This window comes from Rhinolophus hipposideros, assembly GCF_964194185.1.
Source record: "Rhinolophus hipposideros genome assembly, chromosome: 12".
Lineage (NCBI taxonomy): Eukaryota > Metazoa > Chordata > Mammalia > Chiroptera > Rhinolophidae > Rhinolophus > Rhinolophus hipposideros.
In genome coordinates, this window is record NC_138058.1 from 61,114,562 (window position 1) to 61,258,482 (window position 143,921).

A 143,921-nucleotide genomic window follows, 5' to 3' on the forward strand; every position below is an offset into this window, starting at 1 on the left:
GGTAGGTGCTCTGTTCATTAAATCGATGAACTAGGTATAAAATAGGCAGAAGAATGGAAGCTTGAGTAACGTCAAGGGTATTAAGGTGATGTGATTTCTTTATATTTCCTGGTTTATGTTTTCCCATTTGTTTATAATGGAGTCAGACGCCATGCATAATGAAAAGTTTTTCCTAAATTGTCAAAGCTTTTCCACGATGGCACTGCAGTAGGTGGCCACCAGAGGGCAGGGCTGTGCTGCTGTCGGGGACTGTAAGCAAGCACCAGACCAAGTTTCTTCTAACGACTTTAATACAGAGGTTGAGTTATTAGGTTGGTGCACAAGTAATTGCGGTTTAAAAGGTTAATTAATTGCAGAAACCACAATTACTTTTGCTTTTGCACCAACCTAATACATGCCTGGGACCTTCCTGTATCCAGGAAATGGGAAATCAATCCCATTTCCCCCTCCCCTAGATCTTGACTCCCAGATACGGGGCAAAAGCATCTCTGGTTTGCACAACCATTTTTACGCGTCGAGCTCCTTCTGAGACCTTTCTCTGGGATCAGCAGTGGACAGGCCTCTGTTCGGCCCCTCACGGAGCTTGTCCCAGGCTTGCTAACCTTCAGATTCAACTCAGGAAAACTCAGGCCTGGAGAGATGCTAACCCTTGCAAAAAAGTCAAGAGCTTGATTTAGGAACCTATCTTATTTATTCGTGTGTCCATTCAGAAAGCACATGGGACTGACTCATGGGACAGACTTGTGGGAGAATTCATTGATTCTCCCCAAATATGCACCAAGTGCCACTTCTGTGCAGGCACTGCTTTGGGGACTGGGGAAGCTGCAGCCCCTACTCTCAGGAAGCTCACAGTTTGGTGGCAGCGGGGGAACAGGCAAACAAATAAGGACACAGTGTAAAGGTGGTGATGAGTGCAATGAAGGAAAACAAGCCGGACGTGGGGACCGAGAGTGATGTGCGGGGGGATGCCGTTTTGTATACAGAGGGCAGGGAAATCTCCGGTGAGGCTAATTTCGAGCAGAGACATTAATAAAGCGAGGGAGCAGGACTAGAGGCCATCTGGGAGAAGGCACAGGGGACAGGATGTGCAAAGGCCCTGAGGCGGAGTACGCTCTGGTGGGAATGGGTGTGTGTGGTGAGGTGCAGGTCCTGTAGGGGTGCAAGATCCCACAGATCCCATGGGCTCTTCTACAGTTTGCCTTTTGCTCAGAGTGAGTTGCTGCCCTGAGAAGAGCCTGTAGAGATGCAAGGTGGTCATCCAGGTGAAATTATGGTGACTTGGTACCTGGGCACTCAGTAAATGCTTTCTGAATTGAACTGAGCTGTCCGGTCAGAGCTTGCTTGAAATCATGACCTCCTGACCCCAAAGAGAATGGAAACCCCACCACAGGAACAAAACCTCCGGAGGAGAAACTGCCCCGACTTTGGTGTTTGGAGTTAAAAGGAAGATGTATTCTTATTCTCAAACAGGAGCCACAGAGTTCCAACAGGGAACAGATCCAGGCCAGAAATGCCTGGCCAGTTCTCGAATCTGACAGATGAGCTGTCCGAATCCCAGAGAGGTGAGGTCACTCATCCAAGGTCAAACAGCGCCTCAGTGGCCACCTGAGATTCCGAAATGAGGATTCTTGCCCTGCAGTGTGTATCTCTTGCTGCTTTGTTCCTTTCCGCAGGCTTTCAGATGGGCTCCTCTCTGTTCCCACTGTAGGAATCGCCTCACCCCTAAGGGTGAGGTCTGCTGGTTACTCTGGCTTCTTGCCAGCTCAGGCAGATCGTGCCCAGCCACCCACACCTTGCCTTGTTCTCCTGGGACCCTGAGCCGGCTCAGGTCCTCTCTGCACTTGGCAGGCTCCTTGGTTCTCTCACTCCCAATCCAGAACAGAAATAGATTTGATCTGTTACTGACGCTTTCATGCGGTGTGAACGAGAGAATTGCAGCATCTGTCAAAATTATAAGTGCCCTTTGACCTAGAATTTCTGCCTCTAAGATTTATCCTATAGAAACACGCAGAGATTCATGCCCAGGGATCACTGCTCAGTGCACCGTATTTTGAAGTAGCATGATCTGAAGTGACTTCTGCAGCCTGTGACTTTACACTCTCCTCATTCCCTCCCTCTCTTGCCCGCCCCTTCTCTGTCTTCCTTGTGGGCCTCTCCTCGGCCACCCAAGCTCTAAATGTGGCTGTGCCTCCGGCCCTCGGCTTCCACAGCTTCTCGCTTCTGCCTGCTGTCTTGGTGTGACTCTCCCTTCCCTTAGTCTTAAATGTCATCTCTATGCTGACTCTTCCTAGGTCACGTCTCCGGTCCTGACCATTGCGTGGCTCCAGTCTCAGTCAGCCACCTGGCTTTTATTTATTTAATTTTTTGGCATGTAATTCATGTCCCATAAAATTTGCCACTTTAAAGTATGTCTTTCAGTGGTTTTTGGTATATTCCCAAGGTCGTGCAACGACTACCACTGGACAATCCAGAACATTTTTATCACCCTCCACAGAAACCCTGTGCCCATGAGCAGTCACTCCCCATCACTCTCTCCCCTTCGCCCGAAGGAACCACGAATCTTTCTGTCTGTGTATTTGCCTGTTCTGTACTTTTCTTATAAATGGGATCCTACAACAGATGGCCTTTTGTGTGTGACTTCTTTCACTCAGCGTAATGGTTTTGCGGGTCAGCCGTGCCGTCCCCTGTATCAGCACTTCATACCTTTGTGTCCAAATCAAATGTTATTGTATGCCATGCATGTAAACCATATTTTGTTTATCCATTCATCAGTGAGTGGACATTTGGGTTATTTTCATTTTTTGTTGACTAGTATGAATATTGTTGCCATGAACATTTGTGTACAGTCTTTGTGTGAATATGTTTTCAATTCTCCTGCATATACACCTAGGAGTGGAATTACTGGTTCATCGGGTAACTCTATGTTGCACTTTGTAAGGAACTGCCAAACCGTGTTCCAAAGCAGCCACATCATTTTACATTCCCCCCAACAACGTCTGCGGGTTCTCACTGACAGCCTCTTGAGGTTCCTGTGAGAGGCCTCAGAGGGCTCTCGCACTCAATGTGTCAATATCAGAACACTCTTCTCTGTCTTGGTAATTGGTACGCAATTGTTCAAGGCAGACACTTAGGGATCATTCTTTAAACCACTTATGTACAATCTTGACTTCCTCAGTTAATGCATTGAGTCCTCTCAAGTCTACCTCCCAAACAAATCTCAAACCTGTCAGTTTATTCATCCCCATTGCCAACATGCTAGCCACCAGCGTTACTCACTTGAATCATCTCTGTAGTCTCCTGTTGGAGTCCCCACCTCCAGGCTTGCTCCCTCCAATCTACTCTCTGACAGAGTTGTTTTTTTTTTTTAAATTAAAAAAAATTAAACCAAAGTTATACATACACATGGTGAAAAGAATCAACTATTACCAGAAGGTACAATGGCCCACAAAGCCCTCCCAGATCTGACTGACAGTTACCTCCCTGACCTCACCTCCTACCTCTCCCCCAACCTCAAGGTCTCCTTACTGCTTCTCACACCCACCATGACCACTCCTACCCCAGGGCCTTTGCACTTGCTGTTCCCTCTGCTTGGATGCTTTTCTCCCAGATCACCACCTGGCTCTCTCCTTTGCCTTCACCTCTTTACCTAAACATCATTAAGTGATACCATCTCTGGTCCATCTGTCTGAAATCATAAGCACCCCCCCCCATCCCATCCTTCTCTTCTGCGTTTTTCTTCATAGCACTTGCTGTATGTAACATAGTATGGATTTTACTTATTTTATGTAGTGTCTCCCCTTCTAGAATATAAGCTCAATTTGGGGGCTGTTATGTTTACTTCTGTGTCTCTAGTGCCTAGAACAAGGCCTGGCATCAAAGTAGCTTCAGTAAATATGAGTTGAATGAATAAAGGAACGAATGAAAAACAGCTGTTCCGCGATCCACTTCTTTCCCAACCTCCAGTCCTTTTCCTCAGAGGTAATAACTTTTCATTGTTTTCTTCTGGTAGTTAACTCAGTTTCCCTAAACAACATACTACTTCTGCTGTTTTTGATTGATCCGTTTTAAAACATCTACTGACTTCCTCTGACCCAACCCCTTTTTCATCATTTCCCAAACTGATATTTTACATTTAGTTAAATCATGAGGACTATGTAAATATTGTTGACTACAAATTTGTACTCTGACTATATTTCCTTCCTTAAAGCAGCTTTTTGTTCTTCCCGGGGCTTCTAATTGCTTGTGTCACTCTCTGAATGTTTGTTCTTATCATCATCATCCCGATAATTTTCAAATGTTGCCCCATGTTAGAGATTCTTAGGAGGTTTTTTCCCCTCCACGGTACTGCTCGCATTTAGTAATTATACATTTACTTGGTTGTTTACTTTTCTTAAATGTCTGTCTCTCTTTGCAACATAAGCTTCTAGAACAAAGCCTGCTTTATGTACCAGACCATTCCCAGCATCCAACTCCTCACTCTGTACCTGGCAATACGTGTTTATGAAATAAGTGAACAGTAAAAACCGGCAATGTACATGGCCATCATTGGTTGGACAAATTGTGTGATATTTCTGTAATGCAACCATAGTCAACATTTAGGAGCAATGAGTCTGAATATAATATAAAGTTTGAATATAAAGTCTGCATACTCTTCCGTATCATCATTATTTTGGCTCTTATTACTGCTAAATCCCCTAAGTTTTGCAGTTTCAAAGTAACCATTTTATGACGCTCAAGGCTTCTGTGGGCCAGGAATTTACCTCCACATTTATCGTTTTTGAAACTTAACATAACTTTGTGTTTTTTCTGATAAGATCGAAATGTGGTTATTACAGAAAAGCCAGAAAATATAAACAAAAATAATAAATAGAAAGGACTTTATAATCTAATTCATCTGTCAAGAAGCACTGCTAATACCTCCAGCGTATCCTTTCCAAACCTTTTGTGTTTTGTTTTCTTGTGAATTCTTGCAGGCTTAAGCAAACACATATACAGATCCATCATTCTGGGTTGTGACTTGTGACAACCTATGGTGGCTGTCCTATAATATATAGTGGTACCAGACCTCAGCCTCATTCCTCTAAAGTGCTATATTATGTTTGTTCATTTGTCCCTTTCTTCGTTGATCAAATGCCTACTATGTGCCAGACACTGCCCTATATGTTAGGTGTATAGTGTTGATGAAACAGATATGCACTGAGCCCTCACGAGGCTTACAGTCACTCCAGCATATGAAAGCACCATGATTTATTAAACCAATCCCCAGTTGGTGGATATTTACATTGTTTCCATTTTCCCCCCTTACAAATACAAAAGCCCTCCTTCATATATTTTCGTGCATTTTCTTAGAATAAAATCCTAGAAATGGGACTGCAGCGATAAAGGATGGCACAATGACAATAAGGACACAAATGCAGACTGCTATCCAGCAAGGTCATTTCAAGTGTACATTCCCTGAGCCATCAATCAGAATCAGTTTCTTTGCACCTTCCCTAGCCCTGGGTATGAGCACACTTAAACATCTTCATGGATCGGGAAGGTGGGAGATGATTATCTAGTTGTTTTCCCATTGAGTCCTTCATGGGATGTGGTGGCCAGGACTCCCGAACCACTTCCAAGGTGGTGGGTGTGCCTTCTTCTGTGTCTGATTTCTGATGTCCTTCTTATTGGTGTCCATCAGGGCGGTGGTCTCTCTGGCCACACTAGCCCTCCTGTCCATTAGGGAACAGACGGTCTTTTTAATTCATTTCCTGGCCTCGCCAGGAAGCCTGGTCCATGTTAAAGACACAGCCTCCCACTCTGCTTCACATGTGTCCCCAGCAACTCAGAGTTTCACTCTCCTGTAGGGCTCCGTGTCACCTGTAACCTTGAAGGGCAGATATTATTGGGTACCCTCTGCTGAGAGTCAGGTATGAAAGTTTCAGAGGACTGGTCCTTGCACAGACCTCCGAGACTTCTGACATCTCCACTGTTGATGATATCTCAAGGCAGATATCATGTGCATGGATGCCGAGTCCTTCTGTCTTGGGGTCACGCCTGTGTCCTGTTCGTGACCACACACTCCCTCTCATGAGGTGACACATTTTCACCGAGGTGCCTTTGGTGGAGAAGCTGCATGCCGAAGTCTGGAAGTATGATGAGATGGGACACTCAGCTGCACAATCATGGTTCCTTCAAGCCTCGGCTTTCACTCCTTGAGACCAAGCCTTGACTAAAGGATTGTTTTCAGATGTGAGGGTTTCAGATGATCACAAGAGGATGTGAAAGACGGAATTCTGTATTTATTTATTTAACAATGTATTACTAATAAAAATTTGATTTTTTTCCTTGCAAAAGGTCTATGTATTTATTTTAGAAAATTTAGGAGACAAAAAGAAGAGAAAAACTCCCAGTAACCTCTGGCTAAGCATTGTTAGCAATTAAGTTCATGACAATTAAGTTCACGAACCCATCCTAGAAGAAGTGCTCCATACCTCATTGCTGAATATCACTATAGTCACCTTCCAAGTGCTCCCCTTGGGAAGCTATGCGCCAACGCCAGCACCTAATCCCCCCTTCAAAGCAATTTTGGAACTCTTTTTCTGGAATGGCCATCAGAGCTGTTGTTTTATTACATTTGATGTCCTGGATGTCATCAAAATGTCTTCCTTTCAACATTTCCTTTATTCTCACCTAAAGAAAGAAGTCTTTGGAGACCAGATCAGCTGAGTAGGGAGGGTGTTCCAATGCAGTTACTTGTTTACTGGCTAAAAACTCCCTCACAGACAGTGACCTGTGAGCTGGTGCATTGTCGTGATGTGAGAGCCATGAATTGTTGGCAAAAAGTTCAGGTCGTCTAACTTTTTCATGCAGCCTTTTCAGCACTTCCAAATAGTAAACTTGGTTCACTGTTTGTCCAGTTGGTACAAATTCATAATGAATAATCCCTCTGATACCAAAAAAGGTTGGCAACATTGGTGCAACAAGTACGTGAACATAATTGTCAGACATCCTATGGTGTGCTTCCTCCAGAGTTTCTGATTTTCTTATCGATCTCTTTTAAAACAGCAAACATGGCATCATATCATACATATTGATTTATGACCTACTGTTTGTCACTGAGTAAAAGTGTGAGCATATTTCCACATCATTATACATTTTTCCAACATGGAGGAACTTAATCCAATCAACCTGAGGGAGAGAATTCTGGGTGCTTGTGTTGGTAGCAGCCCTCTCATGCATATGTCGGCCATGGGTTTGCTGGCCCTGCCTTGTCCCCTGGGGGTGGTAGACAAGAGAACCTCCACTTGGCCCTGGTCCCGGCTGACCCCTCTAGGCCACATACTCTGTCCAGACTCAGGGTTGAGGGACTGTGTGCGTTCTTGTCCCTTTCCTGACAATGAAGGCCACAAGTCTGTCAACCACGAGTGAGCCTTGGGGTTTTGAGTCTGTCATTACAAAGGGCCCAGCAGGTCCTGAGAGGGCAGCAGGGGAGGCTGATTGTGCCGGAGAGACCCCAGGTCCCCTGAGGACTTCCGAGAGGTACCCCCACCTCCGGCCTCCGTCCTTCCTTCCTCCACCCCCAGTGCCCTTCCAATCCCATTACCCTGGTCTGGCCATCATTAGTGTCGGAAACATTCATGGGGCTGCGACTCATTGGGCTCTGGGGCCTTTGTTTCGCATCCACTTCACCCAGAGTGCAGAGGGCTGAAGGCCATGAGCACAATGACAAATGGCTCCCCTGCTGGCGCTCGTGCAGGAGCTGCGCTCTCCTGAAAGCCTGTCCGCTCCCCACGTCCATGCCCCCGCTGGCTCCATCTGGGAAATCTACCTGAGCAAACCACTTCCCCTCTCAGCTCCTCAAGCTTTCTAAAAGCAGAGCGAGAAGATGGAGACATGACTACCCTCTTTTGTTTCCACCTCCCTCCCTGTCTCCTTGCCCATTTAGGCTGTGGAATGGAGGCAGCCACTGCCCAAGAAGGGGCCATGCCTTGACTGGGGAAAAACAGGGCCTGGCAGACCTCTCTCCCCACTGGCTTCAGCTGAAAAGGCGGGGCCCCTGACGACATGTGTGTCTTCTCAGTGACTCTCTGGGCCAGGGTTCGAGGACTCGATATAAACGGAAGCATATGGTGTGAGCTCTTCCAACTTCTTTCACTTGATATAATGTTTTTGAGATTACTGTGGCCTTGTCGTGACATGCGTCCATGTTGTTGCATGGGTCAGTAATTCTTTTTTATCACTGAGTGGTACTTCATTCTATAAATATGCTACAATTTTAAAATCAATTTTCCTCCCAAATCATTCTCCCTTTCTTTTGTATGTTTCTTTTTTTTTTTTTTTAATTAATTTTATTGGGGTGACAATTGTTAGTAAATTTACATAGATTTCAGGTGTACAATTCTGTATTACATCGTCTATAAATCCCATTGTGTGTTCACCACCCAGAGTCAGTTCTCCTTCCATCACCATATATTTGATCTGTATGTTTCTTTATACAGCACTAAATTGGATCTTTTAAAACCTGTCTAAAAATATTTTTCTTTGTAGATGATGCAAGTCTTTTTACATATATGAGTATATTTATTTGGTCCTGGTTTGTCATATTACCTTATATTTCATATACTAACCAAAGGAAGTCAAAGACCTTATTCTATTTTATACGTATTGCCTTCCTGATTCTCCCATTTTTAGTTTGTTGAATTATTTTGACTTGTCCGAGCATATGACACTTAATTTAGCTTCGTCTTCCTCTGCCCATCTTTTAGTTTTAGTTCTGCCATTACTTACATGTAATATGAAACCTCCTTCCCCCAGACTTATGCTGAAGCGTCAAAACAATTTTTGTAGTTTTCTTTTTTTTAAACGTGTGCTTGATTTCTGAGAAATACAAAGAAGAATCCATATCATATTGTTTTAGTTTTACTTATTTTTTTAAACTTTTTTTTCAATTGGGGAATATTGGGGAACAGTGTGTTTTTTCAGGACCCATCAGCTCCAAGTCCAGTTGTTGTTTTCAATCTTGTTGTGGAGGGCGCAGCTCACTGGCCCATGTGGGAATCGAACCGGCAACCTTGGTGTTATGAGCACGGCGCTCTAAACAACAGAGCCAACCGGCCACCCCATTGTAGTTTTCTTAGGTAGATTCCCGCATGGTCATAACTGGTTGTCTGTGGCCTTTATACTTGAAGAATAGTTAAGTTGAGCTAAAGGTTAAATCCTTGGCTCAAACTTTTCCACGAGAATATTGCTTCAATTAAAATATTGCTGAGAAGTGGTAACTATATGGTAACTATCATGTGGTAACTATATGTTGTTAAAAGATAAACTGGGGCATATTAGAAATTTTAAGAGTTTATTTGAGCAAAAATTGATTTGAACTGGACAACATCCAATCTAGCATATAGAAAGGAGCTCCGAGGAGCTGTGCAAAATGAAATAATTTTATAGGCCAAAGGGAGTGGGAACAAGGAAATATTACTAACAAAACGTAGATCGGTTTTATAAAGTTACTTACTTTCCTTTGGGAATGATGTGGGCCTATCTGGCAGATGACCTCACTAGGGCTAATCAGGAGATTCTGGATTGACTGGTTTAAGATTCCATTTCAGGGAGAACTGAAACTGTAATTAAGTTAAATCTTGGTTTTGGTGATGTTGGGCTTAGCATAAGCAGCTCCATTTTGAGCCTGTTGTCTTGTTTTTAACAATGTTTAACTTTCTGAGGCATTTCAAACTATTTTCCCAAGCAGCTGCATTATTTTATATTCCCGCCAGCAGCAAAACTCCCTTTTAAGAGCAAATGATCTGTGTAAGATCTTATTTACTATCTTGAAATAAAATTCATAGATAATATAACCTTCCCACACCCATCATGAATAGAAAACATTTAATAGAAAGACCTAACTATAATATAAATGAGAAGTAAAAGGAATGTAATTGATACATTTTAAAAATGTGACTGGAGGGGCCGGCAGGGCTGGCCGGGTGGCTCAGGCGGTTGGAGCTCCATGCTCCTAACTCTGAAGGCTGCCAGTTCGATTCCCACTAGAGCCAGTGGGCTCTCAACCACAAGGTTGCCAGTTCAACTCCTTGACTCCCACAAGGGATGGTGGGTTTTGCCCCCTGCAACTAGCAATGGTAACTAGCCCTGGCAACTGGACCTGAAGCTGAGCTGCGCCCTCCACAACTAAGACTGAAAGGACAACAACTTGACTTGGGGAAAAAAAAAATGTGACTGGAGTCAGCAGACTGGACTTCTCAGGTGACTTAGAAACTGATCCTGGAAGCGGCTCCACCAGAGGGGTCAATCGAAGGCTGGAGCCCCGGCCCCACCATGGGCATCAAGGACAACTGCCCAGGGGACATTTTGAAGGGAATTACTTTCATCTGGATATAAAGGTTATGGCCAGTTTGTTAAAAACCAAACCAAACTACCTTCCAGATGTGCTTGCATTGTCACATCATCTACGCACGCGTGCCCACACACGGCTGCACAGGTTCGGGCACAGATGCAGAGAAATGGGCCCTTGGAGCTGCCACAGATCAGGTCACTGTGCACCGGCTCTGCCTGGGACTGGCGTCACTCTCTCTGGACAACAGGACTTGAGGGCAGGCGTGGGCTCTCTGGGCCTCAGGCCTGGCTGCTCCATGCCTTTGATCGGGACACAAAAATGGAAGATGGGCTCCCCGTGGGTGGGGCTCAGAGAGAGGGACTGAGTTAAGTGCCTGTAAAAAGGCCACTTCAACCCCCCTCCACGCAGCCATTGTTGGGTCTGAAGGAAGGAGGACAGTTCCGGGGCCTCTGAATGCCTCTCCTGCGAGGCACTAATGGATGTACATCGTCAGTCCTTCCTGGCCACCACGTCACTCTGCTTGTCTCAACCCTGGCTAGAGAACTTGCATTCTTCTGGAAAGCGGCTGTCATGCCAGAGGCCCTAACAAAGGCGTTTCCCCACAAAAGGACACTATGACCACTGCATCAGAACGGTGGCTGCTGGCTCCGGGGCCCTGTCTGGAACGAGTGGCTGTAGGAATATCACGTAGGGGAGCCTCACGCATCCTTAATGTCTGGGACATCTTTAGCAAGACCTCCAGGAAGTCCACTCAGCACAGGAACCAGCCCTCACTTTGAAGAAAGGGATTGGGTTAAGAGAGTGGTTCCATGCGGCCGTACACCCATGTCTAGGGGAAGAGGACCTGACATTTCTAATGTAGGACTGCAAATATGAACTCACAGGCCTCTGTCCAGGCATGTCACGCTGAGATTGGCCCTGAGTAGAGAAGCAGGTGCACAGGGCTCTCTGCCAGCAGCAGAGAAGATAATTCATCAAGTGACCTCATCGGCCTCCTCAGGGATTTGGAAAGGAGAGAACATAGAATTGCTGGCCCATATGAGGGGACTGGAGCAGAAGTTTAGAGCAAAACAGATAGGACACGAGAGAGGCCCGAGAGATGGGGGACAGAGCTTAGGTCCTCAGCACAGAGCTCTTAGGGCTCTGCTGTCCCACTCCAGCCCACATGTTGTAAGACAAGTGATTTTCTACTGCAGTCTGACTCCAGATCTGAGCTTGACACCACAGACAATCGGGCCTGGAAGGGACCAAGGTTAGTCCACAAATGCCCCTCCCTGCCACCGGTCAGAAAAGGGAACTGAGGCCCAGGGGGAAGGTGCCAGCCCAGGCTCTAAGGCCATCCAGCAACAGAGCTGGGGCTGGAACCCAGGTCAGCTACCGTCCCACTGCTCTTTCCTCCACTCTTGACTCTGCTGCGGACACTGAGGGGACTGCAAACCAATTCCTGGGAGGGGCGTGGACCTGGGGCCTTCTGTGGCTTTCCCTGCACTGCCCCCATCCAGACTGGCCCCAGGCTGTTGCACTAATGCACGCATTAGCTTAGTGGATAAAAGCAGTCTCAAGGGTCTCTTCATGAGGCCCCTTTGGCTGCAATAAAGCAAATTAAAACCCCATTCAAAGGTCAATTGAAATTGCTTTCAGTCCAATTCTTTGCACAAATTGATTCCTCTTTGCCCTTGGGGTCAAACTGAAGGTCAGCAAAGTGGCCCAGCTGCAGAGCTGAATGGGGAGCTAGATGAAAGGGGCCATTGCTGTGTGTGTGTTGCAGTGGGACCCACCCCCATTCCCTGGGCCATCTGGGGTGCCAGGACCTTCTCCTCTGCTGTGCTCCAGGTTTCAGGGGCTTTTTTTTGGAGACTAGCTCTACATCTCTCCCCTCCCCAACCTTCGTCAGCCTCCCCTTGGAGGAATTCGTAGTGTTTCTATCGATAAAAATCTAATGGTAGTTAAGATTTCTCATACCTGCTCAAGAGTCTTGCAGGAATCATCTTAAGCATGGTGAAATGGGGCTTTGAATATCCTCAGAGAAACTCAGAGAGGTTAAATAACTTGCCCAACGTTGCAAAGCTCACGGTTTCCTCCTCCAAACCTAGAAGCCCCTCAGCCTTTTCTCATGTTTCTGAATGGCACCACCCACTGTCCAGCTGCTCAAATCAGAAATCTGATACCATCTTTAAACCCTCCCTTTGCTTCAAGTTCTAGTGACACGGACTCCCAAAAAGAGGCTGTGGGTTGCTTGTCCTCTGATTATTTTCCCAGCCAGCAGCGAGAGCCATCTTTTAAAGGAATTCTACTGGATTCCGTCACTCTCTTGCTTAAAACCCAGCAGTGGTCTCCCTCTGTGAGTGAAGAAGGGTGGGCCAAAATGGAGCTGAGATTTCTTCCTGCTCATCTCTCCCTCTGACCCACAAGGCTTGAGTTAGTGCATGTTCCAGCACAGGTGACCAAATGCAGGCAGATGGCAGCCTCAACCAGCTTGTCCCTAAGTCTTCTTTTCTCCCAGTGAACTGTCCCCCATTGCCCAGCCCCAGTGGCGGGAGGCTCAGGACAAAGCTACCTTCCTTGTGCCCCTCCTCCCGTGCTGGGCTCTCAGCCCTCCATCCCTGTTGCTATCCTCCCAGCCCTTCATTTTTCCCTGCAGAGGCCACCTCTACAGCTGTCGTTGTAACGCACTCACACCCTGGTGACATCGCTTTTCCAATTAAACTCTCAAAGGTGTAAAGCAGGGATGACGAGAGCAGCCTGGCCCTGGGCCTGCAGCCATGTGTGGGGGCATCGCCCAGCCCCAGGAATCTTCACACTCAAGGTCTCCAAATGAACTCATCGTCTACCCTGACCAGTGACCTGAGGCTGCTCCTGTCTCCTTCCTTCTTTCCCTCCCTCCCTCCCTTCTTCCCTTCTTTCCTTCCTTCTGCTCTAGGCTGGGCTCTCTTGGGGCCAGCGCTTCCATAATAATAAGGATACAGGCTAGCACTCTACACGGCTAACTAGAGACCTGCCCTGCTCTAAGATCTGTACAGGTATTACATGATTTCATCCACATGGCAGCCCTATGGGTTGGTGCAAACATTTCCCTCATTTCACAGATGGAACAACTAAGTACAGAGAAGTTGGGGTTTGCTTAGTCACACAGCTGGGCAGTGGTTGAGGGGAGTTAGGGCCGGGCAATCTGGCCCCAGAGCTTTGCTCTTCACCTCAACACTGACACCGTAACTTCAGACATGGGAATGTCCATGACTCCCCCACACCGATGCCACCTCTTTAGTATTTCACGAGCCTGCCTCTGTCTCACCTTCCCTTCACTGCTCCCACTCCTGGCGGGACTGGCTTCCAGGTCCGGCCGCAGAGCACCGGGCTTCTGATCATTCCCAGCTATCCAGGCTCCCTCCTCTGATCATCCTCCTTACGGCTACTCCAACTCAATCCCTAAATGGTCCCCTACCTCCTCCCCTCTTGCCTCTGACTGTTTCCAGTCTTTTCCCTCTTACCCTTCACCATGTGCACCCAGCATTCCAAGAGTATAACAGAGTTTCTCCTATTATACCATATGCTGTTCCCTCCGCCTAGAATGCCTTTTCTGTCTTCATCCTGGTGACCTATTGTCAAGGCTCAGCCCAACTCAGCACCCCCTTCTCTGAGAAGTCCTTGCTGACCACTCATCCCCTTGACTGGCAGGGAAAATCGCGTCCAGACGCGTGTTGGGAGGCCTGAGCCTATGTGTCAGAAGTCTGTTCCTCTAAAACTGCCATGCTGAAGAGACCACATGGCAAGTCTGCACAGAGATACAGACAGGTGTCTGAGGAGCCCCAGCTCCTCTTGCCCCCCGCTGTTTCAGTCTTCTCAGTCCAGGAACCAGTCACGTGAGTGAATGGCTTCAGGTAATTGTCACCTCAGCCTTTGAGCTGCCCAAGCCGATGCCAGAGACAGGCTCGCTTTGCCAAACCTCAGTCCTACTGCAGATTCAGGCTCAAAATGAATATTGTTCTTTCAACCCATTAAGTTTGGGGGGTGGTTTGTTGATATAGCGTTAGATAACCAAAACAACTGTTATCACACTTTGATACCTTTTCATCTTTATCTCTATTTCGATCTCCATTGCTAGCTATATTTATATCTATATCTTATCATACTTCACTTAACAACATGTAGCCGTAATTTTATTATGTCTAGAAGTAAATATTGACGTTATTATTTTGAATGGCTGTGGAGTATTTCCTTGTATGGCTTTACCATAATTTTTTATACTTATACCCTACTATAGTTATTTAGTTTAATTTCACTTTATCGCTACTATAAACAATATTGAATGAGCAGTCTTGAACAGCATTTAGTGTGGTCACTTCCCCAGGATAATTCCCAGGAAATGCTGGGCTAGAAGGTAAAGACTTTGGTACAGGCAGAAGTCCATCACCCGGCCACGGGTTATCCTGTAAGTTTACTTACGTCTGCATCTCCCCCTCCCTCCATCCCTGTTACAGAAGAGGAAGGCCCTCCACTGTTTGTAGGCCAGGTTCTTCCTCTGGATTCTGTCTCACTTATTTGAAGCTTGGATTACTTGGTTTTTTTCCCCCACTCTTATCTGCAACGTCAATTTCCCCCTCTCTACTCAATTATTCCCATTAGCATGCAGCCATGCTCTAGTACCTTTCTGACCCTGTGTTACTCTCCCCCACTGCCCCACATCCACCATTAGATTTCTAGAAAGAGTTGTTCTTATGCCAGGACCAAAAGGTAAAGTAGTAAATCCACAAAAATAATGGGGAGATTTTAAAAACATACTTTAATCAGTAACTAATGGAATAAGATGGCAAATAATCAGGAAGGATACAGGTATAGAAAGGATATAGAATATTTGAGCAACCATAGAATACATATTCTTTTGAAGTGAACATGAATCAAACATTAATCAAAACGAACCACATGCTCATCCATTAAGCAGCTTCCCCTCCCACCCCTCCTGCCATACACACAAAGGACCGAAATCAAATAGAGCAGATTCTCTGACCACAGGAAAATTAGGCCGAAAATTAGTTTCAAAACATAACTAGACAACCCCCAATGTTTGGAAGTTAAACAGAACAGTCTCAATAACCCCTAGGTCAATCAAGACATCTCAATGGAAACAAGAAGATATGTTAAACTAAATGGTAATAAAAATATGGCATACCAAAACTTGTGGGATACAACTAAAGCCATACTTAGAAAGCAACTTACATATGTCTAAAAGAATAAAGGTTAAATATCAGTTATCTCAGCAAAAACATTTATTTAATGTCCAATTTGGGAGGATAGAAAAAGAAGAACTAGTGAGAAATTAGAAGGCAAGAAATAACAACAGTAGAAATTTCAGAAATAGAAAAAAGTGTACATGCAATAGAGAAAATCAACAAAACCAAAATTGATTCTTTAAAAACACTAATAAAATTGATAAACTCCTAAGAAAACTAATCAAGAAAAAAGAGATAGGACATAAATTACCAATATCAGAGATAAGAGGGGACCATAACTACAGATTTCACTGATGTTAAAAAGAAGACAAAAATAAAAAGTTTTAAGTCAATAAATTTAAAAATTTAGATGAAGTGGACAAATTCCTAGAAATATGTATCTTATTAAAATAAAACTGACACAAGAAGAAGCAGACACTTGAATAGGGCTGTTTAAGTAATTGAATCTGAAATTTAAAACAGTTCAATAGACAAACAATCTTAAAGACCTAGATGGCATCACTGATGGGTCATCCCAAACATTTGAGGAAGAGATCAACACTATTGTACACAAATTCTTCTGCTGAACTATAAAAAAAATGGGGTGGGGATTTCCAACTTATTTTATAAAGACAGTATAACTTTAATGCCAACATCTGAGAAGAATTCTACAAAAAAGGAAAATGACAGGCCAATCTCATAAACGTGGATGTGAACATCTTAAATAAAATATTAGCAAATTGAACCTAGTGCTATATAAAGATAACACGTCATAATGAAATTGGACTCAATCCAGGAATGTGTGGTAGGTGTAAACTAAAAATCGACAGTGTAATTGATCACAATATCAAAAAAAGGGGGAAATCATATTACCATCTCAATTAGGCTTTCAAAGAGGATCTAGGGACACAAGGAAGTGAGGGCAGTGCTCATTGCTTTCTGGTGGCATCAGCTGAGGTGGGAATGGCAACCTTCCACTTCTTTTTATTCTGAGGATGGAAGTGACATCTCTGTCCAATGCCCATGGTGTTGACAGTACCACTTGTGGCCTCCTGTTCCCAGTAGTAATCTGGTTTTCTTTCTCATAGGATCCAATCATCAGCCAGATTTTGGCCATGATTCCAGCCACCTTTTGTCCCTGCCCATTTTGAAATCTTCGTTCCCCAGCCGGCCCAGTGATCCTAAATATGTTTCAATGGCCTTTCCATTCTGTTGCATGTAATTAAGAACTCAGCTGACAAAGGAGGACAGAAGCTGGGTCAATCTGAACTTATCCTGGTGTGGCTTTTCTGCTACTGCCAGCTGCCTCTTGAAGTTATAAAAATAATACAAAGAAAAATAAGATAAAATCACAATATGATTTAGAGGCTCACAAGCCTGGAGGTAGTGGGGGTAGGACTGTAGAAGAGGGAAGACTGAGTGGAATTTTTCTCCAGAAATGAAGGCTACATGTACAGATGAGACGGGAATGGAGTTCTCTGGAGAAGAGAGAAAGCCATGTTTTACGTCACAAGTAGGACAAGTGGCCAAGGAGGGCTTCAGAGAACAGGTGATGATGGATGAGCTGGATCTTAATGCAAGAGTTCAATTTTCCTGGGTGGATGGAGAGAGGAAGGGTGTTTTAGTTGGGGAAGAGCATGGACAAAGAGATGGGGGCTTGAGAAAATAGTGTTCATGGGAATGGGAATGTTGTGGGTGGTTCAAGTGCCAGCATGCAGGATGGAGAGGTGGAAGATGGCCTGGGAAAGAAGCCAAGACCAAGGGGTAAACCGCCTCGTTAACTGGTAAGGAGCTTGGATCTTTCCTGTGGCCCAAAAGGAAAGGATTGCTGAGCACAAGGCAAATATCACTCATCAGACATTCTCAAGGAAGGGTTGGAGTCCAAAAGGGCATCTGATTGTGAATAAAGATAGTTCCTTGATTTGAAATCAAGCACCTTGATTTGAAGTACAGGTTATTTTCAGTACTTCCACCCCTGTGACTCCTCACAATTTACTTTTGCTTTTTTTTTTTAAAAGGAGGGCGCAGCTCACAGTGGCCCATGCGGGGATCTAACCAGCAACCTTGGTATTATTAGCACCATACTCTAACCAACTGAGCTATCTGGCCACCCCTAATTTTGCTTCTTTACTCCAGTTAAGGAAGAGTATCGTTCACTTGCAGGTTTGAGTGCTGCCCTCTCCTCCCTGGCCTGACATTTGGGATTGGAGCCAACCCAGAACTCCAAGGCCAGTCTTGGAGAAGATTGAGACCACTCTGGCAGTTCATGGCCATGGCTCAGATATCACAAGGAAAGTACTTCAGCTACTCTTCACAGAGCACCCCTCCCCGCCCCCCATTAATAGTCTAAAGTCAATAGCATTCTCCTTGGGGTTTGTGGCACAGGAGAGAACCTACCCTGGGCTAGTTCCTTGGGGAGCATGTGGGGGTGGAGGGCAGTGCCACTCACCTTCACACCCCAAGAAGACAATGTGTCCTGGGCCTCAGGTGTGTGACTCCTGACCTTCTCTGCCCCAGGCCCCTGCCTTCCACCCCCTCTCCGGGCCCCAACCTGAAACAGAGGGATTGTGATTCATGGTGACGTCTTCACACCAGTTTCCAAACTTTGGGGAAATGTGAGGTATTACGGACGTCCTCCCTTTGCGGTGATATTTACCTGCAAATGAAAACGAGGTCAATGCCAGCCCAAACACGCACACAAGTAATTTCACCCTCTACTCAACGACCTCCGAGGGCGCGCCAGGCCCACCCTACACCGGAGTGCTAAGCCGCCTGGTTGTCTCAGCGGGAGACCTGACACCGTCCTTAATTAAGTTGTTTCCTGAGCGCTGCCAGCCGTGCCTTTCTGCGGGACAGTGTTAATTCCAGCCTCGGAGGGCAGAGACCCAGCCCCCTTTCCGGGCACGCCTGCCCTTGCGCGCAGCCCCTACCTGGAAACGCCCCCTCCTGCGCTCCGTGGCCCCCCTGCCTATGGACGGGGGAATTGCTCGTTACGCTGCCCGGGAAGTTCACGTCCAGCGCCCACTCCGGCGACGTATATAAGGGACCTAGGACAGCGACCGGGGCCAGGAGGCGGCGAAACAGGAGAAAGAAGGGAAGAAAAGTGGAGGACGGACAGAAGCCGCCGAGCATCCTCTCTTCCGGGCAGCGGGAGTCGCCGGACAGCAGCCCCCCCACGACAGGTAAGGGTGCAGCGGCGCGGAACCTCGCTTTTACCCCGGGACACCCTGCGCCGGGAACGGGGACGCTGTCGCCCGGCTCCAGTCGCCGACCTGGGGCGCCTTTGGCTCGGCGCGGTCCGGAGTCCTTTGAAAACTTTCTGCACTGAACGTGGTGTGGGAAGTCACGGCGGCAGCGCCGCGAGGGCCAGCTCCGCACGGTGGGGGACCGGCTGCAACGCTGAGCGGCGTCTTCCAGGAGCTGCCGGCCGCGTTCCCCCCCGGGGCGTGGGGCTGCTAGGACCCCTGAGATGCCCACCCCTTCGGGGGAGATCTCAGGAGAGCCCCGTCTCTTGGCTCCTCTTCCTCCCGGTTTTCTGGGTAGGGGTCATTTAAAAGATACCATATACTCTAGCGCAAATTAACGTTGGAGATGGGCGCAGGAGAGAAAAGGCTAAAAGCCACAATCAACTCCTTGCATCCTAGACATTTATTTTTTTTGATTCAGACTCCCAAATCCTCTTTTTTTCTGCTCACTTTAGCGCACCCGACGTGCCTGCTCTACGATGATTCGGGTCTCCTCTAGGAGATGCAGCTGGGGTTACAGGAGGTGGCCGGGGCGGGAACTATCCGAGGTCCTGAACCACCCTGCCTGTCCCCTCAATGGGACCGCACAGTGGACCTTGTATCCCGCAGACCCTAGATTGCGGGGCGGAAGCAGCCATTTGGAGTGGCGGAGCCTCAGTCAAGGGGGGTTTCCAGCGAAGGAGAAGGAGTCTTCAAGGCATTTGGACCCCCCAAGTGCTTCGTGTGTAAATGGGGAGGTGGTGGTTCTCACAGAATGCCTGGAAGGAGTCAAGGAAAGTCAAAGTGTGCATTTGTTTTGTCAGTTGTTAAGATATGTCCAGTCTATGGCTTATTTAATGACTTAATCCTTCCACACTTTTGTTTCGGGACTGCATGCACGTGTATCATGCTGCAAGGACAAAATTCTGCACCTCTGCTCTTCTAATCTTTACAGAAGGGCATGGCCACTGTGCAATTTTACAGCAGCACACAAAATATTTTGTTTAGCTCACAGAGAATTCACCTACACATATGAAGTTCTAACAAGTGTAGTTCTATCATAAAGCTAATGTCACAATTAACAAAGTACAGATTTCTATTTAGTTTTCCAAGGCTTTCAATGATTGGATTATAACGCTCTCCCTACTTACAAAAAGTACAATATTTGGCATCTCCCCATTACTATATTGCTTTTTAAAAATGGCACAGAATGGAGCTCTGAGAGGGTGGGGAGTGATACAATTACCACGTGTACAACATAGCTAGTGGGGCAAAAGGTAAGGAAATGCTCTCGGGGGCTTTTCAGGGAGGCTTTAAATCATGAGGTAGGTTTTTAGAAAGTGGAAATCATTTCAGAACGGCAATTTTGAGGAGACTTGAAATACAGTCGAGGGGACTGTCAGACCTGTATGATTTTACTTCTTTCTGTGTTCTTTTACCCTTGCCCACAGTGATATATTAACTGCCGTTTTCCTGTTTCTCTTGTAGATCTGGGCATTTTTCTGACCCAAATGTACTGTGTGGTCTCAGGGCTTTAGTATAGATTGCCTTGTCCACCATGTTCAGGCTTCATACTTGAACTGGAGAATTAAAAGGCTACAGCAGGAGCATCTTGTCCCTGGTCAGGACTGGCCATCAAGGTGGACCAATGCTCTTCCAGTTGCCCCTTCAGCCTGAGATGCTGAAGAGCCAGCTCACTGGCTGCCAACGCCATCTAATGGCTGCTCTGAAAACGCTCAGGTGGTTCCTGGCCGCCATTCAGAAGGGAGCCCTGAGCTGGCTCAGCTTTTGGGGAAAGGAGTGGGGGTGGCTCAGAGAGAAGGAAGTGGCTTCCTGAAGTAGACAATGAAAGCCAGAGAGAACTTTCACTTCCAAAGCTTTTCCTATAAAATAAATTTTGCCCACGCCTCCACTAATGAGAGACTCCTTTCAGGCAAACTTATTTTAAAATGCCAATGTGCGTTAGGAGAGACAAACAATTAGTCATCCTCACCTTAATGTGTATTACTTTTCTCATCTAATTAGGTTTCTTTCTAACAGCTGGGTTGAGAAGATCTTCTGAAATCCAAAATGATTGTGGGGTTGGTGGTGAGAACATGGGGTCACTTCAGGGGGCTGGCCTGGGTGAAGGGGTACATGGCAGCATGAAACCTAGAGGGCCGGTGCAAGGGTTGGGCACGGGGGACAAAAGGCAGCATCAGGCAGCCTTGGTGCTCCCCTCTTTACTGCATCCTGACCTCTGGAACTCAGTATCTGCCCAGAGGTTCTTCCCGACATGGGAGGTCATTCCCTTCTGCTCTGTGTGTCCCTCTCCTTCCCTTCTACACTGACAGCATCTTTAATCCAACTATTTCAGAGAAACTCAGAGAAACTTAGAGAACAAGTGATCTGACATCTAATGTGTTCAGTAGATGAGTCAGTTTTAGAAGAATGGGGGTTTGCTTTACAAATAAGTCTCTCCAAAGACGCAGCGGTCTGGGAATAGTGACCACCCGAGTGACTTGTGTACAGGGCATCAAAATGGGTTGGCTAAGGTTTTGGCTACATTGGCCAGAGGTTTTATTTGCTTCTATGTAAACCAACTATTCAGAGGAAATAGTTTCTGAGTAGAGGTCGGATCGTGGTGCGGAGGAGGGGAAAAGACCATCTTGAGCAGGAGTTTCAGGGTGCTGTCTTCCCCAAGTTTCTCTTTGGCTCTGGAGTGTCAGAATTATAGCTTCATGAAGGTGGTGAAGTAGGAAAGTTCTGTGCTGGAAGCAGGAGAACTTAGCCTTACCTTGTCATGAACACCCAAGTTATTCTCTCTCTCTGGGCCTCAGCTTCCCCGTCTCTCAAATAGAGGTTGGACCAAATTACCTCCAACAGAGCTTCCAGCTCCAACCTCCTTTAGGGTCTGATTTTAACAGGAGATAAAGGAGAAATTCCACACGCTTTGCCCAGGTCCCACTTCCCTCCTCGCTACCATAACTTGTACCACCACCCTGCACACCAAACTTCTCCTTGAACTGCTCCTGTCCTCAAAAAGCCTTGCACTCCACAAGCGATTGTGTTGTTTATGTTGGCTCCTGGTCCTTCCTGGTGAGTGGCCAACATTGTTCTGCTCCTTGCAGGGGTCCCACCAATCTTGTTTTCCTCTGCAGAGCCTCAGCCTGCCTGGAAGATGAGGAGATCGTGCGGTGGTCGTTCGGTGGCCCTGCTGCTGGCCTTGCTGCTTCAGGCCTCCGTGGAAGTGCGTGGCTGGTGCCTGGAGAGCAGCCAGCGTCAGGACCTCACCACGGAAAGTAACCTGCTGGTACGTGGGCCATGGCCGTCATCTTCATCTGGGCATCAGATGGAACTGGGACTGGGGCTGGGGCAGTGCAAAAGGAAAGGGTATGGGGAAGGGGAAATTCATTTCCAGAGAAATGGGTAACTCAGCCCAGGGCAGGAACAGACACCCTGGGATGAAGTCAGCATTAGGTCAAGAAGGGGAGGAAGCAGCTTCAGGGAGATGGGCCTGATCTGCAATTTCTGCTCGATTATCCTTACTTCCTGTCTTTTTGTATGGAGATCCCACTCCATTTAAGCTATTCAGAGATAGAACCATTAAAATAATACTGATACGAATAATAGTAATAACAATAGTTGCTTCTCATTGGAACCTACATTTTCAATCTTTTAGCTCCCCCATTATTCCTTTAAAAATAACCTCATGTTATTTGCTATTTTCATTCCATTTTTCTTCCCTTTCTACCTACCACCAGTTACAAAGCCAGCTAGGTTGTACCGCAAATCATCTCTAGAGGGAGAAGGAAAACGCAGGTGCCATTTTCCTCTAACTGGTTCAAAATGTCTCATGGTGCTGTTTCTGGAGGACTGGCCTTCTGCAATCTTTCCAGAAGCATGTGAAGGTCCTTTGTGCCAGGCTGGAACTCCCTCCAGGTCACCACAGAGTGTGTGTGTGTGTGTGTGTGGCATAGATGAGACGTGATAGCAAGTCAAGGACTAAAACACACACTGCTGGTGTCAGTGACAGTTTCATCTTGCTGCCTGGTGAGGGTGGAATAATTCACTACATTCTGTGTGTTTTGTCAACGGAGAAGCTGAGTTAAGATAATAGAGAGACTTTCTCAAAAACACGGAGCAGGTTGCATGTGGAATATAAAATAGAAACGAAGAGCCCAGGGAATTCTGAGGGTTCTGTTCAGAGACCCAAGAGACTTGATTAGAGACATCACAGTGCACAGCCTCCCCTGTGGGGAGCTCACCAGGAAGGGAGCGCTGGCCATGGCCCCTGGTTTCCAGGCCCAGTTCTGTCACCAATGAGCTGTGGAACCTTGCCAAGGTCCTTTTCCCTCTCTGAGCCTCCTGTTTCATGTGTTCAGGGGAGAGGAGTATAAGATAGTTTTTATTTTCCCCTGTTAATATTCTGCAGTGTTACAATTTTAAATCCCTGGAGTATGACATTCCCAACTCAACAGAGTGGATGGGATCCTTCTGTTTCTGCCTTTGCAGTCCTTCGTAACTGAAAACTCAAGGTTGCAGCCTATAGGTCGTTTTCCTAAGCAAATGTGTACCACAGTTGAATTGTCTAGTTAGACAGAGCAGAGACACAGGCTGCATGATGCATGCAATGGAAATAATCCTGGCTTCCCACCCCCCACCCCCCAGTCGGAATGAGGTGACAGGGAAGTGAACCACCGCCTCCCAAAGCTCACTGACTGGGGAAAGCACAGGATCGGCCCAGAAGGCTTGGCAGTGCCAGCTAGGTGTGGGAAAATTTGGAAGCATGGTTCTGGGAGGTGGCTGGGGTAGGGCATGAGGTAGGCTTGCACACCACTGGGGTAAGGTTGAGGCATTCTTGGAAACACAGGCTCTACCAGGCAGACTTCTCCTTCTCCCACTGGGGAATCTCCCGTTTCAGCCAATGCCCCACCCAGACTCCAACTGAACCATATTTATTTATTTAGTTTTCATGAAGTGTCAACAACTAGCACCCACCTGCCATGGATTGATTAATTCCTATATATGAGGCAGATAACGGTCAGTTATTGACTCTACTCACAAAATGTGTGGTGCAAGAAAATCAACTAGGGGGTGGGCTGTTTGTTCCCAGGCAGATGGACGAGGGGCACAGGGGACAACAGAGGCGATGCTCAAGCTCGCTCTCCGATGTCCCTGGTTGCCAAGAGGACGGGGTGCAGACGTCCTCGGCAGGGAAGCCCTGCGGCAGAGGCCCCAGTTCCCGGCCTCACACGTGGTGCCGGCGCGGAGGACGCGGGCGCGCGCTGCGCTCGGAGGCCGGGCTGGGTGGGGGTGGGTGTGGGGGGTGGGGGTGCGGGGTGGGGGTGGGGGTGCGGGTGCGGGGTGGGGGTGGGGGTGCGGGTGCGGGTGCGGGTGCGGGTGCGGGTGCGGGGTGGGGCCCCAGGCAGCGGCGCTCACGCCACCCGCTCTCCCGCAGGCCTGCATCCGGGCCTGCAAGCCCGACCTCTCCGCCGAGACGCCCGTGTTCCCTGGCAACGGCGACGAGCAGCCGCTGACCGAGAATCCCCGGAAGTACGTCATGGGCCACTTCCGCTGGGACCGCTTCGGCCGCCGGAACGGCAGCAGCAGCGGCGGCGGCGGCGCGGGCCAGAAGCGCGAGGAGGAGGAGGAGGTGGCGGTGGGCGAAGGCGGCGGCCCCGGGCCCCGCGGCGATGGCGCCGAGCCGGGCCTGCGTGAGGGCAAGCGCTCCTACTCCATGGAGCACTTCCGCTGGGGCAAGCCGGTGGGCAAGAAGCGGCGCCCGGTGAAGGTGTACCCCAACGGCGCCGAGGACGAGTCGGCCGACGCCTTCCCCCTGGAATTCAAGAGGGAACTGGCCGGGGAGCGGCCCGAGCCGGCGCTCAGCGCCGAGGGCCCGGCCGAGGGCGTGGCGGCCCGGGCCGACCGGGAGTACCGCCTGGTGGCCGGGGCGGAGGCGGAGCTCGTGGCGCGGGGCGAGGCGCCCTACCGAACGGGGCACGTCCGCGGGGGCAGCGCGCCCAAGGACAAGCGCTACGGGGGCTTCATGACCTCCGAGAAGGGCCAGACGCCCCTGGTGACGCTGTTCAAGAACGCCATCATCAGGAACGCCCACAAGAAGGGCCCGTGAGGGCCAAGGGCTTCTGCCCCGGGACCGCAGGCCCCTCCTGCCGCCGCCGCCCCGCCGGGCCGGGCCGGGCCCCTCGCTCGGGCGGCGGGAGCCGCGCATCGCAGCCTGTTACAGCTGCCTGTAGTTAGCAAATAAATAAAACCTTTCAAGTGTCACGGCTGCCTCTGACTTTGTCGACTGGGTGAATAAAAGAAAAAAGTACATATCCGGTAAATAAAGAGCAGCAGACCGTGGAGGAGAGGCATATGGTTTCCGCGTAACCCAGTGGCGGTATATTTCACAGGACCGGGTGGAAATCAAAAGAAAATGTACTTCTCTACCCTCGGAATAAATAGTTTTAGTGATGGTCAGGGTGGCTACTGGGTAGGGACAGACGGCGCAGCCGGAATTCGCATCAAAAGGCTGGATTCCCACAAGAGCGACCCTGGCCGCCGTCCGACTCCGAGAGCCAGCCGCACACGACGAAGCCCATGCACCTGCAAGGGCTCTGGGCTGGGAGGCGGCAGCTGTGGGGATGCCCCCGGGACCTAGCTGTCTGTGGGACCGTAGGCAAGTCTCTGAACTTCACCACGATTTAGTTCATCTTCCCCCACTTTCTACTTTGTGGGAGATTGCGTGGATTAATGAGAAAACGGATGTGATCATTTTGTCACTGAGAAGCTAAGTGTGAGAGGTCAGGGTTGGTATCGACTCAAATTTACACTCCTACATACTCACATTCTCAAACACACGGTCTCTTCCACATAGATACACTCCCATGGAGACATTTCTATAAATAAAACACAACAGACAGATGCTTCTTCCAGTTTCGCAGGCTCAAGCCTTGAGATCTCTCTATCTTGCATTCTCCGGCTCAGAAGCCACACGTCTCCCCATCCTAATTTCCCATCATTTCTAAACTATAGGGCATGGTGTGCGGGGGCCCTTGTCAATGAAGTTCACTTTCCTTACCAAACACTATTTCCCATGTCCCCGCCTACTGATCTTCTCACTTCTCCCATCCTCTTTCACCCTCTGCCTGGAATTCCCTATTTCCCTCTGCCATTTTGAATGTTACCCCTTTTTCAACATGAGCGCAGGCTCAAGTCCACTTCCACTGGGAAAGCTGTGATTTCTTTCAACCACGCCTTGTCATTCTCAAGGACAGTCAGCCCCTCCACAATGGAGGACATGCAGTCTGGCTCAGGTGGCAACTTTCTTGCTGCATGTCTTACGTTCTCTCAGGGAAACCTTGAGCTCCATGAGGGCAGAGGCCAAGGGATGGGTTTCTTTACTACATTCCCCATTATGTTTTCACAATGCTGGAGCCGCGGGTTTGCAGCCACACACATTTCCAATTCACAAGAGACTCACAGATTCTCACATATGGAGATGCACACATAAATGTCACTGTATTAGACATACCAGTGGGTGGTAGAGATCAAAGCCAGCTGGGACACATTTGTGTACAGCACGTACGCATATACCTTCATATTTTGATGCTCTAGGAGTTCACAATGAAAGAAAAGCGGAATGTACCCTGGGAAGTTCTGATGTAAGGGGACTCAGAAAGCCGGATTCCTAAGAGAAAGCCTCCCCCAATACAGGTTATATGAAATGGGGCTAAATTCTAGTCACTATAATGAAGGAATGGCCCAGGCTTTCCCAGCAGAAGATGCTCCTGTGCTGGGAATCCCGGGCCTCGTGGTTACATCTTGGCAGCGTCCTCTCGCCTAACCGCCTTCCTTTTGAGGCAACTGAAGTCATGGCAGGTGGGGGTGGCTAAATGTCAGCGGTTAATGTTGGTATTTTCAGATCCTGTTTGCATCTCAAAAAACCATTTACTTTAAAGAATTCAAATAGACAACCATGTGGTGACAACATTAACATTTATTTGAAAAGGGCATCATAAAGACTCACTGGGAAATCACACCTAATAGTCCTAAAGAATGATCTTGCTAAGTGTCCTTCTTCCTACACTCCTCTTTCCCCTTCCTTAAAACTAATTTGCCTCAATGAGTTGACAGAAAACTTCCACAGGCACTAATTCTGCACTCCCATATAAATACATCAGCTATTATATACAGATATTGTCAACGATGGACTATATTACACACATGCACACACACGGGCACACACACTCCCAGCCAGGTCATGAAAGTCTAAATGGATACAGACATGTTATTATGTCTGCAGCATTTGTGGATTTACAGCTCCGCACTCCACAGGCCAGAATCAAGTGCGATGGAGGAAGAGCTCAAAAGGGGAAGATGATTAGGCCCCAAGGTCTCCTGAAGGAGAAAAGTCCTGGTCTATGTGGCTGGTGCTAAGAGAGCACAGAAAACTGCCTTCTGACCCCAACAGGCACAGAGCCCCAGTCACAGCCCCGGTGTCTTCTCCTACCTCCCCAGCTGACCAGGCCCATGACGACCATTCTTCTGCAGTCTTTAGACATGGCCAGATTTGGGATAAAGGGTCATTTAACCAGGAGGTTTCTAGGGTTACTGGGATGAAGAAGAAAGACACTGCCCTAAACTGTCTCGTTTCAGCTGGACTGTCTGCCACGGTCTATGGGTCAGGGGAAGCGGGCGTGGCCCGCCCAGATGTGCTAATCTCCTTGTCTACCTTAAACGTAGTACTTGGCCCAACAGCTCGGGGCTAGTCTTTTCCCACAGCCCCCCACTTCTCCCACCCCACCCCCGGCCAACTGCCATTTTTTGGTCATGAAGAAGAATTGGGAAAAATAGGTTCACTTCTCAATGATACTCTCTGTATCCAGGTCAGAAGGCCTGGGGACAATAAAACAGGAACTGGAAGTTATCATGACCCAGGAGTCCCCAGAGAAGCCCAGAGTTCTGGCCTGGAAGCCATTCAAAGGTATCCCAAGGCTGTTCTCATTTTTAAGCCAGTTGAAACATGTCCTTTGGGCAAAGGTCATGTCATGCATATATGATCCTCGTGCTTCTTCAAGCACTGAAGTCACTTCCAGCCCCACCTTTTCATTGCTCATCCGTTTATACTTGTATATGAGGTAGAGGGCTGGATAGAGGAGCATATCTGAGGACTTTCCTAGTTCTTCTGCCCGGCTTGGGTTTTTTCTCTGGTGAGGAGACGTTTAGGAGTCAAGAAACCACTTATTTCTACTTTTATGAGAGGAAAATGGGAAGAGGCACAGGGCACTGGGGACCCCATTACAAGGAAAACGGGAAGAACCTCCAGGATCACACTGGTGCTTTCTGCTGACCTGCTCCTTATGCACTAACATTACTCAACCAAATTGACACAACTTCCAAATCTCAAATACATTCACATCTATTAAGTTCTGTCAACAGAGTTCTAACCAACCCTACTCCTTGCCCATGAAGCACGGGTCCTCTGGCTTTGGGAACAGCTGGTCTGGATGGGTTTGCTGGCTCAAAATCACAACACAGAAGAGTAACAAAAAGGGTCCGTCACAGGACACAGTGCTGTCAGCTGCTACAGGGCTTGGAAGGCAGGAAGCAGGGATGCTAATTAGGCCTGGGCACCCACCAAACTCTGCTTTGTCTCTCTTCCCAGGACTTGTCGGGGGCAGGGGGTGGGGGTGAAGGAGATTGCTTAATTTAACATTGCATTGTCTGTTTGAGTTAACACTTACCTTAAACTTTCTGATTCTGGGGCATATTTGGCCAGAATCCAGGTTCTACTTCCTGTCAGCAGCTAACCTAATATTCTACTGAAAGTACATTTAAGTTGAAATTGAGAAGAGGGCACTCAAAAGAAAAAAAAAAAAGAAAAAGGGGGAAAAAAAAAGGCCAGTTCTCCAAGAGAAACATGTCTTTGCTATGTAGCCGTGCTGTAAAGAAAAAGCTCCTGTGGGCAGATATAGAGGAAAGAACAACGGAGTGCACGAACAATGGGAATCGTGTACCTTTTTCCTCACCGTTCCCAGGGTGGGCATGAGGGAGAGACATCTGAGTGGACCTATAAGTTGCTGGCTCTAGTGCTGGCTCTAGAAAGAGGCTCCAGAGCCACAACTCCCATATCCCAGAACCAGGCCCCCAAGGGCAATGCTCAGAGTGCAGTCGCCATGGAGTTGAACCCTAAAGTCAAATAGGCACAAGAGAGAAATGAGGTTTCTCATCGAAGCTGAGCAGGAGCTACAGATGGGAAGATCCTGTGAGGAAAGATATTTGTGGCTCAAGATTCAGATGTCCTGTGACATTTCTTCCCAAGGCTACTTGCCTTCAAGTTTGTTTCAAGTCTTTGAAACTGGGTTTCTAACAAAGAGATACTAAAGTAAGGAGAAATCTCAGTTCATGCTTGTAAATGTTGGGTTGAGCATTAGCCAAACGCCCTGGGGAGGGGTGGGAGTCGGGCCCCTGAGCCCTAGAACCATGCAGGCCATCCAGGAGCGACAGGCCCGCAGCATAGAAGCAGCCACCAAGGGGAAAACTACAGGGACAAGGGTCAGACAGCCCCTCCCCAAGACATCACTGTACACGCAACGGGAAACGCATATATTAAGGTTCTCCTGGTTTGGGAAAATACACCTATCTGTCCTCATAACTAGGCTCTCACTATGCACAATCATGCGGGGGTGTGACCCAAGGTGTCCCCAAAAGCCAGCCATCCCCTTAGCAGAATCAGCCTGCTCTGACATCACCCCACACTGCCTAAACTTGTACCCTAAAAGGGATTCCTTTGGGTCCAGAAATCTACTCACCCTCCCTCTTTTGGCAAAACAAATTCTCCAGGGAAAAATCATTTGGCCATTCACACCTTACTGTGAGCTTTATCAGCTCAGATAAGTTCTAGGAAGTCTCACTGGAAGAGAAGGAAAGAGTGATGTGGGGCCATAGGTGCTGCCACAGGAGGCGGCTCAGGTAAGGTTCTGTCAGAGCTGCTCTCGAGGCGCAAAGCAGGGGGTTGAGAAGGGGGAAGCGGAGCGCACAGCAAACGGCCTCCTGGAGCCCCCTCTACATGCAGACAGGTAGACAGGACTCGGGAAATGTAGAACCCAAAGGGGTCTCCCTACTCTCCCTACGCCTCAAGCTTTGCCAGTTGGCACTGATGTCCAGACTTTGTGAAAGTGTGAAGAAATCCTTCCATTATCAGGTGCTGGATCCTTCTTTCCTCGAACAAAACATCCAAAAGGTTGACTTCTGACATCTTCGAGCACGAAAGTTCTCCTTTCCCCACTACCATTCCTTCCCAGCAACCCCCTGCTGCCCAGCCCAGCCAGGCCAGGCGGAGATGTGGGCAGGCCTGGGGACCCTGCAGTTCCTCCTCCATTTGGGTCGTCTAGAACCAGATTATCTAGTTCTGCCCTCTCTCAACCCACAGTCTGTAAAAACACATTGAGATCCTCAGGCATCAAAGAGAGAGCTCCACTCAGAGAAACATCCAGAAGGGGGAGAACTGTGGGAGGGCCACACAAGCTTCCTCTGAACAAAGGAGGTGAGAAGATGCTACAGAGGGACCTGGACTTGCCCACTTCTGCCTGCCGCTCCTCCACAGGAGGCAGGCCCAGCCTGGGGAGAGCCAGCCTGCGCCATCAGCAGCTGCCTGCCCTTCACTTCATGCTTTGCTGCCCCCCATGGTGTCTCTACCCCACCTCCTGTTATAAGGGCTCAGCACTAATTCATAATATTAAAAACCATAAAGAGACAACTGGCAGGGTAAGCAGGAGATTGGAAGAGACACTGGAGACGTGAGGGCCTGCAGACCAGAGGGAGAGGATGGTCTAGAGGAGCAGCCGCTCCATCCATCTCCCAGCTTTCGCAGTCACTGCTTCCTCCCTATTGCAGTCTACGGCTTCCTTTGACCAATTGTGTCTCCAACTAGTTCCCTCCTGGGGGAATCGCAGCTGTGCCCCACCCCAGGCCCACCCCTACGAAAGCCTTTCACTTATTACACCAAGTAGGAGCTTCTCAGGATCTCAGCCTTTCTCTGGAGACCCCGCTATTGTTGGTCCCTGGCTGACACAAAGGAGGAGACAAAGGGTGCAAGTTAGAGGCTTACTGGTCCCAGGGGAGCAGGTGGCTGGTCACCCCAGGGAGGACAAGAGGGAAGCGTAAGGACCTGGGGTCCTCCCTTGCTTAGCTAGGGAGATGCTGTCATCTACGGTGACCTTTTCTGAGATCCCAGTTAGATTTCCACGTAGGAGGGGTAGGAGCGAGGGCAAGCCCATCTCTCAGACCCTACCCCTCTAAGGAGCTCCACCTTTGGAGGTCAGTATACACACAGATCCGGAAACTTCATCTCGTAGACGGGGATGGAGTGGTTCTGAGGCTGGCCGTAGGCTGCGGTGATGGTTCCTGATGGGCTTGGCGGGGGCCTGGGGCAGGAACACATGGAGGAGAGAAAGGGATGAGGAGGAGGTTCTGGGGTCCCACCCCATGAAACCAAATAGAGCAGCTGATTTGTGTTTCTTTTCGAACAGGGACCAGGGCCTTTGTCACTCCTTGGGTTCCCAGGTTTCAAGTTGTTCTAGAATCCACAGCTTCATGACAGGCTCTATAGTGCTTTAGAAAGTAAAGTCTTAGCCTGGGACACTAGCACTCGTGGCTTTTTTCCAGGGTTCACTGAGCTGTCTCTTTCCCTCTCTAGTCTTGATTTCCTTTTCTGGGGAGAGTTAGTTGTTGGCCTCAGTCCCGAGATAGAGGTTGGAGGCAGGGAGGACTGAAGGCAGGGGCAAGAGGAAGATGGGAGGAAGGGGCCCAATGCTACCACAGAGGTAGGGGTCCCGGGCCAGGGCTGCCACTTACCGGATGGTGATTTCAAAGATCTGGTTCAGTTTGCTCTGCAGCAGTGATGCCTAGACACAAGCAGAGGGACGTGAGTTGGGGCTCCGCGCAGCTCTGTCCCCAGCTCACCTGTTCAGAGTGTGCACTGAAGGGACAGGCAGTGCAGCGTCAGGAGGAGAACAGTGGCTGCTTGTTCTCAGCGCTCGTCTGTGGGCCCGGCCTGTGGGTTCAAGTCAGGCAGAGCCACCCCATGCAGCACAGAGGCCTGGAACACCAGGACTTCCGGCGGCAGTTCTTTAAGGGCCCTTCGCCCCTACAAGTGGGGCAGTCGGGTCTGCTGGGCACGGCGCCAGGAGGCCCATAGCTGGTTCCAGCGTTTTCCTTAACTCCCAAGAAGCAGCTGTGCAAAAGTGGTGGGGTAGGGCACATGCTCTTTCTGGTCCCTTCTGGCTCCAGTTGAGTCCATGGACACAGAGAGTGAGTTGTACATGTGTTCAGTAACTGGGTCTCGACTCTGAGCTCGTGAAACGAGCAGCATCTAACTCTTGAGGGGGGATAAGACGTTAGGATACTATGGCCTGCCCCCCATCTATATTATACTTACACATGATATGAACTATATATTATATATATAATAGAATAGAAAATTACATATATTTTTATTGAGAGGGGAAAGTACAATCAAATATGAGTTATTTGCAAATTCTAAGATGAACACTGTGACTAACAAATCCTGGCATATAAAATGAATTTCAAGAAATGCTTGTGCTCTTCCCGTAAGTATTGCCATGAGCCTTCGTTCTACTTGTGTGGCACCCTCTCTTTCAAATCTCTTTTCCAAGGCTGGCAGTTCCATTCCCCTTGCCCGGAAATGGGTCCTGTTGCAAACACTGGCCATCTTTCCTTCGCCATGGCCCCTCCCCCATCACTGAGTACCGTGATGGTCATAATGGCACTAACCTCGCAGAGTTGTCATGAGAATGAAATCAACTAATCAATGCATAGTATGTGCTATTTACGTACTTGTACTTGCTATTATGAGTACAATCATTATAATCTGTTTGATATAGGAGCTGCTGAGGCCGGGGCTTCTTCCTTACATGAAAATTGTGAGGTCTGGAGCAGTGTATGACTAATCAAGTTTTTTGGTTCATGGGGAAACAATGCAGTGCCAGGCCGCTGTGGGCATCTAAATCCTAATTTCTACGTGATAAAAGTGCCAAGATCTCCTAGAAACGCAGTCCTGCCCTGGGCCCAAATCCAGCGTCTCTTTGGTCCCTGAGGACTCACCTCTGTAATGCGTCACTTACCCGAGCGCCGCAGTGTGCTGCAATCTCCTCGAAGGGCGCCTTCTGGAACTTCTCCACCACCTGCCGCCGCCGTTCACGCTCCTGCTCCTCGACTGCCACACTGTCCACTGCAGCACAGAGAGCCAGGTCACGCCTTAGGTCCTGCCCCACTCATGTGGGGTAGGGGTGGAGAAGACGGGAAGCTGGGTGGACTCCTCCAGGGAGCTCTGTCTGTGACTGAAGCTCGGGCTGTCTCCCGTGCTATGAATAGGGAGCAGAGGCATGGAGGGCCCGGTGCCATTGCACAGTCCCAGGAGGGCTAGACCGTTTCCTGATTTTGCCTGAGGGCTCAGCCCCCTTCCTTGTGTCAGGGTTTGAGAAGTAGTTAAGTGGTCTCTTAAACTGGGCTTTTAAAGCCTCAAGTAGCTACACTGCCGCAAGGAATACTCTGGGGGTAATTTGAAAAGGGACATCAACAATAGAAAAGCCACACAGCACAAAAGCCAGCACAGAACCCCTGTGGCAGAGCAGTCTAAGGCCACTTAGGCTTCTACATAGTCCTCTTGGTCTCCAAAACGAGTTAGAAGAAAAGGGGAGGGGTCTCAAATATGTCCATCACACTCTGTTTAAGAAGGGGAGGAGTGTGTACATTCAGAAAGTACCATCAATGACAACAAAGGTAAAAAATGGTTTGGCATTTGAAGGCATAATTTGTCATCAGTTATCAGAAAAATTCTCTTATTCAGAATACTTTATTGCTCAATAATTCAGACAGAAGAGGTAATACTGCATATTAAAATCTATTGCCATTAAAGAAATAGTAATATGATTTGTTCTTAATATTTCTCATTGATCAACTTGTTCTTTTGTATCATATTCTACCAAAAAATAGTCAAAATATTTATACAAAATTACTTTTTACCTGACTGGCTGTAACCCTCAGTGGATTACTTTTAAAGGTAGCAGAAAAAGGGTTACCTGACCCAGGGTCCATGGGGCAACACTACTGATCCTGGAGAGCAGGACTTTCACTTGGAGCTTTGGTAGTTGTGATGAATTTAGGTAGCGGACGCCAGCAGCCCCTGCCCTCACATCTGTCACCGCCAGAGGGCAGCAGGTGGGGCTGCACATACCCGCCTGGCCTCCCAGGACCCAGCCCGCCAATCAAAGCCCCCTGCCTCCCACTTACCAATGGCCTTCTTTAGGGTCTCATAGGTGATCTCCTCAGCAGGCACTCGCTGCGGGAGAGGGAACAGAAGTGTTTAGAAAGGTGGAGCGTGGGAGGGAACAGAGGGGAGAGGGGAGCCTTGGCATTCTCAGTTAGTGGGCAGCCTTTTACTTCGTAGCAAAACGTCTTGATGGGCAGAAACTCGCCCAGGACACCCACATTCTCAGCAGGGTCTCTGGAAGCTCCCCAAGAGCAGGGAGGTGGCAGTGGGGAGGCTAAGTCCTTATCAGAGTCTCACTTAAAAGGACTCATTGTCCCCTCCCCTAACTTGTCCCATTAAGCCCAGGAAAGCTGTGCAATTCAAAAAAATCTTCAGAGAACCCAACCGAAAATATTGGAAACAAGAGGAGGCAGTTGGAAAATATAATCTTAAATGTAGATTCCAAGAATTGAATAACGTATTTGAAGACTTACAATATTCAATTACCCACCAAGGTGATTTGAGGGTTAAATAAAGGTAAAAAAGGCTGAGGTTGGTCCAAGGACCTGGGTCACAGGATCTCAGTCCTCTGTAGAGCCTATAAAAGGTGGTGGAAAATAATAAAACCCAAAGAAGGGGGCTCCATGGATGTGTGGCCTGATGTGGAAAGTCAGATGCTGAAAATAGTGAAGGAATTTAGATGAAATTTCAGGAATTCCCCCACTAGACGACCAGCTCCTTACGGCAAGACCCATGATTTACTTATATTCTATCACTTAAACATAATTTAAGTGAAAGAAACAGACTTGGGAGTGCATGGCTTCAATGATAAAAAGTTCAAGAAGTGACATAAGTCAGGCTTGTGGCTCCCTTCGGGGGTGTGGGAGTGGGTGGGTGGGTGGTATGGAGGTGACACTATTGGGCAATGACACTGTTCCATTCCCCGAATCTGGGTGCGACTGCATGGGTACGTTCCTTTTGTGCAAATTCATTGAGCTGTACACTTTTTGATTTGTTTGGAATTCAGTAAATGCTTAAGTGTGAAAGGACAGAGGTGTAGGTATGGGATAAAGTCATTCAACAAATATTAAGTGAGCACCAACTGGTGCAGGACTCTTGGCTAGTCACTCAGTAGAAATGGAAAAAATGTGTTAGCATAGGAATTACTGCAAGAGAGAGCTGCACTGGACTATCATTCACTCTGAGAAGTCATGTTTGTACATTCATCCACCATCCACTGACAGCACCGACCAACATGAGATAGTCACGTGCGAGGCGCTGGGGAACTGTGTGGTAGAACAGAGAAAAGGATGGTCACTGGACGAGAGAGGGGTTCCTGGAGGAAATGGAACACAAGCTGGGTATTGAAGAATAGGTGATTCACGGGAGCAGAGGTGGAGAGGAAAGGTGATTCAGACACCGGATTCCACGCTAGCAAAGACACAGAGATGAAGGCGATGGCATGGGGGGACTGAAAGCAGACTAGTCAGAGTAGGACAGTGGATGTCTGCCAGAGAGGAGGGGGAAATTGAGATAGTAAGGCCAGCCCAGACAATCAATGGCTCTGAATGCCAGACACTGGGTTTGGTATTTGACCAAACCAGCATTGATCAATTCCTCCCTCCCTGTGAGTCTGTCATTTAAGGCTACAGGAAGCCACCACAGGATTCTAGAGGAGGTAAGTTGAAAGTGGAAAGACATGTAGCATGGCAGACACCTGCTTTAGCTACCAGGCCTCTCCTGGGCTGAGCACACACTGGAAGAGGGAAGGGACCCATATTAGTGACTCAGGTCACTGAGGCAGTAGGCAGCTGTGTACTCAGGTAACCATTTCTCCTCTTCCTGCTTCACTTTATTCAATTCCTGAGGGTATCTTAACTCTTGGGAAGAGAGAATCACACTGTGGGGTGGTAGGGGGGAATAACAGCCCACTCACGCCGCAGTCCTAACACATTTGAGGTTCCCAGTCCCTGTAGAGCTGGAAGGGCCTGGAGGACACCTGGTCCCATCTCATTTCACTTCTCCAATTAGCCTGAGTCAGAGCCTCCTTCCTTCCCTGGGAAGGTTCCAGAGAAGCTCTGAAAGGTCCTACACTGGAGGTCTGTCCCAATAAATAAAGAGTTGTGAACGTGGTTGAGGGCATGGTTACAGGAAGGCTTGATTTCGACCCCAGTGACTTCCCCTTGCTCCAGTCACATCTGGGGAACGGCTCAGTGCCCAGGCTGTCCTCACAGCCACACCGGCCCGAATGGGCAGAAAATACTCCCACGCAAGGACCCCACAAGTCTTCTTGTCCAAGATCCACCCAGGTGAGCACCCTTGCTGAGGTTTCCCCGACATTTCTGTCATTTCCCTTAACTGGAAGAGTCACCATTAAAAACTATTAAAAAGTGCCCTGCGTCTTGTGGCTTCAACTCCCTCAGGATTCCTTTCGTCCTCCTCCCTGCCCCTCCCCTATTTCTTTTGCAGTTGAGGGAGTAAATTTGGTATTTCTACTATGATTCCTTTTTCTCCCTTACTTGTGGGTACATCTGCTTTACTTTCTGAGATAGAAGAAATAATGGCAGGGGAGATAACACATGCTAATTTGAACAGAAATTAGATATTCACAGTCCTCTAGAGAAGATGAAAGAGAGAGATCTTTGAGCTGCAGCTTTCTCTTTAGAAAAGCACCTTTATGGGTATATCTGGAAGAAACAGCATGGAAGCTATTCTCACTCTCATCTCTCCTGTTAGGCCTTCCAATTTCCAACGCGAAGCTCATCTGCCTCCACCGTGAATGGGGAATGACAACCGGAAAGTCTTGCAAGAGCGACATTTATGACACCCTCATGGGCGTGTGTGTGAGGGGGAGATGGATACAAATAATTTTTCCCGATGGAAATATCTGATACATATGATGAGAGTCAGTAAGAAAACAAAACTTCCTTTAGAAATTTACTTTCCCTGCAAGCTTAAATGAGATGCGCAGTGAACGGCCTGGAGGGTCGAGGCAGAAGCAGGTCCCCTCCTCTGGGGACACTGGGCTTCCCCAGGACTGTGTACCAGGAAGAGGACACTCACCTCCTCCTTCTCTGGGCTGTTCCTGGATTCCACCTCCACCTGCAGGGAAATGGTTTCTCCAATGCTCTTCCTCTTGGATAAGCGATCCTCATCTGGGAAAGAAGGAGCGAGAAGCTCGGGTTCCCAGCCTTCGGGGCGAGCCAGGATCATGCCCTAATAGTATCTCGCAAGCCCTGCGCCTTTGCCTGGTCTGCAGTCCTCTGAGGGCTCGGTGCACACGACGGTGACAGCTGGAGTTTCTGGAAGACTGTGGGCCTTTGCGGCCCACCTGAGGGTGGTGAGTTATGCTCTGTAGGGCTAGGATTTTGAAATTACTGATGAGCACAAAGAATATGCTTCTGACCAGAAAGCGTGTCTCAACTCCTGTAAGTGTCATCTGCTCACAGCACTAGTGGCTGTCCACCGTGTAGCATTTACTACGTGCATTTGCCCTCATTATTTCATGTCCTTCTCCCACCCACCCTCTAAGGCAGGTATTGTTAATATCCCTATTTCCAGTCAAGGAAACTGAGAGTCAGAAAAGCCAAGGGATGTGTCTAAGATTTTTCGGGAAGTAAGGCACAGAGTACTGGGCCTGATTCTGCAGCCCGTGGGTGGCACAATGGGACCCATCCACAGGCCAGGCTACCTCATGGGCTGGTTACTCCCAAGGATCCTGAACTGATGAGAGGCGGGGAAAGCCATAGGATCTCACCATAGCTTTCCACTGTGTCTTTCAGCTCTTGTGTGACAGCCAAGGGGCCATGGAAGGCAACTGACGTGCCTTACCCTCAGGCCCTCACCTGGCCAAGAAAAGGCAGAGGCAGACTTGGAAGTCCTTGAGCAAAGCTCATACCTGTCAGCTGAGGGACGTAGGGCAGGCAGAGCCTGTCTGAATTGTAGCCACTGCCCCCCAGGACCTCACTGATTTTACTCTGGCGGAAGAGGAACTCAATCACTACTTCATCAAGATTCTGAGACAGCCTGGAAGACAAAGAGGGAAGAGCAAGTGAGAACCATGGATGATTTCCTAATAATTTTCCTTATTATAAAAGTAATAATATTCATATACAAAGTAACAGAGAAGCAAAAGGAAAAAGAATCACCTACAGTCCCACTTTCCAGAGACCACCACGTTTATATCGTGTGCAGGATCTTTCAGTCACATACATTTATGCACACGCACAAACATCACCCCACCCCTACATGCCTGTTCTGTGATATATTGCATATACATCTTATATAGTGAATATTTCATACTAACTGTTCTTTCAAACCTTTGTGGATGGGCTACCAGTTGTCTGTCATGGTGATGGACCATAACTTATAAAGCTATCCCCTATGGTTAGATACTTTGTTTCTTTAGAATATCTTCTCCTTGAGTTCCTCTGATGTTGAAGTAATATTGGCCCACAGACTACAGTCTGAGAATGCCACTTGGATGATGACAGTGTCTTGTCAGGAACGACTCCTCCACAATGTATTTCCATGAGCTTGGCCAAAGCTCCCAGAGGTGGCATCATGTACTCTACAGTACAACACACCGAGATGGCGCAACGTGTGGATTACGGTCAAATGATGGGAGTCAAAGTTGACTCAGAACTTCTGGGCCACAGGCAGGGTCCACTCTTGTCCTTCGAGCCCATAGACGCCTAAGCCCCTGGCCTCAGACCGCCCACCTTCTTACTCAGCTGCCTTGGGTGTCTTGGACCATGTCCTAGGTGTGCTCCTCACCTGGGCCGCTCCACAAACACGTCCTCAGGGAGCATGTATGGAGCGTCTTTCTTCCTGGTCTCTATTACCTGGAGTTTGGGAAGAACCACAGGTTAAGAGCTAAGATCGACAAGGAGAGGGACCTCCAAACAGGCAAATGTAAGAGCTCCCACCCCTCTCAGTGTTTCGTTCCTCCTACAAACTCCTTGGCAGAGCACCCTACAGCTGGGCTTCCGAGGGAGAAACTCAGATCGACAGTAACTGACCAGCCCAGGCGGTCTGCTCACGCTATCCCAATGACACGTCTGCATTAAGTGTCCTCCAAATGCAGGACTTAGCTCCCAAGAGACTGTACTTTCTTGCTCCTGTGACCTATTCCTGTTTTCTCTTTAAACATGAAAAAGGGAGGTGTATCTCTGGCACACTGATACAGAACAGTCCTGAGAACATTTGATGATAGGCTGGGTCTTAGATAGTACCAAGGTATTACTGATAATTTAATTAGATAGTTAATAGCATGGCAGTCATATAAGAAGGTGTCCGTATTCTTTTAGACACTCAAGGTTGAAACGACATGACAGCTGAGATCTGTTTTAAAATATTTCAGCAAAGAAAAAGGAAACAGATGCAGCAAATGGGAGTAAATCTTTATAACTGCTGAATCTGCATGATAGCTATACAGATGTCCGCTGTCCTACTCACACTGCTTTTGTGCTATTTGAAAACGTTCATTACTGAAACATTTTTGAAGTATCTTTAGTCCCACATGACATGAGGGGTGTGTGCGTGTGTGCGTGTGTGTGGGTGTGTGTGTGTGTGTACACACTTCTGGAGGGGGCGTAGCACAGAGCGGTGGGAAGTAGAGAGGGACAGATGGCAGGTGAGGAAGGGTTCTAGGGTGCTTCCTATGCCTGGCCCGCCCCGTTACGTCACGTCACACAGGAAGAAATGCTGCCTCTCGTAACGTCTCACTATTGTCAGTTCTTCCATCAGCCCTTCCTTTAATGCCTAGACGAAGCACAAGGCTCATGCAATTAAGGAAAAGTTCTAGGGAAACTCCAAGGGGAGATCTTCCTGAGCTCTCAGGATCAAGCGGGCATCTCAAGGTCATGAGGACACTGACCTCATGGATGTGCTGGCAGAAGGCAGGCACCGTGGTGAGCTGGCTGATGAGGTTCAGGTAGGCTGCGCCCAGTGCGTAGAGAGCACAGCGGTTGTACACAGGCAAGCTCTCTTCATTGACCTGGGCCAGGTCCTGTGGTGACAACAGAGGGGCCGTTGGAGTGTTCAGCTGACAAACTATACTGGTGCGCCACCCTCCACCCAACCTCTCCCCAACCTTCCTAAGAGATGGCCCCCTGCTTTAGAATAAGCCTTTTGCAGCATTTGCCCCATAATTTCCTGAAAGACACACACCATCCTTATTAAAGCTGAAGTGAATGGCCCCTAGAACAATCCATGAGCTGGAGGCTCACAAATACTTGAGTAGAGAGGCGATGACCTCAAGCCCCCACTTGACAGTTCCAGCTTTTGTGACTTTGACGGTCCAAACCCTCATCAGTAAGCCCACCTCCAGGATGCGGTTTCCTTCACTACAGACCTTGGATGATTCTCGGAGGGCTGGATTGGCTTGATAAGTTGGGTTCACATGTTAAATTGAGAAAGTTGTGGGAGTTGCTAGGGGAATGGGATACAAAGAAATCTCAAATTCTAGAATGAAGACGATCATAGTACCTGGGCTGGCCTTGCAGGATTTAGCACTGCCAAGTAGATGGCCCAAGACCCTCCATTACTGACTTTCCAGGCTTGCCACAATTCAAGATACAATGCTCGCCTGGCTTTATGACCCTGGAGACCTTTGCCTTTGAGGTCTGAAGGATGAACCCCAATGGCTAGCATCCTTGGGAGCAACTTCCACCTGGGCACACCTCGAAATCTAGAGCCCTATGTAGGGCCACTCTGGCTGCCTGAGAGTCACAAGGGATGCTTGTTGAATCTACAGGACCCCAAGCTCAGGAACAGAACTGGGAATATATATATGTGTGTGTGTATATATATATACTTATTTAATAAGTGCTTAAGGTGATTCTGAAGCACAGCCAGGTTTGGGAACCAGACAATTTGCTTTGGGATCGCTCAGGGCTTATGAGCACCCTCTTGGCAATCCTTAGAGTCCCATTCAGACCCTTTGAGAGACTTAAAATACTAGGGGCTAAGGGGCATTTTTGAATGACCCTGCTCCCTGGGTCTCCTTCGGCCTGAGAATTAGGCATTCTTCAGTGGTTCCCCTTATAGGACCACGGTTTGTGGTCTTCGTGGAGGAATGGCCAACCAAGGGTGCGATAGTCCTGGGCTCCAAAACAATTGGGAAGCAGTTGTGACTCAGCACTCTCCTTAGTGCTTGGCCCTCTCGCCCAGTCCCAACCTTGTGTCCTGCCCACACCAGGCCCCACCTGAACAGCCAGCACCAGGCGGATGAGGTCTACCACCACCTCCTCGTTGGCCAGCTCGATGCTGACGAGCGCCAGCAAGCTATACAGCGCCTCGTAATGCTTCTGTATGTTCGTTTCCTCCTTACAGCTCAGGTAGATGTGTCTGTAGAGCTGCTGGGAGTGCTGGAGATGGGGATAAGGGCGGGGGCCAGGCCCCAGTGGGCAGGGTGGGGACAGGAGAGGCAAGGAGGAGAGAAAGACCAATCTGAAGGAGGCAGGACTGCTGAGTGCACCCCACCCCCACCTGGAGGGAGCGGATGCCTTTAAAGCAGACCCCGGTGGACGTGAACACGGGCAGCAGTGCATGTTAAGGGAAGGCTCAGTCCAGTCTAACCCACAGCAGAAGCTGCCCAAGTCCAGCTTGAGGAGCAGCACACGGTCGCTGGCCCTGGTCCCCACTCTGGCCTTGGTGATGACTACAACTGCCTAGAGGGGTCGGCTGCTCATCTTGACTAAGCAAAGTGAAAGAGGGAGGCGGCAGGCTCGGGAGGCAGTGGTCACCAGTGACTCGGGGGCTGGGAGGTCGGACTTCAGAAGGCCTGGCCGCCTGGGGTTCACTGTATCTTGAGGTCACGTTTGCTAACCTTCTTCATGAAGACGGTGTCCTGTCGGGAGCACTTGTCCACTTTCAGCTTCAGGACAGAGATGTCACTGAGGGTACTGGAAGGGGACATGAGAGGCCACCTTAGCCCTTGTGTGAGGCCAGTCTGAGCTCACGTGGTGTCACTGGGTTTTATCCCAATGTCATTAGTTGCATCAAAGCCTCTGGGTGCCCCTCCAGCCCTGGTTCCTAGCCCAGTCGACTTTCTCCCAATTCTCTAGTTCCAATCTCTTTATCTTAAACATTGTTCTAGATTATTTTGTCGCTCACCACCTGAAAACTTCCTCTAGTACTTGTTCTTTACCTCCCAAATCTCCAGTCCATCGCCCTTCTCCCCCAGGTCAATTGCTCTTTCAGTGGCCCCTCCCCTCACAGGACCTCACGGTCAATGCCTGTGATCCGTTCTCTGGTGAGTCTCACTGACTCTCCGAATTGTCCTCCCACCTGCATGTGTGGCCCTATCAGGAGTCTTCTCTCATCACACATCAACAGGAGAGGAGACCCCAAATTCACCTGATAGAAGAGAACTTGTGGCGGTTGCCATGACGATCAATGAAACTGATGAGAATCTCTAGAACGAAGAGCCGGATCTCTGCATCCTCCATGAGGGCAGTGGAGAGGAGGCGGTCAAGGAAGTTGCTGGGAAGTGCTGACATCATGTTGCTGCACTGGAAACCTGTGGACACCTGTGAGGGAGCCCAGGAAGTCTGTGCTTAGGAACGCTGGCCCTCTCAGGCGCAGTGAGGGCACGGACGAGCACCCAGCAGAGCTTGAGTCTGAAGCTTCCATCCTCTCTTGGTATCTCCCAGTCTAGCTCCCTCGGTCCAGATTCCCCCAGTTCAGACCATCATTCTAGGCCCGGATGCCTTAGGCAACTTTTTGAACACGCCAGGGAGGTAACACCCTCAGCTCAGCGCAGTAGACATGTGGATAGATGGCAACAGTGTTCAGGAACAGTAAGTGGTTAAAAGCAAGCAAGGGATGAGCACAAGAGGAGAGCAGGAGTCAGGGAGCCTCTGAACTTACGTTCCAGCCCATCAGGGCACAATGGGTCACCACTCACTGTGAATAAAATGTTTCACTAAGAGCGCGAGCAGTCCCAGAGAAATGGAGAGACAGTGGAAGAACTTACAGCTGGGCTGAGGAATCGGAACCCATGCACATGCATCAAAGAACACACACAGCGTGTGGTTACATCTCTTCCAGCATGGCCACGAAGGGGGGTCTTCTGATTAAAGCCAGTTGGCACAGAAACATCGTACATGATGCCAATGCAACCGGAAGCAGCAAAACATATTTACTGTTATGTCCCTATTGCACACCAACACCTTTGATGATTCAGCAGGCCCTGAAGAATCTGGCAAAGCCTGGAGCCATCCACAGTAAACATCAGTGTTCACTGAAGGGGGATGTATCTGAGTGCACCCCAAAGTGTCACCTTAATAAGATGCCGGGTACAAATTAATGAGGGCAAACTCAGCAAAGAAAAGGCAGGAGTACATAGATGGAGGAGGAAACCAGATGTGGGCAGCATCAGCATGAAAGGCCTTTATAAAAATTGAGTGACATGAAGGTGTGCGTTGGGGAGAGAGAAGGGAAGGCACGAGTGGGAGTGAGGGGGCTATGCACATGGCACGGCTAGAGCAGAGATGAGCTGAGGGATGAGATGGGGAGTCTAGGGAGAATAGGGGGCTGGAGACCTTCCAACATCAGTCTGAAAAGTACAGGCAAACCTAGTTTTATTGTACTTCATAGATACTGCTTTTGTAACAAATAGAGGATAAGACCCTCCACCAGCAAAAAGATTATGACTCGCTGAAGGCTCAGATGATAGTTAGCATTTTTTTTTTAGCAATAAGGTATTTTTAATTTAGGTATGTATTGTTTTTTAGATGTAATACTATTACACATTTAATAGAGTATAGTATAGTATAAACATAACTTTTATATGCACTGGGAAACCAAAAGATTCATGTGACTTGCTTTATTGCTATCTTAGCTGTATTGGCGTGGTCGGGAAGCAAACCCACAATATCTCCAAGGTATGCCTGCATGAAATCTGGATGTACATCAGCTGGTAACTGAGACCTACTCTTTAACGAAGAGCAACATGTGGGGAACAGCATTTCTAGAAAATTCTTCTTGTGGTTGTACTTATGATAGGGGAGGAGAGGTGGAAATAAGAGCAACTAGGAGAATAGTCTAGTTGTGAGACGTCCAGTAGAATATCTCGGGAGCTCGTTAATAATTACAGATTCCGGGACCCAACTCAGATGGACAGCTCAGAATCTGTAGGGAATCTATATTTCAACAAGTTGGTCATGGGAATGGCATTTGAGAACAAGGAATCTAGACACCAGTGATGGCTGCAAAGATATAAAGAGGAGTAATGTAAAACACTGATGAAAGGAAAGATAGCGGCTGGGAGACTGAGGTGGGCACAAGTACCCAGGGGAAATCAGAGCTGGGAGGTCCTTAGAGGGGAAAAAGGGCAGGAATCAACAGTTTCCATTTCAATACAGAGATCGTGTTTGAGTGACAAGGCTATTAGAAGCTGATAAGACACCTTCATGAAAATTAGAAACCGGCACCCTGCCAGCTCTAGATGACCCAGTATTGTGGGTGCCCAGTCTGACTAGTGAGAGGAACATAGGCTGGATTTCAGTCCCCTACTCACCTCTTCTGCTGGGCATATTTGTGCAGTGTGCAACCTTGGCCTTGGTAGGAGGTGCCCCCTGTAGAGGCAGAGCAGGAATGGGGACTGGAGAGGCTCACCTGAAGGAGAGATTTCAGCAGCATAATCTGGGTCAGTCGGTTCCTATTCTCCCTGTAGACCACAGAGACATACATACTCACCAGGATGATCTGGGCAGAGACCCCACACTTGCCTGAGTAGTTCTCCCTTATGATTAGATTCTCTATGAGGCTTATCTGGTTGGGTTAGCAAGGACAGTGAGTTCCAGAGCCAGGAAGAAGACCAGGGAATTAATGGCTCCCCAAGGTGGGAGTTAGTTATTGGAGGGGGGGGGTCAGCCTGAGGAATTGCTGTGGGATCCACGGATCCCTCGAAACGCTGCTGATGGATTTGAGAATAGACCCAGAGAAGAGAGGACAGAACCAGGAAAGTTAAGGTGGAGAAAGGAGAGAGCTGGAAAACATGGGAAGGGGCAGCTGGGGAACCTAGACTGGGAGAAGAGGAAGCGAAGGAAGGTGTGTTGGACTCACCCTGTCTTCCCGGTCTCCATGGGGTGATGCAGGGAAGGCAGTGGGACCTTGCTCATGATGAAAAGGATCACCTCGGAGCGCTGATAAGTGGGCAACGTGCTGGCAAAGGAGCCTGCGGGAAAAAGATGGTGCAGAGGGTTGGCCCAGGTGAGGCCAGCGGCTGTCAGCGTCTCTCAGCTCAGCCTTTCAGGTGAGCAGACTACTGCGGGAGCGTGGGCTGCTTCTCTCGGGGGACAATTAAGACCCAGAAGAGAAACTTAGACGACGTGTCCAGGCTGCCATTCCCCACTTGTCATTCCTGAGCCTGTGGCTAAGGTGTGCGCTGGAGAACGCTGGGCCCAGGGCCCAGGGCAGCACCCTGGTGCCCATCCCGGCTCTGTCACCGGCTGCTCTGCTGGGTGGCCTTGGGTGCCACACCTCCGTGGACCTCAGTGGCTTCCTCTGTGAACTGTGATCATTCCTGCCCTGCCTACTTCTTAGAGCTGAGGGGAAGCCCTGATGGTGCGAGGGCGGGACGGCCCTGAACGCGGTGAGCCCTTACCTGCTTGTGGTGGCTTTGTAGTCCTTTTCCATGCCCACGTGCTTACTCATTTTCTACACAGCTTTTTCCCTTTCCTCTCTCCTTCCTTTTTTTCACTCCCCACCTCCCCTCCAGTGGCTCAGAATGAAGCATCATTCAGGCCTAATGGGGACTGGGGCACAGGAAAGTTCTCTTAGCTTTTGATCTGAAGTCCGGGGTGAGAACCCCACAGAGACTACTCTGTTCTCTCATGCTCGACGCAGGCCAGTCTGTGAGTTGTGCGTACCGTGGTCTGACTCCATTTTCCCCAATGTTGGGGAGTAACAGGAGCGGATGACAGTCCTACCCGCTCTGGACTGATGATGACCGTGTGTGTGTGTGTGTGTGGGGGGGCACCCTGGCCACGCCCTCCCAGGCCACGCCCTCCCAGGCCACGCCCCCAGGCCCAGCACCTATGGTCTTGATGACCGCCTCCTGGAACATGCGCTCTTCGTGTTCCTTGATGATCTTCGTGCCCAGGCTGATGGCGCCGTCGTAGCTCCCGGTCAAGGCGTAGTCGATGCTGAGCCGCAGCTGCCTCAGCAGAGTGTTAAACATCTCCAGCACCGTGGGCCCTGAGCGCGGAGGGGTGGGAGACCCACAATCCAGCGCTGGCACCCCTCGCTCATTCTCCCCTCGCCTGCATGACCCGGCAAGCCTACGCCCACTTCCAGCCGGGGGCTTCCTCTGCCTCTTACCTTCCCCGGCTGATTCCCCCCCCCCCCAGGAAAACCGGTTCTGACACTTCCCCCCAGTGCCTTGCCCTTTTTTGTCCTTGAGGGGCTCCCAGCCCCCACTCCCTTCAGGGCCCCCTTACCCACGGAGCCGGTGGCCGCGATGACCGCGGCTTCGGACAAGACCTCCACGATGCCCGCCCGCACCGTGGCCGCGCTGCGGCTGTTGGCATCCAGGTGGCTCAGGAGCTGCTGGATAACCAGGTGGGAGTGCTGCGGCTGGGAGGAGGAAGATGTGCTCGTCCCCACAAGGCCTCTGAGCCAGGGAAGCCTTTGACTGGGACCGAAAAGCCCAGGTGGATCTCAAAGGCTGGAGTGGGCAAAGGTGAGGTCCCAAGGCCACCGGAGTGGCGCTGATACCCCAGTTTCTTTTCCTGAGCTCTTCCCCTCTTGGTCCAACAAGGAGCAGAACCAAATCCCAGTGAATACCTGGATTTCCACATTTTTCCTGTGCCCTTTCGCTTCAAATGAGTCAAAAGTCAATTTAAAAATATTGTCTTCCTTTTCATTTGCCCCAGGCCCCGGGTCTTATTGGTAAGAGCCACAAGAGGCCACATGGTTTGCTCCAGTGATGCTCAAAGTGTGACCCCTGGTTTGATGCCAATTCAAGATCTGTCCTACGCCCGTTTACAGGGAGATAAGTAGAGGAATTGAGAATAAGTGTTTAGTAAGCAATCTGACAATGCTTGTGGCAGCCAAGGGTGGTCTGCGGGCTTGTATTTCGTGTGAGTTTTTCATTTACTTTTTCTAGGAATTCTTTTTACTTGTATTTCACAAAGTATTGGTCTGTGAAATAAAACTAAACTGGTCTTTCACACAGCAAGGTTACACAGCACCAGTTTAGACACGGCGGCTTAGAAGGCATGAAAGACAGGTGGCTGTCTCCATAAGCACAGCCCTGCTCCCAGAGGTGCCCCTGGCCAGAGGGACAAGCTGGGCCAGGGGACCCACCATACCTGAATTGAGTACATGATGATTTTAAAGCAACGGACGGCGAACACCTTTGGTTCCCAAAGAGAATGGTTATCCAAATGGCTGTGAAGAAAATATAGGAGAACGGCTGTGAAATGTAAAGTGACATTAGGGAGGAGAGGGACACCTCCCAAGAGACCCAGCTCTCATAGAGCTCCCCAGGTAAGTGAGGGAGGGCCTTCAGGTGTAGGTGAGAGAAGGGAAGAATGAGGGGCCCCAGGGCAGTCCCAGCCCCAGAGCTGGAGAGAGGTCAAGAACAGGGCTCTGTGGACTTAGGAGTGAACCCGGGCACCTTCCTTCAGCCTCAGGGGCTTCCTACCAATTCCTCCCCAAAACTGCACCTGGCCACCGTGTGGTAGCTTTTGGTGTCATGATGCAGGAAACAGGCAGAGAAGGGATGGACGTGGCCACAGCACCACAACTATAAATTGTCTTCCTTTCTCCCCCAGTCAGCAAGTAGGTGCCAGGACCTCCTCTGGTGGGGGAGGCAGAGAGGGGGACTCACATGAGAACCGGCTTGATGGCATTTTTGATGTTGCCAAAGGCAGCCCGGCCCAGCAGTTCCCGAAGACACCTCTCAGCCAGCTCTGCTGGGTTTTCCTTTTCCTTCTCTGGAGCTTGGAGGGGTGAGGGGGACCGGCTGTGGGAACACACAGTGCATGGGTGAAGGATGGAATGCAAAGCTGGGAGTCAGGCTTTGTGCACACCTGGATTTCGGTGCTTATCCATGCCAATGGTGATAGCAGGACCAGCAGGAATTTGGTGTAGGTCACAGGTGCACTGTCACAGCTGTCAAAAGTTAAATGGGGTAAAGAAGCCCAGAGTGGAGGAAGATTGTGGGAGAAGAGATAAAGTTTTTCTGGAAATCCTTAAGGATAGGCCTGATGTGCCTCTGTGGGAAGGACAGATATCCACAGAGGACAGCACCATGGGACTACGAGTGTCTCTGTGCCCTGAAGGCTTTGGAAGAAAAAAATGGGATATGAAGAAAGGTGGCAGAATAGCAGAAAGCAAAAGAAAGTGGGAGAGAGAGAAGAAGGGAAAGGAAAAAGAGGGAGGGAAAAAAGCAAGGCCCAGTGGCTGGCTCACGTGTGGCTCACTCATATCAGTCACAGGGGGTGGACCCAGATCTGGACAGAAGAAGGGCTCCTGGCACTGAGACCACCACCGGCCCCGCTTGTCAGTGAGGTGCGGTTCCAGGAATGGCCACCAGAAGGCACACTTACTTTCCCCACCCGACTAGCAACAGCAGAGGCTCAACTGACAGGTGAGGAACCCAGTGTCTTCAACCAATGTCACGCACAGTCAAGCAGGACAGTGACGTGAACCTTTCCCTCCATCCCATCTCACAGGATGGATCCCAGGTCTGGGACTTCCAAATTAAAACCCAATATCTGCAATTTGTGTCGCGTGTCTGCTGGCTGGTCAAGCAGGCATGTTTTAAGGCCTGAAATACCACGAGGAAGTGAGGGAGGAAGGAAGGTAAGGGAGGAAAAGGCCTCAAAATTGGAACCATGAAAAGTATTTTTACAAATCTCGTTGGCTTGCTGCTTGCAGAGAGACAACCAGAGTCTGGGTTCTTTGTTCTTACCAGCACACACTCACCCCCAGGGAGCCCACACTGTTACTGTCTTTCCTCATGAATGCAGACCTTAAGGGGTGTGGCAGGTTGGCAAAAGGCTAGACCCACGGCTCCTAGGGAGCCAGCTATGGACTCCTTGCAGAGCAAGCTACAAAAGCCAAGATCCATGGCTTTGTAATTACGTTTTACCAAACAGACCAAGCTGTGTGGTTCCCAAGAATCGGGGGAAAGCAGCCTGGGAGGGCTGCACATGTCCAAGCTCCACCCCTCCCCTGCTTACCTCTCTGCCTCCTCTACATGCTGCAGGTTGAAAAGCAGTGACGGAACAATCTTGTCCATATGCTGTGGATCCCAGATATTGGCCTGTAATTCATCATTCACCGTCTTCCTCACCACCCCTTGCAGACCTTTGATACCCGACATTCGGATTCTGTGAGGAAAAGGGTGAAGTGGGGCCGTGAAGTCCTCAAACCCCGAGAAGTCTAGTTTCTATGGCAAGGACTTAGAGATACAACGTAGGGGTTAGGGACATATTCATGCATCCAAAGGCAGAATAAAGACAGCCCTCTACTTTCTGTGTGACTTGGGCTCCTGGCTAGCTGGCTTCCTGTGCTGGTGGACATGCACATCTTGGAGACCTAGTCTGTCTTTGCCCTGGTACCTCTGGGCTCCATCCTTAGGGTGCCAGGTGCTCCAGGCTCCCTCTCTTTAGTATTCAGCTGGGCTTGTTCCAGCTTGAGCCCAAGATGTAAGAGGTCATAGTGCTGCCGAGAATGGCTGAGGCCAAATCCAGGGCTCTGAGCAGCTTACGGGGCAGAGGGGATCTAGAGGGAGAAGCCCAGGCTCTCTGCGCACAAAAGGGTTTGGGCTGAGGCTAAGGTGGCTGAGGTAGGAGCCAGGTAGGAAATTGAACTGAATAACAGCACGGAGGGGACCCCTTTCAAACATCCCCAGGCCACACTGCACTGACCCAGGGTCAGCACGGCCCTGCGAGCGGGGGCCCTTGTCACTGGCCCTTTATTTCAGTCTGAAGTCCTTTTTTTTAACCAAACATTTTTTTCCTGATTACAAAATAATACATGCTAATTATAGAAAACTATAAGGAAGAATTACCCCTATGATCACTACTCAAAGAACCGTTATTGGCATTTTGGCGTCTTTCTTCTGTGCATAATATGTAACAGAACTAAAAACCTATGGTATAGGTAATATGTACTATTTTTTCCCCCATCACATTCCATCATAGGCATTTTTCTATGTCATTAACTCTTCATAACATGCACGACGTATTGTCATAAGAACTTTCTAAACAAATCCCCTATTGGTCATTTAAGTTGTTTCTAAAATTTTTGCTACTATAACAATGCTACGATGGACATCACTGTGTAAAATATTTTACTACATTTCATGTCATTGCCATGATGGAATTACTGAAGCAAAGGTAAGAGACGAAAGGCTCCCAATATTGCCAAAATACTCTCCCCACCCCCAGTGCGCAAGCTGTGAGAGAATGCCATCCTCACTGTTCCTGCAGTGGCATGGGGAAATCTCATTTTAAACATCTGTTCTAATTTTATGGCTTAGAAACTTCTTAACATTTTGTAGCTATTTCAGTTTGTATCTTTTGGATGATTGTTGAAGTTGAGCCATTTTTCTAAATATTTAGTTGCCAGTTTCAGCCTCAATTTTAAGTGCCATTACCAGGATGTGACCTTGGGCCTTACCTGGGGACCATAACAGGATGGTGGGAGAGGCCTAACCGGGTGACCCTGGCCCTGGACCAGTCGGGGCTGCTCACAATTGGCAAGGATTCCCCAGGGAACCACTCTGCCTCTCTGATCCTGACTAGTGAAGTCCCTGAGCCAGAGGCTGTCCAGACTTGAGAACAAAACAACTGGGACACTATTCTACTAAACTATTCTGGACTCTGGGCTAAAAGGCTTTCACTAATGCACAATAGAAATATATCCCAAACATGCTGGACTCATGTTCCACCCAAGAGAGCCTGGCTGGCAAGAAAGCAGGCCCAGTGGGTGGGAAATTGTCTTCCCAGGACTTCCTTATGTGTGAATGTGAATTAAGTTTTCTTTGTGCCTTCAATCTCCCCAGAATTTCTTCCACATGAGTACACATTTCATTCCATGACACCCAGAGCTGACTGACCCTTTCAAAATAAATTATGAAAAATCAGGCCTGGGGGAGAGGAATCTCTTACTGCTCCTTATAATGGATTCAGTGGAGGCCTACCCACGTGCAAAGGACCTGGGACGTCTCTGAACGCCAGGGAACTGTGTGTGCATGTGCACGCATACAACTGTTTATGGGATGGAAGGATAGTCTTGGAAAGAGGCACTGGGATGTCTGGGCTGTGAATGAACAACAGGGAGAGGGCTCAGGGGAAAAGGGGGTGCAGGGAGGGTATGGAAAAGAGATAATAGGAAGGAAGAAGATTGATACCAGAAACTCCTCTCAGCCTGCAGGCCTTCCTTTTATGGACGGTAAGTGCCAGCCTGTGGGTGCTAATGGCTAATGTGTGTGTGAGATTGCATGGATGTGTGTGATTGTGTGCATGAATGCATGGGTATGTGTGATTACGTATATAGTTGTGTGTGTGATTGTGTGAGGGGTAGAGGGAGGGGAGAGAGACAGAGAGAGAGAAAGAAGAGTGGCACAAGCAGCATCCCCTCTGCCCCAGCCTGCAAGCTTGCACTGCCTGAGTGGTCATGACCTATTATGTTACAGCGATACCTGGTTACAGTCCTGCACCTGCCCCAACACCTTCTTCTGGACATGCCCCGACTGCTCCAGCCCCCTCTGCCTCATCATAGCCATTTTGGAGGGAGGTAGCTACTGTAGGAACCAACACTGGGGACAGGACAAGGGACTCCTTTCTCCCGTGGCCCCCACTGGCCTCCCACATGCATGGTGGTAGCACAGCCCATGACTACTATAGGGGGTGTGAGACTGTGGACACTGCTGACCAGTTTGCATTGGGACCTGCTCCGGAGTCATCCCACAGGCTTGGAAGATTTGGGGACAAGCCACCTGGGGCATGGCGGGATTCACTTCCTGTTTCTCCAACCCAGATTATCAACTGTGGCAAGGAGGCTGTTGTTGGGGCACCCAGGGCTCCTTGCCCCCGCTGTTGCACAAACGTGCCACTGGGGGTGCTGGGAGGTGCTGAGGCATCAGCTGGGTTCAGGGATAAGCCCGTGGAGAGCTGGTTCACGGTGAGCGCGCTGGCCACAGGACAACGGCAGGCCTGCGGTCCCTTCTTCTTTGATTCCTCCTGCAGCTTTGGTTGGTATGGACAGCTTTGTCCTTCTCCCTTCTTCTCCTGCTTTTGAAAGTATTCTCTCGTTTCATCTAGCTCCCCAGGTTGAAAACACACGTTGTAGGCAGGGACCTACTTCTAATTCTTTTGCACCTAGTAGTTCCAAGGACAATGCTTCCACAAAACGCCAACTTACAGCTTCATCAGCCTAACACCTACTTCACCTATCGGTCAGCACATATTCCTGTACATTTCCTTGTGATTTCATCTGAGGGGTTTTATTGCTATGTTGATGCGTGTACTTCTGTGAGTTAAGTATGTTTATAAGTTTGAGGATGTGTATATAAAAGTGTATCCTGTAATTCAAGATATTTATCGGAAAAGCATCCATTTATTCACTTGCTCAACAAATATTTACTGAGTGTCCACTGCTCTCCGGGTACTGTTTTAGCACTTGGGATGTACCAGCGAACAAAACAGTGATTCTTGCCCTCACAGAGCTCACATTCCAGTGGGGAGAGACAGACCATGAATAAGAGACATAGTAAGTAAATTATGAAACATGTTTGAAGGGGATGAGAGCCATGGGTTAAAAGAAACAAAAAACAAAACAAAACTAGAACAGGGTGAGGAAGAATGGGAGTGGGTGTGTGGGGAATTCAGGGGTGATCCTATTGGTGTTGGGTGATCCGACACCAATTCAGGGGAAGGTGTCGCTGACAAGCGGAACTTCGGGCAAAGATTTGAAGGGGCTGAAGGAGTAAGCTACACAGACCCATGGAGGAGGCATTCCAGGCACATGAGCAGACTGTGCAAAAGCCCTGTGGCAGCGATGTTCCTAGTGTGCTTGTGGGCAGCAAGGAGGCCTGCATGGCTGGAGGGGAACGAGTAGGGGGAGAGTGGAGGAGATGAAGTGAGAAGGGCGGTGAGGATCAGCCAATGCGAGGACTTTGCTTTTTATTGGTGGGTGCATATTTGGATGGATAACGGTGAGTGGGAGTGTTTCTGGGTGTATAAGTACATGTACTTCTGAACAAAAGAGCATGAGTCTACGCATTTATGTATGCTGTCACTGACTCTCAGATTGGGCTCGCAGGTCTGTTACCTTACAGTTTTCTGCCCCAGAGGCTGTTCTTTTAGAAAACCTGGTGTTGGAAGCCCAGCACCACCCACTTGCCCGCCTATGTTCTCCCAGGTGCTCTTTCCTGCCTAGCAACGTCAGAGCAGAGGGAATCCGCAATGGGATCAGGGACACAATTGGGGCTGGCAACCCTCTAAGACCCCTCGATGCTTCTGTCATTAGCTGCGCAAGCCCCCACGTCTTCCCCAACTCACTTCGTCTTGATTTCCAGATTGTCGTGGCTGGAGTGGCACATTTCACTGAAGCGGGAAACAAAGAAGTCATAGCTCCGGTGATAGGACGGGGTGTCCTCCTCAATATTGGCAAACTTCACAAACTGTCCGGGAGGAGACAGAGACATGCACGTGATAGGTGACCCGCTGTGCTCCTCAATTTTGGGCGCTGGGACTTGATGTCCCCAGGCCCCCTGCCATAGTAAAACCAGGGAATATACACACCCCAGGAGCCACGCATCCCAGGACCCCGCTCTGGTCCGTCTCCCAGAGTACACTCAGGATATCTGAGTTCCAAATCCGGCTCACTGTTCCTGTCTACACAACAAGACTGGCACCTGTGGCCCTTCTCAGCCCTTCCCTGCTGGGGTAAAGAGAGGGTGGAAGAGAAAATGAAAGGGGCTCACAGAACTGCCTACTTCGTTTTACATCCAGAGCTGCACCAAAAACACACACAGGCTGAGAGAGAAGCTGTGAGGAATAACACTGAAACTGAGAGAAAGCCATCATCAAAGCACGTAGCACCACCCCAGAGTGCATTCTGGGAAACAGGGACAAACCTGAGATTTGATTAAGAAGTGTAGTTACATTGTATTGTTAAACATTTGAGTAAATCTTTAAATTTGCCGTTTCATTTCAGTGAAGTCTTGCTCAGCATTCTCAGCTGCTGGATTTCTGCTGCATCGCCACGCTGCACATTTGCAACTGCAAATAGGGACTTAATTTTAACCGACTCCCACAGAGAAGCGAGAATCATAGACTAAGTGGAATTAGATTACTAAAACATTACATATAATTCTTACAGGTTATTTTATTTGTTATGAATTCAGTACTGTAAACAACTCTAAAAAGATTAGAGTTAGAATGTATTCTCCATTACTCTGCCTTACAGTATTTAATTTTTACAAACATTTGTTCAAAAAGGATATACAATTGAGATGATTCTAGTACCAATTCCACTGTGTGTGTGTGTGTGTCTCTGTGGTGTGTGTGTGTGTGTGTGTGTGTGTGTGTGTGTGTGTGTGGTTTTCACAGCACCAACAAGCAATGCCCCAGGCACCAGCTGGGTGTCTTACAATTCAACTCAATTCTGACACTACCCGGAGAGAGCATCAGATCCCACAGCTCAAGTGTTCAGCGTCACAAGACTGCCCCCTCCCACACCTTTCAGAGTCCAATCACAAGTTCAGGTTGTCACCTGTACTTCTGACTGACCAGCTATAGATGAAGGGTTCCTACGACCCCCCTCCTTGGGTTCATTTAATTTGCTAGAGCGGCTCACAGAACGCAGAGAAACATTTCATTTACTAGATCGCCAGTTTATTATAAAAGGATGTAACTCAGGAACAGCCAGATGGAAGAGCTGCAGAGGGCAAGGTATGTGGGAGGGGCCGGGAGTGTCCAGGTCCTCTCCAGACACACCACCCTCCCTGCACCCCCACTGTGCACCAACCCAGAAGCTCTCTGAAGCCCATCCTTTTGGGTGTTTATGGAGGCTTGATTACATAGGCATGATTGACTAAATCATTGGCTCTTGGTGACTAACCTCAATCTCCAGCCCCTCTCCCCGCCCTGGAGGTTGTGGGTGGGGGTGGGAGGACTGAAAGTTGCAACCCTCTAATCATACTGTAGAAAGGGGCTTGTTATGAATAACAAGACATCATTTCACCTTTATGGAGCTCATTGCTTAGGAAATTCCAAGGGTTTTGGGAGCTCTGCACTAGAAAAGGGGATTAAGACCAAATATATATATATTTATAATATAAATCACAATACCACAACCAAAATTATCTAGTTAGTACATTCACAACATTCAATATTGTCATTTGGTTTCCCTATTTGACTACTTAAAAGTTGTTACTTTTTCTGGATGAAAATTAGCAACTTCTACAAACACCATTAATAATTGTAGTGTTTTGTTCCTGCAATAATAAATATACATTTATTTTCTGCTGACTAATAGAATTGTGACATGCAAAGCTGGTAAGGAGATCTGTCCTTCCAAGTTACATCTAAAATGCAGACATATGTAGAAGGTGGCAAAAAAACGTGTGCACATTTTAAGAAAGGAAAAAAACTGTATTAAAATTGTAGTACTCAATATCTACCAATAACAAAAGATGAATACAAGTCACGTTTGCCTTCTGCAATTACAAGAGGTGCTCAAAGTGGTTACCATCAGTGTCCAGACACTTCTGATTACGATAAGTACTGCTTGAGCAACATTCACCCAAGTGCTCACTTGTGTACATTTTTTGGCACCCCCATATTTACAAGCGAATATTCTGATATTAGCAATACATCTGGATGGCATTTCTTGCGTTGTTGATGTGGTTCTGCAGAGGCAGTGGTAATCCTTGTGATCACAAAGAGCAGGGATTAGACACAAGTTTAGGAGTTCTGGGAACAATGGTAAGTCAGCCTTTGGCTCTGTGACCTTCGCAAGCTCCCCAAGCCTAGAAGTTTGGCTGAAGCTACATTTGGGTGCATCGCTGCTCTTAACCAGCGACAGCATGTTCCCAGGGTGTACGCCCCACGGCTGCAGCTGGGCTTGGTCAGGGTGTCCGTCCACTCAAAGTGGGCATGCAGCTCCACGGGGTTCTAACTGCAGAACAATCTCTAACTGGCATTGTGACCTCTGAGTGGGACATTTAACTTCTCTTAGTGATACACAGGGAGAAACAATTAAACTAAGACTTTGTCCCTAACATTCAGTGACAGCATGGACTCCAATGTATGTGAGGAGAACGAGTGACCCAACTTCCTGTTCACTGGTGTGAGAGTTTATGGGCTAATAACAGTGACATTATTGAAGCTTACATACATCAGGTACTCCCTTAAGCATTTTACATACATCACAGCTTTTATTTCCTAAAATGACTGTAAGTTAGAAAGCCATCATTATTTTCATTTTACAGACAGAGAAACTGAGACTCTGAAACATTGAGTAACTCGCCCAGGTTCCTGCTGGAGTAACCCTCCACAGCAGGAGCTCTGCCCTGCAAACCTTCTCGGGTTTTCTTTTTTCTTTTTATTCCTGCTCCCTCCTTTCTCTAGCACCTCATGCCACATCACCCAGGAGAGCTGCTTACGTGGGGAGTGGTGGTGGATGCTGTCAGGGAAGAACCAGCCGAGAATGAAGAAGCAGCCCGGGGTGACCTTTGTCTGGTCTTTTTAAGGGGGTGGAGGAGTGACGGTGCTGGTTTCCAAACACTGTGGTACAAAGTTATCCAGTGGGCTTGGTCATCACGCAGATCCCTGCCGCCAGCCCCAGACGTGCTGTGTCATTCTTAGACGAGGCCCAAGGATGTACCTTTCAGCAAAATCCCAGAAGATGCTGGTGGATGGTCTGAGGCCCACATGTGAGAGACAAGCAGGGTCAAGGGTAGGCAGCCTGGTCTGTCTCTCCTCTCCAGCCCCACCCCCCACTCTGACACTTCTCTGATTCCTGACCTCTGTGGAAGGCACCATCAAGTCTCCCTTCACTTTCAACTTTGACTTTGCTCTTCCTTAAAGAGCCACGGAACCAGGAGCAGGACTGCTGGCCAGTCAGGTGGCATGGTCGACGCAGTTGTTCATGCCCAGTGTTGGTTCTGACCGGCTGTTATCTGTGCTGTATGTGCTGCTCAGTATTTTGGCTACTACCCCTTGGCTGTAAGGTTAGAACTGAGATTACAATCAACTTTTAAAAATGGAAAATTCAGTGACAGCCACTGAGGTAATAGAGGGTAGACAATGTGCATGGGGATTCCTTTTCTAAAACTATGGGTGGCCTTTTTCTAGGCGGGGCCAGCAGTTTTGTCTGAATCTGTTCCAACTGGGCCAGCCACAGCTGCTAACCTCACTAGAAAACACCCTGTTCTTTTCTTTCGTGACCCTCTGAGTCCCTGGACTTTTACTCTTCTGTACTCTTCTCAGAACTTAATTTTGAGCTTTTACCTCAAATTTTGATTTTGACATAATGGTTTTTGTATTTAAGTAGACTGTACCCTGCTTTATGTGCTGGTCCTACAGTCAGACACCCATGTACTCCCTCGCTCTGCATCTTGTCATCTGTGTGGACCACTCATGTAACTTCTGAGCCACTGTTTCCTCATTTGTAAAATGCGGACCCTAGGACTGATGCCATGGGGTCGCCTCCACAGCTAAAGGAGGGGGTGTATGCAGTGACCAGCACAGCGCCTGGCACTGAGGAGTACTGTGGTGAGCCTGGTAACTGGGCATTTGTGGTCTGCTGCATCAGCTCCAGGCCTAGGCTCAGGGGCAGTCTTACCCTTGTCCTTCCCATGCCACCCACACTGGCCCAGACAGGCAATCACAGAGCGGGAGCCCAGACCATGCAGGCAATGCATCTCAAGTCTGGAAAGAAGGAATCGAGTTACAATCACCCCCCACCCCCAATGGACTGGCGACCAAGGGTGGGAGTGGGGACAGGCAGAGAGCCGTGGAGTTGGAGGGTGAGGGCCAAGCCCCCGAAGACCATTCAGGGACTGTAGGTCACTTAGTGCTATAGGGTGGGAAGGGGCACACTAAGGGCCAGGCAGAGGGGCTAGAAAGGCAGCTCCAGAAGCCGTCACTGCAAGACCAGGAAGACATGGCCCAATGCTTGTTTCACTTGCTTTCTTCTTCTCTTTAAAATGTTTATATCCCCTCATATGACCATGGATAAAGTAGAGAAAATCAAGAAAATCTCCCTGAGCTTCTGTTGTAACAGGAACTGTGTGAATTCCAGACTTATTCTTGGTAAGGTTCTTATTTCTAAGAGGCTTAAACTTTTTATGGCTCCTACGGGATTCAGCAGCAGTCACTGAACAAGTGTTTGTGGGGCAAAGTACGAATACATCCAAGACACCACTTAAACAGCGCTCTATTCTTCACACATCCACACCTGCACTCATGGTGCCTTCCCATCCCACTTGATCAGAAAAGCAGATTTCCAATATGTTATAGTGAAGCTCGCTTGCGTTGTTTTAGCTCACTTTGTCCTGTTGGAAGCCTTCAAAATATTCACCGACAGAGGGGTTTGGGTGAGGAGGAGCCACCCATCTTTAACAGCAGGTGTGGATGGCAGCAGTGTTGGAAAGAAGCAGTTAACACCTATATGCTAAGTAAAAACAACATTGAACATTTCTATGGCACTTGCGGCTTACACGTAGTATTAGGTTCCTGGGGCCACATCACTCCAATCTCTGCTTTCATCTGCACATGTCTCCTCTGTGTCCAATCTCCCTCTGCCTCTCTCTTAGAAAGCCCTCGCGATTGCTTTTAGGGCCCACCTGGATAATCTAGGATACTCTCCTCATCTCATGATCTTTAACTTGGTCGCATCTGCAGACACCTGTTTCCATACAAAGTGACATTCACAGGTCCCAGGAATTGGCCTGTGGACGTCTTTTGGGGAACCATTTTCCAGCCTATCAGAACATCCATTATTTCATGTAATTTTTTTGGCAAACCAGTGAGTTTAGCAGGACTTTTATTCCTCCCATTGTGAAGATGAAGGTCTGAAGGGAGCAAGTGAATTATTTCAGGTCAACCAGCTTGTGACAGGAGGAGCTGGGCCTCAAACTTGGAAAATCTGATACTCTGATACTCTTTGCCCTCCACCAGTGATTTAAAATTTTTTAACGTGCATCAGAACAACCTGAGAGCTTGTTGAAAATGCAGACTTTTGAGCTACCCCAGGCCTCTGGAACAAGATCTGGGGTAGGGCCCAGGTGTCTGTATTCTGAAGACAACCGCCCCCCCCCCACTGCCTACCCCGAAGATCTGGGGGAGGTAGGGGATCTACAGCCCCATGTCCTTTGTCCCTTTACTGGTAAGTTCGACCAGTAGCTATGGAAATATTCCGAGGCAGCTGGGAGGAGGAAAGCTTAAGCAGTATGCTTGTCCGTGGTAAAGGCTAGAATGCTTTGGGGTTGAACCAAAGGTTGGATAGGTAACCTGCCATGGCTCCATTTCTGGGGCCCAGGACTGGCCAGGAGGCTGCATCTTCGAGGCTCAGGCTGTCAACCATTCCATTCCCTCACTCACCAGGACTCTTGCCCTGTTATAAAGTCTGGTGATGAGACCACATTTACTGCCATGCAGAGGATGTGTGCCCCATTTATTACATTACGGGGGGCACTAAGGCTAGCTAATAAAATAGGCACCTTTTTGGTACCAGGATCTCCGAGTGTCCATAGGAACCCTTGGTTTGATGGCTTGGTAGGAGGAGCTTCCTTTCCCCAAGTCTGAAAGAATAACAGCACAGACACACTAGCCCAGAGGACCTGGCCAGGGAACGTTGGCCTGCGTTGTCCCCGTGGGGGCAGCGCCTAAAGAACCAACCCCAAGCTGCTCCTGAGTCTTCCAGTGGCTGACAGGACGAGGCCAAAAGGGAAATTTTGGTGATTGTGGTTCAGAGGGTGAAACTGGGGTGTTTCATGGGGGCCCTGGTCAAGGGACCACACCTGCTGTGGAAGTCCTCCTAGGAAATGTGCCCAAACCTGGCTGAGATGGGGTAGAGACTCTAAGGTTTGATAGTGAGTAAGGCCTTTTATTTATAACAGGCTGTATAGTGCTATGATTAGGAGAAGGGGTCCAGAGTCAAAATGCATTTCTAAATCCTTGCTCCTCCACTTATTTGGAGGCCAATCTGGGGCAAGTTACCTAAGCTCCCTGTGCCTCAGTCCCCCATCTGTAAAATGGGGCTAACAAGAGCAGCTGCCTATACAGTTGGTATAAGCAGCCCATCACAGTTAAGAGTTGCAGCCTCATTTCCCCCACCTCCTGCCCCCAGTACCTTGTCGGCTTGCTGTCAACACTCCATGAGTTTTCTCTGGGTCCCTTTACCTGTGCCACTGGTCACCATTTGTTTTTGCAAGCAGGAACTTCCTGTCTGCTTCTCCTCTACCATTATTAATTCATGCTGCACAAATGGCTTTTATTAAAATGCAACTTGCCTAATGCATGAGATTGTGAAATAATAAAGTTGGTATCTTTGTATTAAACATATTACAATGAGAAAGGTCTCCATAGCAACAAACTGAAGATCCTGAACATGTGACACTTCAAAGGCCATGGGCACTGCTTAGGGTCACCCTTTCAAGATCAAAGTTATAGCTTTTTATACACTACAAAGGGTGCCAAGCTTGCTGGAGCAGATCACCAACCCTCTCTACAGGCAGGAAGGAGCCACAATTGTGTGAAAACTGAGAGTTACTAAAGGCCTGGGTCAATAGAGAGAGAGCAAATTCCAAATATTGACATTGCAAAACCAGCTCTCCCCTGGTCTGCAAAAGGGAAGCTGAGCTGGTTGGCCTCTCACAGTGCTAGGCGAGTCTCCAAGCAGTAGGTAGCCTTTCCCCTCTTCTCCAGATGGGCCTTGTGAGCCTCACAACTTCCTGCCATCAACAACAAAACCATAGTTTCAAATACTGGGCAGAAAGAGAACCAAGCTCGCTCGTGTTCTAGGACTGAAGGCCTTTCTGCTGTGTTTATCGACATAAGGAGAAATGGGAACTACCTCTTCGCTTCACCAAGATGAATACTAGCTGGAAAGCTGCTCTTGTAAACCACATGTTGTGACTTTAACACCCCCTGCCCCGTTCTCCCCACTGCTGTCGTTTATAGGGCCTCCCGGGAGCAGTTTTCACTAAAGCCAAGAAGTAGCTCCATGGTGACCTGATCACGTCGTGCAGATGTCCTGAGTGCCAGCTACGGCAGCGTCATTCCCGAGACCTGCGATATCCTCTCCTACCTACCTCCACTGCGTCTTCCCTCCTTCAAGATTCTTTGTGTAACTGGTGTGGTTTTTAGGTCTCCTAGGAAAGCTCAGGCCTTGCTTACCGAGAAGGGGATCCCTCCGGCCCTGAGCAGCCCCACATGCTGGCCCCTGGGAAGCATTGGCCACCTCTGCTCTATGACCCTGTCTTTTGCATGACCCATGAGCTGTTCCACTGGCCTCACCATTCTGACCTGGCCTGCCTTCATGGAACCAGTTCTAGCCCACTAGTCTCCAGAAGTGACTTCAGCACTGGTGCTGGAGATGGGAGCATTTCCTGTCTGCAAAAGACCGCGTAAACCACGAGAGCTGATGAAATTGTCCAGGGTGAGCATAGAGAGTGAGGAGAGGATAGAGTACCAATCGTGGAGACCATAGACTTTTCAGGGGCAACTGTAAGAACAGAATCATTGAAGGAAACCATATTATTTCCTATGGTTGCTGTCATAAATTACCACAATTTGGTGGCCAAAACAACACAAATTTATTATATGACAGTTCTGCAGATCAGAATTCTAAAACAGGTCTGCAGGACTGTGTTCCTTCTGGAAATTCCAGGAAAGCATCCACTTCCCTCACTTTTCTAGCTTCCAGAGCCACCGATATCCTTTGGCTCATGGATCCCTTCCTCCACCTGCAAGGCCAGCAGAATAGCATCTTCAAATCTCTTTCTCTGTATTTCCATCATCATGTCACCTTCTGTCTGACTCTGGTCCTCTCACCTCCCTGTTACAAAGATCCTTGTGATTACATCAGGCCCACCTAGATAATCCAGAACAACCTTCCCATCTCAAGATCCTTAACTTGATCTGATCTGCAAAGTCCCTTCTGTCATACAAAATAACACCCATAAGTTCTAGTGAATAGGATGTGGACATCCTTGGGGGACCACTGTTCAAAGAACCACAGAAACTAAGAAGGGTGAGCCAGATGGGAAGAGCTGGAATGACAGGGCCAGAGAGTGAAGGAAGTATGAAGAAGGTGTAATCAACAGGGAAAAAGCCACCAAAGATACAAACCAGCTGAAAAATGAGTGGGGGATGGGTGATTTGCATGGTTCCTCAGATTTCTAATTGCTTTTACAATGGAGAGAGCCAGCTGTCACTACTCTAACCTGGGGTAACACTGAGCACCCATAAAAGTGGAACACTACACATTGTACTAATGTTGCAACGCTCAGTGTCATACCCAGCACCCCCCATGAAGTCATATGGGCAAATGTTTTTATTAATAACTGCATCTAATGAAACCTTCAGATCTAATTCCAGTTTGCAGGAAGTACAGGAGACAGGAGAGCAAAATGAATGACACCACAAGAAAATAATCAGACAAATCCAGAATGTGGGGCATTCTACAAAGCAACTGACTTGGTTTCTTCAAAAGGCCAATGTTACGAAAAACAAAGCGGGATGACACAGGGGTTGGGACTGGTTAAGAGATATAGAAGACACAGAAAACAAAGTAAATGGGAATCTTTTGGAGAGGAAGAAGACGGACACAGGACGTTGAGGGAATCCCACCCGATAGCCCCTATTTTCTCAATGGCAGAAAGAAAGGCCACCTCTGAGACTGAAGAAGCAGATTTGGGAAGGCAATTGAGGGGAAAATAGAAGGTTTGTAGTGACCATGGAGAGGATGGGAGAAGGTGGTGTCAAAGAATGTTGCTGCCTTGAAAGCCCAGGTAAAATTGGAAAGTACGTGTTTATAGAGGCCCCAACCCACAGTCATGTGGTTTTCTGAAGTGGTTCTCTGAACTGGGGCATTTGCAGGGAGGGAGAAGGCAGAGCATGGCTGCAGCAGGAAGAGAAGGACAAGGTGTGTGGACAAAGAGTATGTTGGTTCCCACGGGGTCCAGGAGGGAGGCCAAGAAAGGCAGTCTCCATGGGAGCTGAACCTGAGAGAAAAAGGAAGGCATCCAGGAAGGGGAGATCTTAATGAGGTACAGGGGCAGTGAGGGAGCAAGAGCAGAAGGACAGAGCCTTGGGCATGTCACGGCCTTTCTGCTTTACCAGAAGGAAAGAGCTCCAGGATCCTGTCTCACTCCAGCGTGCGGGAGAAGGCTACCCTTCCCTGTGGCAGCCAAGCGACCTGCTTTTGCATCGCCTCCGAGCCTGCTTGACTTAGGCTCTGGTGCAGTAGGAGCACAAATGCCTATATGCCACTGACTTTGGATTACTCAGAACTGAAAGCACGATTTTTGAAAATTTAGGTAAAATTTATAAAACATAAAATTAACCCTTTAAAGTGCACAATTCAGGGGCATTTAGTACTTTCGCATGCTTTGCAGCTAAAGGATTTTTATCACCCCAAAAGGAAACCCTGTACCCATTAATCAGTCACTTTCCATTCCCCTCTCCCCCAGCCCCTGCTTTCTGTCTCTATGGATTCACCTAGTCAGGGTATCGCAAATAAACAGAATCACACAATACGTGACGCTCTGGCTATTGTGGACAGTGCTGCTATGAACATTTGTGCACAAGTATTTGTCTGAGTCCCCGTTTTCAATTCTTTGGGGTATATACTTAGGAAGAATCGCTGAGTCAAATGTAATTCTCTGTGGTTAACTTTCTGGGGAATCACTAAATTGTTTTCCACAGTGCCTGTACCATTTTCCATTCTCATCAGCAACGTACGAGGGTTCCAATCTCTATATGTCCTCACCACCACTTGTCATTTTACAGGGCTTTTAAAAATAGTCATCCTAGTAGATATGAAGTAATATCTCATCGTAGTTTTGATTTGTATTGCCGTAATGATCAGTGATGTGAGCATCTTTTCATGTGCTTGTCTTCTTTGGAGAAATGTCTGTTCAAGTCTTTGGTCTAATTTTTAATTGGGTTATCTTTTGTTTTTACATTGTAAGAGATTTTCATATATTCTGGTTACTGGACTCTTATCAGAGACACGATTTGTAAACATTTTCTTCCATTGTATGGGTTGTCTTTTCACTTTTTGATCATGTCCTCTTGATGCACAAAAGTTCTTAATTTTGATGAAGTCCAATTTATCTATTTTTTTGTTGCTTGTGTTTTTGATGTTGTGTCTGAGAAACCACTGCCCAATTCAAGATCGTAAATATATACCCCTATAAGTTCTTCTAAGAGTTTTATACTTTCAGCTCTTACAGTTAGGTCTTTGATCTATTTTGAGTTCATTTTTGTCTATGTTCTGAGGTAGGGTTGAAAGTGCAAACTTTAAACCCATGGCCCTTTATACTATTTTATTATTTACACTAGGTTAATGTATGACGTTGTTCATGGGGAAGACCTCGGCATTCTCAGATTTAATATTTTCAGTTGATCATTAGTGAATGACCTCAAAACGGCAGGACACACGGTCATTGCACTGTCCCTGAGACACACATATGGACCCATCATGAAAAGAAGCAGGTGTGACAAAGCATGTCCTGAACAAGTAAGCGAAGATAGCTCCCCATCGTCTCCTGACTTCTCTGCTTTCTCATCATCACCCAAAATTCAGATTCTCACTAACGGCTGGAAAGCGTCCCTTACATTTTAAAAATTATACTTTATTATGTGATATGCAGGAATGGAATTAGCAAACTTGTACTTTGTGACAAGTGTCAAGAGAAAAATTCTGAGACGTCCTAAATTAATTACAGCAGGCCAGAGGGTGGGAAGATGAGACAAGGAGTTAATCAGTTAGCAGAGCTACGGCAGACACCAATGAAAGATTGCTCACATTCCTGAATGTATGTTGAAACTTTGAATCAAATTCCAGCTGGCAATGTGAGCTCTCATCTACAGGGACTAGCTGAATACCAGACTTCACTGTATCCTGCTTACGCATGAACTATCAGGACTGTTGCCCACAACCAATCCAATAGCATCAAGTACTTCTTCCTTATGGACTATGCACCTATCACAGAACTTTCTCTGCTTTACCTTGTCATGCCCCTCTTACCTATAGCCAATGTAAATTCTTTCAAAACAACTTAGATCTTTCTTCCCCAAACTCATTGTATAAAAGAGCCCCCTCAGACCCAGGACGGTGGACATGTTGTCTTCTCCATCTAGCCATGTTGCTGGTGGTTTAGATTGCATGCCCCAGAACCTGGTCCTTTTTCTGGCTAGTATGTGGCTCAATAAACACTTTCTTTCAGAAAAGCTTTCGGCCTTGAAGGCTTTTTGTTGAACACAAGTCTCCACACAGCTTCGTCCTTGGATGATCAAGTACATGTTGGATGAATACCCATTAGGAATGAAGAAAGAAAAGAAAGAAAGAAAGGAAGCAAGGGGGGGAGGATGCCTGCACAGGTTTAAGACTGCAATGAGTCAGTGGTCCCCAAATTTGCTGCTAGCGTCACATGGGAAACTAAAACGTGGACTCAGGTGTCCTTTCCAGAGATGTTGATCAGTGGTTGTGGCTGAGACCTGGGAATCTAGACTTCCAAAGCTCTCCAGGAGACTCTGTCATTGGCTGGGTTTGGGACCTTGAAGCAGGAAAGCAGTTTCTGACGAGATGCTCTGCAGAAGGGTGAGATTTGTTCTGAGCCAGGTAGCAAAGCCAGGTCTGAGGGAAAGGCTACAGGGAGGCTGGCTCAGGGTAAATTTTTTTCTTAACTTCTCAGCCATAAGGCTGTGGGTCACCTTGGATGCAGTGAGCCTGACCGCATGGAGGCTGGTGCCAAGGCGGGGCTCTTGGGAGAGGACCCCCCATTAGGTGGGGCCTCGTGAGAGGTGAACATATGGCACAGGGCTGAATAAATCACCGTTCTAAAGCCAGTGCTCTAGCTGTGCGAGCACAGACATGCCATTTGACTTCTTTGGGCCTTCATTTCCAGGCAGAGAAATCCAGCAAAATGGGGGTGATGGATGAGCTCAAGTACTTTCTTTTTCCTTTTCTCTTTCTCTTTTCCCCAACTTCCTTGTCTTTCTTTCAATTTCCTGGCAGCAAAACCCTTTATCCAAACGAAATGTTGCAAGGTTCCACACAGAATCCTTCTTTCCCTCCTCCTGCAGCACCCCCTCCCTTTGCTCCCACAAAGCCGCATGAAAACCAGTTGAAACACCTCGGCTAGACTCTCTAAGATTATAATAAGCACCAGTGTGCCAGCAGTTCTAAAACGATGAGGCGCAAAACAATGCTCTTCTTGGGAAGGCGTGAGAAGTTTCCAGGCTTAGAGAGCTGGGGAGAGCATCCGGAGGAGGGAAACCACTAGCAAAGGCTGCTTCCAAGCTGATTCTGAATCTACTGCAATTATTTGACTTAACTTACTTAAAATTGCCTGTCCTTATTACTGTCTGTAGTACAGTAATTGTTAGTCGACCACTGTGTTGTTGCAATGATACACTGTTACGGAGAATCTAGGAATTTGCAGGGCCCTGAATTTCCAAGGCTGAAACAAACAAAATGCCTACCCTGGGCCAGGATTTGCTGTGGGAAAAGCAAGAAGAGCCGGTGGCCACCTGCTTCTGTTTCCCCCGTAGGGAGACGCCCTCTGAATGCTGGATGACTGGTTTATTTTCAATTCAGATGTTCTCTTCTAGACTATAGTTATGTGAAACAGGACAAGTGAAACAGTATCTGAAGCTGTTGCCAGGGCGACCTGACAAAATTCACCCTTTGCTACTGTATATGTAATTTGTCTAAGGCAGCTGGCCCACAGAGAGAAGAAAGAGAAGGGAATAGATAGGTTGTGACTTCTGGTCTTGAAAAGTTAAGTTGAAAGACTATTATTTTCTGGTTAAATCAACACAGAAAAGGAAAGCTCTGTGACCCATGCAATAAAAATTCAGAAAAGCCAGGAATGAATGTGAAGAGGACAAATATCAAACTTTATTTTTGTGTGTGGGGGGGTGATTCATGTAAAATAGTTGCACATCAGGGCTTTTAACACCAAGCTGCCTAAAGACCTGGAACTGAAAATATGCCCCGAAGAGGAGGGAATAGAAGAGAGGGCAAGAAATTGGAGAAAGCAACCAGAATGTTCAAGTACGTATGTGTATACACACATATGAAGCCAGGAGTTCTTGACATACATGCTAGTTCTCTCCCCAGACCGTGACCTGTCATGATAGCAAGCACTGTAATGAGACCAGCATTATCCTGCTTGGACAAGTTCAATCTGCTCATGGTATCAATGAGAAGACTGAGGCTCAAGGTTAACCCACTTGACATTACCCAGCTAGATAAGGGCAGAGCTAAGCCGCAAGCCCTGTTTCCTGCTCCCCTGGGATCTTTCCACCCGTGCCTCTGCCTGTGACATTGGTTTATTCCATACAGTGATGGTGGCACAACCTTGTGGATAGACTAGAACCACTGAATCATATGCTTTCATGCAGTAATTTTATTTTTAAAATTTATTTTATTTACTATATATGTATATAAAGTATAACATATAAGTTATAAATTTATATTTAAATTATAAAACCAAATGTACCTCTATCCACACAAAGGGGCCACTAGGACAAGCACTGAGTTGTACTTACAAGGTCACAAGCCAAACAGGAATCGATCACAACCACACTGACCCCAAGGCTCCGCCCGCCCTGTACCCCCACTCGCCCCGTACCCCCACCCGCCCCGTACCCCAATCGCCCCGTACCCCCACCCGCCCCGTACCCCCACTCGCCCCGTACCCCCACTCGCCCCGTACCCCAATCACCCCGTACCCCCACCCGCCCCGTACCCCAATCGCCCCGTACCCCCACCCGCCCCGTACCCCCACTCGCCCCGTACCCCCACTCGCCCCGTACCCCAATCACCCCGTACCCCCACCCGCCCCGTACCCCCACTCGCCCCGTACCCCCACCCGCCCCGTACCCCAATCGCCCCGTACCCCCACCCGCCCCGTACCCCAATCGCCCCGTACCCCAATCGCCCGTACCCCCACCCGCCCCGTACCCCAATCGCCCCGTACCCCCACCCGCCCCGTACCCCAATCACCCCGTACCCCCACCCGCCCTGTACCCCCACTCGCCCCGTACCCCAATCACCCTGTACCCCCACTCCCACTGCCAGAGCCCCAGGGCAGCTCCTTACCGAGTTGGTGCCGAGGATCTGCAGGTTGGGCTTCTCTGACTCCAGCAGCTTGGCTACCATCTTGAGGAAACTCTCCACGAAGAGGTTGATGCTCTGGCAGTGGCAGGCCATGAGCAGCTGGTCCAGCGCCTCCATGGCGATGCACACATACCTGGGGAAAGCCGCACCACTGCCATCACTGCGCACACGCCCATGCCCCCTGCACTACATGACAATCCAGAGGGCCGAGCAGGGACCGCTGGGGCAGCATCCGGGAAATGAGGCTTCTACACGCTGTCAATGCCCAGATGCCATCCCAACAGGTGCCCACCTCAGCCCAGCACTGAGGATCAGAGCCGGGAGGGAGCCTAAAGACAGCTCACCTAGCAGCTCACTGTACAGCTGAGGAACAGGAGGACAGATGACGTTTACCATTTCGTGAGTAAATACGGAAAGAATTGATGCCAGGAGAGCAAATCCTGAACCAGAATACAATGAGATCAGAGCAGTACTTGACCCAAGTCAAGAAGGTTTGTTGAGCACCCACTGAGGAAAAGCTCTCCTAGTCAGTGCAGGGGGTGCAAGCAGGAAGAAGTCCTTCAAGTTAAGGAGCCCCCATCCTCATCGGAGGGTGAGATAAACACACAGACGTTTCTTCTAAAGGGAAAATAAGAAATGCTACGAGAAAATCATGCATGACATCCCCTGAGGGTTCCAAAGCAGGAGAGAGATGGCTCTAGTGGGGAGGAAGTAAAGAACCTTATGAAGCAAGTTTATGAAGGAGCTGAGATGGGCGTGAGGGCCAGCCAACTGCAAAGGTAAAGGAACATAAAATGTGCATGTTTTGTATCTGAACATCTCAGAAGTTCTATGACGAAACACTACACAAATAATATGGTTGATGGTATTACCGTGTCTGGGTGAGCCTAAATAGGGGCCATTTTTGCCTCATGGAGGACAAGACGTCACAGAATCAAAATTCTTTTCTCCTTATGAAGGAGGTGCTCTGCGTGAGTTCTAAGTCCCTAACTACCTGATTCTTCTGCCGTCGAACCCCTGAGTGAATCACCTTCAGAACGAGGAGTAAACAACATCCAATGGTGAATAGCTTAGAATGAAGTCAGCCCATGCTGCTCTTTGACAACCAAATAAAAACTTCTTTATATTTCAAGCAAATCCTAATGACTTCTATCCTTTATTCACAGTTCTGCTTTTAGGAGCAACAAGAAAGAGGGCTGAAACGTCTTCTACTTGCCAGCCCTGCAAGAACTTGAAACCAACAATCTCATGTTTTTCGTTCTCTTCTCCATGCTAAAAATACCCAATCCTTCACAAACTAGCCTTTGCAGGACAATCCCCCATTATCCTGATGGTCATTGTTTTCTTCAATGCCTCTCTTATATCCCAAGAAAAATGCCACCCAAAAATCATATTCCTATTGAGAATTAAGAGTACATGTCTAAACTCACCCCAACATTTGTTCCATGAGAGTGATGAAATAAGCATGTGGTCAGGTGAGGTATGTCATGAAACAGACATCCTTCACTTACAAAGCATTTGCATTCTAAAAAAAAATAAAGTAGACATTCATAGAAAAAGGCTATCTTTTAACTTCCAAATGTGGAAGCTGCTACAAATCTGTCAAAAAATTATTCTGGTTTACATATTTATAATTTTCTTTAAGGAGTTAGGTTTCTAGGGCAGAATGCTAGATGTCTCCCTTGGAATCTCTTTTCCCCCTTTTCCCTAATAATTTAGAATTTTAGCTGAGCTTGTGGCTGCTTGCTCAATGATGCTTGCTCAGGATCATTTCCTGAGGCCACATGATGAAAGTGTTGCCTTTAAAATAAGCAGAAGTGAGGTGAGCAATGTTGACGTCATTTGCACAAAAGACAGGATTTTCCTCCTGTTCTCTCTCTCGCTCTTCCTTCTGGCTGCGAAGTGGCAACCACTAGACACCCAGAGATGAAAGTCCCTGGATGACCTCATGGTTCAGAGCCCATAGACCCAGTTGGGACGGTTACATGAGAGAGAGAAACCATTCCATATTGCAAGAGACACTGTATTTCCGAGTCTCTTTGGACCCTAAATAACAGGATCTGATGATCAGGTTTAGGAGTGCTTTGAAAAACGGATGGTGCAAATAAAAGTGAGTCCTGAGCAGCCCAGAGCGAATCAGGTGACTGACCTTATAGGACAGAGAATGAGTTGAAGTGATTCCATCCTGCTAGAGGGGAGATCATCACAAGCCTCATGCTCTCGTGTCTTCTACTTGCTGAACCAAACCACGTGGAATAGAAAAGTCCTCCCAGAGATAAAGTGGAGGTAAAGTGAGCAGAGAACTCCCAAACCTAACTGTCGTGCTAAGGAATCAGCCTCTAAGTCAAAAGCAAGTAGCAAAAGACCCCGCTTTAAAGATCAAGTAAAGCTGTCACCATGGGCTTTTGAAGTGGTAAAGCTGCCTGACAATCTAAGCAGGTTCATATACCGTACATATAATACAGGATGAATTAAAACATTGGTTCTTTATGTTGAGATCCCAATCATATCCATCTTGGATTGTTAGGCAGATATTTAAAAATCCTTCATTAGCTAGTCTTTGTCTTCTTTTTAAAAATGAAGTTTGGTTAACTAGAAAGAAAGCATGGGGCGCATGACCGTAGGGTGATTTCTGGAGATACCACAAGGCTCCATAATACCTCTTGTGGCAGCTATTCAGTTTCATACACTGTGTGTCCAAACCGTCTCTCACATGAGTCAGCTTTGCAAATCCAAGCATATAAAGTAACAGCAGTCATGGCATCTTCCAAATGTTTTTTCAAAGACGTCAGAAGTCATTTCTTAGGTACCCTTGAGCTAATTTCTATGCTGAGCAACCATAAGAAACACAGCCTTTCTACTATGAAATTTTCCTGTCCATGTTTATAAAATGTTTCTTTTACCTATATGAATGGAGTCAACGATTATTAAATCATTAGTAAATCTTATTAAATAGTTGTCTCTGGGCTCATTCACAAGTGGATCAAGTCATGCTCTTATTTACAGCGTCTCTTTTAAATACAAAGGCAGGGTCTTTGAGCTCCTTCAGTGAGGGGAGTCACCGTTCCTGGCTCAACATGCCTCGTCCTGCCGAACCCGCCATAGTTCACAGTCCAGGAAACCTGCTGTGCTGTGTGGGCCCACTCCCAGCATGTTTCGGGTCCACTGTGTGGGCCAGTGAAACAGAATGAACCCTGCAGGGCTGCGACCATTTCAAAGGGGACAGACTTTCTCTGTAGACCAAACTGGACACACATTCTGGCAATGAAATGTGGTAGGTAGGAAATGGGGCCAGGCAGTGTGGAATTCTCTGCTCTGATCAATCATCTCAGCATCCTTCTGTACGAAGGGTTTCACCATTATTTTACAGAGTTTAAATGAAGGAAAGGAAGGGGTGGGGTGAGGTTTGGCAAGAGAAGAAACTAGAAGTTCTCCCAAACCCCAGAGCTTAGATTGCTGCTTTTCCGTTTTCTATATATATAAAAAAAAAATTCCCAGAAAATCCTGATAAGGAAAAACCAACCTTTGGGGTGGGGGTGGGGAGGGAAACAAGAAAGAGAGAGAGAGAGAGAGAGAGAGAGAGAGAGAGAGAGAGAGAGAGAGAGAGAGAGAGAGAGAGAGAAAGAAAGAAAGAAAGAAAGAAAGAAAGAAAGAAAGAAAGAAAGAAAGAAAGAAAGAAAGGAAAGAAGGAAAGAAAAGAAAAGAAAACAAAGAAAGAAATATTGGCTACTGACCAGGAGTAGAAATTTTGATAGAAAGTGAAAATTGAAAATTAAGGAAGTTTAAGGCCTAACACACAATCCTTCACGCCTCATTGTTGATCCCAATACTAAGGATGAAAGGACTGTGGTAGCGAACTTGAACTTTTCAAAGTATCTTAAAAAGTTAGAAGTCAGTGGGGACTTGCAACCCCGTAGCTCAGTGCTTGCTGCGTTGGTCCTATCTTACCATCACCTTCCCAGGTATGTCCTACATGCTCAAAGGGACTAGAGCACGGGCTTCTTAGAATGATGTCCACTCAACAGGATGAGGGCCAGATCGGTTGGTCTTACCAGAGATCTGATCTGGGCTTGGTGCCCTGGAAGGCGCCCAGTATAGTAATGAATCTGGGAAACTGAACTGGCCTGACTGGGTCCTCGGAGCACGATGGGGTCGAAGGGGTCTGTTGAGGACCAGCCCATTGCAGGGTCCCAAGGGAGAAAGTAAGAACAGGTTACACACCACAGCCGCAGGTGACAACCAAGGATCCTGGATGTACTCGTAGGGTTTCCCAGCAGGTGAGGAGGACAGGAGGACCCAAGGAATCTGGGATGCACTAGGGTTCATGGATAGCACCCAAATCCTGGAGAGAGGACACTTGGAGGGTTGTAACAACAGGAAGTCAGGGTCAAGGCAGAAGGTGAGTTATAACAACTGAGGAAAATACACAGGGGCCCTGGTGTGTAGGAGTGAGGTACCTTGTGTTGAACTCCAGAATAAGCAGCTAGTTCTGCTTGAACACCCTGTCATCCGTCAGGAGTGGCCCGAGGCGATGGGGAGGCGCTGAGCCTCCAGCAAAGGAGGAGTGGGCACGTAACATCTGGGAACCAGGCTTAGTCTGAGAGCAAGGCAGATCCGGGGACGGAGACGGGGACCAGCAGGCAGGGGAGAGGGGGCAGTTTTAGCAAGGCCAGTCACTGCCCAAGAATCACTGAAAGGGCAGTGGCCTTGATGAAGGACCTCTGGGCAGTTCGAATGTATTTGGTCAGCCCCACTCCTGGACAGAACCTTCTGAGGTTTACGACCCCAAGAGTAGGGACTGACCTCAGCCAGTGGAGGGAAGGATGAACCTCCTCATCTAGTAGGAATCTGGTATCTCTGAAGGGTCAGTGTCCGCTAACCAGGTTCAGGCTCCTTCTGGGGAATGTGTACCTCTTAGGAATCCCCCATCTAGGTCAGCTTCGGGGCCAGGCTCCTCGGGGAGCAGCCCTTCCCTTTGGGTGCGGACATCTCCGTCCTGTAGGGCTCCAGGCACTGGGAAACCTGACAGAATCTACTATTGCGCTCTGAACATGGTCATTGCTCTGTGGTCGTTGTCAACTGACCCTGAGTCTCACACAGCACTGCCACTCGCTGCCCTACCCTCCAGTTTCTGGGGCTATTCTAGCAGTGGGGCTGAACTGGAAGGGACATGAACAAAGCAGAAAATATGAAACATATGAGGAATTCTTGCCGTTTGCTGTTGTGCGAATCACTGCCCAGCATAGTCAGTCCATGCCAACCCCAAACACCTCGAGATTCATGCTGTGTCCTCTCTCTGCCCACATCTGGTTATCACCACTGATGCTGAACACATACACGCGTAAAGACCCAGTTCCCACACAACGGGAATGGGTGCTGCTGCAGGCAGGGAGGCAGGAGGACCGAGGAGGGTGGTTCTGCCACGGGGTCCAACACCCAAGGTTCATGTCCACGTGATCAAACCATAAGTCCAGACACCTGCACAACGGCAGGAAGACACGGCCCCTCAGACGATTTGCAGGCAAGTGTTTTACTCTTCCAAAGCTGCCATCAGTGACAAGGAAGATGATGATGATGATGATGAGGGTGGCACTGGGTAGGGAAAGCCGGGGAGGGTGAGGAGAGAGAACAGGGCATCAGACCTAACAGATCTTTCTTCTCTAAATGTTTGATTAGAGCCCCCAGTGAGGTGTTCAAGGCTTTAAATACTTAGATGCTGCATAAGCTATTTTTATCAGATGATACCAGCTCTGAGTTGCAGTTATCAGGGCAGTGGAATACATCTAAGGGGCTCTGCTGGCCTCAGGGTATTTTTACTGAGAGAACTGCAGCGAGGGCCGGCAAAATTGGTGTTGCATGTTTAATGCTATTGCTCACATACTGGTGGGGGGTTCAACCTAGGGTAAAGTCATTTTTACTGGCGTGAACCTGCTTTATAATATGTCAGGGCGACTTATGTAATCAGCATGTACAGTATATTCATGCCCTTTTTCTTGAGTATGCGACCTAGTTATATTATATAAAATGATCGCAGAAATGAATTGTTTTCAGTCTTGCTTTTATACCAGGGATAGCTTGATGTTGGATTTGCTGGCGGGTCCTGCAGAGGTGTGGGCCTGACAACCTGTCAGCACAACGCGCACCTTTTCAATCTAGTTCTCACTCCATCTTCCTCAGCAGGAAGAAGGTGCCTTGGCGGGTGGTGGGGCTGATGGGCAATTGGGGGGGGGCATGAAGGAGGTCAAGGGGAGAGAGAGCACAGCAAAGGCCCAGACGCAGGAGGCCCGGAGAGCCAAGGGGAATTGATAGCCCATCTATCTGGAGTGGGTCTAGAGCAGTCGTGGCAGGTGTGGCTGGGTGAACGGGTGCATCCAAGGCAGGTTGTGGAAGTCCCTATTATAAGTCAAGCTGAGGAGCTTGTATTTTATTCTAAACGAGCCTGGAAAGTGTAGCTTTGAAACTATGTTTTGAAGATCATAGCTAGCAGTATTAATCTAGAAGGACCAGAACAGGACAATGGGAAAAAGGACTAAAAGCGAGTAAGAGGCTGCACCAGGAAAAAGGTAGGGTGGGTGTAAGAGGCTCTGTGGAGAAGAGAAGCAACAGGACTTAGAACAATTCCCTAAATCCACGCTCTGCCACACCCTCCACCCCATCAGCAGTATCATCAGGGACACCTTAGGGTTCCCTTTACATTCAGCCCCACTCCAACTGTGGCGTGATGGGCGAGCAGCAAACAGCCTGTCACCTCAGATCACCTTTTTCATAGTGAAAATAACACATTCTCAACAGAGAACATGCAGGAATACAAAAAAGGTAGCTAGAAAAAAACCAAACCAATAGACCCCAGACACACTGCTCACAAAATGCACATTCTTAACGTTTACGGCATATTTGTTTTTACTCTATTTGCTAGGCATTGACATTTGTTGTTTATTTTTAACGTGATTGTAAACACTGTGTACATAATTAAGTAATTCATTTTTCCGTATTATATGGAAAGCATGTTCATAAGCACCATTTTTATTGACTAGATAATACTTCATCAAGTGATAAACACCATAATTTACGAATCTATTCTCCTCTTAGGGGACATTTAAGATATTTCCACATTTTCATTATCATGTAAAATACCATAATGAATATCTGTGTGTAAAGCTAAATTATAGGCAAGATTGATTCCTTGGGATAGTCGAATAGACATGGAATCACCAGATCAAAGGACATAAGTGTTTTTGAAGCTCTTGACATATATTTCAAAATTACTTTCTAGGAAATTTCAACAAATTTGCATTCATTCTAGAAAAGAACTAAAATGCCTCTCATGTGCATGCCATCCCTTGGTGAATACTGGAAATATATACTTTTTTATCAGTTTGATAAGTGAAGATGGTATCTTAGTATTTCAATCCACTTCTTTGATTATAAATTTGTTGAATATTGCACCATGTTTGTAACCAGGTCTATCTCCTTTCCTGGACGCTGGCTATTTAAAGCCCTGGCCTCAAATCTTCTAGTGTCTCAATTTCTGTACTTTACCCCCACTACTTATTATGCGCCACTAAAATATGAGTCTGAATCCTTTATCTGATTTTTAAAAAACACTTCGTCATTTGTCTCTTAAATTTTGATGGTTTTGTTTTTGACATCAAATACTAAAATTTTTAAACAGTTAAATCTGTTGATCCGTCATTTTCTTTGTTGTCCTCTAATCATAGCAAGTCCTCCCCTCTCAGAAGATTGATAAATATTTCACTTCAGTGTATTTTTAATGGACTAATTACCCCTAACCTGTTTTCTCACGAGAATGCAAAACCGTTCATCCTTGCTTTTCAAGACAGTAAGTTGAATGAGGCAGGATGGGTTTGATGAGAATAATGGCGTATTCTGGGCTGCACTAGTTTCCAAGGCCTCAGAACGTGTGTGAGCTTCTGGATAGCGACACAGGGGTTAATGGTTGTTGAAAAGAGGTGATGCTAGAAAGCCAACATCCCTTTCTTCCCAAATCTTGGCACTAGCATCAGCTGTTACCTGCCTTTAGAAGAACACAAGGAACCACCCCTCAGTCCCAGTCCCCATTTTCCGTCTGTTCAATAATCCAGTCTACTATCATTTTCATAGAAGGATCTAGTTTTTGCCCTAAAAATATAATACAGTTTCTGAAAACCTCTTGCTCCCTTTCCCATCCTACTCACCCATATCGATGACGACCCACGTCACGGATGAGTCTCTCAGAGAGGTAGGCGCCAATCCGATCTAGTTTTTCTGGAGCTGAGAGGGCATAGAAGGTCAGCTTCTCCATGTTTGTCTTCACCAGGCCGTCCTGTAAGAGACAGACCGTTCCTGCTCCTTCTGGCCATACGATGGCTAGAAGAGTTCAAGTCTAAAGGTAAATAGGAATTCAATTTAATCAACATTCAGCAGAGTACCACTATGTATGTGACAAAAAACATGCAGGTTTCAGGGATACAGAGATGATTAAAATATGTCTTGCCCTCAAGGAACTCACAATTTAGCCCTAAGTGTGTTAGCTATAAATAAAAATAGTAAGTGATATAAATGTGTGTGTACACACATACACATATGTGTGCATGTGTGTATATATGCATGTACACATGTGTATACACATGAAAGCATATATATGTGTGTGTGTGTGTGTGTGTGTGTGTGTGTGTCTGTAGTTGTGTGTGTGGGTTTTTTTTTGTGTGTGTATGTGTGTGAATGACGAGACTTCATTGAAAGTGGCTCAGGATTAAAATGTGCTGGACAGCCGGTACCAAGACATGAGCAGGAAGAAGAAGGCAGCTCTGTAGCTCCCAAGGAACTGCACAAGGTGCTGGCAATGTGACCCCCTCACTGCCCATCAAGAAGAGGTCATTGATTCCCAGAGAGCAAGCCAAGTACATTAGCTCCTGACATTCCTGAAACCACACAACCCGTCATGCAGCCTGATGGTGGAGTCATGGCTCGGAAGAAGCCATCAAGACACCTGGCAGATACCAGAGGGAGCCTGGGAGAAGACACGGGCACCTGAGCCAACCCCCAAGAAGGGAAGTGTTTGCACTAAGCAGCAGGAAATAATACCATTAAGTTAGCAGCTCAAGGGACTAACATCCAGAGGGATATAAGTGAGAAAGATGTCTTGCTTATTTAGCAATGGCCAAAAACTTGGCAGAACACACTTCAGAGCCCTCTGCACATCCCGACTTCAGAGAGATCCGAATGTCCTTAGCCATGAGGTCCCAGCAGCCTCTCAACACCGACTGGGCAGTGGCCACCATTCCCATTCATCGGAGTGGGCCCAGTGGCAAGGGGCCTCCTAGGCCTGCTGTCCCCTTGCAGCAGCCCTCAGAGTGTGGACAGTGAGATGCCAGCCGGAGATGTGACCCACCTCAGGATCCTCGGGGAAGATGTTGTCAACCAGCCTTTTGTACCTGGGGCGTAGGGCACCGCAGCAGCCACACACACCTGGAATGGCAATGAGAAAAACTCATGAGACAGCCTCCCATTCACGCTGAGGAGACTGTTCCCAGGCCAGGACAGCTCATAAGGAACCAAACCCAGGCTGGAAACGAAGGTCCCTCCCTTAGCGTGCAGGGCCTGGTCCTTCCCTGGGGTGGGCATCTCCCTCTCCTTCCCTACCTTCCAAAACATTTGCCTTTCTTGCTTTGTGTCTATGGCTTGGGCATCAGGCACAGTGGCATATGCAAGGGCGATGCCAGCATACTAGCAACTTGCTCATGGTGCCAGACCATGGAGGAGCATTTTGAGGGATGAGGCTTTGGGGTGGGAGCTCACGTACAGGTCAGGTGTTGTCCCCACATATTCCACTGTCGTGCACACACACACACACACACACACACACACACCCTGAGGCAGGAGTATAACACTGTGCCGTGCAAGAGCCTTCCTCAGTGTCTTGGAGGATGGACACAGAGGGAGGAGTGGTTGCTCTTCCTACACTGCCTCCTCATTTTCTCCCCACTTCTTTTATTCTCTGCTCCTCAATTTCCTCTACCATTCTCTCTCCTGGGGCCATTTCCTATAATAGAATATTATGTGAAGCTATGATAAATTAACATGACCATGAATTATTAACATTTGAAAATGCATCTTTAAGGCAGCAGGACCGTGCTGTTTGAGACCTGCGGTGTTTGAGAGCTGGGCAGGGCCTTAGGGGCAAGCCAGTCCTTGGCTCTCAGTGCCAGCCCCCCACCTCACCTCCATAAGGCCCTCAACAGTCTGTGGCCAAATGAAAAACGAAGGACAACGTAGTATGTTTTTAGACAGCGGAGTCCATTCCATTTAGGAGACTCTGAGATGATCTGCTTCTTTGTGTCTTTGGTGTTGTGAAACGATGGTGTTAGGAAATGACTGATAATAAAACAAACCTTGGGAAAATTAAAAGTTGAAGACTTTAGGTCACACCATAGAAAGTTTACAAGTGATGAAGGAAATGGAGCCCTCTGGCAACCACTGCTGCTCCGTAACCTTCCTCCCAGCAGGACCTCCCCAGCACATCCCAGCACACCCCTCCCCGTGTGGTGGGGGAAGTGGGAGCTCTTCAAAAAGAGGGGAGAGGGAGGCAGGGAAGGGCCTGGGAAAGTCCACCTCCTCCAAATAATTGCCCCCACATTCTACCAATTAACACTGAATTTTCTGCCTATACAAACTCTGCACTTGAAATGCAAATGCGTCCTGCAAAGATCGAGCCTATGGGCCATTCAGAAAAGAATGCAGTACTTCAGGGGAATTACTTTATCACACAAAGAGCTTCACACAGGGCAGAGAAAGGGCTCTGGGAGTTGTGATTGGGAGGGGCTGGGGGCAAGCAGCGTCAGGAGGAGGAGGGATCAGAGATTTGGGTTCTAGGGGTGACTCAGGTATGAGGGAATGGTTGTGTCCTTGAGCCATGGAGCACCCCAAGAGGGCAGATTATCAGACAGCTGAGTTGTGACACCCCTCCTCCTACTACAGGGCTATCTGTGGGCCCCCCAGTCTCCCTCATGCCACGCATGGGTGGCGGAACTAGTCCACGGCTGCAAACCTTCCAGGTTTAGCCTTGCTGGGCTGGCCTGGCATCTCCTCATCTCCTCCGTGCCCCTGCCTGGGAGGTGTTAGCGATCTGGCTGGCTGCACCAGGTTCTCTCAGGATGGGATGGCTTTGCAGGTTGGAGCTCCCCCTCTTGGGCCTCAAGGCCCAGGATTTGAACCTGTGCTCCTCTCGTGGAGGCCTCCTGTGTTGCCCAGCCCTCTGCCCAGTGCAGCTGTCAGGAGCTTCTTCCCCAGATGTCCAGTAGGATTGCCCCACTCTCTCCCAGCAGCCTCCTTCCTCACGTCCCTCAGACAGGAAGGACAGCCCTTTGCATTTTAAGCGAGTGAGGAAACAGAGCCGTGAATTACGGACTTAGAAAACCCATGTCGGTCCTTTCCTCAAACTTTTCTGAAGGGCCCAAGAGCCGGGGTCCCACGCTGGACAGAGGCCAGGCCCAGGGTTGCTGGGGCATGGGGGTGCTGTGGGACTCTTAGTTGGGGGTGCCAGGAGTAGCTTCCTAGAGGTGGCACTCTGGGAAGGCCTAGTTAGGCCCTCGTCTGAGGGTAACTGTAAAGCCATATAGCTGACCAGAACCTGATTGGAGGAAAGAAACAGAAAGGATCACTGAGGAAATAAACTTAAAGCTATTACTTTGCCATCTTATCTGCTCCAATTTAGATGGAAGTGATTTTTGGGATCTCAGCCAGAGGGCAGAGAGCCAGGAACAGTACTGCACACTTCCTGGGTAGGTAATCAGAGCCTCACACAGGAGATAAAAAAAAGGCCTCTCTGATAAGGCAAGGAGCAGAAGGGATTGGTCAGGGGACCCTGGTCTCCGGTGCCACAGCAGCTCAGGAGGTGACAGAGCCACAGGCACCCGGAGAAAGCTTCTAACCAGAAGCTGAATTCAAAGTAGTCACAACTAGGCCGGGAGAAGAAAAACAAAGAATAGAACACACTGAAAAGAAATAGAAAACAGTTGCATTGTTACCGAAGATTGTGATACATTTTTATATATTTTTAAAATCTTGCTTCTGATGGTATTTATTCTTGTTGTTGGTATATAGAAGGTGCAGCTTTAACTCACAGCCCTGTGCCTATAAAAGAAACTTTTCAATTCTGAGTCCTTTTATTCCTAAGAGAGAGAGCTCTCTCCCCTCTCTTACTCTCTGGGGACCACGTCTGGCAGATCCAAATGTGGGACACTGAAAGTAAATTTATGAAACATCCTCTTCTGTCACTAATATTTTTATAGCTATTTTAAGTTAGAGAGGGCAACGTGATATGACCAACCTGACTAGTATGTAGCTGCTCTGGTTACTGAAAACTCACCTCGGTGGGGATTAACAGAGTGTCCAATGACAAGATTTCAGTGGCTTCCTCCAAGTTTAAAACTCTAAGAATGATTAGACCGCCCCAGAGGCTCTGCCCCAGCTGCAGGGGCCTCCTCATACGTCCTGCCTTGGCCCCCACTTAGTATTCCCCATCTTGAATGTCCTTCCCTGCAGCCGCCGGGCTCCCACACTCAGGACCCTACTGTGTCTGCCTAATGCCACTTCACTGTGGAGAACTGCCCTGATCACTATTCTCCTTTGATTTTCTATCCCTAGTCTATTTCTCTTCAATAACATTTTACCAACCGACACCTATCATGTATGTCTACACTCTGTCTCCTCCACTAGAAGGTAAGTTCCTGGAGACCTGCAGGTGCTTGCAAGACAGTTCTCCGAGGAGGACCTCAGGGGAATGTTCCTGAGGACCGTGGGCTTCAGTTCTGAATCCTGCCCAGCCTGCCTTCTGGGGCAGCCATCACCTACGGCTCTCAAGGCTGGGCTCACTGGGGCCAATCTCTATCCAAGAAGGGGGAGCTTTCCGCAGCGGGTAGCCTGCAGTCAGGGGTTAGCCTGTGGTTACAGCCAGCCCTGACTGCTCAGAGTCACCCTTGCGTCTCTGAAGAGATGCCAGAGATGTTTCGCTGTGATTCGGGTACACAGCCAGTGAGAAGCCCTGGTCCAGCTCTTCACCTGCCAAGCATGTGACGGCAGATCTCACGGCTGCTGGCAGCCTCCATGGACTCTGGAGCTCTCACCTGGTCCACCAGCAGCATCTGTGTCCCCATAACTCTTACGCACTTGCAGCCCTGTTTCTCTTTGTTCTGCTTGCCTGCTCCTGTTTCCTCGACTGATCTGTGCTAAGCACTATGTCAAGTACTTTACAAATATCTCATACGATTCTCATAACAACCACTAAGGCGTTCTCATTTTACAGATAAAGCAGGATCAGAGAGGTTTAATGTTCTGCCCAAGGCCACACAGCATGTATGTGTCTGCCATCAAGCTCCCCTAATTCTCCTATCACAGTCCCAAACATAAATCCTCAACAATTTCTCAGGGTCATCCTGTGCTCTCCTTTGCCATAGCCACTGTCACTAGGACATTTTATGGACATCTGAGATCCAGTCCTTGTAAATGCCACTTGGCCAGTCTCCTTGCTTCAGTGCATTCTATATGTAGTTTTAAAGCAACTCTTTGCTTGATTTAATTTGCTTCACAGTCAAGCAGTTAGCATGGCTCACCATTACATTACATGTCAGCCCTTTAATTTAGCATTCAACGAGGGATGCCCCGTAAAGGGGGAAATATGAGGGGTGGGGTTCCATCTTCATGTCCTTTCTCCACTGCAGGTAGCCTCTCGTTCATGCTGTGTCCCCAGAACAGCCTCTGTCCAGCAGCCAGAGACCACATCAGAGTCCAATGTGAGATGGGCTGGGAGGTCAGAGGACAAGCAGATGGGGGAGCCATCCAGCAGTGGGGAGCCGCACAGTGCGAAGAGGAAGTTCAGGTGACAGGGACTGGGCAGAAGTGAGAGATGGTGAAGGGGCAGGAGTCAGAGCCATGGGCCTGGGGCCTTTAAATCCTCACACTGGCGGGCCTGGCAGACTCTGGCACTTGCTGAGTCCTCCTAGGAAGCCCTCAGTTAATAATACCCCCCACTCTAGGCATTACTTTCCCCTCTGCCAGCTGACAGCTGCATGTCTTTTGCACCATTTTACCTGATACAATCTTCTACCACCACGTGCTTGGGCTAGGTTATTTCAGTGACTCATGTTTCTTCCCCCGCAGATAAACTGTAAATTCCTCAGGTCTCATTTTCTTCTGACCTTGGTACAGTATCCTGAGCCCAGCAGGACTCGAGGAAAGCTGGCATGACGCGTGACGCCTTTGATCAGCGTGAGACCCAGGGAAGTCACCTCCTTTCCTAGCCCTTGGTTTCCTTTTTATAAACATCAATGCCATTATCCCCATTCACCAAGAAAAATGCCTTTATGCTCAAAATAGTTCATATTTATTTTCTTAGCCTTACAATCCCCTTGTAAAGGCAAGGGCTGGACTTGATCGTCCCTACCAAAGCAAACTGAATTCTTTGTAAACAATTTACAATAAAATTTAACCCAGGGCCAAAGGCACAGACACCCATTTCAAATGAATTGAAGGAAACAGAACAAAGTTCAGAGAGAAAGGGGCGTCAGACTCAAGTGCCTTTGGTAAGGACCAGGCGTTGGGTCCCGCTGATGTTAACTGAACCTCAGCAGTTTGCACAGTACCTGCTAGGTGGGGTGCAGAAGAGGAAGAAGTTAAAAATATATAGGTTCTACCATCAAAAAATTTACTCCCTATTGAGGACACTACACACACACACACACACACACACACACACACACACACTTAAAGTTGATTATGGCACAATGAGACTAAAGAGTCCATACAACTGAAGAAATTTCTGGGAGTTTGATGAGTCCAGGAAGGCTTCCTGGAAGAGGCAAGACCTGAGCTGGATCTCTAGGGGTGGAGAGAGATGGTAAGTACTGGTCAATCCATGAAAACAAAAATCAACAGCCCTTCACAGGGGAAAATTTTAAGAAAACGAAAAAGGTTCCCTTTTTTCTTTTTCCTTTTTTCCTTATTTCTGATTTTAAAAGGAATACATGCTCATGTGTATAAGTTTGCAAAATAGGAAAAAATAAAAATGAAGGTAAACATCACTTATAATCACTCTACTTATGATTAACTATTAAAATTCTAGTGTATTTGCTCTAGTTTTTGTTTCTGTGTTTATGCGTATTTTAAAAATATATGCATAAAATTGGGATCATACAGTATCATGTTAAAACCTATTTTCTTTTTCTTATACTGTGAGCATCTACCTTGTAAATATTTTTTCAGAACCTCATTTTAATGGCCACTTACTATTCCCTCTTTCGACCAGACCCTGATTTATTTAATCATTTCCCATTAGTGTTTCCAATTTTTCATTATTCTGAATGCTGCGGCCATTTGCCCTTGGTAATTAGAGCCAGTGATCGTGTGGGGAGAGCCTGGTTTTGTTTTATTGGTGATAAGAAGTCAGATGGCTCTGTGTGACTGTGAGATAGGAGGAGTGCAGGGGGCGTCTACAGGGGTCAGGACCTGTCTTTTGTTGAGGGAGGCAGATTCGTGATTGAAGAGACCAAGAGAAGGTGCTGAGGAAGATGAACTTGGGGAATGAGGCAGAGTCCAAGTTTCCAGACAGATTTTATTGGAAGTGGAATTAAACAGCAGCTGAATTCTCCCTAGGGAGATGGTCTGGACCAGTGCGAGTCTGAATTTACAGACAAACCAGTAGCTGTCAGTAGCCTGACCTTTCAGAGCGCTGCGCTCCACTCACTGCTTTCTGGCCAATCTTGGTTAATCTGACTGCCATCTTAATTGAGGATGGGGATGTAAAAAGAGAGAAATGTGTCCAATTGATTGAATGTCAAGGCTTCAATTATTTACTAACTGTAAGCTTCCCTGAGCTTTGGTATTTATTGCTCGTCAAACAAGTAATAGATAAAAATAAACAGAATGTTTTTCCATTGCTTGTCTCTTGCAAATACTAACAAAAGGAAAAAATTTATTCCAACTCTCATCAGGAGCCAGACAGCCTGGCTCCCCACCCCAGTTCCAGCTCTCACAAGCTATACAAACTTAGGCAAGGTATTCAAGTCTCTGTGCCTCCAGCTACTCATCTGCAAAATGGGGATAACAGAATTTACTTCATAGGGTTGTGATGCAGTCTAGACAAATTAACACAAGCAAGTTCTTAGAACTGTTCTTGGCATATAATAAGCCCTCAAAAATGATTAGCTCTTATCATTGGTATTATTGTGATAACTATTATTGAAATTTCATTCCCACCTTAGGAGAGAGAAGGCAGCATAGAATAAAATAGAATTTCAGAGCAAGAATGGCCCTTAAAGTCTTTTGGTTTTATTTAATACTTGGCTTGGGAAGCACAGACAGCTGTTAAGAAATCAAAGTCCAAATCCAGGTAGACAGACATTGCCTATCAGACGCCCAAGGACAAGCTCCCGGGGGAAACACCACTAAAGGGCTGCCATCGCGTACCATGGCGGCAGCTTGTCTGTGCCAGGCTAAGTGTTTTGCCTGCATTCACTCGTTTAATCTTCACCCAAAGTCTACAAGGTTGATAAATTATCCTTGTTTTACAGATGGCACCAAACCTAGGCTCTTATCGAGGATGTTGACTTGTGGAACTTAAAGCACTGAGCTGTCTGCTCTCAAATACCTTATGTTGTTTGCTGATGGGTAAAAATAGAATGAAAATGTATTAACAGGAACATGGAACATATCATCAGAAGTATACTAATTAAAAGTCACACATACACAGAGCAGGATTGCTGAGGTAACTAGAGATGGGTTGAGAAAGGGTCAGAGGATGCTAATCTTGAACATTAATTCAAAGAGAAAAGATCCCATTGGATTGTGAGAAAAAGAGGGTTTTCCATGTAGCAAGAAGGTAGAAATAAAACACTGACATTTCCTGAGTGCCTATTATACTATGTGCCTAACTTAAGCACTTTACACTTAAAAAAAGAATCCCATAAGGTTAGTATTGTCACTTTCAGATGAGAAAACCAAAACTCAGAGAAGTTAGTTAATTTGCCCAAGATCACACAGAGAGCAAGGAACAGAGTCAGGAACAGAGCAAGGGAGGCCCTTTGACTTCAGAGCAATGGTGTCTAAAGAGTTGAAGTGAGAGTAAATATTTAGGCAGGGGTATGAAGAAAATGTGCTCAAGTATTATAGTAAAAAGATAATTTCTAAATTGAATTATTTTAAAAAAGTTACATATAACTAATGATGAATCTGAACCTGCTCTGTGGATTGTACCAGTATCACTTTCCTGGCATTGATGTTGAACTATAGTTATACAATGTTGACATTGGGGGAGGCTGGGTGAAGGCATGGGCTCTCCCAAGACATTTCTTTGTAACTACCTGAAAATCCATATTTCATAATCAGAAGTTATTTAAACGTTGGCATATAACAAAGGCAAAGAACCTTCCTTTGAGTCGAGGACCTTTGGCAGAGGACCTTGATATGGAACTTTGATCTGCTCGTGGGGGCACAAGAGCCAGCCTCATGCCAGAGTCTCTCCCACCACCCCTTTGAGTGACCAGCCAGCCCCACACACTAGGTTGGCTGCCACTGGAGGGAGAAACAAGGTTTGCCACACAGATACTGAGTACCTATTCTGGACCCATGCTATGCCAAGGGCTGCCTGGGGACATGAAGTGTTCATAAGACACACAGGTCTGCTTTTAGGGCTCTGATAGTCTAGGTGGAGAGAAAAGGCACAATCAATAAATAAAATATAAGCCAGCCTGGGTAGACTGACATTTATCATGGAAAGTTTCCTGTGTTGTGGTGGCTCAAAAGAGAATATAGGCTGCTTAGGCTGGGTTGGTTAAGGAAGACTCTCAGGGGAGGTAGGATTCAGGCAGAGCCTTGATGGATGTGGACCTAGTAGGTGAACACGCCACAGAGGAATTGCATTATATCGTAACATACAGTTTTGCTTTAGGATTAAGCAAAACTGGGACTATGAGGTCTGTGACCTCCAACAGGTGATCTAATCCCTCTGTGGGTTTCCTGGCCTGTGGGAGAGGAGCAAAGTACCAGCACGAGCTGGTACACAGTAGGCGCTCCATAAATGTGAGCTCTCTGGTTCCTCCGTCCTATTTCATATGCATTTGTCCTGTTGCTGAATTGTCATCATAATTATCATTGTTATTGTGGCTTAAAATTCCATTGAGAAGATCTGTAATAATTTACCGAACCTTTTCCATATTATTTGACATTTATCTTGTTTACTTTTTCATGCGATTAAAAATAATGCTGGAATGAGTGTATATACATGAAAGCATTTTTCACTTTCTGAATTATTTCAGGTTCCAGAATAGATTCCAGAAACTGAATCAAAAGGTATGAATATTTTTAAGACTCAAGAGTCTGGACGGCCTCTTCAGGGACAGGAAATGGCTGAGTGTAGATGGAGAGGTGATCCAGGCAGCAGTCGGGAGTGCTAAGGCCACAGTCTCAGCTCTGACTGCCCAGGTAATGGCTCAGTCTTTATCCTGTAGGTGGTGGTGGTGGTGGGGTAACTTGAGGGTTTGTTAAAAAGGAGGTGTGAGAGGATGGGAAGAGTGTATTAGGAAGACCAATCAAGAGTCATATGGCCAGTTGAATTTGAGTTTAGAGAGAACTGGAGAAGAAGGGCCAGCAAGAAAAGGACCAGGTACCAAGGCCTAGGAGAATGAGCGTGAGAGCCAGCACGGTGGCAAAAGAGAAAAGGGTCAGATGAGCCACACCTGAGTAAGGACAACCCACAGTTGTGAATGACAGGACATAGAGAAAGGGGGAAGTCCAAAGCTTGGACATGGTAACAAAAATGGCATCCCCCCCCTCCCCTCCAATGGCACTTAACTAGCCACACTGTCCCTGGAAACTGGATTAGAAACTCATCCCACCACTGTGGGGTGACAGCATCAATGACGTCACATCACCAGAGTGATGTGCAAGGCTTGAGATCAGCCAGGAGAAAGAAGGCAAATTGGAGCCAGAGACTGGAAACGGCCCAGTAAAATCAATGCACTGAAAGGCTGATTAACAATCTGGAGGGAAAACAATGGAGCTTCCAGCACCAGCACTCGATTTTCCAGGTGTCCACTAATCATAGGCCCAGCATACACTCTCACCATAATGTTTGTAAACAAAGGAACTCTAAGTGAAACTTAGCCAACTGGCTGAAATGTATTTTGAATAAATAATTTAAGTGCAAACCTCACTGGCATACTGTGGAAGACTGTGACATCATGGAAAAATTCCTAGGGTGGAGTGTTTAATGAGCAAGTTCTATATACAAAATTCTATCTGCAGTATGGCCCAAACCACGAAAATCATTATTAAATTAGGACCGGGATGTGGGGAAAACAGCTTGACCCATTTGAGTACCAAACAACAGTGAATTTTCTCCTTTGTTTTCATTTCCTCGGATGCTCCATGGATAGTTCCAATTTCCCCCCCTAATTTTGCTTGTCTGGAAGCCTAAGTATCAGGGTCTGTTCCCTCTGAACCTCTCTTCCGCTTCCTGTCCTCACTTTTACTCCTTTCTCCTTTCCTCAGTTCTTTGTGGGACAATGGCCCATTCCCACTCCTGGCTGTGGGGGGACATCTCTTTTTCTCCCCACCCCTCACCCCTGTGGGGGTTGGTTACATTTCTAATTTAAAGGATGTTACCTGATATGCACCATTTTATCCTCTTCCATTTTTGATCCCAGCTCAGCCATCACTAATTCTTGCAAGGTTGAATTTTAAAATCACCACTGGGAAAAAATCTTGGCATGGAATCTTTAATAATTTTTATTTTAGCATGCTTTGAGATTAGGAAAAAGAAAAGCATTGGCTAAGGTACATTGGCCACCACAAGCAGGCAATGGCTTTTCTTTTCACTTTAATTTACACTGACTCCTGGCCATTCCTGAGGCCTGGGTCTCCCTTGCCTCGTTTAAAAAGTGACTTGGTATAGATCATATCACGAACCTTTGTTTTACTCCTTGCTCAACACCCAATATCAAATGCTAGTAAATATATGGGTCTTTAAACCCAGTTCTCTTATATTTGTGCCCCAAAATGGGTAGAATGAATGTGGCTTGAGAAATCTAACTTAATAAATAACGAGGCACAGAACATTCCAGTGTTCCTTCAAGTCTGCATTGAACTCAGCTTGCAGATGCAGGCTGTGTATGTCTGTCATCTTCAGACTGTGATTAACGTGTCAGCATTTGCAGAGCTCATCATAGCCTGTGTGATAAAATCTAGGTTTCAGCCTCTTGCACGGGGAGTGAAAACAAAGATGAGAGTAGAGCCCAGCTTCTACTCTGGATGCCCAGAGTAGAATGGATGGATGCCTAGCTTCTGACAGAAATAAATAACAATAACAGCTCCCCAGGACCATCTCAGACACAGGGGCTAGTGCAGCACGGCAGCCCTGACCAATCCACCCCCCAATTCCCCAACCCCCTCTGCCACCCCATGCAGGGTCCTGGAGAACCAGTATGGGGAGAACTACAGGTGGAATATGGACCCCTTTCCTCTCGTTGGTTCAGAAATCCTGTTCTCAGTAGCTGCTCATTGCACAGGGAAGCACGCAAGAATGGACTGATGGCTTTGTTTGGAAACAACTTAAATGTCCATCGATAGGGGATTGGCTAAATAAACCAGGGAACCTCCATGCAATGGACGCTATGTAGCAGCTGAAATGAATAAAGCAGAGCTATGAGTACTGCCCCAATAGTTCTCCAAACGTATTGTCAATCAAAAAGGAAGCTGCAGAACATGTGTGGCATGATACCATTTGTTTGAAACACTCACAGGCCAAACAAACTTGGCATGTGTGTAAGTAAGTGTATAAAATAGTTTGTTAAGCGCAAAGAAAGAGCCATAGAGATAAAAAATGCAGGGTTACCAGTGGTCAGGTCCAGTGTGGGAAGTGGAGCTGGGGGCCTAGGGATGAGGGGACGAGGTAGCCACTAGTCAACTCTGGTTAAATAAATGCAATTTTAAATTCAGTTCTTCGGACACACTAGCCACATGTTATATATTCAGCAGCCACACGTGGGTAACGCCACCATATCGGACATGCAGATGTAAAACATTTACATTGCAGAAAGTTCTCCTGGACAGCTGTGACTTAGAGCTTTAGTTTTTATTTGATTTTTCCTCCCCCAACAAAAATATTGTATGTATTACTCATTTTATTTAAAAGAAATATAATTTTGAATGTTTATCCCATTTTCCCTTCAGGATAAAATGCCTCATAAAATCTGAAGGGAATACTTTTCTGTTCAAAGATTTGGAATCCAGGAGTTTAAAACACACACACCCACAGTTTTCTGTACTTGCTCAGCTTCGGTCATGCTGGAGCTGATTAAAGACCTGGAAATCATTTCATTTATTCATGCACACACGCATGCATGTCATACAAATGCATTGAGTACATTAGACATAGAGGAAGATGAAAAGAAATAGAATGCCTGTCCCCTTGGGCACGCGCTCAAGCAGCCATTATGAAAGGAAATTCAAGTGTCACTTGAGTCAGAGAGCCAATGTGCTGTGATTTCAGAGGGTGGAGGGGTCATTTCTATATAGATGCTTCCCAGTAGAAATTAGGCACAGATAACACGCTGACAAAGAAGAGAAGGGGTGGGTATTCCAGGTAGTGGGAACAGCATCAGCAGAAGCTTAGAGGAGCCGAGTGAAAGGGAGTCTTTAGAGAGAAGTCAGTGGGCTCGTCTTTCTAGGGCAGTGTTAAGGAAGCTGGAGCACTAGGTCGGGGCCATGGTGAAATGCCCCCCTCCATGCCAGGCCAAGAGGGGACAGTGTCATTATACTAAATAACAGCCATGATCACCTTTTACTGTGCCTTAGAATGTGTAAGGAATCTGCTTCCAGTAGATAGACAGATGGAGCGTGGTCTGACCCTCCCAGGAGGCCACAAAGAATGGGACTACCTTGGAAAAGGAGCAACACCCAGCCCGGGACTAGAAGTGTCCATTTGGTGGTGTGACAAACGTGGGGGAGTCACACTGGGTGAGTGTGGGACGTGGGCGGGTGAGGCGTATTCAGCCTCCAGCCCCAGTGAAGTGGTAGGTAAGTGACAAGGGAAGTTAGAAAGAAAGCACAGGCTTGTGATTGGGGTCTCACTTGCCCCAGAGCCGAGTGACGACATCTGGGATCAGGGGAGAGGACCAGAGATGAGGTGCCCTAAATGCAGGCTAAACCCCGTCCGTCCCTCTCCCTCCCTTCATAATGAGTGTCATCAGAGAATGCAGAGCTGAACAGCCAGTGGCGGGGCTTTCTAGGGGAGACGTTTAGAGACATGGGAATGACAGAACCTCAGAGCATCTGCCCATAATCGAGGCCCATAACCACCGAGGGAGATGAGATCCAGAGGCACCGTGTCACAGGGGGAGGGGAGTTTCAGGGAGGGAAAAGGGTCAAGAGAGAAAAATAGTGAGATCTGAGAAGAAAGGGAAGGCCTTGGGCTCGGCAATCAGGCCTCCACGGGTGACCTTGTGGACACGTTTTCAGTAGAGAGGTGACACTGGAATCTCAAATAGTGTGGGTTAAGTGGGGAATGACTATTAAGGGAAGAGGAGAGGCGTAATCTCAGCTTCTGGTTTAGAAGCAGCATGAAATATTACATGAATCATTTATTACACAAGAGAAATAATGCTTGTCTCTGCACCGATCACAGCGGGCCCATTGCTTTGGCAGGCGCAGGCCCCTGGGCCAGTGAACTTCTGAGGGGGCCCTGATTCCTTCTGCTAAGTGTGGCCTTAGGACACTAGATGCATTTTGTAGCTTTGATGACAGAATTACCGTTAACAAAGCACTGTTGGTATTTTATTTCATAACTTAGTTGGTACTCACTTTATAAACAGTGTTTGTCAGCATCAGTAGTGTGTTGGTTAGATTTATGGAAGGAAGTACTTTGTGGGCCTTTTAAGCCCAGGGGATCCCAATAAATGAGAAGGAAGAGGGGAAAAACTTAATGCTTATATATGTATCTCTCTGTAGGTTGTTCTGAGCTCAGAGTGGAAATTCATTCATCTGAAATTCATCCATCAGAATACCTTCTACTCAGCACATCAAGGCATTTGATTTATATTTTAAGTACATATGAACTATAGGGGTAAAAAACCTTCCAATAAATAACGTCTGCCCTCAAAGCTCTCAGCACAGAAAGTAGAATCTGTCACATGTAAACAATATGGAAATTGTTGCCAGTGTTGGAAATTTCACTGGCAATTTGGTTTAAGTTTGGAGCTAAGAGCTAGAAATCAGGATTTAAGATTTATAACACATTTATGCTTTCCCCATTCCCACAATAGGCCTATTTTTCTACTGTGGTCACCAGGCAGCCTATAAAAAGCACGGTTACTCACCTCCAGCTTTCCAAATGAACACACAGTATCAAATATAGAAACCAGAAGAAGCGTCATTGTTATGGAGCCAAACTGATTGAGAGCAAGTGTGAGAGCTTTAAATATACAGACCAGCTAACAGATTTCAACTGCAGACTCTTAAAGGCTAAGAATCCAAGATCAATCATTCAAAAGTCCAAGTCTATAATCAGAGAGTCTGTCACAGCATGAGCAGTGGTGCCAGAACACAAAACAGGCACCATGCCCAGAACTGCTCAAATGTAAAGCCAGGACCAGGGTGGTCTTGGTGCCAGAGGAAAATTTCAGAAGCAACATTTTTAAAATGCAGAACAGAATCAGGAGCAAGCACGAGAATTCAGCAAAAAATGCAAAACAAGTACTACGAGGTTGAGGCGGTCAAGAAATGCCAAGTAAGCCGGAGGCTGGGCACAGCCAAGACCCATTTCTAATGAAGCAGTTTCAGTGCGCATGAGTGTTCTGGATACACCTGCATAAGGAAGAAAGTCCCTCAGGTAAGCAGGTTCTGCCCACTGCAAGAAGCAAAAAGCAGACAGACGGAGCCAGAAAGCAGCTCAGCTGAGTGGGGTCTCTGAAAGCAGACAGCCAGCTGGAAGGGAGAGCGCCTTCAAAAGCTTTCTAAATGAGGAGAGGAGCATGCGTTCTCTGCAGCAGATCCTGGGCCCTGTTACTGCTGTGTTGTCATTTAAAAGGATCTGTTGATAGCAAAATATACATTCTGATCTCTCCTGTTAATATCAACACCAGCTAACATTAAGTTCTCCGGTAAAGGGGTTTGAATGCATTATTTTATTTAATCCTCCCAACAACACTGAGGAGGGGTCTATTGTCCCCTTTACAGATGAGGAAAATGAGGCTTCGCTCAGTTAAGTAACTCATCCAAAGTCACACGGCTGTTACGGGGGAGAGCTGGGATTCAAACACAGGACGTGTGACTCCAGGGTCTTCACATGTAACCCCTGGGCTGCAAAGGAGACACTGAGATTTATTCACTTCACTGTGCCATTAGGGAAAAAAAGAAATCCATTTTTAGCCAGGGAGATATATAGGTCTTAGTGTAGCAATGTCACTAGCCAGCACATTATTAAGAAACAGGTAAATAACAAGGCCATTAAAGGCTATGTATTCTTAGGAGCATGACATCACTGTGGGCAGCGAGGTCACAAAAGCCCCGAGAGGAAATGGAAAAATCAGTCCTGCACACACGCCCAGTCCTGCTCAGCCATCAGTCCTGCTGGAGGTGGTGCTGAGATGCTGCTGCAGGCCTGGTAAAGCGGGCTTTGTTCCATCATTGAAAGTTCCATTCCAGTCAGCAATGCCTCAAAGGCCTTAGCAGCAGATGGCCCTCTTTACGAGCCCTCTGCCCACTGCCCAGCCGGCATCATCAGCCTCCCGGCTGCCAAGGCCGGGCTGGACTTCCTGGGTCGGCTTCCTCTGCTCTCTGCTCAGCACATAAGTTGTGTAGCAGCATGTGCCCGACCGGCAGTTCTCAATGAGCACTGTTACTCGGGTGCGGGACTGTCTTGGGTAAGAGCCCTGGTGTCGGCTGGCACAAGTCCTTGGCTGTCCTCTAGCACTTGGCTTGCCAGCGATGCAAAACAGACCTGCGATTGTTTGCATGCATGTTTTCTTCTTTTCCTGGGTTTCCTACTGTCTTACTGCAATATAATTAACATGCAATAGAGGCACAGGTCTTAAGAGTTCAGCGCCTTGAGTTCTGACAATTGTTCATACACGGTGTAACCGCCACCTACACAAGACATAGGACAGTTCGCATCCCCTCAAAAAGCTCTCTTTCCAGCCAATCCCCTCACCCAGCCATTATGAAATTTCTGATTTCTATCATCATAGATTTGTTTTTGCATGTCTTCTTGCATAAGCAATTCTAAAACATAATTAGAAAATTCTAGATAACTCTCCACGGTCTTTGATGATGAAAGCCACTTTTAATTATATTTACTTACGTTCTGCCATTAAAATACGTGTGCTCACTGTACAAAATGTGAAAAGTACAAAATATTTTTTAAAAGAAAATTTAAAAATCATCTGTGGTCCTATCACCCAGAAACAACCACTGTTCCTGTTCTAGTGGTTTTTTTTTCGGGTCAGTACACATGCATTGATTATAGGGTGGCTCCCTGATGTGGCATTAGCTTTGTTGTAAATAAATAAAGCTTGTTGCTGCTCACCTCAGAAAAGGCCATTTAGAATTACCGGAGTGAGAGGCAACTCAATCCAAAATCAACCTGCAATTTAAGGCACCAACCCTTGTGGTTTGGTTAGGGCTGACATCTGAATTCCCTGCTTACTTTCTTCTGTGGAGTATGTCTTGCACGTCTCTGCCCACTGGCAGTCACAATGGATCTCTCATGGTACCTCATTTTCACTGCTCAGGACCATGAGTAACTCCTTCAGACGCACCCCACACCAAGGTGAATACACGTTTGCCATTAACTCAGACCATCCGTAATATAGCCTCCAAATTTAATCATCATTCCTCCAGGCACTTTCATGAAATGCAGTAACAGACATGCTCTCAATCTTGATATGAATTTTCTTTCTTTCGAAAAATGGTACTTTAATGACATTCTTAATTTGAGTAGCAGTTTTCCAGAGATCCAAAGAATATGATGATGTCAGTTTCTGGGTCTCCTCTTTATATACACCCCGAAGTAATAAGGTGACTATTCTTTAACCTTGAAGAATAATCAAGGTGATTATTGTAAGTAATAAGGTGATTATTCTTTAACCTTGACCTAGCCTTAGCCTAAGGCTAGGTCATCAACCCAACCTGATTTATGCCATTGATGAAAGGTATGATCAATTCTGATAATGGTGTGTCGTGTGTGTGTGTGTGTGTGTGTGTGTGTGTGTAAAAACTTTAAGAAAATTGTAGTAAAATATACATAACACAAAATTTACCATTTAACCATTTTAAGTGTACAACTCAGTGGCATTAAGTACATTCACATTGTTGTGCAAGAATTTCCACTGTTCATCTCAAAAATGCATTTTCATCTTACAAAACTGACACTCTTTAGTCCCCACTAACCAACCACTCCATTCTCCTTCTCCCCAGCCCCTGGTAACTTCTATGCTACTTTCTGTCTGTATGAATTTGACTACTTTAGTTACCTCATATAATTGGAATCATAGAATATTTGTCCTTTTGTGTCTGCTTTATTTATGTCACTTAGCATAATGTCCTCAGGGTTCATCCATGTGTAAGGCTGAATAAATGTCCAGTGTGTGTGTGTGTGTGTGTGTGTGTGTGTGTCACACTTTGCTTATCTATTTATCTGTCCATGGGCACTTTGGTCGCGTCCACTTTGGGCTATTTTGAATAATGCTGTGATTGTGGGTGTACCCATATCTTTTTGAGGTCCTGTTTTCACTTCTTTTGGTATATACCCAGAAGTGGAATTACTGGATCATCTGGTAATTCTATTTTTAATTTTTTGAGGAACTGCCATATTGTTTTCCACTGTGGCTGTACCATTTTACATTCCTACCAGTGGTGCCCAAGGGTTCCAATTTCTCCACATCCTTGCCAATATTTGCTTATTTTCTGTGTTTTTTTTTGATAATTGTCATCCAAATGGATATGAAATAATATATCATGGTGATTTTAATTTGCATTTCTCTAATAATTTGTCCTGCACTTGTTAGCCACCTGTACCTCTTCTTTGAAGAAATGTCTATTCAAGTCTTTTGCCCATTTTCTCAATCAAGTTTCTGTTGTTGAGTTGCAGGCATTCTTTGTATATTCTGGATAGTAATCCCTTATTAGATACATAATATACAAAACTTTTCTCCCATTCTGTGGGTTGCCTTATCACTCTGTTGATAGTGTCCTTTGGTGCACAAAAGTTTTAAATTTTGATGTCTTCCAATTAATAAGGGTGTTTGGAATGAGCATCCAGATGGAATAGGACAGCGTTGGACTAAAACAGGCCTGGTTCTCTTCTAAGCCATGCCACTTAATGAGCTGGCTGACTTGTACAAGGTCTTTAACTTCTTTGGACTTTATTCTCATTATCTGAAAATCGGGGAGGGGAGAGGAACACCTACCACACAGGGTTTTTGTGAAATGTGAACTTAATTAAAGCAAGAATTAGAGAGCCCAGCACTGGGAAGGCATACAGCTCAGCTCTTATCCCCGCCTTCTGACCCCAGCATACGTGTCAGCACACCATCCCATTCAACAGAATCCCAGGACAGACGCTGTTTGAGGGAACAAAAGGATCAGCATCCCGGTCTTCCCAATGAGGAAATGGAAGGACGCATAGCCAGGTTACATAAAGCACTGGAGGTCACAGTGCCCACAATCCCACCCAGATCTTTTGAAAACTCCTGCTGTAGATACCCCTGCCCCCCTCTGCTGTCTCACTCACAGGACGGAGCCACTGGCAGATGAAAGAACTGGAAAACTCTTAAAGACCATCCAGCCCAGCTCTCCCAATGTACAGATGGTGACATTAAACCCGAGGGAGGTTGAGAATCTTGCCCAAGTTCACACAGCAGCAGAGTCTGAATCAGTCCTGATGGCCAACTCTCCCTCCCAGAGCAGAATGAATGTCCTTGATAAAGCAGAAGGAAAACACTGTATGACGCCCAGCACTGCCTGCTCCTCGCCAGGACACTCAGCCCTGTTCTTCCCTGGTAGCGTTGTCTGGGGGAGAAGAGGGCATTCCTAGCAGTTCTATCCTCTTCTCCTAGGGGCGAAACCTCTCAAGACAGCAGACATGTTTACAGAATTTACCAGCCGCTGGGCTCAAGACTGCTAGTCGGACAAGGTACTTTCAGGAGTCTGATGGAAACTGGAAAGACTGTTATTTTTCCCCCTCTTCTACTCTGTCTGTATATAACCCGCAACCAAGGCCAGCATCCCTGCTTTTCTACCCAGTTTCCCCACACTCCATCCAGCTGGGAGACTGAAGGCGCATATGCCTGCATAGTGTTTGATCCAGGAACATTCTGACCAATGCTTCCCCTCAGTGAGAAACAGACATTTAATGGCCTTTGCTTCAAAGGGTCATTTTTTCATTTTGCTGGTTTTGTGAAAGAATAATGCACAAACAATATGAATGGAAATCAAAATATTGACCCACAATTGTATCACTAAGTGACCTTCCTTTATGAAGAAAAAGATTGTAGCATTCATTCTGAGCTTCCCAAACCAAGGAGGAAATATGTGAGAATGGCTCTACCTGCCATCACCATCTCAGCAGGTAGGCCAACAGGTGAAGTCTCATGACTAACACCATCGCAGTCTAGAGAAAAAGCCAAATGGTCATATTCTGGCGTATTCTACATCCTGTACAGAAGCATAATCAATGTGGGAAGACATACCAAGATGATGAAATGTTGTTGCTATCACTACAGAGTTCCTTCTGAGATTTCCCAGCTCACTACCACTGGTACCTTGGAAACATGGGCTGTTACATTTGTATATGGAAGTATGAATGACACATATAATTATTTTATAGTTCAAAGCAAACATTTGAGCTCTTACTGCATACCAAAGATCTCTGCTAGATGCTAGGAAAAACAAAGATGATTAAACTAGATGTTGTACCCTCAAGAGGTTCACAGATCTAGTATACAAGGAAATAAGTAACATTCAGTGTGACAAATAAATGACACAAATAACATCAAAGTATAGGATACAGTTGGGGACACAGAGAAGGCTTGGCAGGAGGCTGCAGAGCTCGGGGGTTTTCTCAGCATCCATCTTGCACGCTTCTGCTCTAGAAGCATCCTTCCTGTACAAGTCGTGAGCAGTGAGGAGGGGCTGGAAATGCATCCCTTTATTGCAAGCAGTGCCTTGCTAAGAGATCCTGTTCTTGTAATTTAGGGATTCTTCTAATCAGATTTATAAACGTTATTTCAAGTATTATCCACTTAAATGGAAAGTTGGGACATGGAGTCTTTCTGAATAGTTATGATGGAGCTTGGAGCTAAGAATCTGAGACTCCTGGTTCATGGATGCTTGACTTTTTCTGGGTCCTTCTGGAAGGTAATGAGAAAGTTAGACTTTGAACCCAGGACGCCTTTGACCACAGGATGTGCGTTAGGGCACTTGGCTTATAAGTCTGTATGGGTGCCTGCTGAGGCACCCATATTCCTAGCTGGAAAGCCACAACTAAACTATGTGACATCTACTAAAATATTCAGTTTGGAATTCTTCTCTTGTAGTGAAATTTGCTGCTTGGCATAAGGTATGTGAAACTGCCATCAGGTACAAAAGCAGTGTTTTAATCTCACGTGAAGGACCCCATGTTTAGGAAACATGGAGAGAACAGACTTCCACCAGCTGCGTGACCTTGGGCAAATCATTGGACTTCTGTATCTCTGTGCTTGGCTCAACCATAGAAATAATGACACTCACTTCCAAAATGTTATTCTGAATTGAGATAATGAGTAGAGTGACATGGAATAAACACTGCTAAGTGTTAGTAATGCATATGAATTTAGCCTCGTATAAGGACCTAAATATAAAGATGTCATGTCTGCCCTCTTTGCAGTCTATGAGAGTTTATCATCTTCCCGATGCAGGGACGGGAGGGACACTGCTATGGAATGCCAACCTGCAGATGGTCCTCTAGGAGGCAAGAAAGTGTTCAGCATTATCAGCATTGCGGTTGCCCCCTCTCAGGGGCCCAGTCTAGCAGCAGACTTCACAGAGGCAGGTGCCCAGCTCACCAATATTACAACAGCTCCCTGCTTTTACATTCTTATTATCAGACCCTTGTGTCTAAGGAGTCTAACAAACACAGTCTTCATATGACATGCTCATCCTTGTACGCAAGGATTGTCAATGTTTCTGGAGAGGGTGTGGGCACGCCCCACAAATATCCATAAAAACTGCTTGGATGGTGATATCACGTTTCCTAGGTACACTGTTCTGTAATATAAATACATGTATGTAGGCATTATCTCATTTGACCCCTCATTATGCAAGGCAGACTAATTCCTCCCATTTTACAGGGGAGGGAATGGGCTCAGAGAGAGAAAAACTAACTTTCTAGGGTTCTGTGGCTACAAAGTGGCCATCTGGGAGGTGGACCACCATACCTCTCTCACACACACAGCTCGGTCCTAACGCCACCTTGTAGAGGCAGCGATCGCTGCATCCAGGCTGGCTGGATCTGAAAATGTAGGGAAGACGTTTCCATTCACAGCCAAACTATTAGAGAAGCAGAGGCTCCTGCTGCTACAGAAGGTCCCCAGTTTTTGCTCTCCTCCACGCCAAGCATGGACCATGGAATACATCTTTAAGAAGACTGCTAAGCCAGGCGTGTGTGTGACTCTGTTGGTTGTGACAGCTGCTCTCTCTCTCTCTCTCTCTCTCTCTCTCTCTCTCTCTCTCTCTCTCTCTCTCTAAGATGTATGTCCAAGCTTCCTTGTTTCACATATCATCATTGACTCATGCATTCTGTCTTCCACCCTCACCTACTTGCTCTCTGGGCTCCTCTCTTATTTATCTATCCTCATTTAGTTCCCCAAGTTTCTTCCAGGGGCCTCTTTTCTCTTTGACAAAGCAAAACAGTCATAGAAGAAGAGGAAGGATCCTAAGAGGCATAGAACTGAAAGCTCCAGAACTGAAAGCTCCCTGATTGGCCTGGAACCACAGATAAGGCATGTCCCTCTCAGTTCAGCCCTGTCCTATGCTTTCCTGCTCTTCCCAAATTAACATGTGAGTCTATGTACAGTGAGCTCTGCAAAGGAAAGCTTTGTATTCTCCGGAACATTCAGAATATTCTAGGGAATGCAGTGTAAGAGGGAGAACGAGTTCACATGTTGGAGCTAGAATGCCTAGGTTCAAATCCTAGCCCTGTCACAAAACTGTGCCGCCATGGCCAGGTTACTACACCTCTCAGTGCCTCTGTTTTCTCCTTTCTAAAATGAGAATAATAATCCGTAACTCATAGAGTTTGAGGAAGATGAAATCAGTTAATACATAAAAATTGCTTTGAAGACTGTTTGGCACATAATAGTGCCCAACAAATGGAAGCTAAAATAATAGTAATTGCATTGTTATTCATGACAAATTGAGGACAAAATATGTCCAGGGTCAGAAGTTAGAAAAAGGTACATTTTAAAAATGACATCTACTTCAGGATTCATCCATCAGACAAGGTTTTGGAGCACCAACTCTGTTCTAGGCAGTGTTCTAGGGAATAGGGCACAAGAGAAATGAGCTCCCTGCTGTCCTAGGGCTGATGGGCTAGTGGGGACACGAACAAAAGAAACACGAGGCTGTGACAAGTGGCTATGCACGAACGAGAGTGACCAGACAGCCTCCCCTGATTATGAAGCAGGAGCAGCTTCCTTGGCAAACTCTCAGAAGACACCATCATCGAGGAAGGAGAAATGACAACCACAGCTATGACGGGGGCCAGAGCCTCAGAGTCCTGGCTCACGGCAAACGCGGAAGGAAGCCAAGAGCAGAGCTGGTGGCAATTTCAAAGTGAGGAATCAGAACCCACAGACTTGCATTTGAACCTTCCTACTCTACAAAGTGATATAGAGCAGATTAAGGGAATTATATTTTTAAAAGAAAAATCTAATTTAGACCAATATTTTTAAAATACTCCTCTTTCAGGAGGAGTGCGGGGAGGAATGTCTCTCAGATCTTAGCATCTCAAAAAGCTGTCTATGTCCTAGGCAACTGTATTTAAAAAAAATTATAGATGCTATGAGTCTTGCAAGTGATTTCCCCCCTCTTTTTTGGCCTACAAGAAGCTCAAAACTGAATTTGCAACACAGCCTACTGGCACGCATTTTTTTCCCTGAAATAACTTTATTCTTGGCTTTTCTGTTTTACTCTCAGATTTTCTTTGCTTTGATCCCTTAACTTATTGTAGTACGGGGGTATACATTAAATATATGCCCCCAATCCTCTTTAGAACAAGTTAGATTATAATAAATTTACAACTCTAGGTAATTTAACACCTATTTCAAAATATATTATTTTCTATATCTGCTTATATAACCCACACTTTATGTACCAAGGGAATGTTTAAAAGAAACTTTCAATTCACCTTATCCCCCACCCCAATCCCTCCCATCCACCCACCCGGTCCTAGTGCTTTTTTTTATGGGGCAAACGTCTTTCACTGCATATGCACAATTGTAACTAGTCCAAAGCTTTCTCACTCCTTAGGCTACCACCTATGGCTGATATCTCCTCCGCTTTTCTTTATTTTCACTTCTCCCCCACCTCCCACACCCATTCTGCACAGTGTTCCCCACTTCATTTCCCTAAAACATCACTTGAGCAAACCAGCCCTTCGATAGTTTACAATCTTCAAGGGCTTCTACCGCTCACTGGGATACATGAAAACTCCTTATCCCGACATAATCTCCTTCTCCATCACATAATTTTCCACCTAAACTCTGCCTCAAGCCCAGGTACTTCCCTCCCCTAACTCTCGCTGGACAGGTCCTCTATTCCCCACCTCCATGCACCCACACTGGTGCCTCTACCTGGCCCGCCCTTTTTCCCTTCACCACCCAGCCTCACAACCCCACACAAATGTCCGCTCTCTCCTGAAGTCCTCCCAAATGGGTCCACCTCGCAGTGGTCTCTTCCACTTTAAGATATTGCTGGCTGAACCTTTGGTGAGTTACTCCATTCCACCTTGCAAAAAAACTGTGCAGTTTCATCTCTTTGTATCACTTAATTTTTGTTGCATGTTTTCCCACTGAAATTGTAATGTTCTTCATGGAAAGGACTTCTATACACTTTTGTATCACCCATGATGCCCTGTGTAGTATATATAGCTGGCACTCCACAAATAGTTGATTGTTTATGTCTATTTTCCTTCAAAACACAAAACATAAAGCAAATGACAGGCAAATGGTTAATAGCCTCAATAAATAAAGCACTCATACTCATATGACCATTCACTAAAATTCAAATGGTTAAAAAATACAGGAAATGTTTAATCACTAGTAATAAAGAATACAAGTTAAGATGATATAATTTCTAGAAAATTAGTGAAGATTATGGAAAAAAAATCTCAATATTTAACGCTTTTTGGGAATATAGGAAGATAGGCACTCTCATAATAGCTGGTTGGAGTGTAATTGATACAAATTGAAAATAATCTGACAATATATAACAAACCTTTAAAATGTTTATATACTTTCATCAACACATTTGGAGGGCTACAGCATAGGGAAATAGTAGAAAATTTAGAGAAAGTTTTGGGCACTAAGTACTCTTCCCAGGATTATGATATTGAATATTTTTGTATAAACTAAATGTACAATAATGAAATTATACATCACATAGTCATTAAAAATGGCAGCCAGCAAGTTTTTATTAACTTGGGGAGAATGCTTATATTCTAATGTTAAATAGAAAAAAAATAGAATACAAAATTATGTAAAATGAATAATTCCAACTGCATAAACAAACATATGGAAGGAAAAATATCAAAACAGTAAAAGCAGTTATACTTGTTTATAGGTTACTGTGTTTTCTGGATTTTTCTGGAAGGATTGGATGACTACGGGAATGGGGGCAAGATGCTTTTTATATCAGATTTTTCCTTTTGTTTGCTACAATGAACAGTTTCACAAGCACTGTTATTAAGCTTATGGGACATAAGTTTTTATTTTTGCCTTTTTTTTTTTTAATTAAGAAACAGAGAGGAAAGAGAGAGTTGAAGAAAGGGAAGGAGAAAGTGGGGACAGCTCTCTCTCTGATTCATCTCTGCAGTGAGGTGTACATTGTCACCTTTGTTGAGCAAGGAAACAGAATCAGAAAGGGTCAGGGCCAAGTTTATCTGAGGGCAGAGTCAGGCTAAGGGGCTCCCTGCTGCTCCTTCGCCATCATGCCTGGGTGAACACAGCCAGGATCAGGCAAGAAGGAGAAAAGAAAGGGCAAAAGCAGGCAAGCACAAAAATCCTAGTAGCAATTTATATAACAATATAAAAGGTTGGTTTTAGTGGGTAGGATTGTGGATGGTTTTTTTTCCCCTTCTCTCGTCTCCAAATTTCTCTCAAATGATATGGACGTTTCATTTTTATTTATGCACAAGAAGACAACTACAGCTGCTTGAATTCACTGAACTATGAGCAGCAAGAGAGAGAAAACAGGCTCTACTCACCTCACCCCCATCTTAGGTGGAATAAAGGAGTTGGGGGGAAGTGAGAGAGAGAGAGAGAGAGAGAGAGAGAGAGAGAGAGAGAGAGAGAGAGAGAGAGGTTGTGAGAGTCCCCTGCGATGAGAGCAGCAGGACCAAGGAACTTTCTGCAAGGGTGAGCCTTTGCACCTCGGGAGGGAGTCCGGAGTCCGCTCTGCAGTTTCTCCACCTCACTCAAGTCACACACTCGTGTGCTCTGTGCTGCACATTTACAGAAAGATGTATTTCATCGCCATGTTCCCTACAGTCAGCGTTCTCAATCAGAAAGCACGAGAAAGGTGTATATTGGGGATGAGGCAGCACCTATCCCCAGAGAGGTGAGGGGGCATTGGTCAGAGCAGCTTTTGTTTCAGTGAGGTTGGCCACACAGACTGTGGTTCTGGGGAAATCCTTTCCAATGTTCTTCATGGCTGCAGCCGTAATTCTGGAGGGTAGCATTTCTCAGAGAGCTCTGCCTCACCTCAGTGGGTAAGTGGGACGCTCCTAGGAAGGAACACTAATGACTCCATCTCAGGAGAGAGAAATAGGGAAACTTCTAGTTACACAATTCTGACACAAAGAAAAACAAATGAGAATCCATTTTTGCTGAGAATTTGACCACAAATTTCCTACCCCAGTGCTTTTATTTTTCCAGGTCCCTTGTCAATATGTGTTCATAGGTATAAACACAATTGTGGGAAGTCACTTGTGCCCTTTTGGAGAGCCATTTCCAGAAAAGGACTGGGGTTTAGGAATGAGTGAGTGGTGAGGAGGCAGCTGGGGTGAGTGTGGTGAAGGAAAAGCGAGAAGCAGTTCAGTGGCTTGAGTGACTAGCTAGGTCAAGGTGATTTGTGTGTTGAAGGTGGGGTGGGAAGCGGCACAAACAGGCATCTTCAGAAGCTGGCAAAGAGAAAAAGGATAAAGGGCCAAGACCACCAGAAGGGGCCAGGCTCTTGAGCAGTCGACTTGTGAGTGAAGATCCTCTTAGGACGCACTGTCACAGCCAGTGCCCAGCTTTGAGGCTCACAACAGACCTGGAAAGTAAATGGGAGTCTCACCATTTCTACTGACATATAATTCCCAGAGGCGACCCCACTTGCCTAAGGTCACATAGCCATGACCTGGCCCTTGGGTTCAGATGAGCAGACCCCAGGTCTAGGATTCCTTCTGTCCCAGATAGCACTGTGTCCTCTCACAAAGACAGGGGGCCCCTCTTCCACCACAGGCAGAAGAAGACGGAGGAAACTGAGGACACAGGAAGGCTGAGTTGTCAGGGCCAGAGGTAAGGTGAGGAGGGGCAAAGAGGGAAGGCGAAGACCTTCCAGGATCACCAAGCAGCTGAGAGGGGGACAGGAGTTAGATTACAGGAATTCATAATGAAGCAAGTCACCAAGATGAGAGGTAGAGGGACACCTTTACCTAAAGCTTGGAGGTGACTTTTGGCTCTACACAGGGGCCTTGCTGTCCATCAGTTAACAAAATCCCTGGTGGCATTTTCCAAATGCGTTTTTACCCAAGGCTTGGGGGGTGCACTGACCTAGAAGGCCCCAGTTTGCTTTTTGCCCTGTTCCATCTAACTGTGTCACCTTGGACAAGTCACTTGGAAACTATGGAAAAATAAGAACAAAATGCAAGAAGTCTATGATTCTATGACTTCCCAATTTCCCTACCCACAACTTTTTTCATCACTCTATTGACTTCTGGGAAGGAATGATTAGCAGTATATACAGACCCTTTCTTTTCATGAAAGTCAAGAAAATACTAAAATCCAGGCCAACGAGCCCCTTCAAGAGTGGGCTCCCTCTCACACCTCCAAAGACAAGGTTTTGTATTAAGGAAGACCCAATAATAATCTCCCAACCAGCATTTCCTTTGCTGCAGGCAACTGCCCAGAGGATTCCTTCATTATAATGTATGAATCTTTCAGGGGTAAGTACCATCTCTGTTTGCATCTGGAGGAATAAAATCATATTATAAAAGAGAAATAAAAAGCTATAGTATGTGTGAAAATAGTACCCAGATATGTTGGCTCCCCAGTTCACCGTTCTGTACCACCCAACTCTTCCTTGACTTGCTTCATACAACAGAGGCAGACAGAGACCACAACACTCAGGATTGTTAGCAAACTGTCTGGGACTAAATGTAATGACGTGGCCTAGCACAACGAGGGTTCCTAGCTCCTTCCCTACTGCAGGTGCCCCTGCAGTCACATGCTTTGGTCAAGTGATCTGCAGCTTCAGGCTGCCTACTCTGCAGTAAAGAAGAGGGGGGGAAACAGGGAGACTAAGAAAATACAGCTCTCTGTGGGGAACCTCACAACCTCGTAGCTTATAAAACACAACCTCCTTGTTACCTTCCCCCAGAGTCCCCATGGCCAGCAGAACAGGCTCTGAGGTCAACCTCTCCTCCCACCGTACTGTCCCCTTTGCTCCAGCCAAGACAAATAATACTTGCTGAGGGGACTTGCTGATGTCTTGACCTGGTTCAGAAATGCAGACATATTACCAACTGGGCAGGCAAAGAGACTGATTAAAAGGCTGGGTGTCTGTTACTCTCAATAGTGAGGCCCACTGAATGCTGAGTCTCAGCTTCCTCTGCCTCCACCAAACTTTGGGACAGTCTGTTTGCAGAGTGAGGCAGCTGATGGGTGAAATTTCACCAGTAATGGGTGAAATTGGGAAGACGCTCTTCTCCCAACTTTCATCCCTCAGGTGCCACCTGAGCCCCTACCTGGCAGTGGGGGTGAGAGGTGAGAACAGCTCGTTTTTTGCTGGCCCTAGAAGAGCTGCCAGAACCTGGGTTCAGATGGTTTTAAGTCTATCTGGATCGTGTCTCTGTCTCTGTCTCTGTCTCTGTCTCTGTCTCTCTCTCTCTCCAGCTCAGTGCGTCTGGATGCTCTATAATGCAGTTGATTTCTTACACTGGTCTGGGTCTCCAGTGCTCTACTCATTAGAGCTGTAAAGTGGGACCCAAAGTGCTCTATTTTCTTCACCCACTCTGTCTCCAAAACCAGAGACATTCCTGGCCAGTGTTAAAGCAGACCAGTGCATCGTGAGGGTCTGGCTAACTGTTGCACATCAATTGATGGCGGTTGTAGAAGGGAAGAGGGGTGAGGCGACCGCCAGAAGGTGGCTACCCAGAGCAGCTCTGAGCTCTCAGCAGCGTCTTCCTCCTTCATTACTACGGAGGCCAATCTGGAAGTTAGGGAACCTGGGTCCCACGGGCGGCAGGGGCAGGCGGAGGCCACGTCCATCCAGGTGCGGCGAGACGAGGCTCCAGGACGGACTGGCTCCCCAGCCTCTGCACCGCCGGCGCCGCCTCCCTCATCCTCTCGGCCAGGCGGCGAGTGTCTCCCTCAATCCCGGACCGGCTTCCCGCTGGAAACTCCACAGCACGACCCGCTGTTGTTAATTAATTCTGCAAGTGCTGTCACACACGACCACCTCCACCAACACTGCCTGTCCAGGCGGCTCCGAGGGACATCGGCTTTCCGCAGAGCCCAGCTCCGATCACCCAAGGCCCCGCCCCCGGGACCACCGCCCACCGCCCCGGCGCCCGCAAGCCGCCAGCCCGAAGGGCTCCGAGGACCCCAGGGTCCCCGGCCCTGGGCATCTTTGTCCTCGCAGCACAGACGCGCGCGCGCCGGGCGACAGAAAGAGCCCAGCGGGCACCAAGTCCGCAACCCGTGGCCTCGCCGGGGCCCCGCGTAGGGACAATGGTCTCTGTCCTGCAAGTTTGCGAGCCGGCAGGCAGAGCCCTCCTTACCGTACATCTCCGCGGGGCGAGCGCCTCCCGCGAGGCCGCGTCGCCTGCAGCCGGCCCCCGGCGGCGCCTCCCGTTCATTCACAACCGGCAGCGGATGGCGGCGGCCGGGGGAGGCCGGCGGGGCGGGAACGGGAACGGGGACCGGACGTGGGGGGGCCGGGGCCAGGAGCCACGATCCCAGCCCGAGTCCCGGGTGAGCCCAGCGGGCCTCCGCCCGGGTTTCTGGGCAGAGCCGCTCCGAGAGGGGCGGAGACTATGCTAATATGTCCCTGCCCCCGGCCTCCGCCACTGCCGCGCCGCCGCCCCACGCCCCGCCCCGCCCCGCCCCAGGCAAATTCCCGCCCTCTGCCGGCAGCGGCCCTGGCACCTTCCCGCAAACCCAGATCCCGAGGTGCGCCTTCTCCCAGGCTGTGGCCCCAAGATGCTGGGCAGCGGATTTTCCACCTGCAGCGGTCGCCGGGGGGAGCCACCCACCCAAACTCCCTGCCCCTGTTGGAATGTTCAGGGGGACAGCTGAGATCGCCCCTAACTCGTGGGCCCGCGGGTCAGCAGGGGCGCTAGAAGCCGCAGGAATGCCCCCTCCTCGGGATTTGTCCAGGATACGTAGGCTGAGCCAGGGAAGCGAGGAACATGAACTGGGGAATAACCCTCCGCCCTCTCTTGCCCCGCTTAGGGGAGACTCATCTCTAATTGAGCCCTCAGCCGTGGCCCTCCCAGCCACTCTCCGGCCTGGTGCTTGCTACCAAACAGCGTCCTTCCTGGGGCAGGTATGCAGGAAACGCACCCCACCCTCTCCCCTCAAGTGTTGCAGGAAGTCAGCTTGCTTTTCCTCTCCCATATTAATACGTGTCATTCACAAGGTTTGAAGCCAGGATCCTCTCCACTTGTGCCCCAGGGCCCGCTGCTCCATCTTCTGTGACCATATGAGAAACCAAAAGAGCAGAATGCTCCCGCCCCACGCCATGAAGACTTCTCCTAGCCCAGTCCGGGGCTTCCGGAGGCTTCTCATCCAGGCTCCTCTACATTTCTCACAGTCACCTGTCCTTTCAATATCTATTCCTTAGTTTCCCTCTTACCGCATGGTTAAGGTTTCTACCAGAAGTTAGGGAGGGGAAGACCTTAAAAATAGTGTAATGTCTCCCATTTTACAGAAGAGGAAACTGAGGCTGTGAGAGGTTGGTTTATGTTCTGTTTCCTAGATACACTAGCTGTGTGTCTGTAGGTCAATTATCTACTCTCTCCGAACCTCAGCAAGACTGTTGGGAAATTACTAGAAAACTTCCCACTCCCTGGCTCTTTCCAGGTTTTGTTCTTGTTCTTTTACCTCTCTTAGCAGCACATGGGAGCCTTAGAGCCCCGTGGGAAACCCTGGGAAAGTTCTTGGAGCTCACATTTAGTCTAGACCCTCAGATGACTAACAAAATAGATTTGTCTCTATTCTCCAGTTCTAGGACCCGGTCAGGTGGCTTTAAGATCTGCTGAGAGTAACATCAGAACCAGGGCAGAAGGAAGAAATTGGAATCTAGCTTGGTCTGGACATCAGTGATACTCCCACCCCACAGTCTGTTCAGCACAAAATATACTTGTCATTCACTGGCGTCTGCAGCACAGTGGGAAATGCAGTATCTGTCTTCATGGAGTAAAATGTCTGCCAGGAAGCACAAGACAAATACTGATAAAAACTTTATATGATGAGAATGAACATAGTAAATTATGAAAGAGAGGCACAGACCTCTAGTTAGACATTCATTCTTTTTATCAACTATTCGGTGATCACTCCCTATTATGTGCTAGACACTGTGAAAGGTACTCAGGAGAGGGGAGACATGCAATAATTATAATAAAATCTAATAAGTTCTATGGCGGAGGCTCATAGAAAGAGCAGGATAGAGTTTCATTAAAAAAAAAAAAATTCAAGATGGGCTTTGAACAGTGGGCAGGATTTCTAGATGTGGAGATATAGTTTAAATAGTTCCAGCCAGAGGGACTACAATTTGCAAAGGTCAGGATGGTGGAGGTGAGACAGGTTAGTTAACATGTTGTTAGACAGACAAGAAAGTCTCTGGTGGAATAAACAAAAAAAATCCTGAAACTTCAAGTTTTGAAATAACTCCTTCACTCCAGTACAAAATGTAACAGTGCTTTGAGATTAATAAATTATCTCATACAATTTCTTTTGGCCTGACAAATGGAGCAGATTGAATAGATAGGAATAGGTTATTTTGTTAATTCCTTCAGGATGGGCTTACAGAATGAACCTGGTAGACGAATTCCATTAAAAGGCGCCAGCTCCCCTTCCCAAACAGACAAGGGAAAGTGTAAAAGTAAGAAGAGCTTTTGTCTCAGTCACTGGGCACCCCATTCGGGACCCCCTCCTGCTCGGGAGCTCTGACCTTTTGTTTCAATAAACTATCCTCTTTTTAAAAACTCCTCTCTTCTCCTTCGTCCGTGTTTCCATCCTTTGATCTCACGATTCCAGCACTCACAGCAACAATCTCCCACATTAGTAGGTGAGACGTAGGCTAGAATCCATCTGGTTAGAGCAAAGTCAAGGACAGGGAGCAGAAGTAGAAGGGAGGCTGGAAAGGTAGTCTGGGGCCATGTTGGGAGGGCTCAACCCAAAGGCTTTTGTGTTAGATCTAGGGTTGCCAGATTTAACAAATAGAAATACAGGATGCCCAATTAAATTTAAATTAAGAAAAAAAGAATAACTTTTGGTGTATGTTCCATGCAACATTTGGGACATAATTATACGAAAAATGTTTTGTTGTTTATCTGAAATTGATTCAGCCTAGGTTACATCTGGCAATTTTATTAGTGCCGTCCTTTGGAGGGCACTCCTGGATCCTCATGGCTGAACCAGGCCTGGAGTAGTCCTTCCCCCTCCCCCCAGTCTATGTTCCCAAAAAGGTCTCACTGGTGTGTGGCTCCCAAAGGCACAGGGATGGGATCACTCTGGCCAGCCTGTATGCTTTGGCATGGGTGCTGTGCCCAGAGGGCTGGGGTCCCTCTGGGCTCTCTGGGCTCAGTGGTGACAGAATCAATTGCTCAGATCCAGCTTTTCTGAAGAGGCATCAAGATGTTTAGATAAGAAATGGCGCTACTGTAGAAGGTGGTGGTATTATTCCCACGTGAGGAAACTGAGACTTGGGGTGAGCACAATCTTCTGGCTCACAGTTTTAAAACAAAAGAGCAGAAGTCAAGGGGCCCAATATCCAGAATAGTGTGTCCAAGGAAAGACACAAGCAGGTATCAGCTATTTCTGTGAACACGGGAAGGAGAGAAAGTCAGAACGGGGATTCTTACCTTAAAAAGTTTCTTACTTTATTTACAGAAACCCAAAACATGGTGACCGGACTGACAGGAAGGAAAATAGAAAAGAAATAATATCTACTGTATCCCCACTATGCCATAGGTTCTGTGCCAGGCACTTGACACAGGTTATCTCATGTAATACTCTCAGCAACCATTCGAGATCAATCTTATTATTTTTATTTTATAGCTGGGAAAGTGCAGCCCAGAGAGGTGAGATAGCTCTCTAGCAAAGTGGTTGAGCAGGGATTCAAGCCCAGGACACTCTGCTCAAGACTTGTTTTCTTTCCACTATAGCCTACTGCTCTGCGATCCATATCACCATCACGCACATAACTGCACTTTAAACCGAGTTCTTCCTAACAGCGTAATGCTCCATGCCCCTTTCCCTCGCTTTACCTGCATTTGCTCTCCTTCCTCCTCTGTATTTCACTCCCCTATTACTTGTGTTTGGAGAATAGAGATTAAAGAGAGTCTCAGGCTATCCAGACTGAAGCAGGTGTTCTAATTTTCACCCCCCTCTTAGGCCCTCCCTGTGGCATTGGCCAAATCCAGAGCCTAGAGGCTTTCTGGGACTGGTTTGGTCAGGCTGGAGGAAATAAGCCTTAAAAAAGGTTATTATTCTTTGGCCAACGTGCACCCTGGTTAATGCAGTCACCATGAACAATGTCCTTTGCTGCGACAGCTCAAATGATCCTATCTGCCATGAGCAAGCACCACAATTTCCAGGTTTTCCATATGAACCAGAATCTGAATTTCCCTGCATTACAGAGAAAGAGAGGCTTAGAAGCGGGAGGCAATCTACAACCATAGCATAAAAATCAGGACCCTCACTTGCACCCTGGATTCCGGTATTCAGGGCACAACACCAGGCTGGTCCTTTAGTCCAGGAGTCTGGCTTCCTGATGCTCCAGCCTCACACAGCCCCACCAGCTCCACCTTTTACGATTAGAGTCGTAAAAGCCTCTAATCTCTCCACCAGCCACACAACTGCAGCAGCTCTTGCTCAGGGCACCAGCCTTGAGCAGCCCAGCTTCAAAAGGCCTTCCAGAGGGAAGGAAGAGAGGAGAAGATGACAGCCCCAGGGGATACAGCTTCAGGGAAAAATAAATCATGAGACTTAGAGAAGGGCCCAGGGAGAACCACAGGGGAGAATGTGCCCCCAAGATTGTCGGGCGGCTGATCGGCTGTGAAGCCTGAAAAAGAACTCAAGATTCCTGACTCCAGGCCCAGTGACTTGAACTCTTGGCATTTCTCCCTTAAAGCAGGTACCTTGACCTACTTTTCAGAAGCCGTAGGGAAAGAACAACCTATAAAAACAATGCCCAAGTATAGGAGCAGGTGGGTAACCAAGGGCTGAAGAACGTTATCTCCACAACACAGAAAACAGCTCAGAGCCGGGTTAGTAGGACGTGCTCTTGGCGAGGTTCCTGGGAGCTGCCTTGGGTGCAGGAGGGACGCAGGGGGCCATAGCTACTGCAAGATCAGGGCCTGAGCATCTGGGGTGGAGAAGACAGATTTTACCTCCTCTAAACCAGATTTTACCAGGGAGTGAAGTTTGAGATATTTGATTATTGACACATTGAGGTTCAAAAGTACTAAGCAAATTCTTTCAGCCATCATCCTCTTTACTGTCTTCAGTTACCCTGTATTCATTCTCCAGAGCAGGATCAGGACCCCTCCATTAGCTATTGCTCCCTGTGGTCCCTGGAGAAGGGGCTCCTTTCCCACATAAAACTCAAATCCAAGTCCACTTTCTTGTGGTAAAAAGCTCAGGCATTATTATGCCCTTAGCCCTGACCCTTCCATCTTTTTATTCTTTCCTGGCTCCTCGCTGCCAGGAGGTACCTGTTCCCCACCCATTATCTCCCACCTCCAGCCTGGTAGTACCTTCCCCTACTGGGAGACCCAAGCCCACCCATTCTCTGAAGACCTTGAAGGCACATGGCGTAATGTTTTCATATGTTTGTAGGTATGACTTAAAAAAGAAGACATGGAAAAAAGACATGGGAAGTGCATAGCTGGACAGATAGATGATCTCAGAAGGTCAGATCTGAGTTTACAGGCCATGACTAAGGAGACCTGTGTCACACCACAGCCAGAAGGAACAGGCTTGTCCAGAGGCTGGCCAACCTGATCAAAGAATGGTTTAAATGAAATTGGAGGAGAAGGAGGAAAACACCTCCAGGAAATTATAAGCCTGGTAGAGGATGAGCCCTAGGATTTCATGGAACCAGATGTCAACATTCCAAGGAAGTTATCCTGGCACACTCAAGCCAAATCTCAGCTCCTGGCCCTTGTCTATGTATGGCCTCATGTTGCTTTGGACCCCGAAATCACCCCTCCTGCATCCCCAAAGAATGCTGAGTGTTACACTTATCTGCTCAGCCGTTAGCAGCCCTGCAGTTAGGAATCCCTAGCGGTACCCATTTCCCCCTCCCTGGACTCTGCTCAGCTACAGGACTCTTCTTTAATACTCAGCCCCTACTCTCAGCTTCCAAATCTCTAGACAAGTTCTCACTTTTCTGGCTCAGGGATGACAGCTCACTTCAGTCACATGACAGGATGCTCAGCAATTCTCAGGTGAAAATACTGGAGAAGCTCAGGTATCTATCTACAAACATGCATATAACAAAGAAAGTCAACTTGATTTTGAAACCCATTAGTATCTGATGTCTGGTAGCTGAGGCTCACTTGTGCTTTAACTTATGGAACATGTATTTATTGAGAGCCTACTACATGCAAGAGACTCTATTAGACACAGTGGAGAGAGAGAAATAAGAACATCCTTGCATTCAGAAAACTCAGAGTCTAGTAGAGAAAGTAAGTCAGGACAGAAAAGCATGTGTCAGAAGAGAGATAAAAATAGAGTCTTGAACTTGGACTCTGAAAACTATAAAATGTTGCTGAGAGAAATTAAAGCAGAAACAAATAAATGGAAAGACATTCTGTGTTCACGGACTAGAAGACTTAATATTGTTAAGATGTCCGTAGTATCCAAAACAATCTTCAGACTCAATGCAATCCCTATCAAAACTGGCATTTTTCTCAGAGAGAAATGATCTTAAAATTCATGTGGAACCACAAAAGACTCTGAATAGTCAAAGCAACGCTGAGAAAGAAGAACAAACTAGAGGCATCAACTGCCTGATTTCAAACTATATTACAAAGTGATAGTAATCAAAACAGTGTTGTACTGACATAAAGAAAGACATATAGACCAATGGAATAAATAGAGTGATCAGAAATAAATCCTCACTTATATGGTCAAATGATTTTCAACAAGGGTGCCAAGCCCATTCAATGGGGAAAGGACAGTCTCTTCAACAAATACTGCTGGGAAAATAAGATATCCACATGCAAAAGAATGAAATCAGACACTTATTTATACCATACACAAACATTAACTCAAAGTGGATTAAAGACTTAAATGTAAGACTTGAAACCATAAGCCTCTAGAGTAAAACATAGTGAAAAATCTCCTCGAAGCTGGTCTTGGCAATAATGATTTTGGACGTGACACCAAAAGCATAAGTAATAAAAGCAAAATTAAACAAGTGGGACTATATCAAACTAAAAAGTTTCTGTATAGTGAAGGAAGCAATTAACAGAATGAAAAGGCAACCTATGGAATGGGAGAAAAATATTTATAAATCATATATCTGATGAAGGTTTAATACCCAAAATACATAAGGAACTCATATAACTCAATAGCAAAAAAAAAGAAAAAGAAAAAAAAAAAGAAAAAGGCAAAGGATCTGAATAGACATTTTTCCAAATGTCTATTGGTCATATAAATTACCAACAGGTATATGAAAAGGTACTCAACATCACTAATCAATCTCCAGGGAAATGCAAATCAAAACCACAATAAAATATCACTTCACATGTATTAAGATGGCTACCATTAAGAAGACAAGAAATAACAAATGTTGGTGAGTGGTGAGAATGTGGAGAAAAGGGAACCCTTGAACACTGTTGGTAGGAATATAAATTGGTACAGCCAATACAGAAAACAGCATGGAAGTTACTTAACAATTTAAAAATAGAATTACAATATGACCCAGCAATTCCACTTCTGGGTATACACCCTAAGGAAATGAAACCAATATTTTGAAGAGGTATCTGCACTCCCATATTGATTGCAGCAATATTCACAATAGCCAAGGTATAGAAACAATATAAATGTCCACCAATGGATGAATAAATAAAGAAAATGTGGTGTGTGTGTGTGTGTGTGTGTGTATTATTTTGCAGCCCAATTCATGATATAACCTGGAAAATGTTCCATATATGCTTGAGAAGATGGATCCTGGATAGTCAAAACATCACATACACCTTTCTCCCCAAATTTCCACCATAAAAGTATCCCCACTTAATATAATGTGACAATTTTTTCTACAATTAAAAATACATTCACATTCTTCCCAAGAGAATACCCTAAGTCTGTCTATCCCTAAATTAAACTCCAAGTCTAGGATTTCAGAGTGATATTCATTGTTCCTCTATCTTATCATTGTCTTGTCTCAATACGGTATCTGCATTCTACAAATTAAATTACAAATCTAACCAATACCAACATACTTTATATAAAATAATAGACACGAGAGGGAGATGAAAACAAAGGGAATTGGCTTAAAGTAGACAAATAGAAGTACTTAATATACTAAGGAAGAAACCACAAATGAAATTGGACCTGAAGCACAGCTCCCATCCTGCCACCATGGTTACTTTGTTTGATTCCCTTGAGCGAGCATTGGGGTAGCTTGGGAAGGAGCTGTGTGATATCTACAGAATGGGTAATCTATTTCTGTGATTATGCCAATCTCTGAGAATGTCTAGTCCAACTCTATACTCAAGAACTAAGAAAATAAGTATGGGATGCACTCAGGGGTTTTAGAGCTCACTGTGAAGTAGGTTCTGGCCCAGATTCCACTTATGACTTGACTCCCATAAAATCTGCACTCTGACCAGTGGGCAATAGCAGTATGAAGTGCTCTGAAGAATTTGTGTTAGCTCAAAGTCAATGTCCAATAATCGCTCAGTGATCTTTCCTCCCCGCCAAATTACCTTCGTAAATGGCCACAGTTCCCCTCGGGAAAGAGTTTATACCTGTGGTGGTACAGCAGTATCGTTCCTCAAAAGTACCCAGGCCTTCCCTTATTCACGGAGTCTTGGGTCTAGTAACTGGGTGTGGGGCTGTCACTCTGTTGTCATGACTTGAATCAGATTTTTTTTTTCAGCAGACCTGGAGCTTGGCTTTTTAATTTTTGAATTATTTATTTTTAAAATATATTTTAAATAAAATGGGATCTTAGAGGATGATCACTTAATTTGCAACTGAGGACCCATGATCAAAAAGCTTTGAAGGTTTTGATTATTGTGCTGGCTTTGCTGCCCAAGATGAAAATTATGTCCTCATACCACTGGCAGTTAAGTGTCATCATGTGATTTCTGCTGAGATAGGATCTGTCCATTGTGATTGAAATGGGGGTGGGGGGCACTTCATCCATAGCCTATCAGTCATTCCTGGCCTACTTAAAATAGCCACGGAAGCACGCTCACAGATTTCCTTCACGAGTATTTTCTGGGCCACCTCAGGACACAGAAAGAGCACATGATAAGTGTCCTCCAATATTTCTATTTTCCAACATTTTTTAGTTCCTTCCTCAACATTATACCACATTGTATCTCGACTTCATTTATGATTATTATCTATTGTGGCTAGGTTTTAGGCAACTAACCAATATTTAGAAACACTTCCAACTCTTCAAGCCAATGTTAAATCTAAATTTCTAGAAAATACATTCATGTCAATAAATTCAGTCTGAATCTAAAATTTTGTTTTTTCCTTCTTAGGAAATCTATTCCCACTTGTGTTTCCCCAATATTCGTGTAAATTAGCAAATCTTGGTCCTCAGTATATGCTAATCATTAATTCCCAGGTTATACTTTATAATTGGTCCCCCTGGGTATGCTGATACCTAATTCTAGTTATATGTTTGGAGATAATGAGGAGTGAAAGAAATACAGCATACAGATAATTGGCTTCCTTTTGCAAGGTAACTCCCTTAGGTGCATCTTCATGTAAAGCAATAAAACCCTTATTGACATAGGAGCAGGTTCTGTTTTAGCTAATGATGGAGACTCAGTGAAGTTTAGGGGTACAGGGTCCGATGAGTTCTCCAGATATTTCAATTATATTGCCATTCCAGTTCTTGAGGTACAACAATTTCCTGACCAGTGCCCACACTTTCACATAAGAGACCTAGTGAGACTATGGGTTCAGTTGACTTTGTAATTTGGCAACTAATGAAGTTTGGCTTTCAGTTGTCTCTGTCTTGAAATGAGTTCCTTTTTCAGGAAGTCTTAGAAAATATTTCAATTTGTATTATGACCTGAGAATTTAAGGATTTGAGCTTTTCATTTATTTATATTTATGCAAACTAGAGCCAACAGAAGTTACCCCACCCTACAGTCCTTTAATTCCTTTTGACTTCCCTGTAATTTGACAGGAGGTAAAGGTTGCCTCTAATAAGCAGTGATCAGAGGCAATATTTACCTTTCAATTTTTCCTACCATTCTGTGTCATGGACACATCATCCCTATGTGTAATACTAACAGAATTTTTACTGCTCTCAGTCCTAAGTAACCAGGTAGCAGATTTCCTTTTCCACCAATTTCCTCAAGGTTCTGTTGCCTGCAACCATCTCTCAGCACCAATTTCTCTGTACTAGTCAAAGTTCTTGGTCCATATAACATAAAATAATTCTGGCTAACTTAAGCAGAAAAGAAATTCACTGAAATGGTATAGGATCTCAGAGTTAATGGGAAGCCTAGGATCAAAACCCAACCAGGAACCAAGGGAAGTTGGAGGTCAAATACCATCAAGATTATGTCACTGTAATAAGGCCACGTCACTGTCAGCATTACCACTGGCTGCTTGCTGCTGTCACTCTTGGTGTCACTGACAAAGGATTCCTATCCCCCCAGATGAGTATTCTCAACTGCTCTGCTACTGCAACAAAAATACCTCCCACCTTCTCTATCTTTGCATTATTCCTGTACACCAGCATCTGATTCGCTGAGCCTAGATCACATGCTAATACCTTTGGTAGACGCAACAGGAGAGCTGTCCCTTTTGGTTTCCATAGTGGGAAGGGGGCCCAGTCTCCCACATATTTCTCCCACATTCCTCAGATGAGAAGAGTGTTTGGATGTTAAAAGGTCCCACTCCACTCCCCACAGAAAAGGTCTACTATTGTCTTTAAACTGCAAGGATTTGAAACAAACATTGCAAAGAGAGAATTAAAGCCTAAGGTAGGTGAAGTAATTTATTAAAATTAATTATTTTAATGAATAAAACCTGCATGACTAGACAAATTTCTTCCTAAGATGCTGAGAAGACTTGAAAAAGCAATTGAAAAGTAGCTATCGGTAAACTTTAAAAATTCATGAGAAGCTAGAGAGGAAGTGAAATTGAATTGACTTTGTGTGAAGGAAAATGGTGGGTTGTGATAACTACCAGCTGAGTGGTGAATATTGACAATTAATAGAATCACTTGGTTAAACGGGGCTGCTTGCTGTGAATACCTAGAAAATAATTAAGTGAACACTTGGAGCCAACATAAATTTAAGGACAAATCGCAGTAACTGTCTTTATTTCCTTTTTGAATCAACTAATAGATTTGTAGACCATTGGTAGACAACATGAGAATGATATCAGTACTCTGTCTTTATAAAGTTAAGAATAACTTTATTTGCTTTTAGTGTAAAACAAAACATGGTAATTATAGAAAAGGTAGATAATGTTTTCTAGTGAAATGAGCCCCAACTATTATCTCTGCATCCTTCCCACAAAATAACAATGACAAAACTAAACATATTAAAGGAATAAGAAAGATAAAAATCCATGAGGATAAAGAAATTAGGAGAGGAGATAACAGGACCAGAGACAACAACAAAATTTTGGACAGGTGGGAACTATATGGATGAGTGGTAACTGACTTGGCAGAGCAAAGAAAGCTGAAAGCAAGTGCCTACAGAAGATAATGTTAATGAAATCAAGACCTATTTTATAGGTGGGGACATTGAGTCATGGGAAGCTAAATAATTTGCTGAAGGTCACACAGTAGTGAGAAAACTGTAGTGAGTCCAATCCTGGTGACTGCCATCAACCACCCTCCACACACTGCTTCTCTAATTTGTTGAAGCAAAACAGGTGACCCCACCACATAAGTGTGATTTGAGGAATTCTGAGCAGAAAAGTATCTCCCTGGCTAGCTGGACCACACAAAGAGGCTAGTTTATGAACTTGGCTTTATAGGTCTTCCATATCTAAATCTAGATTCTTGAATATTTTACATATTGAAAGTTACCTGAGAAAAAATTTGGATAAAAAGGAGAATTGCCCAAGAGTGCCAGATGGTGGGATTCATTCATTCAGCAACTATTTACTGAGTGCTGTGATGTATTCGGTAATGTGGTAGGCCCTGATAATATAATAATGAAAAAGACTAACGTTTCTTTGCCCTGGCAGAATTCATCTCTAATGGAGGGTTGAAAGTAATGACCGTAAATGTAGTAACAAATGTAGTCAGTGAGTAAGGAAAGAGGAAGAACCATGGAATCACGTGGGAGGGAAACCTTCCCCATCTAGTTGGGGTAGGAGTTTGGACCAGGATGCATTTCCTTGGCAAATGAAGACCAAGTTGAAACTTGAAGAATGAATCAGATTTTGCCCAGAGGAGGGAATGGAGAAGAGGGAGAGAGTTTTCTGGGCAGGGGGAGATGTTCAAATGATTTTAGTAAGAGATGATGATGGCTAAGGTATGAAGTTAACAGAGTGAACAGAGGGTGAATTTCTGAACATAAACGGAACAGAGAATGGATTTTCCAGAGTATGTTGTGCATGCCACCAATTAGTACCTGAGATTATTTTAGGTGCTTCACAGATATATACTATATCTTTTTATTAATATGTGCTTATTTTAATATATATCAGAAATATATATAGCTAGCATATCAAACTTGTGATTTTTCACATAGTCTTGCTTAAGATGAAACTAAAGTAGATACTTGAGTTCTAAAAAGAAAGTCAATTAAAAATATTAAGCAAATCATGGTCTTGGTGGCGTTGCATGTAGAGGGCTATTATTGGTGGGGAGCGAGGCTGCAAATTTTCTGGGTGCACCACGTTGCCTAAGGTTGGCCCTACCAGTAATAGCCATGTCCCGCCCCTCCTGTTACCCACACTCCTGGACTCTTTCTTTCCATGGTGTTTGCCTCAAGTCTTGTCCTTCTTTGTCTTGTTCTTGAAATTTTTCACTCTGCCTATGTGTGAACAGCTTTCTCTCACCATCTCCTCAATACCGGTTTTTGCAGCCCTCTAATGCAGGCTGTTAATAGGAGTTTCAGAGCTCTTAACATCATTTTCTTTCAAATAAATTATATATATATATATATGCATATATCCTTTTATTTTAAAGTTTTAGAGTACACCTTCTTGGAAATGCAGTGGTAGACTATTGTCTGCTGTTTTCCACAGTTCTCTTCCCCTCCACACTCCCCTTCTCAAGCCCGCTGGATCTCCCAGCCTCTCCAGTATCATTGTGACTTCTCATCCAGGTCACATTCTTTACACTCAGCAGAACCGGAGTGGGAGCTCAGTTCCAGCAACGATAACCTGCTGTGGTCAAACCGCACACAGCTGAGCAGAATGACTGAGTCTGAAAATGCCGTTCAGCAGCCATGTAAGCACCCTCCCTCTCCACTGATGTTGGACAAAGCATTCATCCTGACATCACAACTCCATATTCTACCAAGGACTGTGCAAGAGGGGCTGCTACACAATGACATGCAATAGAGAATACAGGACGGACAACACACACACACACACACACACAGAGTCCCACTTGAAACTACCATAAAGATGACTTCTGTTTGGAACCAGGATCAGTCTCACACCTCTAGCCTCAAGCCAGAGACGTGTACAATGCCTGCTCAGGCCCAGGATAATGGAAGGGAAACAAATGTGTCATCGCAGTGGCTCCCAGCAAGTTTGTCGGAGTCAAGGAAACACTTCCTGTCCTTCCTTCTTTCTCCCTTTGACTCATAGGCAGCTCTCGGAAAAGTCAGCTCTGGCCCCTAACTACACGGTTTAAGGAACAGGCATAGATTTAATTCTGATATGTCACGATGACCATTTTGGAACAAATACTAAAGTGGAAAAGCAGAGCACTGATAGCAATATCCCCAGAGATTGGCAGCACAGTTCTCATCCATGTTCCCCGGGGAAGAGGCCATGTTCCTAGGATATCTCAGGCCCCACTTCAACCTTCAGCCAGTGCTATTTTCTCCTCTTGGTCTGAGACCAGAGGATTCAGGTGATGATTTTTAATTGCAGGGGATGATATGGAGGTTGCCAAGGGCAATAGAAGTCATTGTAAAAGAGCCCCTGGGTAAATCCTGTTACAATCCCTTCTTAAAAATACATCATATAAAATAATGTAACTGAAAAAAGTTTTAAAAAGGAAGATCATAGAATGTGAAAACAATTCATGACAGGTATAATTCATAAAAGCTTACATTCCTAAGAAATTTAGATATAATAAAAATTTATATGGCTAATCCTTAGCTCTACTTGGCAATTGGTCAGGGTATAAAAGGATAAGAATAGACAATTTTATACATAGGCAAGTAGATAGAAGCTATGGCCTAAACCATCAACAGAAAGTAGATAAACACAAATCAGACAGCTTAAGAGATTCTATTACATACCTACAAGTCTAGCAAAAGTGAAATAATAAAAGCCAGTATCAATGAGAAGCAAGTAAAAAAAATCCAAGAGGAAAAAAATTATTCACACAATGATAAATTCATACTATTACTTATGATGCTTAAAAGAATTTAGGAACAACCCCTAAAGCTCTCACAATAAAGACATGACTGAGTAAATGATCGCATGCCAATAACATAGAATACTATCTAGTCTTTGAAAATAATAGGTATGATAGTCATTGAAATGTGCACATTTTGGAAAAAATGCAGGAAGACAAGGTGTAGGCAACACTTTCCAGTGAATGTGCACATTCTAATGAGGGTTAGAAGTGATTTCAGAGAGATGTGCTTGGTTTATGGGATTTCCTTTTCTATATAATAAAAATGTAAGCATACCTAGACATACATCATATAAAAGAGAGAGTGGGGAGTAATTTCTTTTTTCTCCTTGCTTCCCAGGTGAGCCATGAGGATGAATTAAGTGGTTTTAACTTCTTGGATCAAAATAGTAGATGCTTGGATGAATGAGTGGTTCATGTTCTTCCTTAGAGACATTAAAGAATATCCATCTGTCAACTGTTATGATGTTTTTGAATTAATTTAATGACATTAAAAAATGCTCATGATTAGTGCTGTTTTGATTTAAAAAAAAAGACTCTAGAATACATCTCCCCTCGCCTGTCTCTCCCACTCCTCTCTTACTTACACACATATAAGCACCTACTACGTACATCGTACCTTAAAATTAGACTTTATTATTTGACATTAGTAAAAATGGAAGAAAAGGAATCTCCAAAGTAGTAGTTACCATATGTACCTCAATACCTATCATCTTTAATTTATTTTCTTACTTCCCCGAATGCCTCTCCCCTACTTCCCACTCACTATGCACACACCCTTTACAAATCCCACCACCACCACTCAGAAGTAGCTCTATGGACACAGAATTAATGATATAGTATCATAAGCTGAGAAATTCTAAGCCTGTTTTCTCCCTTTCCTTTTCTTATCCTCATATTTCCACAGCAGTGCTGATGATATAACAGGCCAGCCTTTCATCAGAACAAGAAGAAATGGGCAAAGAGTTGCCAAATCATTTGGAAAATATCTTACATGAAAATGGTGAATCTTTTCATTATATAAGAAGATACAAATAATGATAAAAGAACATACTTAAATATTTCATTTTAACATATTTTATCTTTATGTATTTAATATTTCATTTATTTTATTACATTTCACGAGCATTTAATGTGCTTCATTATATTGAGAGCTGTTAAAAATGAGGTTCCAAAATAACATTCCAAGCTTGTAAAATTCTGAAAAAGAAATTACAGAATGGTGATCTGTCCCATCCCGCCTCAAGAGAGTGCTCAAGATATGTGAAGTTTTGAAAAATCGGAATACAGGGAGGCCGGATGGCTCAGTTGGTTAGAGCGCAAGCTCTCAACAACAAGGTGGCCGGTTCATTTCCCGCATGGGATGGTGGGCTGCGCCCCCTGCAACTAAAGATTGAAAACGGCGACTGGACTTGGAGCTGAGCTGCGCCCTCCACCACTAGATTGAAGGACAATGACTTGGAGTTGATGGACCTTGGAGAAACACACTGTTCCCCAATACAATTTAAAAAATATATTAATCTTTATTTAAAAAGTCAGAATACAAAATTATGTATATCACTAAGTCAAAAATCAGAACACAAAAGCATGTATATGATAAGAGGTCAACTATGCAACACACACACATACGCACACATACACACACACACACACAACACACCCATTTCCATTCAGAAAAAAATGTTAATAGTGGTCGTCTGTAAAATGGTGGCATTGTGAGCAATTTAAATCTTCTTCTATGTAGTTGCCCAAATTTTCCACACTTTCTACCATAAGTGTGCATTAGTTCCATCATAAAGAGAAAATCAGAAGAGTTATTAATAGAAAGCAATATCTAAGAGTCTGGGAAGAAGCTCCGCCATTAAGTCAAGGGGTAGACAGGGTCAGGAGCAGGCAACTATTACAGCTTCACTTAAGGAGCCACGTTCAGTGAGGACCTCGTCCAGTCCGGGGCAGGCTCTCAAGAGAGGGTGGCCAAAAAAGAGAAATCAATCAAGACTGAGAGAGTGAAATGATGGACATGACAACATCTCATTATTGCTTAGCTCAGATGGTTCGGAGTAACATCATTAAGGAAGGGGAACTACGACTATGCCCTTGAGAAGGTTAAACAGGACCTCAGAGGACATCTGGTCCAATCTCTTCGTGCTCAGAGATGAGCCCCAGACGAGCTGCACTCACTCGCTTATGGCTGCTTAGTGGTCGAGTCAGGATTAGAACTCTAGCACCCTGAGTCTTAGCCGGTGCTTGACTCTACAGCCGTCTGCTTCCCCATGTCACTTACATGCTGTCATTATCCTATTGTTGCTGCTATGTGCATTAAGAAAGGTGGAAATCCTGACTGGGCCTCTTCCCTAATCCTGACTGGGCCTCTTCACTCCAGGTGGGTCCACTGACATTATCCCAAATTGGGATACTTCCCAATATTTCCGTATTTCTCTTGACTCCAACCTTCTTCCCCAAACCTACTGACACTGTCTGGGTCAGGCTCTCATTAGTTCTCCTGTTTCTCCTCCTTCTTTTCATTGTTTCTCAAAGGTTTAAACTTAAAACAAAACAAAACAGAAAAACAAAAGAAAACTGAAATAGTGCAAGAACTCTCACGTATCCTTCTCCTAAACAAAAATTAACATTTTGCTACATCTCTCTCTCTTCCTCTCTCTTTCAGCATATATATATATATATGTAACAGCATCTACACATGGCATGTATATGCCATATATATATAAAAGTATCCACATATATCATATATGTATATACACATACATTACACATTTTCTGGAACCATGTGAAAGTAGGTTGAAGACAACAAGACACTTTACCCCTCAATTCTCTAGCATCACCTAAGAATAAAGACATTTCCCTACATAGATATGATGTCATTATCACAACTAGTTAAACTAATATCTAATATTTAGTTCCTATTCAAATTTCCCTAAATGTCCCCAAAATGTCTATTACAGCTGTTTCAAGATTTTGATCAAGAATCTCATCAAGGATTTGATGAGATATTTGATGAGATATTTGATGAGATACATATTACATGTAACTGTTGGGTCTTCTTCATTTCTTTGGATTTAGAACAGTTCCCTCACATTTTGATTTTATTTCTGTTTTTCATGACACTGACCTTTTGAAAAATTCAGCCAGTTTCCTTAGATAATCTCCAACATTCTGGATTTGTCTGATTGTGTCCTCATGATTAGATTCAGATTAAACATCTTCGGAAAGAATACTATAAAGAAGATGTAACTTGTCTCTCACTGTATCACATCAGAAGGCACATAACATTCGATTGTCCCACTGTGCTAAGTTTGACCTTTAGGGTAAGGTGATGGCCACCCGATCTTTCTGTTGCTCAGGTAGTTTTCTCTTCTTAGTAATTTGTAGAGTCTGAGATCCTGTGAATATCTTAGAATGGCTTCTCTTTTACTTAACAAGATAACCAAATCCCTAGCCAATTAGAGGACTTCATCTTCCTGTCTGCAGTGGTTGGCTAAGGTAAGGACACTTGGCTCAAGCCAAGCCTATCAGAGTCGTCCCTGGGACTTTTGAAGGAACTACCAGAAAAGACATGCAGGGAAAACAATGTAATAGACATTGCTGCCAGAGGCCATCTCTGCCACAAGATGGGGAAATCCTATGTGGTTGGGAAGCCAACTCAAGGCCAAAAAAGCCAGTGATGGAGAGACAGAGATAATGACATCATTTAAACCTCTAAACCCAATCACATCTGAGGAATCATGTTTTAGACTTCCTGATACACAAATCAACATATCCCTTCCTTTTTGCCTTTTAAGTTGACAAAGTTCTGACAAATATACAAGATCTGATTCCATGACATTCCACATTTGGTTAAGCAGGTAAACTGAGAAAGATAATAAGAATTTCATCTGCATTTAGTCCTTTATTGATTTGGGGGAAATTATGTAGAAGTGCTGTATTAGTCAGGGTTCTCCAGAGAAACAGAACCAATAGTATATAGATATAGAAATAGATATACATATAGTTATAGATATATAGGTAGGTAGGTAGATAGATGATAGATAGAGGATAGATAGATAGATAGATAGATAGATAGACAGACAGACAGATAGATCTATTATAGGAATTGGCTCATAAGAAGTCCCACAATCTGCTGTCTGCAGGCTGGAGAACCAGGAAAGTGAGTGGTTTAATTCAGTCCCAGTTCAAAGGCCTCTCAACCATAGAATCTTATGGTGTAAGTCTGAGTTCAAAGGCCTGAGAATCAGGGGCCGATGGTGTAAGAACCAGGACTGCCGACGTCCAATGGCAGGAGAAGATGGCTATCCCAGCTCAAGGGAGAGAGAGAACTCATCCTTTCTTTGCCTTTTTATCCTATCAGGATCCTCAGTGGATTGGATCATGTCCATCCACATTGATGAAGGTGATCTTCTTTACCCAGTCTTCCAATTCAAATACTAATCTCTTCCAGAAACACCCAGAAATAATGTTTTACCAGACATCTGGACATCCCTTTGCCCAGTCAAGTCGACACATAAAATTAACCATCACAGACACCTGAATCAGCACCACCTCTGTAGCCCCTGACAATCAGGAGGAGAGCTTTTATCGAGGCTGTAGCTCCCTTGCCTCACAAGAATTTGCAGTGTATTTGGGGATCTATGTACATGCTCCTATCCCCTAAATGTCTTCCAAAGGGGCACAGCAGACCACAAAAGTATGTCATAAGTGGTAAAGGCTGGCCAGCATCTTCATTATTTCTGTCCCAGGAAATTACTGAATCTCTCCTCATTACAAATGACCCATGTCATGTATATTCTTCTGAGGCCAACAATTTACTCTGCTTCTGGAGTCTCTCTTTTTCTGGGGACATGAGGAGTCTAGGGTGAAGTGGTAAGATCAGCGCTACCTCCCAAGACAGAGATGTTAAAAATGCCAAGTACCATTCAGGAAACCATTAGTAGGGATAGTTTCTAGCTCTCACCTAAATTTCTTAGAAATTTCTCAGTGAGGCAGGAGAGGAAGGAAGAGAGTCTGGCCTTCTCTAAATTTGCCTACAGAGCTTGTAGACCATATTAGGGGGAAAGAAGAGAGTCTTGGTTTAAAAAAGATTCCTTCATGTCAGGCCAGTTGGGTACCTTGAGTGGCTATTTTTAGGAGTTAGGGGAAACAGCCATGTTCTTTAAGAAGAACACTTTGATGACTTTATTTTGAATTAGCTTAATTCTGTGCTTTTCTCATAAGGGCTCGCTGGCTAAGATAAACAACCCCAGGGGAACCAGAGTTGTGATGTAGAAAGGCAGGAGGAAAGAGAAGTCCTTTGATGTGCAGTATGCACTTCTGCCCCGGGAGGTGTGGCTATGGTACTTCTGGGTAGGGCAGTATGGAGAGCAGCGTCCTCTGGATGACAGGAAATGGGATGGGAAGGGGAACAACACCAAGAGATAGGGGGAGAGGCACAGAAAAAAGGGGGAGGACACCCAGGATAAACAATAATTTCTTCACAATTTCACTTAAGGCTGGAGCTGCTGGTCTACCCCATATTTGTCCTTTCTAGAGATGCAAGGGTAAAAAATGGTAAATTTTTTGAGTTTGGTAAATTTTATGAGTTTGGTAGAGATGACCACCCCCACCTTCATCCCCTAGGAACCTATTCCAATCTTGGACTTTAATTTTTCTTACCCTTGCTACCTAATTCCCTCCCCAAAGAAGAGGCAGAAACCTGGCTGAGAACAATGAAGAGACATGGAGGAAAGCAGAGTTTATCTGGTCCACCCTTTGCCCCCAGGAGGAACACCTCTGTCAGGCAGCTGTGGGAAGCCACACCCTTCCAGCCTTTTCAGCTTTTGTGTCCCCTTTAACTGAACCAAGCTAGGGACTCAGTTCTGTCCTCCACTCTAAGTTGAAGAACACATGGAAAGGGCGTGACCATATATTTCAAAAGAACAGCTTGGTGAGCTTAGGGAAATCAAGAAAAAAAGACTCTACTTCTTTCCTGTCTACAAGACTGGGTTCTGAGAGAACACTCACTTATTTTGAGTCCCCTGGTTTATATAATTTGAGTACCTTGGAATTTCAGAGTTTTGCAGGCACATCTGGGATGGATTCTCACATGCCCATCCTAGGGTCTCATGACACCACAGGCAGATGGTTAGCTTAATACCCACACTGTGGGTCACATTTGGTGGTTTCTCTAGGCAGGTAGGTTAAAACTCTGATCTGCCATTCCACCTGTGCACCTGTCAGAACTCCACACGACACAGCTCCTCCTGCCTCCCCTGCACAGCCTTTGTCAGCTTCCAGCACCAATCTTCCTAGTTGAATGCTGCCACTGCAGCCATCACTCTCCTTGGGTTCGGCCAACTCCAGAGGTGCCTGGGCTGTGCGAGCTGCCGGAGCTGTCCCTGCAGTCTCTCCAGATGCCCGCAGAGAGCACGGCTGCACACGGCTCTCCCTAGCCAAGGAAAACCAGGGGAAGGCTGGCCCTGCATCCCTGACTAATGATCACGCCTTCAAGATGGGATGCAGCCTGTGACTCAAAGTGTGGGGGCACAGCAAAGGGAGGAAAGAGTGGGAGGGAGGGAAGGGACAGGGCGAAAAACACAGGTGGGGGGCGGAGAGGAAGGAGAGAAAAAACCAAGGAACCAAGGCCTCTGAACTCTGAATCTAGATGTTCTAAATTCAGAAATGCTCTCTTCTATGGCAGTCACTAAAGTAGAAAACGATGAGATGAAATATCTCCACACAACAGTCCAGCAGTCCAGTTTGATGTCACTTTGGAAGAGGAGACTAATGTTATAAAAAGATGTTACTATACTTGCAACCACAGTAACTTGCAATAAAATACAATGCATACTGCATATGCAAATTCACTGTTATACACACTGTGAAATCTTATGCACAAGAACCATTGTTCCTTTTAAGCTAGAAAAGCAGTAATATACACCAAAACTGTTTTAGCTTGGTCCTGTTCCAAGAATACAAGTCTGGCCAGGAAGGATATTTAAAGACAAGTTAGGTTCAGTTTTTCCATAGGAAGTTGTTATACCCTGGGGTATATCATTTGACATATTTTATATCTGATTGTTTGCAATAACAAGCTTTGTTATAAGAGGAGATTTGCTTTGTATGGACAGTATATATGGACACATAAATGTGTATGTGTGTTGTGTGTGTAAACTACAGTTCTACCGCTAAATTTAAAAGTTCATTTACTATTCTAGGGCAGTCGCTCCAATCATATAAGACCTAACATTAGCTTTTTATTTTAAAAAATTGTAACATACCAGTATGAAATTCATAAGCAATATAGCCGACATAATCACATGATTTTCTAAAATTGATGTATATCTGTGATACAAAGGAGAAATAGTGGAAAATAACTTATAAGGAAATAATTTGTATTATAATACATAAATGATTAAGGCACAGCTAAGCTAGAGGATAAAACAGGCAGGCGCTTATACCTGCTTGTAATGAATAAGATTGGATTTAAGAAAAGTAAGACAATACCCTTGTGAATACTGTTGATCTTTCATCTTTGTCATTAACATTTAGAAATAAAGGATAAACAAATACACTCCTACATATCTATAAAATCACCAGGAATTGGATAGATAGATGTGTTGACACAAATACCATGAACAACATTACCATCCATGAAAGAATTTTCTGAAACTTTGAACAACTCTCTGGAAAGTTCCCAACAAAATGCAGTCTTCTTGCAATTTAACCAACGGTGGCATTTGTGGAAAATTCAGTACGTAGTAAAACCATGCAAACTTTATGTGTGTCTTTATGTAAAATGGATTTCACATCTAGGTTCGGTGAAATATAAAAGGGTTTTCTCCTACGTGAATCTTTGCTGGGTATGGGTAACATTCTCTCTGGCCTCTGCACAAAGCCATGTCCCTTTACTTGCTCCTGGACTTAGCTTTTCTAAGCCACACAAGCACTTCTAGTCTCTATTTCACTCCTCTTCTAGTCTCTCATCCTCTAGGAACAAGGAACACTTGTCCATTTACTGCTCTATGGTTAAGCAAGAACCTCACTTCTCCTTTAGTTGACTGCCTGTTCCTCTTATGCTTTCATCTCTTCTCTTTGCTATCTGCAATTTTTCAGTCACTAAGTCATTTATTCATTCAACAACAAATATTTATGAAGCATGGACATTGTGTGTTACTTATAATCGCCACTGCTTCTAAGAAGGGTGGAGTCTGATGTAACCTGAAGGCAAGCCTGAGCTCCATGGTCCCCAGTCTCCACATGGTGTCACAGTCAAATCAGCAGAGTTCAGCAACTATTTAAAAGGAATTGCAATCTCAATTTATCTCCTTCAAAGATCCAGTCATAACTCACAGTAATACTTCATAAAAATCTTCTCCTCCTCCATTCCTCTTGATCTTCATGTCTCTCTCTCCCAACTCTCAACTCTTTCATTTCTCCCTGCTCAGATATTTGTGGCTCTCCACAAAGATTGATACATTCAGGCCTTTCACTATTCTTTTGTATTTATGTTCCAGCCTCCTGTTGGGGGAGTGCAAGTTTTTATTGGAGCCTCTAGAATTGCTGCCAGATGCTGAGTTATTCATAGTTTCTTGAAATCCTTAAAATTGAGGATTTTTAAAGGGAAGTTTCTCTAGAAGTTGCATTGTCATATGCAAGAAAAGATATGTTCACTGGGCAAAAATCCTCAAGACTGCAGGCTCTCACTAGCCATAGGGTTCCTCTGGGCCATAGCTGAAGCCAACCTGGGGCCATTCCCCATTTGCTCAAGTTCCAAATGTGCCAGGGAAGGGTGACCAAGTATTCACAGTGATACTGCTTGTGACACACCCTACCACACTGAAAGCAAGTCAGGCTGTGGAGTCTCCAGTCGGAACCCACTGGGCTCTCAGAGCTCCTTGACTGGGGCGGGAGGAAAACTGCCCCCCATGCACTAAGACTCACTGGTGTAAGGGGCAGAGGCCCAACTACACCACTTCCTTTGCTGCTCCAGGCCTTACTTCTACCTTCTGTTCTCTTTTCTAAGAGCCATTCTGGTTTCTTTTCTCTTCTTCAGCCCTGAATAATTCACCAATACCGAGAATTCAATGGGATCTTTGAGGTTGTGACATGTCTTTATTACACATATTTTAGTGGACAATCATTCTTACATTATCTAGACTCAAGTGTCGCTAATCCTCCAGGTCTTCTTCCCTGTGACCAGTCCATTCTAGCACGAAATATCAATAGATCTCTTCTCCTCTCCTGGCTGATACATGGTTATGAATTGACACTTTAATCCTCCAAATTAGCCATCCATCCGGCGGTGCTTTCTTTAGAGAGTAAAGAAGCTTCTAGAAAATACCTAACTAACAGTTTTTTTTCTTTTGAAGTTCGCACATACTTAAGTCTTAGGAGGGGACTCTGGAGGTTGTCACTTGGTTGGTGGCAGTTTTCAGCCTCCATGGCTTTCACTCATACCAGTGCATTGGCACGTGTCGATCATGACTCAAGTACTTTTCTCAGATCCTTGACCTTGCCCTTTCTGGAAGCATCTTGGATCACTGGCAACCATTCGTCTGAAGCAGCAGTTCCAAAGCCTGCTTGACCGTAATGCCACAGCAGCTGTGGTTGCTGGGATCTGGTCTCCACAGGGGGAGCTGGGCAGAAGCCTTGAACTGCCACCCATCACTTCTCCCCTTCCAGCAGAAGGCAGGTTAAAAGCTAGTGTCTGCTTTGCTACACAGGGGGATATTTTGACTTCCTCAGTTTCATATGATTATTAATTTGGTTCTCTTTCTGGAACCAAATAGCCAGTGCTAAGCAACCCATTCTCTCTCAGTTGTAATTCTGATGCTAGTATCTTTTTTGGAGGTGTTTAATTTTGCAGCCGTAGCTTGCTTTGTGCTTCCTCTGTTTCACCTTCTAGTTCAAAGGCTTTTGGCCAGGTTAGAAGGTTTACCCTGAAAGACATTCATCTTAATCTCAATGAGGAGCATGCTGTCCCTTGCCAGCATTCCTTTTGGCTTCAAAAGATGTTGCACAAAAAAATCCAAATGCTGTGTTTTGGCACCATCTAATTTGCTGGTTCTTGCCAATATCTTTACTTCTTATTATTGTCGTTTAAACATTTAATTTTTTTTGAATAGTCAATAGCTGCACATGGTACAAAATACAAAAGGTCCAAAAGGGTTTCAGTGAAAAGTCTCCCACTCTCACCTCCCAGTCCTTAGTCTCTCCCCTCAGGCCCCCACAGTCACCAGCCTCTGCCTGTCCAGGTCCACGAGTATGCACGTTCTCCAAACAAACATACAAACTGACAGGAAACCCACACATGGAGCCTTTGGTCTGCATCTTGCTGTTTTCCTTATCTATCGTCGGAGAGAGTTCCCATCACCGATACAGAGCTGCCTCATTCTTTTTACTAGCTGCCCGTGGTTGTACCAGCATAGAACCAAAACTCCTCTGGATAAACATATAGATTATGCCTGCTCTTTTAGTCTTTGTGATCAAAGCTGTTAACCAGATGCAGAGAGGTGAAAACAGTTCCTGTGTACCAACAACATCTTCAAGGTTGCCAGCAATCCTGCAGGGTTTCTATCAGACGAGGCGACAGTTCCCACCCAGATCAGCCTGTGAGTGTTTAATGACTCTTGGCAGGCTTTCTGGCAGACCTTGGACACATGCTCAAGGGGACTGAACACCTCCTGTGAGGTGTGTACAGTAGCTCTACATCTGGCCAATTCTGAATGCCCTTCCCTAGGTTCCCTTCTCTCTTTTCTCCTCTCTGTGTCAATGCCATACATGATAAAATGCCAAAATAAATGGCAGAAACAATAAGGGGCATGAGAGTTTGGAGGAGAAACATTTATACGAGCTGGGTAAGAATTTATACAAGCCGCATAAGATTTTGGAGGTAGTATTTAAGCAGGGCCAGGCCGGCAGTTGGTAGAAAGGAGGGATTTGTGAATTAAAGGCAAGGGATACAGAAAGAGCAAAGGCAAAGTGGGGGGATGTGGTACCCAAATGTAGAAGACTGGGAGGAGCAGGCTGGAACAAGAGTGTCATACCAAGAGTAGTGGACTATGAAGTAGGGAAGACACAGTGGAGTGTGATTATGGATAATCTAAATATATGGGTGGCAAGTTTGTATTTAATCTCGCGGGGTCTAAAATAAGTCTTGCTATCTGGTAGGACAAGTTTCCCCCACTCGTTCTTTTTCAGGAGTGTCTTAATAATTACGGGTCCTTTGCTGTTCTATATAAAATTTAAAATCATCCTGTCAGGTTCCTTTTTTTTTTTTTAAATAATTGTTTTGTTTTTTAATTACAGTTGACAGGTTCCTTTTAGGATGGTACTTGTTTCTATAGGTTAATTTAAAGAGAACTGACATCTTTATACTTTCAATTATTTTTAATTCTCAGGAGATTTCATTTTAATTTTCAGGAGATCCCTACAAAAAAAAATTTCAACCCCAAGTCAAAGATAACCATGCATGGAAGGAAATAAGACAGCGTGAGTGAAAAACAACAGACAGTAGAAACAGACCAGCTAACACTTCAGATATTGAACTTTTACATACAGATTGTAATATAACGATGCTTACTACATTTAAGTAAGCAAAAGAAGAGCTTACAAGTACCTGCAGGGATAAGGAATGTATAAAAGTTGGCAGAAACGAGGTTTTATTTACTGCTGTATGCCCAGTGCCTAGGCCATTGCCTGGCACAGAAGTACTGAGTGAGTTTTTGTGAAGGAATGTTTGAGTATCTACACCCTAGGCCACCTGCCAGGGCTCTTGTCACTTATCTAACTGCCTTTAGGCCTTATTGGTTAGAATGTTCTTTTGTTTATTACCCTCAATTCATTTCTGACACATTCAAAATTTGCAACATGTTCAAAACAGAGCTCACTAATGTTTACATTGTTTACCCTTGGGCCTCCTTATATCTACAAGTGTTATAATCATTGCCATAGTTACTCAGGCTCCAAAACTGAGAGTCACCCTTTCTTGCTCTTTCTCCATTTCTCACATACCTCACTATCACCAAGAATCTTCTTCGATTGTACTTTTTGATCATTCCTTTCCTGTCCATTCCCACTGCTGCAATAGTCTAGGTTTTTTATTACTACGTACGTGGGTAACTAAAGGGCTTCTGATTACTAACTATCCCTACTCCTGTAATTCTTTTTATCACTTAAATTAATATTTTAAAAATGATATTCCATGCATGTTAACCCCCTCTCCATAATGTCTATCAGTTGCACAGAACAAGAGTAATACACCTTGGCTAGAGTAAAAGTCACATGTGGACAGATTTATCAGAATTTATATCTTGCTTTTAGTCATCCAATTCTTCAACAAGTATTAATTGAGTTTTTATTCTATACTAAGCTTTGTGCTGTGTGCTAGGATATAAGTGAACTTCAGAGACGCAGGTCCTGCCATCAGTCTAGTGGGGAAGACAGCCACTTAAAGTAACAATTACAGTTCAATATGACAAATCATAGAGGACCATTCACAGAGTGTGTAGAAGTCCACGACAGAGGCAAATTTGGGGTAAGTAGGTACAAAACAGATTTTTGAGAAGGCTTCCCAGAGTAAAGAACTTTCATTTTTCGTTATATCCCTATTGGAGCTTTCTGTTGTTTTACTCATCATTTCTGTTGTATCTTATCTTTCCTTCAAGATCCATGTTAAATTTCTTCCCAGGTCTCATACTTCCAGTGAGCATCGCCTTAGCCCTGAGAGTAATGCTAAGGTGGTACAGAGGCTAGGCTAGATAGAATATATGTGTGTATGTATACACATGTATATGCATAAACACATTCAGAGGAATCATACAAACATCACTTAATATTTCACCATTTTTAACTCACAAAAATGGTAATGCCATATGGTTCTACCATATGACTTGAAAACTTGGCCTAGGGCTGTCCCTACATAAATCCATTACAAGAGCTCACAGCTTAGCTCAAAGACACACTTATAAGCAGACTCACAAATGCTCTTATACTTCCTACGTATTCCCATAAGTGTACATGATCATTTGCATATTTTACATCTGATTACACGTATGTACGAGTCTATAAACACAGGAAATGACAAACTCATTCACAAATGTCCTTACATACAAATACACCCGATACACACACAAACTGACAGATGTACAAGATGCAAATCTACGAGTGCTCCCTCACACTCATTCATCATCACCAACACCTTGCTATACACAGACTTCCACATGTAACACTTACATACATGCATTTGTATCCAGAATCCTCAAACTTAACAAAGCTAAACACATGTGCACCCTCAGGAGAAAATTTCACCCACCCACTTCTAATTGTCTCTTTGTCGACCTAGAAAGTCAGAAAATAAGGTGAGGTGACTAAGTTTAAAATAAGAATTAATAAGCTCTGAGCAAGGAGCTGAAGAACTCTGCTGAAAGTAAAGGGTGTCTGCGTCAAGGCTGTCCTCTTCAACATTCACTGTTGTGACTCAAAGGCCTGTTCAGGCTTTTGCCCTCCGTAAGGTTCCACTTCAGAGCTCAGGTTACCATATAAGTGACCTCTAGGTAGTGACGTGTTAGTTTGTCTCATCCAGAGAAGGCCATTTCTATGGTCTCTGCCCGGCCAACTTTCCCACTGTGCCGAGTAAAACGTAATGGAGAGGATGGACTGGGGCTAGTTATGGGGTGGATTTCCAGTAAGTTATGACAAGCAATCGTTGTCACAATTGTCATTGGGGGATATTTGCATTAGCAGGGAACTGGCTGTAGCTTGAGTTCGGGATCTGAAAGTACAGGGGGGAGAAGACGCCTGCTGAGTGTCTGTTCCTTTGTCACACGTGCTGCTTCTCTAGGCTCCAATCCCTTCTTTGATTCCCCAACATACATTCTCTGTCTGGTCTCCATGGACACCAATATCTATCACAGGAACAGCACAAGAAACTCTGAGCACAGGAAAAGATCAGGCCCAGTCTGCTTTTCTAGTGCTTAGGCCCTGGTCAAGACTAGGTAGGAATGGTTTTTGTAAATTTTTTTTTGTATGGCAGTATAACACACTACAGAAAAGTGCACAAATTATTAGTGTGCAGTCCAATGAATTTTCACAATGTGAACACACCTATGTAACCACCACCCAGATCACAACATAGAACATGACCAGAAACCTTCTTTACACCCCTTTTCATCCACTATACCAAAGATAACCAGAATCATGACTACTATCACCACTGATTAGTTTTATCTGTTTTTGAATTTAAAAAAAATTGGAATCATTCAGGACATATTCTTTTGTATCTAGCTTCTTTAATTCAACATTATGTTGATGAGATTCATAGCAGTAGTATAGTACTGTAGAGCAATAATATAGTGTTCTATTGTAAGGATATACCACAATTTATCCATTCTGCCACTCTGGACAAACGAATTTTTTCCAGTTTTTGACTGTTACTAATAGTACTGCTATAAATATTCTTGTGTAAGGTGTATATATCTGATAAAGGATATATACCTAGAATACATAAAGCAGTCTTACAAATCGATAAAAAACATAAACAACTCAATGAAACGTTGGGCAAGATAATTAAACAGGCACTTCATATAGGAGGAAATGGCCTATAAACATATGGAAAGGCCCCCAATCTCTTTACTCATCAGGGATAGGCAAATTAAAACTACTGGTAGATACTACTACAAACCTATGAGGAAAGCTAAAATTAAAAGACTGACAAAATTGAGGGCCAATGAGAATTTGGAACAATTGGAACTCTCATTCACTGTTTGCGGGAGTGCAGATTGGTAAAGCCACTTTGGAGAACTGTTTGGCAGAACCTACCAAAGCTGAAAATATACATACCCTATGGCAAAGCAAAACCCTGTAGAAATGTGAACGTAAAGAATTTTGATGGACTTTGCAAAATGTTAAAATTGCATTAAGCTGCTAACATGCATGACTAATCAGCAGCAGACTGGTCTTTTTTTTTCAGTTGTCCCTCATAATCAGCATAGTTCCTACTTTTTTAATGGTTATCCACAACTTTTGTCACTATCTCTGCTATACCTTTACCCTAACTGTTAAAGAGAGCTGGGTAAAAAAGGGAGTCCTATAGGACTAGAGAGTTCCTTCCTTCTGTAATTCTACTTCTTGTCATTTCCTTCCCTTCTCTCTCCTTCCCTTCTCTCCTTTCTTTCATAAACATGTTATTAGACAATTTGGGTACAAATAACTACACTTGGATATATAGGTGAAAACATTGGTTTGTGCCAAAATCTCTCCTCCCTGAGTAACCAGATCAGTATGATTGGAGCACCTGGAGCTCAGGGAAAAAGCATCTTAGGTAGAGGGGAACTAAGTACAAAGGCCATCAGGTTCAAATGAACTTGGCATCTAAAGAATAGGAGACAGATGGCATTTGAGCTCTTTCAGTACCCTAGAATTGGCACCTTGCTCTGAGTTCAAATTCTTTAGTAGGGTTAATGGCAATTTTCTACTTGTATATATTACTGAGTATTACTTGCTACAAATTCTTCATTGCTGCATTCTACCCTTGCTGGCATCCTTGCTTCATTTTCCTTGGCACTTTCAAGATGGCTCAATCCCATGGCTGGCAAGTTGGTGCTAGCTGTCATATGGGAGCTCAGCTGTGGTTGTGGATGGGGGTGGGGGCTTCAGTTCCTTTCTGTGTGGGCCTCTTCACGAACTGCTGGGGACTTCTTCACAGTTGATGTCTGGATTCCCAAAGTGAGCATTCCAACAGAACTAGAAGGAAATTGTGTTGCCTTTTATTATCTAGTTTTGAAAGTGTCATAATATCACTTATACCATAGTCACAAGGGCACCCAGATATAAGGAAGAGGGAACATACATACCCCACACACATACCTCTCATGGGGAGGAGTGTCTGTCCTATTATAAGAACATTATGTGGAAAACTTGAAGACATTATGCTAAGTGAAATAAGCCAGTCACAAAAGGACAAATACTGTGTGATTCCACTCATATGAGGTGCCTAGAGCAGTCAGGTGCCTAGAAGTAGAATGGTGGTTGCCAGGGGCTAGGAGTAGGGGAGATGGGGAATTAGTGTTTAATGGGTACAGAGGTTCAGTTTGGGAAGATGAAAAACTTCTGAAGATGGACACTGGTGATGGTTGTACAACAAAGTGAATGTCCTTAATGCCACTGAACTGTACACTTAAAATTGTTAAAATGGTAAATTTTATGTGATATATTTTAATTTTACCATAATAAAAAATAAATACCATGTAGGATGGGAGATATTGTTGCAGCCATTTTTGGAAAATACAAACTGCCAAACAGTCTTTGGGATGGTAGTAGGACGAGTACGTAGAGGTCTACAGGAGAGCCTACTATTCACGTCCTCTGACACAGTATAGTACACGCTTAGAACGAAAATCCTGTGCACCGATATGTGAGACAGAAAGGGCTGATCTGTCCTCATGTCTTGTATTGCTCAGGAGAAACTCATCTCATGCCAGTCACTTCTCCAAGTTTTTCAGTCCCCTCCGCCATCGGCCTGACTTTTATTACTCCTCGAAATCCCCAGGTAGTCGTATTGCATTTTTTCCAGAATTTATAGTTATCAGTGGGAGAATTGGTCTGTAGGGAATTCTGTCCATCATAATGTGCCCGTGGTTTTGTGGGTATGTTTGTAATTAAGAGCTTTACCTTCTAAAGATACATAATAAGGTAAGTAATGTTATAGACATTTGCCTCAAAATAATCTGGGGTAGGGGGCGGGTGTAGATGAAACAAGATTGTACATAAGCTGGGAAATGGATACCTGGAGTGATGATTACATTGTTCTCCCAATTATTGCAAATGTATGAATTATGTCACATAAATTAGTCCAGAGCATAGAAAATGAAACAAAACTTCCACATTTTTTTATGAAGCAAGTATAACAGTAATAGTTAAGTCAGGTAAGGGTAGCACAAATTACTTAATGTGTAATTACATTACTTAAGAATATTACTTAATTCCCATACTACTTGAGAACATTGATGCAAAAATTCTCACAATGTTACCTTACAGAATCTGGCAATACTGTATATAACAAAACTAAATAAATACCCATTTACTTTTGACCCAGTAATTCCACTTTTTAAGAAATTTACCCACAGCAATCTGAAAATGCATAAATGCCCATAAATATAGTGATTGAAAAAACCATGGCATATCCACACTATGGAGTACTCACTATGTAACTATAAAAGAATGAGTATGAACAAAAACAAACAAACAAACAAACAAGAATGAGTATGATCTTTGTGACCTAATAGTTGGTATTTTGCGGGATATACTGTTACGTGAAAAAAAGCAAAGTTCAAAAGGACAGATGCATACATATAGTAACCTTTCGTGTAAGAAAGAGAAATAAGAAAATATACACATAACTGCCTTCTTTTTATAAAAAGAAACACAAGAAGGAATAAACTGGGGTATAATGTGATTGGCTGCCCAGAGAAGGGCAAAAGGAAAGGAAAGAAAAGGAAAAGGAAAGATGAAGAGAGTAGTAGGATAGGGAGTGAAAGTGACACTTTTCCGAGTGTGCCAATTTGTATCATTTTGCCTTTTGAAACTACAGTAATATTTTACATATTCAAAAAAATTAATAAATTCAACTAATAAAGGGGGAAAATTAAAAGAAAGTATAAACAGGAATAAATGAACTTAATACTAGATTGTATTTCAGATGAAAACCATCAACACACCAGAGGGGAATAAAGGAGTAACCCAATTAACTTTTAAACATAATTTTTATACTACATGAAACTATATGACAAAATACATGTGTCAGTTTAAGAAAAAAATAGCTGTAAACAAATAGTGAACTCTAATACAAAGGGTTTGTTTTTTGAAATGGTATGGGTTAGCAATTCTGAAACTACTTCTTGTGTATGGTAGGATTGAGCAACTGAGTAAATACACTGAAGATAATGAGAGCCAGTTTCTCACTGTTGAAGAGAGGAGTTATGAATATGGAAAGGGAGAAGACTAGAATGAGCCCTGTTGTACTAAAATGAATTGGGGATATCAGTATGAACTGTTTTAATACACGGATTTATGGGCATGTATGTATATAAATTTATTTTTGGGGGGGCTCAGTCAACTAAAAAGGCCCAAAGCAGACACCTTAGTATCAATGAGCATAAGTAGCTCCCAGAGCTTGGTTTCTAAATACCATTCTCCACTAAAGGACTTAGGGAACCAGGGCTTGTGCCAGAAAGCAAGGAAGTGATCGAAAAATGGTGGAGACATATCAAAAAGCCATAAGAATCAGCTTGAGCATCAAAATAAATGATAGTAATAACACCATATTCATAGATTAAAATAAGCATATACAAGTCCACACTAATATAAATTAATAAATGAATGAATGAGAAAAAGAAAGCTCTCCCTTCAGGTAGAATACCAAGTAATAAATGTAGGAGGAATAATGGGGTTAGAAAATCACCATTTTGCATCCATCAAGGTAATGATTTCTTTAGCCATGAATCATCATTGGATTCTGAAAATTTGTGAGTGGAAGTTCAGTGAAGAAAGAATACCTACATAATCTCAAAGAATCCTCTTACAAATTACCTATTACAAGGGAAAACAATCACTTTACTGTGGATTAATCTAGTGAACACTACCTTACACCTTAACCCACTAAAGTTAACATCATTAACAAATGGAACAAAGCGACATCACTAACCTTCTGATAATGATGCCCTTGAAAGGATATTATGTCTCCTCTGTGATATTCCAGCCAAATATAACTGAATCTAATCACAAGAATGTGCCAAGCATAAAACAAGGAATATTCTAAAAATAACTGTCATGTTGGAAGATAAAGAAAAGCTGAGGAACCATACCAGATAAAAGAAGACTAAAGATCTATGACGACTAAGTGATACTAGATTAGACTCTAGACCAGGGGGTGCGGGATGATAGAGTGGGGAACATAGTTTAAAAAGATATTATTGGGACCAATGGTGAAATTGCAATATGAACTGTGAGTTAGATCAAATTTTCCTAAATATTCTTGCTTCAAGGCACCCTCAGTTGCTCAATAATATTTTTCATGGTGTCCCTTGGCCACAAGAAATATCTAGCTCCAAACAACTTATTAAGTATTTATGCCCCAACAATTTAGTTGCTATTTGAAAAAATAAAACACATAAATTGAAAGAAAAATATTTTTTTATTTCATTCTTAACCACAATTACTTACTAATGGGATTTGTGCACCTGTTGGGCACTGCACAACTTCTCAAACCTTGGAATCAGATTGGACAAGACCACTCTCATTTACTGTTGCACATTGGTTTTTCCACTGTACTGACTTTTTAATCACAGTCATGAAAAACAAAAAAACAAACAAAAAAACCCAGCTTCCCAAATAAATGACAAATTCAGGGATATGGCGCCATCTACTGTTGAAATTGTAAACCATCTCGAGCAAGTAGTTTTGCATAGTCTTAGATTTCATTTTGTTTGCCTTGAGAATTTAGAATGTAAACTATCCCATAGAAATCCCCCTGTGAACTCACTGCGGGCTGTGGGTCACCTCAGTGCAGTCTGAGAACCACAGGATTAGATAATAGTGCTGTATCAATGTTACACTTGCTGATTTTGATAAATATACAGCTGCTATGTCAGAGAAAGTCCTTGTTCTTAGGAAATACACACTGAAGTATTTATGGATAAAGAAACACATCTGCTAATTACTCTCAAATGATTCAGAAAACACATGTCTACATATAGATAGCAAGTACAACTGATATAGTAGAAGAGGCAAAATGTTAACGATTGATGCATCTGGATAAAGGATATATAAGATTTATTTCCCTACTATTCTTCAAACTTTTCTGAGTGAAATTATTTCAAAATAAACATTTCTAAAAGATACAACACACACTACATTTTAAGGTGCATAAACATATGTACTAAAACAATTTGTAAATGCCTGGAAATTAAAAGCACCAATTCAGATACTTGCAACCTTTTTTAGAGAGTGAAGAAGGATGTATTGGGGAAGAGTACACACAGTATCAGCGATGTTTTTTATTTCCTTAGCTATGTGGTGGATACACAGGTATTCATTATGTTATTCTTTATACCTTTAAGTATGTCCAACATATTTCCTAAGTTACTTTTAAAATATAGGTTTAGAATGTGTAGAATCTTTCTAATTACATAAAAAAATTTTTTAAATGAGTAAATGAAAGCATATGGTTGCTATTTATTGGGGGGTTACCATGTACTTCATGGGCATTATCTCCTGCTAACATAAATTATAACAGAGCTGACTCCAGAACTCATGCTGCTAACCCATATATGAAGTGTGATAAAAAAATATGGTGAACGTTAAAATTTAAAAAAATTATTACAGTAAAAGACACACTGCCATCAATTCCCCTCAGAATACATCTCCTCACTTCGAGCACACTTATCCCATCCTTCTTGCCACTTTCTGAAGCCATTCTGGACATCCTCTTTTGTGATGTCTTTAGTTGCACTATCGTGGCTGCCTCAATGTCCTGAATCGATTCAAAACGTCTACCTTTCATGGTCATTTTGACTTTGAGGAAGAACCAGAAGTCGTATGGTGCCAGATCTGGTGAATAAGGTGGATAAGGATGCACTATAATTTTTTTTTATTAGTTTCAGGTGCACAGATGATGTAATAGTTAGAGATTTATCATTTATATCCCTCACACAGTGACAACCCCCCGTCCCCCATCCACTACCCCTCTGACATCACACACAGCCATTACATCTCCACTGTCTCCATTCCTAATGCTGTACTCCACGTCCTCTAACTATATACATAATATATAAACGTGTAGTTGACATTTGTTATTGTTCAGCTTCAGCTGTACAGTGCAGTGATCAGGCATCTACACCATCCCTGAGGTGGTCTCCCTAATGAGACAAGTGTCCATCGGATACCCTACAAAAATCTTTACAACATTATTGATTACATTCCCCAAATTAACTTTCGTAACCCCGTGGCAATCTTGTGGTTACTGACTGTGCTTTTGTAATGTTTTTATTTGACAGAAATTGCCATACCAGAAAAGATGTCTGACTCGGAGCGTTGTCATGATGGAGGATGAAGTAAAGACACTCACGAAACAGGACTTCCAGAACTGCTTCAGAAAGTGGCAAGAACAATGGGATAAGTGTGTTTGAAATGAGGGGAATTAATGGCAATGTTTCATTTACTGTAATTCATTTTTTCATGTAAACATTCACTGTATTTTTCAAACACACCTTATACCAGACCTTCCAGCTCCACACCATACACATCTAATTCATGCTTCTCCTTCTTCTTTCTATATTAAAGACTGAAAAAGAAGGCTACTTTCTTGCTTTTTCAATTCCAAATTAATGTAACACACCCACAAGAAAATATGGCCACACATATTCAAACCATAAAAACATCAGTATGAAAAAATGGTAATAAATTTTAACCTTCGGCATGTTTTACTGCCCTTATGCTCAAGAGTATCATCTTAATCAGTCTTTAATATTTGAAGACTTGATGTTTTGCAATTATCCAACCACAATTCCAGTTCTATTACAGTGTCAAAAGTGAACTATCAAAGAAACAGATGTTTATTGATTTTACTAAATCATATTGAGAGATCAGCACCTGGAGAATCAGTATAAATCCAAATCTTTTAAGCTTTAAACTATCAAAATTCTTGTTTGTAAAGAATTTTAGAAGCTTTACTGAACTAAGTTATATTACTTATTGATTAGGAAAACAATCCAGAATAAGCCTTTTTCTTAAAAAGTATTTGTTTTAAAATTAAATTTTAAAGTTGAAGTATTGGGGAAAAAACTACCTTAAAATAACTACTATGAAATTTTGAACCTTTGTTCACTGTCTTCCTGCAATGTATTTAAGATGTTTAAAGCCATGTGAAAACACATGCAATGCTACCTTTGCCCTTGTAATTTACTAAGAAATTGGCAGCCATCCTTTTTCAGGGCAGTAAATAATCACTTGTCAAGTTTTACTTATTTTATAACTGAAGATATTGACTCAAAAAATTACAGTTCCTCTGACTGATATTTATTCCAGCAGAGGCTTGTCTTATCCTTTGGAATGAGAGAATATAAGAGTGGTTATCTTAGAATTCATTATTATTCTACTCATATTGTCAGCTAAAAGAAAGGTGAGAACAGAAGATGGGGTTAAATATGGCTGTGAGTAGCAGGGATAGGAGGAAAATGAAGGAGCTCATAGATACAATCACATACATACCTTGATAGAGCTGGAAGAGTGTAAGAAAAGCCTGGTCTGAGCTTTCCTCCTACAGATTAGAACTACATAATAGAGGAGCAAAGACTACATTTAAACCCATCTTGACTCCAAATGGAAACCTATTTTTTTAAATGAGAAGAAGGAGATTCAGATCTTGCTTAAGGCCTGTTGACCCCGAGAAGGAATGTACCTGCCAGAAAGGACTCCTCGTGGTTAACTGGGCCCGAACTCATAATCCAGAGCCTAGCAGCCATTGTTTACAGAGGCCTCGCATGCACCCTGCATACCAGGGAAAAACTGTAGATTGAGCTGCCAAGTCTCCTGTACTACATTCCTGCCTGAACAGAACCTTATAAAGGAATTCTTGGAATTGTATTTTGACCAATGGGAGAGACCTGCCCTGTCCAATTGGAGTTGAACAGCTATATCCTCATTTGCATTTTTACTGACCAATCAGAGCAGCTCCATAACAACCAATCACAACAGGATTACAGTAATCAGGACAGTATGACTTGGACTAATCCAACTGTGAAAATTTGGATTCCTCATTTGCATAAAGATGGACCAATCAGGGAGGAGGGCAAGTACTTTCTCTCTATAAGTGGGCCTCCCCTTGTCTGGATGGAGCACACTTCTGGTTTCCACTGGAGGCTGTTTTACCCCAGTCTGCAAACTGTTCACCTGAGTAGTCTCTCTTTTTTCCTACCTCAGACTAGGGACTCCTGTTGGCATTGAATTAGGGGCAGCGACCTTTTGTTGACAACCGCCCCCCATTCCAGAACCAGGGCCCCAACTTCCCCATTTCCCTGGCT

General features: G+C 45.6%; 2 protein-coding genes and 1 long non-coding RNA gene across 4 annotated transcripts; 1 reads left to right on the forward strand and 2 right to left on the reverse strand.

Annotated features, from left to right (window-relative positions):
• Nucleotides 1-18,617: 18,617 nt before the first annotated feature.
• Nucleotides 18,618-25,006, forward strand: POMC (proopiomelanocortin). The gene is made up of 3 exons (XM_081069286.1): nucleotides 18,618-18,722; nucleotides 21,905-22,056; nucleotides 24,205-25,006. Exons 2-3 carry the CDS (start codon nucleotides 21,925-21,927, stop codon nucleotides 24,874-24,876), a joined length of 804 nt encoding a protein of 267 aa, XP_080925412.1. The 5' UTR covers nucleotides 18,618-18,722; nucleotides 21,905-21,924; the 3' UTR covers nucleotides 24,877-25,006.
• Nucleotides 25,007-26,727: 1,721 nt separating this feature from the next.
• Nucleotides 26,728-106,882, reverse strand: EFR3B (EFR3 homolog B). Its single transcript, XM_081069624.1, has 23 exons — nucleotides 106,643-106,882; nucleotides 77,747-77,823; nucleotides 76,551-76,678; nucleotides 68,338-68,488; nucleotides 53,550-53,671; nucleotides 49,221-49,370; nucleotides 47,864-47,998; nucleotides 47,343-47,421; nucleotides 46,470-46,605; nucleotides 46,066-46,227; nucleotides 45,094-45,205; nucleotides 44,644-44,695; nucleotides 42,382-42,554; nucleotides 41,852-41,927; nucleotides 41,229-41,390; nucleotides 39,899-40,030; nucleotides 38,797-38,864; nucleotides 37,919-38,046; nucleotides 37,084-37,175; nucleotides 34,062-34,110; nucleotides 32,894-33,000; nucleotides 31,605-31,654; nucleotides 26,728-31,174 (listed from the first exon to the last, which is right to left on the reverse strand). Exons 1-23 carry the CDS (start codon nucleotides 106,647-106,649, stop codon nucleotides 31,069-31,071), a joined length of 2,454 nt encoding a protein of 817 aa, XP_080925750.1. The 5' UTR covers nucleotides 106,650-106,882; the 3' UTR covers nucleotides 26,728-31,068.
• A 27,987-nt stretch (nucleotides 106,883-134,869) lies between these two features.
• Nucleotides 134,870-143,437, reverse strand: LOC308506303. 2 transcript variants are annotated; one of them, XR_013994680.1, is made up of 4 exons: nucleotides 143,300-143,437; nucleotides 143,110-143,171; nucleotides 141,909-141,985; nucleotides 140,019-141,450 (listed from the first exon to the last, which is right to left on the reverse strand). It is a non-coding gene; the product is annotated as an uncharacterized lncRNA (long non-coding RNA). The 2 variants fall into 2 exon arrangements; XR_013994679.1 differs by lacking the exons at nucleotides 140,019-141,450; nucleotides 141,909-141,985 and adding an exon at nucleotides 134,870-136,587.
• Nucleotides 143,438-143,921: the final 484 nt, after the last annotated feature.

Coding starts and splice junctions, on each gene's coding strand:
- POMC (XM_081069286.1), top strand. CDS start 21,925: ATGAGGAGATCGTGCGGTGGTCGTTCGGTGGCCCTGCTGCTGGCCTTG. Junction 22,057..24,204: donor CCACGGAAAGTAACCTGCTG/GTACGTGGGCCA, acceptor GCTCTCCCGCAG/GCCTGCATCCGGGCCTGCAA.
- EFR3B (XM_081069624.1), bottom strand. Junction 47,422..47,863: donor GCCATCAAGCCGGTTCTCAT/GTGAGTCCCCCT, acceptor TTTTCTTCACAG/CCATTTGGATAACCATTCTC. Junction 38,047..38,796: donor GTGTTTGTGGAGCGGCCCAG/GTGAGGAGCACA, acceptor TTTGTCTTCCAG/GCTGTCTCAGAATCTTGATG.